This window comes from Anolis carolinensis, chromosome 1 (genome assembly GCF_035594765.1).
Source record: "Anolis carolinensis isolate JA03-04 chromosome 1, rAnoCar3.1.pri, whole genome shotgun sequence".
NCBI classification, from domain to species: Eukaryota; Metazoa; Chordata; class Lepidosauria; order Squamata; family Dactyloidae; genus Anolis; species Anolis carolinensis.
The window spans coordinates 210,964,037-211,090,992 of NC_085841.1; the positions used below are offsets into that span (position 1 = coordinate 210,964,037).

Here is a 126,956-nt window from a genome sequence, read left to right on the forward strand (position 1 = left end):
GCAGTTGCTATTTCTGAGGGGGATAGGTCTGGGTTTGCTGTTAAATCAGGCACGATGTTATCCCGATTTATCTCCCCCCAACCTGATAAAGAGATTTCCCCAGGTTTTCCATGGGAAACCTGTAACACAAGATTAAGCCTCAAGCTTAGCTAATTGTAATTTCTCCTCGGACGCAATTCTTTCTTGCTCTTTCTCACTCTCAGTTCTTTTCATTTCCTTTTCATTCTCAATTCCTTTCATTTCAAGCTGTTCCAATTCCAGAGGGGTTACCTCCTCCTAACTCTCTTCCTGCAATTCGGCTGTATCCAGAGCCAGTCCAAAAATGAGGCGAATTAAGCGGTCGCTTGGGGAGCAAAACATACGGGGGCGCAGTTGAGACTGCTTTTTCTGTTGATTTCTTGTAAAACATGATGTTTTGGTGCTTAATTTGTAAAATCTTAATGTAATTTGATGTTTAATAGGCTTTTCCTTAATCCCTCCTTATTATCCAACATTTTCGCTTATCCAATGCTTTTATTTTTCAGTGATTGGTTTGGGGGGGGGGGGCGCCAAAATTCTGTTCGCCTACACTTGAAAAATACCTAGGGCCGGCTCTGGCTGTATCCCCTAATTCTGCTCCTCCCTCAGCAATGTTCTTTTTTGGCTTTTGGAGGGTACTTATTTGTGAGGTGATTTCTGAGGTAAAAACTAAATAAAAATCGGCTTTTAGGTTACTGGATTCAGATGTTATTCGTATCCCACCGCTGCCTGCCAAAATATAAAGGATGTGGGGTTTTCAAACAATATACAATAGGGAGGATTTTTCAAATTTGCCAGAATTGCTGAGGTTTCTATTTCTGCTGCCACCAAATATGTAGAGGATTCGAACTAGCTACTTCTATTGATTGCTGCTTTATTCCGAAGCCTCTTCTATATCAGGATGTTTGAGAGAGAGAGAGACATGTGACACTTTGCATGAGAAGAAACAAGAAATATTTGTTTATTTGTAGTTTGAATAGTAAATATGCATGATGGTTTCATTAACATTGAACAGTACAGATACTTTAGTGGTTTCATTAAAGTCTTATCATTTTCATGTCAAAGGATGTTCATATAACTTGGTTTCTGTGTACATATGTTCCTTCACCAAGGAAACTGAAACAGGACAATTTACTTTTAAATCCACTTCTCTGAGAATTTAAACAGTATTGCTCTAGGTCCTAGAGCTCACAAATATAGGTCTTAGCCCGTTCTTTGTTAAAGGCTTTTCCCATATTTCCTCAAAGAGGCTTCCTTCTTAAAACACAATGTCCAACTGACTGATCTCCAAAGACCAACTCCTAACTGACTGACTTTCAAAAACCAACTGCCCACTGACTAGATTCCAGGCCCTAACTGCTAACTGAAAAAGAATTCTTGGCTCCAACTGTCACTTTGGCTCTGCCCATCTCCAGTTGGTAAGCAATTTCTCATTTGCATTCAGCCAATCAGATTGCACATATGATAATGGATGCTTGACTGCTCCTCCCCCTTGGCTCTGCTGAGCTGTTGCAAGTAAGGCCTACAAAATGGCAGCACCCTCAGCCCAGCTTATAAAATGGCCGCACACCAGTCCTACGAAGTGGGCCACTTACCAACCTTGTAAGGTAGGCCAAATCTGTGACAAATGTATATATGTTGCTCTGCATTTTGATAAGTAAAGTTCCTGTTATTTACTGTTCATCGGCATGGCATATTTATTCTCTGGCACGAAAGTGTGTGGACTGGTCAAGCGTGAACTACGCATGATTTTCATTTCGTCACAGCATTTGGCCTTATACTTTCTCGTGAAGTGTTAGTGTTCCTGGGACATATTGACAGATTAAAATGTAAAGTGTACAGTGATAGATGTCTTATATCACTATCCAAATTATGCCAAAACTACCTGTTTTTAATTCATTTTCCATCTAATTTGACCCAATGCCAGCAAATGACATTTCAAAAATATTTCAATCAAGCATTTAGAAATCCTGTAGTGTAGACATATAAAGAAAATAGAAATACAAAACTATTAATGTAAACACAGCAAATATAGTGGGCCGTTGGTATCCACTGGGGTTTGGTTCTGGGACTCCCATGGATATCAAAATCCATGGATACTCAAGTTCCATTATATACAATATGGTAAAATTGTGTCCTATATATAAAGTGCCAAAGAACTCTATGTGCCAGAGAGGCTGAAGATAAGTGAAATGGTGGACATATCACAGGGCATGCACAGCAAAATAAAGGTTTGCTATGTGGAGTCTCCTTCCAACCTCCAAATATTTTTGTGTCATGTTTGCTTGAATCCATGGACTAGAACTCATGGATACAGAGGGCTGACTGTATAAGAGTTTTGTGGAAATGATTTAGAGTGTCTCACCTTCTGTTACCTGGGAAATGAAGGAAAATTTCATTAGGGAGCATCATTTATGTTGTGGAACAATGCCCTCATTCACCATAGCCATATCCCTGATCATGGCTATTTTTTATGTTTCATTTTCTACTTACACTCATTTTCTTTTAGAGGCTTCCTTCCTTTCAATGAGGTGTAGCTGAAGTCTCTTGTGGAAGCATCTATCGATTTCTAATTAACGCTTATAAAATCAAGTACAGATTCTGTTGGCAGAGTGACTTTTTTCCTTATGGATAAGAAAGTGAGAACTTCAGTTTAAAAATAAACAGTGTTTCACACAAGTAGGTGTAGCTTGGTAGCCTTTCACTCCACTAATTTTTGTTCACATATAAACAGACCAAGTTTGTGATTGAGGATAAAAAATATGATAAGCTTATTTCCTTATAGCAGCCATGGAATCAGCACATTTTCAACTGACCACCAAGATAATCCTTGACTTATCCAAGGGGCAGGAAAAAAAACTAATGCAGAAGGGAAATCTTTCTTCTTTTTTTACTCTATTTCCCTTTAGACCAACATTCACTCTAACAGGATGAGTTTTCCAGCATTTCAGATTAGACCTATAGCAAGATGGTACCTCTGATTGGAGAATAATTGCATTTTCTCTTCGTTATTTAAAAACTAGTATCTTTAATATCATTTTCCTAGTTATCTAAATCACTTTTCCTAGTTTCAAGTAAAGATCAGAAAATGTACTACTTCACCCTATTCACCCTCCAAATTGCATTCTAGTTTTTCTAGTAACGTGGCCACTGCAGCAACGGTTTTGATTCTTTTATTTTTGATGAACTACCTCATTTGCGGTGGTACCAATTTGTAAAGTTGTTCCAAACCAACACGATGCTTCAGTTCCTGAAAGAAGTCGCTTTACTTCCTTCAATTCACCTGTCCAGCACTTCATTTAACCTACAACACAATTGTGAATATGTTTCACCTGGTTTTCTCTGGTTATTTCTCTTCGGCTTTGCCCTGCTGTTAGCCCAAACCTCAGTTTCACTCTTTACTTAAACAAGTTATAATCAGAGATCTCCTCATCTCTCAGGTCGGCATATATCTCATTTAATTCACCACAAAGCAATGGTCTTAAGTGTGCCACTCTCCTCGCCTCAGGTACCTCCAAGTTCTTTCAAAATGGCGAGAATTGGTTCTATATTATCTCCCTTTTGGTACTTTGGGAACCATTTTGTCCTGTGTGGTAAATTTGGTTGGGATAGAGGGATTGGGTCCCACCAACCTCATCTCAGTTTCTCTCATCCTCATCGCCAACATTTTCTCCTCATGAGCCATTTCTCTGTCTCTCTGCGTTCTTTCTTTCTTTCTTTATTTACAGTATTTATATTCCGCCCTTCTCACCCTGAAGGGGACTCAGGGCGGATTACAATGAACACATACATGGCAAACATTCAATGCCAACAGACAAACAACATACAGTAGAGACAGACACAGAGGCATTTAACATTTTTCCAGCTTCACGATTCTGGCCACAGGGGGAGCTGTTGCTTCACTGTCCACTAGTGGCTGTACTTCCTCATTCCTTTCCTCGTGTTTTGCTGGCAGTTTTATAGTGCTGTAAATTAGTTAAAGTGTACCTAAATTTCCCTACTTGACAGATGCAACTGTCTTTCGGGGCTGCATAGGTCAACAGCAAGCCGGGCTATTTAATGGTCAGGGGCTTAACCCAACCCGGGCTTCGAACTCATGACCTCTCGGTCAGTAGTGATTTATTGCAGCTGGTTACTAGCCAGCTGCGCCACAGCCCGGCTGTTTTACACTTGTCACTGCCCCCCCCCCCCAAAAAAAAACCCTATTGCTGGAGCCAAAACTGGTCCTTGCCATAGATGCCCATCCATTCTATATCTTCCATACATAATCAATGCCACCATCCATTTTACACAGTCTTAGAAACAGATGATTATATGTGGCAGGGACTTCTGTTAATATAAAAAGAAGAACCTTCTTTTTATTGCATTGTTCAGTTTTTACTAATCTGTTATTAATATCAAGCCTTTTAGTTTTTTGATGAATTTCCACAGGTTCACTTGGAAAACAATGTGAAACATTCAGGCTAGGTATTGTGTTTCTCCAGAATATTTTCTTTCCTGCTTTGAGCCAGTCCCGCCGGTTTTTGGAATTTGCTTTGTATCCAGACACGATGTATCTTCACTTTTTTCTTCCTGTTTACTTGCAAACGTCGATCAATTAGATTCTGTACTTCATTCAAGCCAGCTGAGGTGAAAATGTGATGGACTTCATCTGTAATTACAAAATAAAAGCAGAGAGTATACTAATTAAATAAAGTCAGATCTATCTAGAAAGCATAACTCATTGTGTGGTTCCAGAAAACCCATGAAACATTTAGCCATCTATTTTGTCTCCCAAATAATGGATTTGTGTTGTCAGCTTTTCCACAAAACCTTCCAGGGAAGGACAACCAAAATGGACATGGGTTTGGAAACCAAGCGCCATGAGAATAGTTGAAGGAACTGGATAGAGCTGGATAAGAGAAGCCTGAGGGATGATATTATACCTGTCTTCAAATATCTGGAGGGCTCTCATAAGGAAGCATCTCAATTCCAGTGCTCGATTACACTATCAAATCCATAGAGTATAATGTGGATTGGGTGGACATTATCTCTGGCCTTCCAGATGTAGATGGATTGTAACTCCCATCAGGCCTATTCAGCATAGTTAATGATGACAGATGATGGGTGTTGTAGTCCTATAACATCTGGAGGATGGGCCAACTCTAATCTGTCACATAATCTAGAATAACCTTAGGCATGAGAAATAGGATAGCAATTTATTACATTAATAACTAATGCAACCTCTTAAAAGTTCCCAATAGTTCTAAAATTCCATAATGCAAGAAGACTAGATATTCCCATATCTGTCTTTTTAGCAATATGTCCATTTAAATAAGAAAACCACATCTCATCCAGAAAAGGAGAAATTGTCTCTTGCATTTCTGACAGTCTAGTAGCAAAAAGAATCCCCCCAAAGGGGGAAAGTTTTCACAGCTCCACATGAATTGCAATTCAGAACCTCATGCCTAGTAGTGTACAAAATCCATTAGTCATACTGATGAGGAAAGCATTCTTCTAGACACCCAATTCCACCCCCAACCTCTACAGCTTTCAAAGTTAGCATCATATATAGAGGAAACACATTTGAATTTGGTCACATCTCATAATGCAAAAGAAAAGTCTTTTGTGATATTGATTTAAAAGAACAATTGGCCCAATTCAGAGCCGTCCTAAAGCAATAGGCATAGCAGAGGAAGATCTTCCACAGAATCCCAAAGAAATAGATAGTCTGCATGCAAGTCAGACACCTCACCCCTGGCATTCATGTGTCAATCCTCAGGTATGATGGTGGACACAACTATAAGAAACAAAGCATGGAATTCACTTTTTTTGGACTTCATCTCCTAGAATACCTCAGCTAGCATGGTTACTACTGGAACAAATTGGTGCTGAAATACATTGGTGTTGTTGTGTGCGTTCAAATTATTTCTGACTTATGGTTTCTTGCCAGCTTTGTTCAGAGGGGATTTGCCCATGTCTTCCTTTGAGGCTGAGAGCATAACACTTGTCCAAAGTCATGCAGTAGGTCCATGGTTGTGCAGCAATTAGAATTCTGGTTTCCCAGTTTCCTAGTCCAACACTAAAACCACTAGGCCATGCTTATTCTTGATATATATGTATATATCTATCATGGGGTTCTCTCAACATTACTCATACATTACAAGAGGCGTGGGGAATTTGTGGCCCTTCACTACTACTACTACTACTACTACTACTACTACTACTACTACTTCTCCTTCTCCTTATTATTATTATTTGGTTATGTGGAAAACATCCCTGACATGTGGCAGAATGTATTCTATATTTAGATTTATATTAATTGAGGTTTAATGGATTCTGCTAGGGTCAAACAGTTATAGGACAAAGGGGTGTTGAGAACTGAAGCTTGAGAGATGCACACATTGTATAGAATTGTATTTGTGGATATGGTCTCTCTAGGAATCTCTACGCCCTCCAGTACAGCTTTATAGCCAGCTTTCACCTGTCCCCCAGCAGTAGTTGACCATAAAGTCACTTGGAGCTCCTAGATATTCCTAGAAAAGCATTTTCTCAATGTAAAAAAAAGTTTGCATTTTTCATTTTTTTCAGTTTTGCAGAGGTCCTCTGCCTCTAACACTAGGAAATGTGGAGAGCTGACTGTATTTGTAATAAAATACTATAGAAACAACAGATATATTTGTTAACACTGTAATATTTGTCTTAAAATAAGAGAATATATTTTGATTCTTAAAATATCTCAATTTTCTCCTTTGCCTCAGGTGTATGTAACTAAGGCAGGGTTTTCAGGTGGATATGGTGGCACAATAGTAGAAATGTGGCCCACCAATTGGGGAAAGGCCTGTATGTAAAATCCATGCCATTTTGGTGTACTGTAAGAGTGGTCCACCACAAGCACCAATTCTCATGAGTGAAAGCCAGGAAAACTGATGGTGAGCAAAGATAGGAGTTGCTGGGCAGTAACAGAGCAGAGAAATACAGATTGTAGCAGTGGGGTGATGTTTTAATTTTTAATTTTCTCTTGGTTTTTGGACTCAAATTTTGGTTGTTGTGAAGTAGGAAGTTGTTTCTCCCAAACAGTTCACATTTATTCAGGTTAAAGTGATTATGCAAATCGTGATAATGCAAGAAGGCACTAATGGCCAAGAATAAAAACTGTGAGTTCTCTTAGCAACAGATTTATTTTCCGTATATTTTGTTTGCTTGTCTCTTAAAACGATACTTATATCAAGTGTTGTTTTAATAGTACTGCTACTCACCCCTAGTCCTTGAAAACAGGGCACATTACAAGTATACTCCCACTACACATAGAATCGTAGATACATTTCTGTTTTGATGAACACATAAAAAGAACTCTCTACTTGGGAACTTGATTTATGTAAACATCTCTGGACTGCTGGGAAACAAAATGTGACACATCCATACTTCAAAAGTGGATATGAATACTGAACATGAATAAGAGATTGATTGGTATCACAAAATCTGTGTGATACAACTGTTATTATGTGCTGCCAAGTTGTCTCCAGAATCCTGCATCCATATGAAAAGAAGCTTCCATGAAACCTTTTCATTAACAGCTTTGCTAAAGTTTTAATAAGGTTACTTTCTAGGACTCAAATTTCCAGAATCTAGCCAGTATAGTGATGCTGGCAGCATAGCATATTTTGGAAGTCATTGTCAAAAATATCATTTTCCCAAACTCTAGATTTCTATTTTCTGCCCACATATTTCCATGTGTTGTCAAATTGGTACTGATTTATGACAACCAAGGGACATGCCTCCGAGAGATCCTGTTACCAACAGCCCTGCTCAGAATTTGCTCCCAGGATCCATGTTTTCCATCTAGCAAACTCAGGGCCATGGTTTTCTTGGCTGAGTAAATCCACCTGCAATGTGATCTTCCTCTTTTTCAACCACCTTCCACTTTATTAAACATTACTCAGTTTTCCAATGAGTCTTGCTATTTCATTATGTGTTCAATGTATGATAACCTCATTTTAATCACGATGGTAATAAAATGCCACCTTTCCCTGCTCCTAGATCCTTGATTCACAATTGTCGATTTCCTGGTTACTATTTTCCAAGAAGGATTACTTTAGGAGATACAATTGTTAAGATTGTGAGATGTAAACACTAGAGCCCGCCCTAAACTTTAGATTTAGGGTTGTCCTATGTCTGAAACGATTTGAAGGCACACAATAGCAACAATCCTAATTAACTTGACTATCTCATCAGCCAAAAGCAGGTCCACATTTCCCATTGAAATACTGGTAAGTTCACATTGATTAAAATTGTTCCTCATTTTAAATATTATATTGTTTTTTCAATTTTTTTTTGCACTACAAATAAGATATGTGCAGTGGGAGTGTGTGTTTTTTTCAAATTATAATTTGTCCCCCGTCAAACAATCTGAGGGACTGTTGGGGGGTCGGAGCACATCTTTATTTTATAGAAGTTTGGAGACCCCTGTATTAGAGCTTAATTATTACATTCAATTATGTGAGTTTAGTTATTAGATCCAGTCATGAGGGTTTTGATCCAAAGCATGGCAAAATTAACAGCTCCCAGAATCCCACAGCCAGTATAGCCAGTAGAACTGTAACCTGGAAAAATAACATTTCCAAACATCACTTTGGTTTGGCCACGAAGTAGAAACAACTTAGTTTATAGCCAGTATGGTGTAGGTTTTAGTACTGGACTTCAATTATGGCAACCAGGACTCGAATTCCTGTTTGGCCATGGAAACTGTGGGCATGGCACATACTCTCAGCCTCCGACGAGAAAAAGGTGAAGTCCTTGTAAACAAATCTTGTGAAGACAACCCTGTGACAGGTTCCTCTTAAGAATCACAATGTCAGAAATGACTGAATGCACACAACAATAACAACAACAACAACAACAACAACAACGTATGGGCAAAATAAATCTTTTTTCTCACATTAACTTCTAGATCAAAGTTCATGAAGCCACTTTCCTGCTGCAGGCAAACTGACAACATCCTACTGCAGCGCTGACCCCAATACCTTTTGTGAAGAAATAAGCTCTTGTGCCATCACCTCTTACATAGAAATTCTCTGACAGGCAGCATCCTAGAGTGGGAGGAAACAAGAGAAAAGGTGATGTCATTTTCACTAATGAATCACAAGCAAAGAAAGACTATCTCCCTGCACATACCTTTCTTAAAACGAAGCTGAGAAGCATCGTATCTTCCATAGTCCCGAAACAGCATCATCCCACCAGGTTTCAATAATCTAGCCAGCCTGCTTATAATTCTTTGGGTCCTGTGGAAAGAGAACAGTGTCCTATTCATCCTATGAAAAAATACAAAGCAGTAGTTTGCACCTTATTTTTGAATCCCACTGTGGGACTGCAAGTGGTCTGCCTGTAACACAGCGTTTCTCAACCTGGGGGTCGGGAACCCTGGGGGAGGGTCACAAGAGGGGTGTCAGAAGGGGCGCCAAAGACTATCAGAAAACACATATTTCTGATGGTCTTCGGAATCTCTTTGGCAGAGAAGACTGAAGATCTCTATGCTTGACCTCTGAGTTTTTGGAAACATACGGTGAATCCTCCCACCAAAAGCTGTCCTCCTGGTGTGATTGGCCAGCCTCTCAGGGCTGTTCTGAGACTCCAAGGGAATTCTCAGAAACGGGGGGGAGGGGGGGGAGTAGGCGTGCTCAGCGCATGGCAGGGTGGTGCATATACGTGGGCGAGGAAGAGTGTGCAAAGCTGTAGGGAGGCTCACACCAGTGAGTCCCTCCAAGCAGGGGGAAAGTGCCCGCATGACGTGGGACTGAGAGTGACCCAGCAGCATCAAGAGGAGGAGGAGCAGCAGAAGCAGCTTAGGTAATTTGTCACGCTATTTATTAGAAAAGAAGTAAGTCTTTCCTTTTGGTTTTTTATTAATGACCCAAGCAAAAAATGCATAAGGATGTAGGTGAACTACAACTCCCAAAATCGTAGGTCAATCCTCTCCAAATCCCACCAGTATTCGCAGTTGGCCATGCTGTGTCTGGGTCAGCTGAGTGCAGTATTCTTTGAATGTGGGTGAACAACAACTCCCATATGCCAAGGTCAATTCACAATTGGCCACGTTGGGTCTGTATGCCCAGTTTGGTTCAGATCCGTCATCGGTGGGGGCAGAGGAGGTCCAAAAGGGAGGCAAAGTAGGTATCGGTACGCAGGGCAGGTGGACATACATTGTCTTGGGCATGCTTTCATGTCACCTGGAAGGCAGGCCCAGGAGATCGTGCATAGGCATGTAGGGTGGGCAGGCGTACGCTGTCCTGGGCCCGCCTTCCGGGTGACGTGCATGCTCTCACGTCACCTGGAAGGCGGGCCCAGGAAAGCGTATGCCCGCTCGCCCTGCATGCCGACGCACGCTCTCCTGGGCCAGCCTTCCAGGTGATGTGCACACCCTCATGTCGCCCAGAAGGCGGGCCCAGGAGAGCGTGCGTCAGCACGCAGGGCGTACGCTCTCCTGGGTCCGCCTTCCGGGTGGCGTGAGAGCATGCACCGGCACCGTTGATGCCACAGCAGCTGCTGCAGCAGCCGTGGCCACAGCCGCCGCAGCCTCTGGTTTGTGTGTGTGTGTGGGGGGGGGGGGGGGGGGTTGGGCGCCAAAATGGGGGGGGGGTATAATTAGGTTTTTCCATTACAGTGTGTTATTAAAAAGATAACAAATGACTCTTCTAACAACAAGTACTAACTAGTAATGTTAACTCAATGCAATTAGTTAACTCTATGCAATAGATTTTGTAAAAAGTAACAAGGAACAGGTTATTTTAAAAAAGGAACTTTCTAACTGAGCCACAAGAAGGAGAAGGCTGCTTAAAGACACAAGATACTTCACTTCGGCAGAAAAAATGGAATGCAAAGATACAGAATGGGGGACGCCTGGCTCGACAGCAGTATGCGTGAAAAAGACCTTGGAGTCTTCGTGAACAACAAGTTAAACATGAGCCAGCGATGTGATGCGGCTGCTAAGAAAGCCAACAGGATTTTGGCCTGCATCAATAGGAGTATAGTGTCTAGATCCAGGGAAGTCATGCTACCCCTCGATTCTGCCTTGGTCAGACCACACCTGGAATCACACTGTGTCCAATTCTGGGCACTGTAGTTGAAGGGAGATGTTGACAAGCTGGAATGTGTCCAGAGGAGGGCAACTAAAATGATCAAAGGTCTGGAGAACAAGCCCTATGAGGAGCGGCTGAAACTGCTGGGCATGTTTAGCCTGCAAAAGAGAAGGCCGAGAGGAGACATGATAGCCATGTACAAATATGTGAGGGGAAGTCATAGGGAGGAGGGAGCAAGCTTGTTTGCTGCTGCCCTGGAGACTAGGACGCGGAACAATGGCTTCAAACTACAGGAAAGGAGATTCCACCTGAACATCAGGAAGAACTTCCTCACTGTGGGAGCTGTTCAGCAGTGGAACTCTCTGCCCCGGAGTGTGGTGGAGGCTCCTTCTTTGGAGGCTTTTAAGCAGAGGCTGGATGGCCATCTGTCGGGGGTGCTTTGAATGCAATTTCTTGCTTCTTGGCGGGGGGTTGAACTGGATGGCCCATGAGGTCTCTTCCAACTCTACTATTCTATGATTCTATGATTCACACTAAACTGACCTGCTCACATTATGAACAGAAGAGAAGTGGAAGACACTCTTTTAAGGAAGAGAACATAAGACTGTTCATTTTCTCTCACAGTTAGCCACGAAATCTACTCATGACAGAGAGACGGTGTACCGTATTTGCTATGGCCCCTTCCCTTCATGCCATTTCAGCCTTCACTCACCTGTCAGGATGAATAGAAGAGAGGACAAAGACAAGGAGAATGATGTCCAGGCTCTCATCCGGGAAGGGATAGGGGGATCCCTCATCACACAGGTCATGAACAAAGGCAAGACAATGGGAGGAATGAAAGGATGAGTGTGACTGTTATGATTGTCATTGAAAGAACAAAAGAGAGATTTAAATCAGTTAGAATATTTCCTAAAAACAGACATGCTTAAATTAAACCTCACTCCACCCAGTCATTTAATTTTGTAAAATATACTTTTTTCTTATTTTTAATTTTAAAATTATGAACACTACATACAAAGTAAAACATAACCGAGCATTGCAAATCTGGTGTCCTACATTATAATTTCTGAGTTCTAATTATGACAGACCCTCGGCATACACTAGAGTTTTGGGCAAATAATGGTGCGCTACATGGATCAATGCACTGACTATACTAAAGCATCTTACAGAGGGACCTCCATTCTCAGATTAATTTGCAGAGTATCATGTACATTACAGGGGTCAGTTTGCTAATCTGCCACCTGCATCCTGGAGTAATACCCTCCTGAAAGATCTTTACTGCTCCATTCAGTAAATTGTGCAAAATAGTGTTAACCATTACTAGAAAAGAGGCCACATGGTACATAAACATTATGCCTTGAAAAACTCAAGTAAAAGCAACCTTTGGGCCAAGCAGTAGTTAATGACCCAACAAGAGGCCACTCTTGATGACTGGTGCCAAGACTAAGAAGGCATTAACTTCACAGCCAAAAGTCACAATTCTCTGGGCAGAGAGATGCAGAGTAGTAGCTTTGATTCTAAATATGTGCCTGCTTAGGAAGTGTGACTGCATCAATATACTCAATGCACATTACTTGTTTTTTCACTTCACAACCATGATGTAATTGTGAAGTGAAAAAGAGAAAAAGAAATTAATTCTAAACAGCAGTAACCCTGGAACTCTCTCTTGAAGGAGTCTATTTTGCTGAAATCAAGAGTTTTGAGATGTAATCTGTGCTCTAGAATGAATATTACATATGAAATACCTTGATCAGTTCCACTGCTCCTGAGGCAAAATCACAACAATACAAAAAGACTCCAGGAATGTGGCTGGGGAGAAAATGAATTTTAATTTTCCCAACTGATTTTGTCAAGAAACACACTATGTTTTTAAGTATGACCCATTAAGTAAATCAGCTCTTAGAGAAAGTGGGAAAAAGGGGGTAGGGGAGGATGAAAACATGCTGAATGCAGGAGAAGGGCTGAAGTGGGAAATATCCTAGTTTTGGAAATAAAAACATTTTGGCACCTTCTATATTATGTCCGATCTGTCATAGAACTATACCTGCATTGTATTTTTACCATTCCAGAAGGAGTTGTCAATTGTACTTTTCCCTGAATGGTAAACTTCCATTAAGCAGGACACTGGCAGAAGATAATTTTGAATTTTAGTACAATAAAAGGTGGACTCTCAGAGAGCACCACTGCAAATGTTATCATTTTGATTTGTCATTATAATTTTGGTTGGCTTTGGTATGACAATTGCTCCCCTGTCATCTCCAGCCTATAACTACTATAAAGGCAGTTCCACAGTATCTCTTACACTTTTAATATATATATATAAAGGTAAAGGTTTCCCCTGACGTTAAGTCCAATTGTGACCGACTCTGGGGATTGGTGCTCACCTCCATTTCTAAGCTGAAGAGCTGGCGTTGTCCGTAGACACCTCCAAGGTCATGTGGCCGGCATGACTGCATGGAGCGCCGTTACCTTTCTGCCGGAGCGGTACCTATTGATCTACTCACATTGGCATGTGTTCGAACTGCTAGGTTGGCAGAAGCTGGAGCTAACAGCAGCCGCTCACACCGCTTCCGGGGTTTTAATCTGGGACCTTTGGGTCTGAATATATATATAGTTGTATTCATAAGTGCCAAGAATACTACCGTGTTTCCCCGAAAATAAGACAGTGTCTTATATTAAATTTTGCTTCCAAAGATGCTCTAGGTCTTATTTTCAGGGGATGTCTTATTTTTCCATAAAAAAGAATTCACATTTATTGTTGAACAAAAAAAATGAACATTTATTATATACTGTACAGTAGTTGTCATCACAAACCTGCATAACTAGACAAACTGTGAATCCTATCAAGGATTTCTTGTCCATGTACAACACTCTATGGTACGTACATTTACCAATCCTGCATGCTCTGGTGTTCTGTTCGGCGGGCATGCTTCCAAACAAAACCTTTGCTAGGTCTTACTTTCGGGGGAGGCCTTATATTTAGCAATTCAGCAAAACTTCTACTAGGTCTTATTTTCTGGGGATGTCTTATTTTAGGGGAAACAGGGTAGTTGGGCAGAAAGAAAAAAAATACAAAGCAAAGCAAAGCATTTACTCCAATGAAAAATGAGTAATATATATTGAAATGCTTTCCTGTTCACTCAGTTAATTTAATTATTCTGTAACTTGCCTTGAGCCACGAGGAGAGGCGAGTAAGAAATAAAATAATAATTTAAAAAATCAGCAAAACCAAGAAGAATTGTTAATTTGGAGTGAAAATACTTGGAAGTAAACAGAACTACAAAGTGTTCATATGGGTATTGTTTTGTTTATTATAACTTGATCACTTACTGTTGAATGTGTCACTCAGTTCTAGAGAGATAAAAGTCCAGCTTATCTGACTTCCGCTTATCTGACTTCCACTAATTCGACACACCATATTATCCGACACCTGCCTGTCCTGGCTTGCTCACCCACTCACTCACTCACTCACCGGGCTGGGTCCCAGTTCTGCTCTTGCTGCCGGGACCCGGCCTGGTGAGTGGGCCAGCAAGCGAGGAAGGGCAGGTGACAGCCAAGGAGAAGGATAAGGGAGGCCGCCACCGAGAACAAGGGAAGCATGCTCCCTTCTTCGAGCCCTCTGCGGTCACCTTTTCTCCTCCCATCCGTGCCTCTTTCCTGCTCAGGCAGCTCCTTGGGCTGTTGCTGCTGCTGATGACACCGACTCCCATGAGCTCTCCCTCTCTCCGTCTCCTGGCCTGCCTGCGCCATGGGCCATGGTGCCCAGCGAGAACCAGCTGGTCTCGAAAGAGGTGAGCGGGTGGGCCCGAGGCCCAAGGGCACCGGAGGTGAAAGGGACAGGGTCTCGAGGGCCAGGGGCACCTTTGGTCGGGGGGGGGGGGGAAGGAGGAAGGTCTCAGCCAGGCAGGTGGGCTCTTTCCCTCCCTCCCTTGGTTGGGGGCTGCACTGCCTCTGCCGCTTGTCCTCTTCCTCCTCCTCTTCCTCTCCCTCAACAGCCAGCCTGCCGAGTGAGAGGACGAGGAGGAACATCTTCCTCAGCTACAGGGAAAGAGGCTCCTTCTTCGGCCATCCTCCCTATTATCCAACAGTTTCACTTATCCGACATTCTGCCTGCCAGTTTAAGTCGGATAAGCAAGACTCTACTGTACAATGCTGAGTTCATATATAATAATAATAATAATTTTATTCTTATATCCCGCCCCATCTCCCCGGAGGGACTCGGGGTGGCTTACATGGGGCCATGCCCAGACACGACAGCACAAGTCAGATAAAACATTAAACCGAGCAGTAAAACTTCAATATGATTAAAAACAATCATAAAAGTCAATATACACAATAATATTAAAATCCCGATTTGGGTCAAAAGATCCAATATATCACAGTAAATCAGTATGTAGTTTGTTCAATTCTGATTTTGTTTTTATCCTAAGTAATCCCTGCAACCATAGTTTGTTAGCTAGCTATAAATCATAATGAGAAGTCAGTTTGTTGTTAGTTTATGAACTATGCAATTCTGAAAACAATTGTCGTTATGCTTCAGATCAAACTGGAGCCTCCGGTGACACAGCAGGTTAAACCACTGAGCTGCTGAACTTGCTGACCAAAAGGTCAGTGGTTCGAATCCGAGGAGCAGGTGAGTTCCCGCTGTTAGCTCAAGCTTCAGTCAACCTAGTAGTTTGAAAACATGCAAATGTGAGTAGATCAATAGGAACCACTCAGGCGGGAAGGTAGTGCTGCTCCAAGCAGTCATTCCAGCCACATGACCCTGGAGCTGTCTACAGACAATGCCGGCTCTTCGGCTTAGAAATGGAGATGAGCACCAACCCTCAGAGTCTGGACTTAATGTCAGGGGAAACCTTTACCTTTACCTTCAAATCAAACTATGACATTTACCTATTTCCTTAAATGTCCACCCTGAAGCAGAAGTCAATTAAAGGAACAGAAGAAAACAAGACAAATATGATTTGCCTAGTTTTCTGCAGGGGGATTTATGGTTAGATCTACAACCTGTCAACCACAGCTCCCATCATTTTTGGCCATTGATTATGCTGGCTGGGGCAAATCAGAGTGAATGCTGTGGAGATTTAACCCGTAACACTCCTATGTTTGATCAAGAACATGTGACAGACTGCATCCTCGTTAGCAACTGACTTGTTTAGCAAAATTGTGTCTGGTTAATCATTTTTTGTGTGTGTGTCAGGAGCGACTTGAGAAATTGCAAGTGGCTTCTGGTGTGAGAGAACAAGCTGTTTGCAAGGATGCTGTCCAGGGGACACCCAGATGTTTTTACCATCATTGTGGGAGGCTTCTCTCATGTCCCCACATGGAGCTGGAGCTGAGAGAAGGAGCTCATCCACATTCTCCCCGGGTTGGATTTGAACTGGCAACCTTTAGGTCAGCAACCTAAAGGTCATGTCATCAGTTCTTCAAGTCATCACTTCAAGTCATCAGTTCTGACGGCACAAGGGTTTAACCCACTGTGCCACCAGGGGCTCCTGGTTAATCCATAATCACCAACATAAATAAATACAGCTCCTATGGATGAGCCACAGGACTATATGAGTCAATAAAGCTCTTTAGGAGCACACTACTATCACTTACAGGTTGTATGGAAATTGTGTGTCCCTTCGGAGTATAATGCCTCATCAGTCCTAGCCAACATAGCCAATAATGAGGAATTTGGGGAGCTGGAGTCTAAAAACATTGGCATGATTCCCATTCCTCATATAAAGTGAAACTTTCAAGCACAGAAAACAGCAAACCAAACTGTTCCCACATCATTAATTTATCAGATGACTTTTGCTCTGAGCAGGGTAAAACAGCTTACCAAACAGCTTTCAAAATAGGAACAACACTGTTTCCAGCACCACAGCCAACCTGGGAGTTAAAATATAAAGAAAAAAACACTTTTAAATGCCTATTTTTTTCCTCCAGTTATTCTCAAATCTTGGAAGTAGATTAAAGAGGATATTTATAAAATTCTCAAGGGATATTTCTGCAAGCCTTTTCCACCTAACAGCTGTATCTTAGGGGAAAGGACTTCAATCCATCTGACAGTACGCCAAGGTGTTACTTTACCAGGATAAAATATGGCTACACAAAGGCAATAGCTCTAACATTACTGATGCTTCGTTGTTTCCCTCAATGTACTGAGTTGCATATGCATACAAAAATGGCATACAAAAGCCACAACCCACTCTTAGTCGTCACAGAGAATAATTAAGCTATAGCAAACATACATTTTACATGAAGTAAAATTCACTAAAATGTGAATATTTCACTTGGTTCTAAGTTTTTAGTCAGAAGGGAAATACTATTGCGTAAGATATTCAGAAAGGCCTTGGAAAAGATATGAAATATTTAATTTCATTTTTTAAGAAAGAACTTAGTTAAGAAGAGAGTATGTGTTTGTAAATTGTGACATTCAAACTAAAAATTTAGGATTTTAACTACAAATCTGTATGTATCTGTAGCTCAACTCAGGCCCCTTCTACACTGCCATATAATCCAGATTATCAAAGCAGATAATCCACAATATCTGCTTTGAACTGGATTATATGAGTCTACACTGCCATATAATCCTGTTCAAAGCAGATAATCTGGATTTTAGATGGGGCATCACTCTACCATGGAAACCCAAGAATAGAGATCTAAACCCATAATTAATGAACATATGGACAACAAAAGGACTACATGTCGAAAGAAGCCCAAACCACTTTTTCTTGCAGTTCAGCCAATTAGCCATCAGCAAGAAAAACAATGTACAGTAGAATTCCGGTTATTCGACATAAACGGGCGGGCCGAATGTCGAATAACTGGATCTGACGGATAATAGGGAAGCCCTATTATCCAGCAAGCCGGTTGAAGGAAGTGTCCCGTGCACGTTGCTAGGTAGATAGCAAGCTACCTAGCAACGTGCAGGAGCGCTTCTGCTCCGCCTCTTGGAAGGTGCCCGTGCGCGTTGCTAGGTAGATAACAAGCTACCTAACAACGCTCAGGGGTGCTTCCTAAGCCGAGTGCTCACCGCTTCGCCCCTTGGGAAGCGCCCGTGCACGTTGCTAGGTAGCTTGCTATCTACCTAGCAACGCGCACAGGCGCCTCCCAAGGGGCAGAGCAGCGAGCACTCGGCTTAGCGAAGCGCCTGTGTACATTGCTAGGTAGCTTGCTATCTAACTAGCAACGCGCATGGGTGCTTCTCTGCTCTCCGCCCTGCCTCTTGGGATGTGCCTGTGCGCGTTGCTAGGTAGATAGCAAGCTACCTAGCAACGTGCATGAGCACCTCCCAAGGGGCCTGGGACGTTGGATAATACGGAGTGTCGGTTAACCGGAAGTCGGTTAACTGGAACTCTACTGTACCTGATACAGCAGTTTAGACCAGGACTATTGCCATGGGCTGAGAATGAGAATAAAGGCTATAGCCTTCCCTCTTCTCTGTCATTTCAATGATGAAATGGTTGTTTTCCTGACATTAGCAGCATTTCTAACTAAAGAGGAGGAATGGCACAGTTAATTGGATCAGGATTGCTGAATGGGGGCAGGGGAGAAGGAGAAAAAAGGCTTGAATATTCTTGTATCCTTGCAATTTTATATCCTTGATTTCAGCATTTTGAGATCTCAAGGGCAACTCCATGCAGGAATGTGTGCACATGAAAGGAAGAGTGTGCATGCATTGGGCCCCTGACTCAGTAGTCCACAGGGCTCAAAATGCCTCAAAGTACTGTACCTCTAATATTCTGTGAGTAGCATCACTACCAGGGAAGTCTTTTCCAAAGCACTTGCTACTTTGGTGATTGCCGTCAGAGTAGTTGTAGCAAGTACTGAAATTACTTCCTTGCACAGAAGAAGCTTTTACAAGAGAATTATCCTCACAAAGGCGGTTGTCTTCAAGTATGCTGGTCAATGTCAAATGAGAGTTCCTTTCTGCTGTTGAATCCATTTTTGTACCACGGTCACGTTTTCCTTCTGGGAGAATTTCTGGAAATTCCGAGAACAGCCAGTTGCGATCTTTGAAGAAGTTGTTTTTATGAGTCTTGTAAAATTGATTCCAGTATTTACTGGCTTCCCTCTCATATTTGTCTAAATGTAAAACACACACACAAGGACCGCTGAACAAACTGTGAAAAATGGTTAAACGTAAACATTATTAATAGCAAAGATTTAGTGAGTTAGTGAACAGATTAATGCCTGGGCTTTCTTCCACAATGGGGATCTAAGGCAGCTTCCAACACAATTAAAAAAGAACTTGCATTAAAAAAACCCAGAATAAATTACATATATTAAAACACAAATTAAATTGCTCATACAATAGAGATTCAGATTAAGTTAAAACAATTTTTATATTTTCCAATTATACAAAATTAAGAGCCAAATGATTCTTGTAAAGCTGCTAGGGTTCACATGAACAATATGAAAGCATGAAGACAGCCAAGCTGGTTTTTCTATTACCTATCATTAACATGACTTGCACCATAGTATCACAAACAAATTACAACCAGTAGATATGCTATGTTTATTCTACAATTCCCTTATTCAAAGACTCTTACACGGTTCAGCTCTTCAAACATCTTGCTCTCTAGACTTGGCAAATCATGAAAAGTGCACAATTGCTTTACGATTGTCACTTTCATGGTCTTTTCATATCCATATACCTTCATGTTTGGCTTTTCTATTACTTAAAAAAGTAACAGTAGGGATTCCTCACACAGACTATAGACAGAGAAAAGCTCAGAAATGACACTTTTGGATGACAAATCTCCCAAATCCCTAGCCTTCTGACCAGCTGGGAAAATCTATTTATTTTTATTTACTTGCAAATATTTGCATATAGCTAGATTCAAATATTTCAAAGCAGTATATAACAATTAACCTATAAATACATCAATTTGCATACAAGCCAGCTATTATTAGACACATGTTTCTGAAATACAGTAGTCTCACTTATCCAAGCCTTGCTTATCCAAGCTTCTGGATTATCCATGCCATTTTTGTAGTCAATGTCTTCAATATATTGTGATATTTTGGTGCTAAATTCGTAAATACAGTAATTACAACATAACATTACTGCGTATTGAACTACTTCTTCTGTCAAATTTGTTGTATAACATGATGTTTTGCTGCTTAATTTGTAAAATCATAACCTAATTTGATGTTTAATAGGCTTTTCCTTAATCCCTCCTTATTATCCAAGATATTCGCCTATCCAAGCTTCTGCCGGCCCGTTTAGCTTGGATAAGTGAGACACTCTACTGTAAATGCTTTAACTGCTGCAAAATCTAAGAATAGTTGGAGCACGTCGACTTTCAAGGGGAAGCCACAGAAAGAGATTGTCTTCTTGATCAAGGTAATCAAACCAATTCTGGTCTGAATAGTGACTGAAATAGATCTAGACAAACATTATCATCCTGAAGTGTGTGAAGCTGCACTGCCACAAATCTTTCACGGTCATTTCCTCTAAAAAAGTGTGTGTTGCTTCCAATGTATTTTTGGGTGCCGAGTTCAAAAAACACAATTTAATATGCTGTACTATAAACAGTCCTTTCACAAATTAGATATTTTTATCAATTCAGTTGTTGTTCAGTTTTTGATTTACATGGGCATGCGCGACTATAACCTCCCGCTAACCAACCCAAATATGAGACGCATGCTGAGTTGGGATAACAAATGGTCGCAAATTGTTTATTGTTTACAGAAGAAATGCAGGGTTGGCAGCCCTGCATGGGTCCTGGATCCGAGGATTGGGCAACCAGCTGCTGTCTAATGCCTCTTTAACCACTCCAGGGGGTGCTGCTGTTACCAACTGGCACAAAACTGGATTCCAACATAGATGCACCCCTGGAGAACCATCGGACCTTCCCCCTCTCCAATGGGGGGGGATACACAAGCCAGACCCAGGGCCCATGCTGCACGTCACCAAAAGGGGATAGGGGGTGGGAGGCCACACTCCCCCTGACGCCAACCCTGCTCATCTGCCACCAATACAGTAGAGTCTCACTTATCCAAGACTCGCTTATCCAAGGTTCTGGATTATCCAAGGCATTTTTGTAGTCAATGTTATGTACAAGCAGTCCCAAAGTTACAAACATGATAAGTTCTGTAGGATTGTTCTTAAATTGAATTTGTATGTAAGTCAGAACAGGTCAGAACTGGAGCCTCCGGTGGCACAGTGTGTTAAAGCACTGAGCTGCTGAACCTGCAGACCGAAAGGTCCCAGGTTCAAATCCAGGGAGTGGAGTGAGCACCCGCTGTTAGCTATAGCTTCTGCCAACCTAGCAGTTCGAAAACATGCAAATGTGAGTAGATCAATAGGTACCGCTCCGGTGATAAGGTAACAGCGCTCCATGCAGTCATGCCAGCCACATGACCTTGGAGATGTCTACGGACAACACTGGCTCTTCGGCTTAGAAATGGAGATGAGCACCAACCCTCAGAGTCGGACACGACTGGACTTAATGTCAGGGGAAACCTTTACCTTTACCTACCAGAACAGGTTCATTTTTTAAGTGTAGCTCCAGCTGTATATATATATATATATATATATATATATATATATAGAGAGAGAGAGAGAGAGAGAGAGAGAGAGAGAGAGAGAGAGAGCGCTTTGGATCTTATAGGGAAGGGCTAACACCCCTGTGTTGTTTGTTTTGCTATCTCTGCTCCTGTTCAGATTTGACCTCACTTTCTGTCCCTGTGATAACTGGATTTTGAAAAATTTGGCTTGTTGTGGAAACAAGGACTGGTGATAACACTTCAAAGGAACCACTTTTCCCCATGATAATAACTCTTTCAGGAGTGAATTTCCTTTCCTAGGGGTAGATTTCTTTCACTTTCTGTTGCCTCACTCATTTGTAACTATAAGTCATTTGTAAGTTGGACATTTGTAACTCAGAGACTGCCTGCATATACTTGTAAATCAATTTTGATTTGATTGCTGATAAGCCGAGGGTCATTCTGCAAAGAGGGGGAAATCATAAACTATTGTTTTGTAGCTACCTATAAAGAATATAGCCTGATGCCTTATATACTATCATAGGTCCTATGCTAGAACTCCTTTCATTTCTAAGACATTGCAGTGTTTAGTTCAAATATTAAAATACAATAGCAGTATTATGGTTCTGGAATATTCTGCCATGTCCTAGATGTTTATAGCACTACTCTGCACCAAACATAGATGTAACCATTTTAATATGGAAACAGGAGGTATCTGACGTGCAGTTTATCATTTCATATCAATCTACACCAGTGATTCCCAAAGTGGGCGCTACTGCCCCCCGGTGGGTGCTGCAGTGATCCAGGGGGGCGGTGATGGCACCTATTAGGACACGGGACGGGGCCAGGGGAGGGGCGGGGCCTCTTCCCAAGTGCCGGAGACAGGGCTGAGCACCTGAGGTGCCTGTTAGGATACACAGGGGGCAGAGCTAGAGGAGTGGACGTGGCTTCTTCCCAAGAGCCTGAGACAGGGCTGAGAATCTATACCTCTCCTGAGGTGCTTGTTGGGACACAGAGGGCAGAGCTAGGGAAGGGGGAGGGGCCTCCTTCCAAGAGACTGAGACAGAGCTGAGCCTCTATACCTCTCCTGAGAGGCCTTTTAGGACTAAAGGGTGGGGCTAGGGGCGGGGCCTCTTCCCAAGAGCGCAAGACAGGGCTGAGCCTCTGTATACCTCCCTTGAGGCGCTTGTTAGAACACGGGGGCAGGGTATAAAGGTTCAGTCCCATCAGGCACTTGGGAAGAGGCCCTGCCCCCTCCTCTAGCCCTGCCCCCTGTGTCCTGGCAGGCGCTGCAAGACAGGGATAGAAGCTCAGCCCTGCCTCAGAGCTCATAACTCTGCCCATCCCAGTCCTGGCCGCCCATTTGTGGCCCCGCCCACCTCCCCTCCCAGCCCTGCATCTTAAACTAGGCTAGGGGAGAGACTCAGCTCCGCCCTCTTGAGCAGGAGCCACGCCCACCCCTCTAAGTCACGCCCCCCTTTCCAGGGGGCGCTAAGTAATATTTTTTTCTGGAAAGGGGGTGGTAGGCCAAATAAGTTTGGGAACCACTGATCTACACTAATCCCTTGTATGGTATTATGTGTAACATTATGTTTGTTGGGAATACAGACCCAGTTAAGGGTGGTGGGCCCCTTCCAGGCCAGATGATGTCAGAAGGTCTGGCTATCTCCCCTGACATCATTGGGTCTCCTACACCTCAAAGTGTGAACGGAAGGTTATCTAACTGGTCCTTTTGCTGCGGAGCTGGCTCTCTTCCCTCCTCAAATACACCATTAAGGCAAAATAAAGCCAGGAGTACTCGCTGTACACTCCTAGAGTTGGATGAACCCAAAAGTAAATCCAGCTGGTTTTTGAAGTTATGATTGAATGCCCAGGTAACTACACTTTTAAACCACCACCACTTTCTCAGCATGAGTAATAAATGTGGAAAACCCATAGTCCTGTGTTGTTTCCTTTATTATATGAATCTACACTGACTATATAATGCATTTTCAAGCTGCATTACTGCAACATAGATGGGGCCTAAGGAATTTTTGCAGAACACACTAGGGATTTCACTGGATCTAGACTAATCCAGTTGATGGGTGTCCTTTCCCTCGACACAGGTTTTTCCAAAGTCCTCTCTAGAGATGCTTTGGATTGACCATGGGGCCTTCTCCATGTACATCATCAGGCATAGCTGTCGATTTTTTGTTGTCATTCATGGCCGTGTTTCATTTAGGTTACGACTTTGCCAATTCCAATGTTCTCTGAAAGAAGAGAAATCAAAACCGAGTAGCATGTAGAATGGCAACTTTCCTGTAAAATGAAAGGCAATGGCTCCTCCTGGTTAATAAGGAATCAGCTTACCATGTTCATAAAGTGCTTGAATGTCTATCGTTTTCTTCCTTCTCACCCTCCTTTTTTTGTAGCAGGGACCCCCACAATACTGCTTTTTGGCAATATTGCAACATGTCAGGAAACACTGTTTTTTATTTATTGCTTTTTACAATCATTTCCGAGGACCCAAAATAACCTGCTCATTAGTTTCAGCCTGGCTCATTGTTAACAATAAATAGGTCAAAATGTGCTGCCACATGCAGAAAGACGATGAAGCTTTTGGAGGAAACATTATTGGCAATGCTCACCTATTCCCATTTTAAACATGTAGTCATTTGTGGGGAAAAGAATGGCTCTCCAAGTTCAATATATTCAGTAATAAGCATCTGCCTGCACCTAGCTTATTTCATTTCTGGCGAATGCTCACCATGTTTAAATTATTCTTTTGAAATACTAAGAAGAATATCATTTGCAAGTTCTCACTTATTCCTACCTTAGATTTCAAGCAAACGGTTATAAGCAAAATAAACTCTGAATGAATGTGTTAACTTCATTGTGGAGGTGAGAAAAGAATGTGCACATATGAAGATTCTCCAATGAATTAAGGGATCCAGCAAGACCAGCGGCTGTCTTCCTTATCACTGTCAACGCTGATTTGTTGTGTTATATTATTTCATTTAATAATTGGTTATTTTCTTAATTATTTACAGTTTTTGTGAAGTCCTCGTCCTATCCAAATAAAATTTAACTGTAGCAAGCATTAAAACAGTAATTTGCAATGGACACTGCACCACAGGCAAATGAAACCAATAAATTCAATTTACAATCTAAATTTACTATCTAAAGAAATGGGTTATAGGTAACTGTGATAATTATAACCCATTACTTCCAAAATTGGACGGTGAGCTGAATTCAGTATACATTGCTATTGCCTCTCTTGGCAGTAGCAACATAACCAATCTATACACATAATCTATACACACAATAAAAGTGAAAATCTGTATGTGTGTATGTGCCACGGTTGTCCATTTACACGGACAGCCTCCCGCCTCCATAAACAGTTACAACTCCCAGTGCTGAGGAGCTACCAATGGTCCTCCCTCCAAGGAACATTGCAGGTTATAATGGGTGCCATGAACATGTCCAGCAGCCCTGCCAATGTCTTCCACAAACACCATACTGCCCACCAACACTTCACCAAAGACACTTCCCAGTGTTTGTTTCTCTCTCCATTGATGTGGCATTTGCATAACCCCACCAACTGCCTCTCCTTTAACCCTTTCCTATGCTCCCTCTATCCCCCTCCAGAGCCTCTTAGTGGATTGATATTTACTATATTTACTATTAGCTGACCCTGCTAATAGTCTGCTTTTAATTTGTTTTTATTATAAAATGTTTTTAACTTGTTATTTTATTTGACTTTTATGGGAACTGCGATTCCCCTTTTCGGGCACCTGTGCCCATTTTCATATATTCTGGTCATAGACCATAATAAATTGCTGGCTGACTATGGCACAAAGAGCGGAATTGATCAGCAACTGAACAACTAAGCATACTGGAGGGATTTGGGGGACTGACTCAACATGATGGAATTTGTAGTTCACCCTGCATCAAGACACAGTACTGTGACCCCCACTGACAATGGACCTGGACCACATTCGGCACACAGAACCCCCATAACCAATAAAAATACTGGAGGGCTTTGGGGGGAATTGGCCTTCACATTTGGGAGTTATAAAACGTAAAGGTAAAGTTTTCCCCTGACGTTAAGTCCAGTCGTGACCGACTCTGGGGGTTGGTGCTCATCTCCATTTCTAAGCCGAAGAGCCAGCGTTGTCCGTAGACACCTCCAAGGTCATGTGGCCGGCATGACTGCATGGAGCGCCGTTACCTTCCCGCTGGAATGGTACCTATTGATCTACTCACATTTGCATGTTTTCGAACTGCTAGGTTGGCAGGAGCTGGGGCTAACAGCGGGCACTCATTCCGCTCCCGGAAGTTCAGCAGCTCAGTGCTTTAACAAGTTCAGCAGCTCAGCGCTTTAACACACTGTGCCACCAGAGGCCCCCTGGGAGTTATAGGTACTGGGATTTATAGTTCACCTACAATCAAATAGCATTCTGATTCCCATTAACGATGCACCTGACCTAACTTGGCATACAGAACCGCCATGACTAACTGAACCTACTGAAGGGGTTTGGAGGCAACTGACCATTTCTGAGAATTGTAGTTCACCTACATCCGGAGACTCCATGACCACCACCGACAATAGACCGGGACCAAATTTGGCAGACAGAACCCCCAAGACCATCTGAGTCTACAGGATGTAATTGAGGGAGACTAACCCACCATGGTGGGAGCTGTAGTTTACACTGCAGCCAGAGAGCACACTGAACCCCACCCATTATGCATCTAGAGAGCAAACTTGCCCAACATGACAAACTTTAATCATTGATGGAGTTTCAGGGGGTTAACCTGGCATGATGTCATTGATGGTTCCCACAACCTTATGCATTTTGGACCATTAAAAATTGATTTTTTCAAATAACCCGGGCAACGCTGGGTACCCAAGCTAGTTTGAAAAAAAAAATCCAGTTCCACTCATTTTAACATACCAGTAATTACTACTCAAACATTAAACACACAGCAATGTAAATATTATAAAGATAAAGAGTTGATCACACGGAACTCAATAATCCAATTGGTTTTAAACCTTCTGCTCTCCATGCTATTTGCTAATGAAGCAAGCTGATATGCCTAAAATATGCTATGTGAAGTCCTGTTCTATCAAAGTTTATGGATTTTTCACTCCAGCTTTGTCAATTGTGATTGGTAAGCTCGGCGTATTCATTTACATTTCTAAGCTTTTGTACCTATTGTTATTAGGAAAAGGAGAGCATTGCTTAATGTTTTTTAAAATTTCTATTAAAATGATTCTAATGAAAATCTCTAACAATAAAATAATGTTTGTTAGTGACAGCCACAACTGAGCAGGACATCATGCTAGATACCTTAAAATTAGAATAGTTTTACAACTGTCATCCAAGTTTGCGTTTTCAGTTTCAAGGTGAAACTCCAAGAAAGAGTTTATCATTGACAAGGTGGCAGAGTCATATGTTGCCAGAACACAGAAGACATCTCAAAATGTGGCAGAGTATTTCTATTGTCATCCATAGTGCAATGACCAGTTCCAAATAAAATCCCAGGGGCACATCTAAGAAACAAAAAATTAGGACTTGCACAGAACTGTTATGGGATAATGATGCAGGGAGCATTTCGTCCATGCATTGCGCTCGGTCGAAATGCATCTGTACCGGATTGTAAAACGATTTTGCTATGAATTTCTAACCTTCGGGCAACTGGATCCATACGGAAAAGAAAATCACCTGGCAGACCTAGGACTGTTAGAACACTATAAAATGTGGAAGTAGTTAGAGTAGTGGTTCTCAACCTGTGGGTCCCAGTCAGTTTACCAGCTTGTTAGGATTTCTGGAAGTTGAAGGCCAAAACATCTGGGGACCCATAGGTTGAGAATCACTGAGTTAGAGCATCCACTCAGCAATTGCCAAGGCATTCCAGGCATAAGCCTGGCATGGTATTGGGGATATCAAGTTGAAATTTGAGAAGAATTCTGCAGGGCAATTTAAAACTGCGTCCTTACAAAATGAATAGTTCTTAAAAACCCATTAAAAGAAAACAATTTCATGTATTTTTCAGAAACGTATACAATTTTTCCCCCCAATAGCTTTGTTCATTTTTTATACTCTTTCAAATTGTGAGAGATCTTTACGTCTCATCCTGTAGTTTTGCAATGGAGCTCTCTGGAGGAGAATCTTACAAGCCCCTCCCTCAAAGGTAAATCCCAGGATTTCGCAGGATACTGCCATGGCTGTTAAAGTGTAATCTGTTTAAGGGCCTCTTGCCCTTACATGTTCTCAATTACCTAAAGTTATAACTGTTTTCTTGCTCCAACTGACTCCCCAATAATAACAATAATAATTTGCATATCAGTTTGAAACTGCCTGGAGGTATGGATGAAGTTTTTTTTAACTGAATCATTTTAATTTGCAGATTTTTATATCAACCCAAATATTTATTAATCCTAAGGAAAGTTACATCCGCAACAATACCTTGCAAGATCAACTACAAATGAACTACATTTGTATCAACTACAAATGGGGCCGGGCTGTGGCGCAGGCTGTTGAGCAGCTGCAATAAATCACTCTGACCATGAGGTCATGAGTTCAAGGCCAGCCCGTGGCGGGGTGAGCACACGTCAATTAAAAATTAAAAATAGCCCCTGCTCGTTGCTGTCCTAGCAACCCGAAAGATAGTTGCATCTATCAAGTAGGAAATAAGGTACCACTTATAAAAAAAGTGGGGAGGCAAGTTTAACTAATTTACGACCTGGAATGAGGAAGTGCCGTCAGAGTGGATGATGAAGCAGCTGCTCCCCCCTGTGGCCAGAATCGAACATCCCCTCAGGAGAAGGTTAAATTGCCTCTGCGTCTGTCTGTCTCGGTCTCTGTTAGGTGTTTATGGGCATTGAATGTTTGCCCTATGTGTGTATAATGTGATCCGCCCTGAGTCCCCTTCGGGGTGAGAAGGGCGGAATATAAATACTGTAAATAAAATAAATAAATAAATAAATAATACAAATAAAACTTATAGATTAAATTCATATGGCAACAATGTGGAGTCCCCAATTATCCCAGAGGTCAATTTGTATCACAGAGAGATCATGAAAACATGAGGACAGAGCTCAGTGAGATGTTAAAATTGCAAGCCAAGACTAAACAAATGTGCTGTTTGTCACCATTAATGCAAAGTGCAGTAAAAACACAGAGACTGGCATCAAAAATTAATAAGTAAATAGATAAAACGGCTGTATTGTCATAGGCACTTTTCAGAACAAGCTTTACCTTGCAGCTCTGCTGGGATTCTTATGAGTGAGTTCTCTGTGGCCTTTTCCTTGGCTCTTTCTTTTTCTTCCTGTGACCACTGCATGTGGTCCCTTGAAAAAAACAAGGAAAAAAACAATTTGCAGGAGGAGAAATATGCTTTTTTATTTCTAAAAGCTTCCATAGGTTTTTCTATACTTCCCCCCTCCCTTAAGCACACCACATGTAATCAGCGGCATTATAGATTCCATTTTCTGCCTTGGTTTTTAAAATAGGCCTTGATGCACTCTGAAACTCCTGCCATTCTGCTATTCCATTCTTTTGCTTTGTTGTAGCCATTCTGCATTCCAGCAGGCCCTAGGCTGACAGCTCTCAGTAATGTCCCCTTCCTTACAGACCATGGTAGCGCTTGAGCATTTGAATGTCTCTGTGGTGTGTTGTCTTTTTGTTGCTTTCTCTGTGGGGTGTTTCCAGGCATCCCCTCTGCCCATTCTTTAGCTTGTGATGATGGAAAGTGCAAGGCCACTTCCATTTAATACAGTAGTTTGTCTTTTTGAGCACACACACGCAGCAAGCCTGCCAGCCTGTAATCTGCCGGTGCCTTTTGAGTCCTGAATAACAGTGATTCATTATGCTAAAATGGAGGGAGCATTGGCATATTCCATGCCAGCTATCCAACGTGACTGCTGTTTCACCACAGATTTATAACTATTAAAATCTGGCCTCCTGGTGTGCTAAAGCAGTCCGAATAGAAATGTAGAAATGTACTTGATGGGCATATGAATATGATAAAAGAAGGTTGCAGCTAGGGTCCATTTTGTTTTTCAGGTAATACGTCCAATTACTCGCATGTATTAGGGAACCACAAAATGCAACCAAAACAGCATCCAGAAGTAAGCTGCATGGAGCTTTTAATTACACAGCACAACAGATGGATTTGAGTGGGATAAAGAGGTAAATCTCTCTAGTAAAATAATGGCACTCAATTGCCTGCCAGGATGGAGTAGGATTACCGAAGCCAGCACCACACCACAACATTATGCCAAAACAAAGCAGAAAACACTTAGCAATTTTAAGATATTCCTCTAGGTTTCAATTCCATAAATTCACAGAAGCTAGCAATTAACCACGTAGGTCTTAAGCCTGGCCTCAGATGCTAGCAAGGATTCAAGGGTGTATTGGCATACTTCAATATCACTCAAGATTATACTTGCACCCAAATGCAAATATGTTGAAGTGTTATTACCCTTGAACTTTTAATTGTGGCATTCTCTACTTCGGATGGTTCAACCCTTCTTAGGATTGCATCCTCGCCTCAAAATTCAGAAAGGAACCAGACAGGGTTGCCCCTTATCCCCTCTCCTATTTATTTTTTCACTAGAAATTTTACTAAACACAATCAGAAAAGATCCCCAACTAAAAGGCACTAACATTAGGAAATATAACTACAAAATTAGGGCTTTTGCAGATGATTTAATTTGCATAATAGAGGACCCAATAAAAACAATGAAACTATGGTTAACCAAATTTAAAGAATTTGAAGAAATCTCAGGACTAAAAATAAACATGGATAAAACTATGATACTAACCAAAAATATGACGAATTCTAGACAAAAAGAGTTAACAGAAAAAACGGGTATCCAAATCAGGAAAAATATTAAGTATTTAGGTATAAATTTAACGGCTAAAAATTCCCAACTTCTGGAAAACAACTATGACACCAAATGGAAAGAAATAAAAAGAGAACTAGAAAAATGGAAACATCTTAAACTTTCACTATTAAGGAGAATATCAGCAATAAAAATGACCATACTACCAAAAATGATCTTCCTCTTCCAAAATATTCCAATCATAAGAAGTACCCAAAGATTTAAAAACTGGAATAAGGACCTGAGCAAATTTATTTGGATGGGGAAGAAACCCAGAATTAAAAGAACATACTTGACAGATGAGAAAAAAAGAGGGGGATTAGGTTTACCTAATCTACAGCTCTACCATGACGCATGCGGACTAACATGGATTAAAGATTGGGCCACACTCCAGAAAACAAAAATTATAACATTAGAAGGGGCGGATTTAAGATCAGGGTGGCATGCATACCTATGGTATGACAAAAAATTAATAGAAAAAAATTCAGGAATCACTTTATTCGATCCTCGCTAATGAAAATTTGGGATAAATACAAAAGGAGATTTCATTTGAAAACACCATTATGGATCTCACCACTCGAAGCCTGTCAAAGAAAAGAATTAGGAAGAGAAAATTGGCCAAGATATAAAGATATTTTAATCAGGGTGAACAATAACTATCAGGTAAAAGGCCAGGAAGAATTGAATAATCAATTCACAAATATAGGATGGTTCCAATACATCCAGCTAAAAGAATACTATAACAAAGATAAAAAACTAGGATTCGAGGACAAGGAAGGTTATTGGGATATGATCATGAAATCAGAAAGAAAGACGATATCAAAACTTTATAAAAAACTATTAGAATGGGAAACAGAAACTGAACTAATCAAGGAGTGTATGTCAAAATGGGCAAAATTTTTTGGAAAACCAATACAATTAGCAGATTGGGAAAAAAGTTGGAATATAAGGCTCAAATTTACCTATGCTACTGATATGAAAGAAAACTGGGTTAAAATGTTTTATAGATGGTATTGGACACCACAAAAATTTGCAAAATTTAATAAGAAAGCATCAAATAAATGCTGGAAATGTGGAGTAGAAGTGGGGACATTCTTTCATTGTTGGTGGACATGCAAAAAAGTGAAAGCCTACTGGAAAGAGATACATTGGAGAATTCAAAAGATGTTGCAGATTAGAATTGATCTGAATCCAAAATACTTCCTCCTGGGGATGTTAGACATAGATAAAGATAGAAACAAGGAAATCTTATTCAATTACCTAACCACCGCAGCTAGAATGAATTTGGCCAAATCTTGGAAAGACAAGGGGATGCCGGAGATAAAAGGATGGATAAACAAAGTCTGGGAGATTATGAATATGGACAAACTAACATATTTATTACAAAACAATCATGGCAGACCGATGAAACAGACAAACTGGGAAATGGTCAAAAAATATTTGAAGGAAGAAAAATACAGGGTGATTATTTAAAATGCAATATAAGATAAGATCTATAAGATAATGAAATATGTATATTAAAACGAATCCATAAACTAGAGACACTAGAAAGAACTGGTCAAAAAACTATAACATAGTTTGGAATTAAAAAATTCACAAGATACTGTGCTAAGATGGAAGTCAATTTTATTTTAACCTTGGGTTGGTGGTTGGGTTGTCTTTGTGTTTGTTTTGTTTTTGTTCATTGTTACCCTGTTACTATTCCAAATCCCTATTCCTCCCCTCACCGTTATGTTATTATGTGCATTCGGGTTTTACTTTATTGTATGTAGAAAACACTAATAAAAATTATTCAAAAAAAAAAAGGATTGCATCCTCTTGGTTTCCATCGAAGTCCTTCTACCAGATAAAATTCACAACCCATGGCAAGAAATTACCGGATGGACAAATAGCAGAATAAAGTGACAAAGTGATATACAGTGGGCCCTCTATAAGAGATTAGGGGTGCAGAATCCCCACCATAATGGAAAAACTGTGCATTTTAGAAATGCTGTTTTTTAAAACCTGACAGAGAATACTACTCTACCTGATGAATTTCAACGTCAACTACACTCTTTAAGAGTGGTTACAGCCTCAAGGCCTGGATATAGCAAAGTCACTCTTTCAACTTCAGCTTCCAAATTCCCCCATAGCATGACTACTGGCCTTATTGGCCAATAATGCTGGGAACTGCTAATCCAATACATTTAATGTTTACAAACTTTGCACTGAACAAAAGAAAGGCAGAGAAATCTTCTCTATTTTAGGGTCCTTGATCTTTGTGCTAATCCATGGTGTAGCTCTATATACACACCTATCACTAGAATCAAGACAGAATCAATTTATAACAATTCTGATATGTGGGCAAAAGTTGGACTAATACCAGCAATACATTTTGTTATATGTTTTTCTCTTCCTTGAAACGTATTCAATGATTTACTAACATTATGTGTAAGAGTTGAGAAGATCTGTGTCTCACATGAACCTGTTTGAGCTGTAAGATCTGCAGAGGAGGTACTCCTCTTTATCTGGCCGCTTTCAGAGGTAGGGCTGATGGGAACAGAGGAGGAGGTTTCTTCTATGGCTGCTTCCACATATTACAACTCCCTCCCTGGGAAAGTTGAGATGGTTCAGTTTTTGTTTTCCTTTTGGTTACTCTTCCCACAGCAAACATTTGGAAACTGATTTTAACAAATATGACTTTTAAGGTTCTATATGGTTTTCAATCTGTTTTGAAGTGATATTTTTATTATTTACTAGCTTGGTGACCCGGCAGTGCTCGGGTCATTTGAGAAAGGCATTGTTTGCCTGTGTTCCAAGTGTAGTCTAGATCCAATGTCAGCTGGGTTCAGTGGGTGTGGGTGAACTACAACTCCCATATGCAAGTCCCATCGTCCATGGTCCATCTTCCTCCAAACAGTGCCAGGATGTAGGTCATATGGGCTCTATATGCCAAGTTTGGTCTTGATCAGTCATTGGTGGAAGTCGTAGTGATCTTGGGAATGAGTGAAGATACTGAAAGTCCCATAATCCATGGTCCAAACTCTTCCAAACCACACCAGAATGTGTAGTGGGTCATGGGGGCTCTATGTGCCAAGTTTGGTGTTGATCAGACATTGGTGAGAGTCGCAGTGGTCTCAGGAAGTGAGTGAAGATACTGCAAGTCCCATCATCCATGGTCCAAACTCTTCCAAACCACACCAGAATGTAGAGTTGGCATGAGGGCTCTGTGTGTCAAGTTTGGTACTGATTCATCATTGGTGGAAGTCGCAGTTCTCTGAGGAAGTGAGTGAAGGTATTACAAGTTCCATTGTCCATGGTCCATCCTCCTCCAAACTGCACCAGGATGTACAGTGGATAATGGGGGCTCTATGTGCCAAGTTTGGTCTTGATCAATCAGTGATGGGAATCACAGTGGTCTCAGGAAGTGAGTGAAGGCATGGCAAATCCCATTGTCCATGGCTCATCCTCCTCCAAACAACACAGGACCTAAAGCGGGCACATTGCATCTGTGTTTCAAGTTTGGTCCAGTTGTGTCATTCGCGGGGGTCGCAATGGTCTGTGGGAGGCGAATCGGGTGAAGGTACTGCAAATCCCATAATCCTTGCTCCATACTCCCCCAAACTGCTTCAGTGTGAAAAATGTGTAATTTGGGATATGTGCCAAGTTTGGTCCAGTTCTGTCATCCGTGTCATGCAGTGGTCTCAGGAAGTGAGTTTGATCCAGATCTGTCATTGGTGAGGTTCAGAGGGTTCACGGAATACACGTGAACTATAACTCCCAAAGATAAAGGTCAATCACCAATATTCCCAGGTGGCCATGTTGAATTTCTGTGCCAAGTTTGGTCCAGATCTGTCATCACATGGGTTCAGTATTCTCTGAATACGGGTGAACTATTATTCCAGGATGTCAAGGTCAATGACCCCCAAACCCCACCAGTATGCAAATTTGGCCATGTTGAGTCTGTGTGCCAAGTAAGTTCCAGGTCCATCATTGGTGGGGTTCAGAGTGCTCTTAGATTGCAAGTGAACTATACATCCAAGTCTCTACAACTCCTATAAATGACTTCTCCCCAAACCTCCCCAGTATGTTCAGTTGCTGATCAATTCCTCTGTTTACTGTGTGCCATAGAAAAAAGTAGGAAAGGGTTGAGAGAGGGGCAGTGGGTGGGGTCATGCAAATGACGAGAGAAAGGAACACTGGGATGTGCTCGCTGTAACCTGCAATGTCCTGGGAGGGAGTGACTTGGTGGCTCCTCAGCACTGAGAATTATAGCCTATTTATGGAGGCTGGGGGCTGTCTGTGTGAGCAGACTCCTGTGCCACATACACATATATAGATTTTCACTTTTATTATATGTATAGATGTAGATATATATATAGATTAATACTGTTCTAATCTTGATTATGAACTTTTTAACTATATGAATTTTACTCGAGCCCCAGCCTGGGAGAAAGGTAAACGCTTCCCAAAGTACCCAGTTAGTAAGATGTGAAGCATCCCTGAAGAAGTTGTTTTTTGCCTACACAGGTTGAGTATCCACTGACAAATTAATGGAGAACATGTGGTTGGTTCCCTGTCTGTTGCCTTTCCTCTGGTAGGTAAAGATCTTTTTATTTAAGTAAGTCTTTGGTGCTTACCATTATGACGCAAATTGGTAGTTTGACTGTTGAATTGTACTTTTAAGTTGGAAACCATTTGACGACTAACAACGCCAATAAAATGTATTTTATGTGCTTTTTAAATTGAATTGTCTGTTTAATTACTTTTTAACTATTGTTAATAAGATTTTGGCTGGATTTAGATTTATTTTTTTTTGCAAGCTGCCTAGATGACATTAATTGGGTTAGCTAGATGTTTTGCATGTTTTTTTTAACTATGATATTGGGAGTGAAATATTTCATTGAGATCATCAAATTTTATCTTTATAGTACATTAACTGTGTCACCTTCACAAGCAATGAAGACCAACTTTATGGAGGCTATAGATATAAATACAGTAGAGTCTCACTTATCCAACACTCGCTTATCCAACGTTCTGGATTATCCAACACATTTTTGTAGTCAATGTTTTCAATACATCGTGATATTGTGGTGCTAGATTCATAAATAGATTCATACTATACTAATATTATAATACATTGTATATACATGTAATATTAATAATAATATTATGATGTAATACAATGTAATAATAATTATAATTGACTATTATAATTGTATATTTATATTACATGCAATATTACTAATAATATTGCGATATAGTTGTATAATATAATATATTGTATGTATATATACTTGTAAACCGCCCTGAGTCCCCTTCGGGGTGAGAAGGGCGGTATATAAATGTCGCAAATAAATAAATAAATAAATAAATAAATACATTAATTACAACATAACATTACTGAGTATTGAACTACTTTTTCTGTCAAATTTGTTGTATAACATGATGTTTTGGTGCTTAATTTGTAAAATCATAACCTAATTTGATGTTTAATAGGCTTTTCCTTAATCTCTCCTTATTATCCAACATATTCGCTTATCCAACGTTCCGCCGGCCCGTTTACGTTGGATAAGTGAGACTCTACTGTATACCCAAAAAAGAATGGCTTTGTATCTGTGGAAGTCAAGTAGTTGAGAACACCATACATTATGTGCCATATTATAAACTGTAAGAAAATCCATGAGAAAAATACTTAATATGCTATTCAAAACCTGTAGCTTATTTAATGGATAGGGAAAATTTGTATAAACTTGCTGGGCAGTTCAGTTAAGTTGGTTCTAGTTAATGCAATGGTTCTCAACCTGTGGGTCCCCAGGTGTTTTGGCCTACAACTCCCAGAAATCCCAGCCAGTTTACAGCTGTTAGGATTCCTGGGAGTTGAAGACCAAAACATCTGGGGACCCACAGGTTAATGAATCTAGTTTTGGAGTGAAAGCAGTCTTACTCAGACTTGCTTCTGTGAATAATGTAGATTAAATGTTTTTATAAGTGTGGATTCAGTAACTATATTTGTACGCACTATTTTAGTATACCATATTTTTGTTTTAAATACTGTGTTTTACACATTAGAATATTGCATTTTAACATTCCTTGTAAGAATTCTTAAACTTTGTGATTTTCCCTTTCATTGTAGCCATTCTTACATAATTTTCTTTTGGCTATAGCCTGTATTCAGTTGCTTAACTATGAAGCTTCATTAAAGCACTCTTACAGTAGAGTCTCACTTATCCAACACTCACTTATCCAACATCCTGGATTATGCAACACATTTTTGTCGTCAATGTTTTCAATACATCGTGATATTTTGGTGCTAAATTCGTAAATACAGTAATTACTACATAGCATTACTGTGTATTGAACTACTTTTTCTGTCAAATTTGTTGTATAACATGATGTTTTGGTGCTTAATTTGTAAAATCATAACCTAATTTGATGTTTAATAGGCTTTTCCTTAATCCCTCTTTATTATCCAACATATTCGTTTATCCAACGTTCTGCCGGCCCGTTTATGGTGGATAAGTGAGACTCTACTGTATCTACATTAACCCCCAGAGTCGGTCACGACTGGACTTAACGTCAGGGGAAACCTTTACCTTTACCTATCTACATTAATAGTGAAATAGATTATGCTCTAGTAAACATCTTACCACATGTTATGATCAAAAACTTTGTCTGGATCCAACAAAATCCGTGACCCAAGGGGAGCCGTTGGCCGTCCCTTACTTTGGAACCTCTTGGGTAAAATGCTATTCCTCAGATATGGAAGAGAAAACCTTTCAATGAACTGCATTTCAACAAAGACACCTGCAAAGAAAATGAAACAAAAGGCAAGATTTTAACATACTTCGTTATTTAATATACCAGAGGGGTAGCTATGTTAGCCTGTGGTAGCAAAACACCTTATATAAACGGATTTATATAAACTCAAGTGGTAAGATGCCTGACTAGAAAGAAGCATAATGTATGTTACAAAGTGTTTGCTGGAGACAAAGAGACTTTGACATACATGTTACATTCAGATCTATTTGGATTGCTTCAGCTGCTAATGAAAGATGGGGAAATAGTAGTGTGTTTCGAAAATAGGAATTCAGACCCTCCCCCAAAAAATGTACCCAGATCTCTTGATCTGTGCATAAACAATCTATATATATAAAAGAGTTATGAAATCCTGGTGACCAACAAAACAGCAAAACTAAACACCCCACAATCTAGAAAATTGACAGCACAACCCCTCATCCATGCCTCTAGGTTCATACAACAAAAAGAAAAGAAAAATAAAGTCCTAATTAGAAGTAGAGGAATAATTGTTTTTATCCAATTGCTGCCAGTTAGAAGGCTAAGCTCCGCCCACTTGGTCTCCTAGCAACCCACACAGCCCAGGAGACAGGCAGAGTTAGGCCTCACTTAGGCCTCTTCCACACTGCCTATAAAATACAGATTATCTGATTTTAACTGGATTATATGGCAGTGTAGACTCAAGACCCTTCCACACAGCTATATAACCCATTTATAATGGACAATGTCAGGGGAAAACTTTTATCCTTTACCTTAACTACCACCAATTCATCAATACTTTATTTCCCATACCACCATACTTTGCCACAGCAACGTGTGGCAGGGCACAGCTAGTAATATCTAAATGCTCTTTTCTAATACACTCTTGCAATGAGACAGATTCCTTGATATTAATTAGCCTACAAATGAAGAGCCTAAGTTACAAACATCTGACTTACAAATGACTCATAGTTAAGAATGGGGGTGAGACAACAGGAAATGAGAGAAATCTGCCCCTTGGAAAGGAATTCACTCCTGAAAGAGTTATCATGGGGAAAGGGAGCCTCCACTGAAGCTTTCTCCCCAATCTAGGTTCCACAGCAAGCCAATTCTTTCAAAATCTAGTGATCTCAGGAACAGAAAGTGAGGTGAAATTTTCTGAACAGGGACACAGACAGGAAAACACCACTAGGATGTTAACACTTCTCTATGCTATCCCCTGGTGGTGGCGAAGTGTGTTAAAGCGCTGAGCTGCTGAACTTGCAGACCGAAAGGTCCCAGGTTCAAATCCCGGGAGCAGAATGAGCGCCCGCTGTTAGCCCCAGCTCCTGCCAACCTAGCAGTTCGAAAACATGCCAATGTGAGTAGATCAATAGGTACCGCTCCGGCAGAAAGGTAACGGCGCTCCATGCAGTCATGCCGGCCACATGACCTTGGAGGTGTCTACGGACAACGCTGGCTCTTTGGCTTAGAAATGGAGATGAGCACCAACCCCCAGAGTCAGTCACAACTGGACTTAACGTCAGGGGAAAACCTTTACCTTACCTATGCTATCCAAAGCTAATATATATTGTACTAGCTGTGCCCAGCTATGCGTTGCTGTGGCGAAGTATGGTGGTATGGGAAATAAAGTATTGGAATTGGTGGTAGTTAAAGTAAAGGGTAAAGGTTTTACCTTACATTAAGTCCATTATAAATGGGTTATATAGCTGTGTGGAAGGGCCTTGAGTCTACACTGCCATATAATCCAGTTAAAATCAGATAATCTGTATCTTATAGGCAGTGTGGAAGAGGCCTAAGTGAGGCCTAACTCTGCCTATCCCCTGGGCTGAGTGGGTTGCTAGGAGACCACGTGGGCGGAGCTTAGCCTTCTAACTGGTAGCAATTGGATAAAAACAATTATTCCTCTCCCTCTAATTAGGACTTTATTTTTCTTTTCTTTTTGTTGTATGAACATAGAGGCATGGATGAGGGGTTGTGCTGCCAAGTTTAGTGTTTCTGGGATGTGTAGTTTTGTTGTTTTGTCCTAGGCCAAAATTTCATTACCCTTTTATATATATAGATATGTTTGGCTGAGGTTACACTTTAAAAAAGAACCTGTTCTGACTTACATACTAATCCAGCTTAAGAACAAACCTTCAGAACCTATCTTGTCAGTGGCAAGTGGGGTTTATATATCTGTGGAATGTCCAGGGTGGGAGAAAGAACTCTTGTCTGCTCGAGGCAACTGTTAATGTTGCAATTAGCCAGCTTGATTAGCATTGAAAAGCCTTGCAGCTTCGAGGCCTGGCTGCTTCCTGCCTGTGAGAATCAATGTGATTAATTGCAACTTTCATCCCTACTTGCCTCCAAGCAGACAAGAGTTCTTTCTCCCATCCAGGACCTTCCACAGATATACCGTATAAACCCCACTTGTCTAGTTTCCAACAAATCTCACAACCTCTGAAGATGCCTGCCATAGGTGTAGGCGAAACGTCAGGCGAGAATGCTTCTGGAACATGGCCATACAGCCCGGAAAAATCACAGCAACCCAACAATCTTGATTTAGAGGAGGGGTGGAACCATACCTTTAAAACGCTGCTTGTCATGAAAGTTTTTTCCGGGTTCTCTCATTCAACTTCTCCATCCAAATCCAGCTACTTTTATTATGTTTAGCGTTTTAAAATAAACACGATTAGATCGCCTGTTGTGAGCACAGAAACATTCCAATGCAATTACGGTTATATCCTTAAAACTCTCCGCGACCCACAAGAGAAAGAACCATGAGGTTCCCGAAAACACACAGGAGGAGGGGCGGGCAGGGCGGTGCATTCTGGGAGTTGTAGTTTTGTCGTTAGTTTACTCCTTCTTAAAAACGCGTGGCTTAAACTACCATTCCCAGTCTGCTTTGCGAAGCGACACCGGAAGGACGCAGGAGTGGGCGGGAGACTTCTTTCGTAACCATCTCTTTAGCTATGGTTGTTCTGAGGTCTTTCTGAGAGTGTGGTACAATATATGTATGGGAGGGGAGGTAATATAAGTCGTCTCAAAAGGAATCTTCTCAGAGGAGGATTTGAACTTTGACTTTCTGACTTTTGGTAAGATGACTGATTGGGTTGCTGTGAGTTTTCTGGACCGTATGACCATGTTCTAGAAGCATTCTCTCCTGACGTTTGGCTCACATCTATAGTAGGCATCCTCAGAGGTTGCGAGTTCTGTTGGGAACTAGGCAATTGGGTTTTTTTTATATATCTGTGGAATGTCCAGGGTGGGAGAAAGAACACTTGTCTACCTGAGGCAAATGTGAATGTTGTAAATTGGCCACCTTGATTAGAATGGAATGGCCTTGCAGCTTCAAAGTCTGGCTGCTTCCTGCCTGGGGGAATCCTTTGTTGGGAGGTGTTTGTTTGTTTCTTGTCTATAATTCCTCTGTTGTTGTTTTTTTTTAGTGTTGCTCTTTATTTACTGTCCTGATTTTAGAAATGACTGGTTGCTTTCACACATTAAAACTCCTTAACTATCCATTTTGTGGAAATGGATTTTGTAGCACCTCTGGGACTGGCTGAGAAGTAGTAGTTGGTAGCATAAACTCTCATCAGGGCGCACGATCATCAAGTTTGCAGATGACACCAAACTGGGAGGGATAGCTAACACTCCAGAAGACAGGAGCAGAATTCAAAACGATCTTGACAGACTAGAGAGATGGGCCGAAACTAACAAAATGAAGTTCAACAGGGACAAATGCAAGATACTTCACTTCGGCAGAAAAAATGGAATGCAAAGATACAGAACGGGGGATGCCTGGCTCGACAGCCATACATGTGAAAAAGATCTTGGAGTCCTTGTGGACAACAAGTTAAACATGAGCCAACAATGTGATGCGGCAGCGAAAAAAGCCAACGGGATTCTGGCCAGCATCAATAGGGGTATAACATCTAGATCCAGGGAAGTCATGCTCCCCCTCTATTCTGCCCTGGTCAGACCACACCTGGAATACTGCGTCCAATTCTGGGCAGCACAGTTGAAGGGAGATGTTGAGAAGCTGGAAAGCGTCCAGAGGAGGGCAACTAAAATGATCAAGGGTCTGGAGAACAAACCCTATGAGGAGCGGCTTAAAGAGCTGGGTATGTTTAGCCTGCAGAAGAGAAGGCTGAGAGGAGACATGATAGCCATATACAAATATGTGAGGGGAAGTCATAGGGAGGAGGGAGCAAGCTTATTTTCTGCTGCCCTGGAGACTAGGACGTGGAACAATGGCTTCAAACTACAGGAAAGGAGATTCCACCTGAACATCAGGAAGAACTTCCTCACTGTGAGGGCTGTTTGACAGTGGAACTTTCTGCCCCGGACTGTGGTGGAGGCTCCTTCTTTGGAAGCTTTTAAGCAGAGGCTGGATGGCCATCTGTCGGGGGTGCTTTGAATGAGATTTTCCTGCTTCTTGCAGGGGGTTGGACTGGATGGCCCGTGTGGTCTCTTCCAACTCTACGATTCTATGATCTGCAATGTATAATTAATTCAGTGTAATGCCGTTTTAACTGCCATGGCTCAGGCCCCTTCCACACAGCTGAATAAAATCCCACACTTTCTGCTTTGAACTGGAATATATGTCAGTGTGGACTCAGATAACCCAGTTCTAAGCAGATATTGTGGGATTATCTGCCTTGATATTATGGGTTATATAGCTGTGTGGAAGGGCCCTCAATGCTATGGAATCCTGGGATTTGTGGAATCACCAGCATCCTTTGGCAGAGAAGGATAAAGACCTTGTAAAACTACAACTTCCATGATTCTATAGGCATGAACTATCGCAATTAAAGTGGTTTCAAACTGCATTAATTCTACACTGTAGATGCACCCTTAAAACTCAGAGGAGCACAGTGACTCTCAGAAAATATTTTACTTGCATATATAGATAGAGATAGGTTATTTAATGCTTTTTTTGTGTCAGGAGCAACTGGAGTTGCTTCTGGAGTAAGAGAATTGGCCGTCTGCAAGGACGTTGCCCAGGGGATGCCCGGATGTTTTGATGTTTTACCATCCTTGTGGGAGGCTTCTCTCATGTCCCCGCATGGAGCTGGAGCTGAAAGAGGGAGCTCATCCGCGCTCTCCCCCGGGTGGGATTCGAACCTGGCAGCCTTCAGGTCAGCAATCCAACCTTCAAGTCATGAGGCTTTTATCCCCTAGGCCACCAGAGGCTCCTATTTAATACTTAGACCATAGGTATTTTACATATAGAGACAGACAAATAAATACATAAAAACCAGATTATAAATACTATACAAGATACACCATTAAAATACTATATAAATACTATATTAAGCCTCCCTTTAGGGAGATGGGGTGGGATATAAATAAAATTATTATTAAATCATTAGAATAATTAACATTTTACATAAACCGATGGCAAAATGCACCCATACTGTATGAATTGGTACTTCCATAGGTAAAAACCAAGTAGAATTCAGTATTATTAAAATTTAAACAGGAAACTCTTTGGATAGAAACAGCCACACCATGATTTGGTAACAGCATTACCAAAAGTGTCATATATTTGCATATATATAGTTTGCGTCTGAATAACCAGACCACTGTGTAGCCGATACCCAAGTAATAGAAAGCAGGATTGCTAGAGCTTGTAGACCCTGCTGAGCAAACCCGAATCTTTGTTAAATGAATATACATAGTACTGTAGAAGCCTAATTTTTCTGTAAACAGACTTTTAAGCTGATACTGATCATGCATGCTTTCATCCGTTTAGCCACTTTCTGAATACGCTGTGATCCAAGTCAATGTTTCGCCGAAATGGATCCTGATTCCTCTGCCTCGGCTGCTGGGACAAGGCTCCACTCCTCTGATGCATTTAGGATCCACAGTATTTGCTTCCTACTAATGAGAAGAACACAGGGATTTTACACCAAAGATGCTGGCTTTGTTTATAGGAAAAACATGGGGATCCTGAGGAAGCTCATATGCCAGGTAACAGCTGATGTTGTCTCCCATTACTATGCCACACAATACAGGGCATTACATCTGGAAGGCAGGTAGCATTCCGGATATTTTATATGTTTATGGCTTTGTTAGCTTGAGTCAAAACAGTGTTGAAGGATGTTAGGATGTTAGGAGTTGCATGTCTGGAGAGCTGTATTTTTCCTTCCATGGCATTACAGATCCCTTGAACTTTTCTGCAAAGAAATTTTAAATCCTCATTTTGTAGTCTTCTGCAATTCCTACACAAATATATTTCCCATGAAGTGAATGCATAACACTGGCCTGAACACATTTTGGTACCTCAAATGCTGGCCCTGTTTCTTGATTTATTTGACCTGCTGGTTCCAAAAAAATGGCACTGGTTTCCCCCTATCGGCTCTAGTTTTTGAAGCATGCCAATAGCCAGTGGCCATCTGCTTGCACATTAAAAAGCATGATAAACCTATCTAAGAAACTAGAGCTGATGCTGTTTATCCAAAGCCATTTTCTGAATCCCCTACTTGGAAATCCAAAACATGAAACTTTTGGCCGTCACTCAGCCACTTCCACCTTCAAGTTGGAGCCCCCAGATGGCGTAGTGGACTAAGTGACTTGAAGGTTGGGTGGCTGACCTGAAAGCTGCCAGGTTCGAATCCCACCTGGGGAGAGTGTGGATGAGCTCCCTCTATCAGCTCCAGCTCCATGCGGGGACATGAGAGGAGCCTCCCACAAGGATGGTAAAAACATCAAAACATCCGGGCGTCCCCTGGGCAACGTCCTTGCAGACGGCCAATTCTCTCACTCCAGAAGCAACACCGGTTGCTCCTGACACGAAAAAAAAACAAACCTTCAAGTTGGCGGCTGTGGCACTCCTTCTCAGATCCTCAGTCTCTTTCCAGGCTCTGTCCCATTATGAGGACAAAAAGTGTATTATATGGTCAGTGTAAACTTGTATTTAACTGCATTATATGAGTCTTGCATTGAACTGCATTATGTGAGTTTACCCTAACCGTAATAGTAATATTTTTCCTATTTTCGCCTTTCAAATTCTGACCCCATCTGCACTTGCAGTGTGGAAATAAGAAAACACATGATAATATTCTAGAGTGGGCGGGCAATAGGAATGGAATTTGAAAGGAAGAAAGTACAGCATGGAGAAAACAATGAGGACACAAGTATCCTGAATAAGACAAGAGGTGAAGACGGATGAAAAGACAGAGGTGAAGAGGAATGAAGATGGATATGACGGATTAGGAAAGAGATGTGGAATGAGAAATAAGAACAGAAAAGTGGGGAGGGAACAGAGGAGCAAGGAGGTGAGAGCATACCACAGCTTCCACCTCCACAGGAAGTAGGACTGCTAGAACACCAGAGTTGGAAGCTGGAGTATATGTAAATCTGTTGGAAGTCCTCATCTCCCCACTTACCGTGCAGCAGCCACTGTGATCTACAGGGGCCTATTTCATTGCAGTTTATGCAGAATATAGTCTATCAAAGACACAGTAGCTTTACACAGATGAAAGAGGAAATGTAAATTTACTCTTATTCAGCAGAGTCAAAAACATAAAATTGTGGCATTGTATTAAAAATAAATCCTACAAGGTAACAAACTTATATGGTCCTTGATGCATCACAAAACACAGAGCATGACTTTTCCAACTCCCAAAGGAGAGAGCCAGTGTTTATCCTAAAACACACCCAGTTATACTTTACCAGGTGTAGACCAAACTTACTGACCTTAATTAGCATTTGCATATAATGATCACCAGCATGAGTTTTTTCCTTAACACATATATTTACTTCAACCTTGGTGTTGATGCTTGCAAAAACTCACCCCCTTCTCAGTATACTTTAAAATATGTCCCTTTCACTTTATAAGCAGCTGGCTGGTGGCCCCAGATTTCTCAAGCAAATGACCTCTGATGCAAGGGAGAATTGTGAGAATTACCCTGTTTCTGCCTATCTGGCCAGAAATTGCTCACAGGAAGATGGGTTAGGAACACCAGCAAGCAGCTGCCCAACTGACAGAGGAACAAATCTTCTTGATTGCAATGGCTGCTTCACAGTAAGTGGGGATTGGGAGCATTGGGGTGTATTTACCTCATAGCATAGAGTTATGCAATTTGCACATAAATAAGTCCTCAACAAGATCCTGACCACAGTTACTCAATATTTCGGTTCTGTCATGAGTCACCATCGGTGCAATCCTATGTGTGTTACAGAGAAACAAGCCTCACTTTATTCAGGGGCATTTACTGCAAGGTAAACGCAGCACGTACATTGGAACTATGCAGAGAAGATTGACAAGGACACTGTGTGACAGTGCTGTGCAAATTCATGAAATGATCCACTTTTTTTTGAATTTTAAATTATGTTTTAAATATAGTTTTCAATGCTTTATGTTTTAATTTTATTTTTTCCATTTGATTTTACTATTGCTGCCCTATTTGATTTCCATTTCTGGGCAGAAATTTTGTGTATAAATGTAACAAAATAAGAAAGTGCACACAGAATTGCATCCTGTGTTTTGTGTGATCTGTGGAATTTTATTCCCAAAGGAACAAGCCTACTAGTCAGTTATTCTCCTGGGAAAGGAAACAAGCTGTATTGAGATAATTTGATTTTACTTTAACTGTTTTTTGTTTGTGTTTAATTGTTCCAATATAGTTTAATTATGTTTTAATGTAAGGTAAAAAAAATATGTTTTAATTATATTGTAATCGTTTTAATTTATAAGCTGCCTGGAGTCCCAATCTTGGGGAAAAAACAGGATATAAATAAGGTTAATGATAATGGATTGATAATAAAATAATGAACTTCCAAAATGTATGACAGATGGAGGTTGAGAACCATGGATTCATGATTGTTTGGTTAGACTTTCTATTGAAAGACATGCTGTTATTCATAATCTGCAATGCAAAATATAGACAACAATCCCTTCGATACAAATACTTTAAAAAAATGAATTCAGTATGCAAAACAGTTTTTTCACACTGATATCCTACTTTTGTGTAGAAGAATAAAATAATAAAAATAAATGATCCTGTATTTCTAGGAACTTTTAGTATTGTGACGAAGATATCTTTTACCTTTTCAATAAAATAATACATATGATTAACGCTTATGAACATTTTCAATTTCTAATCCATAGGATTTTCTTTGTCACTGTGATTTATTTCAGGAAAGTACAACATTCAGGAATGTTTGGACTAAGCATTCAACATCTCCAATAACTTATCAGAGTGGAAAGATCTATTTGGAAAATTATCGCTACTGTCTGAGCAGGTAGCTATAAAAACATAAATCTCTATCTGAAATGCACTTTTCTTCCAAAATTTGCAAAAACCTAAGTAATATTGCCAGGAAAGTTATCCCACACAAAGGTGGGTAAATGTAAAGGTTTCCCCTGACATTAGGTTTATTCATGTCCGACTCTGGGGGTTGGTGCTCCTCTCCATTTCTTAAGCCAAAGAGCCGGCGTTGTCCGTAGACACCTCCTAGGTCATGTGGCCAGCATGACTTCATTACCTCTGGAGAGGTACCTATTGATCTACTCACATTTGCATGTTTTCAAATTGCTAGGTTGGCAGAAGCTGGGCCTAACTGCAGTAGTTCAACCCGCCTCCCGGATTCAAACCAACAACCTTTCAGTCAGCAAGTTCAGCAGCTCAGTGGTTTAATCCGCTGCGCCACCAGGGGGCCTATCCCACACAGAAATCTTTATAAAATGCAGGGCTATAAAGTATTAACAAGAGCCAGTGTGGCGCAGTGGTTTGAACATTATGCTATAATAATAATAATAAAAACAATAATAATAATAATAATAATAATAATAATAATAATAATAATAATAATAATAAACTTTATTTATACCCCGCCACCATCTCCCCAATGGGGACTCGGGGTGGCTTACATGGGGCCATACCCAGAACAATACAACATCATAGAATATAAATAGAACAACAAATCATAACACATTAAACAATACAATAAAATATAATATACACTACATTAAGCAAAATCAAAAGAACAATAAAACCAAGGGCGGGCCACATGAACACTAGGTTAAAAACTCGGGGTGTGAAAGGGAATAGGAATAAACCACAGAAAACAGGGTCATAAAGTAGGGTCATAACTCTGAGGATTATGTTTCAGTTCCTCACTCAACCATGGAAACCCAGCAGGTAATTTTGGGCAGATGTTCTGGATTACAACTACAGTAGAGTCTCACTTATCCAACATAAATGGGCCGGATAAGTGAAAATGTTGGATAATAAGGAGGGATTAAGGAAAAGCCTATTAAACATCAAATTATGTTATGATTATACAAATAAGCACCAGAACATCATGCTTTTCAACAAATTGATAGAAAAAGCAGTTCAGTATGTAATAATTACTGTATTTATGAATTTAGCACCAAAATTTCGCAATTTATTGAAAAATTGACTACAAAAACATTGACTACTAAAAGGCAAACTGCCTTGGATAATACAGAACCTTGGATAAGCGGAGCTTGGATAAGCGAGACTCTACTGTATTATCAGCCCCAGCCATAAAAGGCCTTGAAGGTTGGAATAGTTGGGCAAACCCCCTGGAAACATCTGGTTAGTGGCCACAATGTACATGGGCCTCTTTGGAAAAGGGAAAAGGGACAGTTACTCCTTTGCTAGAAGGAGATATGATAAAGAAAAGATAAGTGAAAGGTCCCTCTGTTCTGAATAAGGATAAACGACAATGCCACTAAAGCTGGGAGAAAGACTTGAAAGCCTCTACATAAAATTGGGGAATGATTGTTAATAATAGTGCATAATATGTGCATATTTCTTTTGAATAATGGAAAGTAAAACACTTAATTTCTCCTTTTTTCTCCCTCTACCTGTCAGCATTACACCAGAGCCAAGGATAATTTATCAAATGCCAGCATGCCCCAAATCAGAAAAAATAGAGGATGTTTTATTATTGGAATGCCCAGTGGTAAGATTCTTTTTTTTTAAACAAAACAATTTTGCTTAGCAGAACATGTGTCAGACTCCCTTGTGTCCTTTTCATTGTATTTCCCCCCTCCACCTTTTAATTAGAGGCCCAACAAATGCACTTGTCTCTGAGGAGCAACTTTTGGGACTGAAATAAGCAGTACTGTATATTTTATGGATTGCTCTGTTATTTACATATTTATAAGAATCTCTTGGTAACCTGGATCAAATACACTATACATGGAAGAAAATCCATCACTAGGTGACCTTCCTTTCAAGATAATGGAGGCTGAATATATATATATGAAATATCTCAAAGAAAGGTAGTTGATGGCTTGGAAAGCAAAATCAGATACATGCTCTGTAAATTTAAAAAATGAAACTGTTAAAACTGTTTCTGGCACAAGATATTGTGCCGTCGGCCCTCTGTATCCACGGATTCTGGATCCAGGCATTTAAACATCCATGACTTCAAAATATTCCAAAAATAAAATTCCAAAACAGCAAATCATGGTTTTGCCATTTTATATGAGGGACACCATTTTGCTGTTTTTTGATTTTTATTAATTAATTAATTTTTATTTAGATACATTAACAATTTTCAAAACAATTAACATTTTACAAACACATAACCCTGCCACCGAGGCCTGAACAAGTATCATTTCCTTTACCATAAGATTTATAAGTCATCCATTAAACAAATGTCATATCTAAAATTCCTGACCAACAAGGTATTGTTTTCCTTTTTCACTTTCTAGAACATATTTATTAAAAACTGACCAGTATAAATCAAAATCAGATCTATTAGTTTCTCCCCTGAACACCCTCATTTCCATTGATAATTTATCATTTAAGGCTACATTCTATACCTCCCCATACCATGCTTCCAGTGTGATATTGGTTACTATCTTCCAATTCCTTGCAATTATACGTCTCGCCACTGTGAGTAAAATAATCACCAATTCTTTCTTTTCCATTTCTAAATTCAACTCTGTGGCGTCCATTAATAATGCTAACCTAGCATCCGGAGTGATGTTTAATCCTATAATGTTACTGATTTCTATAAATATGTTGTTCCAAAAACTTCAACTGGGGACATTCCCACTATAAATGAAAATATGCATGCCACGTCTCCAACAGAGATTACTTTGTTTCCTCTCTATCTGGTGTAGTTTAACTGGTGTGGTATACCATCTCCTTATGACTTTGTATACATTTTCTTTTAATCTTATTGACAGATTCTTAACCACTCTCTACTTGAGAACTCTTTTCCAATCGAGATCTGTCAGAGGCCCTAGGTCTCCTTCCCAGAACTTTTCTAACAGCTTCAGCCCAATTTCTTCCCCTATTAATCCATTGTATATTTTCCCAGTTAATCCTTCCCCTGATATTTCTTGCTTTTTAAGTTTACTTAGCCATTCTTCATATTTATTCCTCTCTCTACATCTGGGATTTTTACCTAACCAATCCTTGGTTTCCAATTATTGCCTCTCAAACCAATTCAGGACACCTTGTTGTTCTAACTTGTTAAACTTGCCCCTCGAATTTTGTATCCATTCTTTCCAAAAAAGAGCAGTTTCCACCTCCACTAATTTTTTATTCTTAAGTTTAATTCCCAGGTCTTCCGGGGAATTTTCCAGTAAGACTATTGGGGCTAAGGGAGAAACTTCTGGAAATATCTTGTTTTTTTAACTTAGCCCATGTCTCCATAACATCTTTAGCCAGGTTGTTTCTACATCCCTTAATTACTTTGCCAGTTATCGACATGAAAAACATTTCCCCATAATCTCTTTGCCAACATTTTCCTTCCAATTCCTGCCAGATTAATTTAGGTTCCAAGAGCAGGTTAAACACTCCCTTTAATATATGTGTCTCATAATAGGTTTTTAGTTCTGGTATTCCTAATCCCCCTAATTTCTTTGGAATGTACCATAAACCTCTTGGTAGCCTAGATCTTCTAGTTCCATTACAAAATTCATTAACTAATTTCTCCCATTTTTAAAGATCAACCTCTGGTAATTTAATAGGTAACATATTACAAAGGAAGTTAAATTTATATAATATTTTCATTTTTAAAATGGTGATTCTGCCGAACCTTGAGAGATTATTTTTTTTATATTCCAGTAGTCATTCTTGGATTTCCCTAAATAATCAAAATTTATTTTTTTAACTCTGAATAATTAATAGGTATTGTAACTCCGAAGTACTTAATTTTGCTTCTAATTTTAACCCTAAATTGATCCATTATTTTCTCTTTGTTCTTTCCCTCCAGGTTTATTGTCATTACCTCTGTTTTCTTCCAATTAATTATTAGACCTGTTATTTTTCCAAACTGTTTTAAATGTAGAGTTATCGGATGTAGTGCTCTATCTGGATTCCTGACTGTCAAAAACATATCATCTACAAATAAGCTAATTTTGATTTTGTTGCCCACTTCCATTCCCTGTATCTCCTTATCTTTCCTGATCGCAGAGGCTAGTAGTTCCATAACTAAAATAAATAGTACAGGAGAAAGAGGACAACCCTGCCTTACTCCTTGTTTAATACTAAAAGATTCAGTACCCAAATCATTAATTATGACTTTAGCCCTGTTTTCTGAATATATTTGTTCTATTACTCATATATGTTGGAAACCCTATCCAAAACCATATTTTTTAATCAGAGATTTCAACACTGTCCAACCCACTGTATCAAAGGCTTTATATATATCCAATGCAATAATGCCTACCTGAGCTTTCTCGTTTTTGGCACTCTCTATAATATTTATCACTCTACGGACCAAGTCAGGTATTTGTCTTCCCCTAACAAACCCACATTGGTCCAGGTTAATATAATCCTCAACAAAAAATTAATCTATTTGTCAAAATTGCCATGAAAATTTTTGCGTTTTAGTTAATTAGAGAAATAAAGCGATAAGAGTCTAATATTAATTTATCCTTTCCAGGTTTAGGTATCAATATTATCCTGGTATGTTTCCATGAATTTGGTATGGGTTTCCCCCTCAATATTTTGGTGAACAACCTCTGAAATTTGGGTACTAGAAATTCTATATAAATTTTATAAATTTCAGCTGGAATACTGTCTTCGCCTGGCAACTTACTCTTCCTTAATTTGTTTATCGTGTCCTTAATTTCTCTTGTGTTATAGGTTTCTCCATTTCCTTACTGTGTGTCTCAATTTCTTGCCTACATTTTGTTCCAGATATTTCTCCAGCTCGGCTATATCCACTTGTTTGCTTCTATACAGGGGACACCATTTTGCAATGTCATTGTATATAATGGGACTTGAATGTGCTTGGAACCAAACCCTAATGAATACTAAGGGCTCACTGTAGTAACAGGATGGCTAGAGTATGGCAGAGTGGGATTGTATCTCTGTATACTGTGTGTACAAGGATAGGAACCCTGAGGCCTTCCAGATGTTTTGGACTACTACCCTCAGAGTTCCTTGGCCTGATAGGAATTTGAAGGCTAATTTATTGAATAGAGCACTTAGAAGGATTCCTGTCAGTGAGAACCAAGCTTTTTACTGTTTGATGTATAGGTGCAAGCTATCAACATGGTCTGAAGCTGAGATGTTTTAGGCCAGACTAGAGCTCATTCACACTTAAAGTGCTATGATTCAGTTTCAGTTACCACAGCAATATTCTAGGGAATCCTGGGACTAGTAGGTTAGGAAGGAGTATTTAGAGTCCCATCCAGGGAGTTCTAGTGCCTCACCAAATAGCAAATCCCAGAAACTGTGACAGTCATAGTGGAATTATAGCACTCTAATTGTGTAATGTGAAAGAGCCCTGCTCTTAGGTTAAATAAACATGTGAGATTGGTGAGCTAGCTATTTCTTTTCTGTTGGTCCTTCCATCATTTATTGAATCCAGAGCAAAGTGTGTAGACTCGCCATACATGTCAATATGCTGTGGTGGGGGGTGGGGGGTGGGTGGGAATCAGTATTGTGAAATATTTTATGTAATTAAATCCTTTCAATGCAGGGTGAAGTACTGCCCAATCCATCAGACTACAAACCTTCGTTGGCAGTTTTGACAGCTCATAACTGGCTTTTACGTCTCTCTGCAACTACAGGAGAAATACTTGAAAAAGTTTATCTTGCAGCCCACTGCAAATTCAGGTAATAAAGGTAGGCTTTCTAGAGCACTTGACTAGCAAATTACTTCTTTTGGCTGAAATCCTGAATCCATTTACTGGAGCAGCTGGTGGTTAACAATTTCCTTTCAGATGTTGCTGAAATGCAAACCAAACTCCACCCCCCTGTTTTCTTTAGCTTTGGCTATATTGGAGAGGGCCGCTGGGAACTGAAGTTCAAAACATGGACCACATAATTCCTACTTCTTTACTCAGAGAGACTTGCATACAACCTATTTTATATATGTCTTCAGTTTAGAGTACATTGAATTGCAAGTACTTCCCATGAGAGTATTTAGCACTGGCCTGATTGTGAAAGGCCTCTCAGATTGTGAAAGGCCACTGCTTGGTCATAGAAAATTCAGAGAATCAACAAGAGTTGATAGCTACTTTAATCCAAAAGAAATGGTCCTGGGTGGCCTTAATCATATCCTTTCTTGGTCAAAGAACTCTTATGCATCTCTAGCACTTCCCATCTTACAAATAGGCTTTGCTTTGTACGAAATATTCCACTCTCTTTTCTCCTGTCTCAACCACCAAATCCCATCAGCTGTATCCATCTTAGCTAGTGGTAAGGAGTTGTGTAGAACATCTGGAATGTCAAAGGTTCTTTATGCTTGGCATTTGAAAGAGATATTCATAGTAGGCTGGTCAGTCTTTGGTGGATTTGACACATTAGCCAGCACTCCAGATGCAAGGTACCTTTATTTATATGGTTCAATTCGCATGTCTATGAGGGATATGTTTCTGAACTTACAGTGGAAACAGGAACCCATGGATAATAGAGAGAGAACCCTATTGAAATGAATGACTTCCTCAAGAAGTTAATATAGAATGTCACTGGAGGACCTAGAAAATTCCCTAGGAGGCATTCTTTCTAGGAAGTTGCTATATCCCCCAAGTTAATTCTGTGATAACTTGCTGAAGAAGCAGATCACAAAATCTCCCGGAGAACCTAGAAAATTCTTAGAGTGGACACATTTCATTGGATGTAGGTAGCTGAAATTGTGGATACTGGTTCAATGAGTATGAAGTTTTTTAAAATATAGAACTTTAAAAAAATATGGCGTTTAGTCTTTCCTGAAATATATTGTATGGTCAATTTACTCTTTACTCTCAATAGATACCTGAGCTGGGACACCCCACAAGATGTCATGGTTGTTAAGTCAATTCAGCAGAAGCATCCAGGGGCTGCAAGGCAGGTATGTTGTCTTGAAAGGAAAAGATTCAAAGAAAAAAACTTAGTGAATCAGATTAAAGGCCTGTCTAGACCAGTGTTCTAATAGAGCCAACTTGTTACAGGTTTCTGTATGGAAAGGTTGTTAAATGATCAGGAGCATGTCAACATCCAATATCCTGTTAGTGATATGTGCGAGCACAAGTCTATCTTATGCCCGTCTTTTTCCTCTTTTTGCTATTCTTCAAACAACGATTCCATGGTTGGTAGAGAGCATGAGGAATCAGAGAATCACATTGCGATGCCCCATAGTCAGATGTAGAGCAGTGACATGACCTGCAGAGACCTCAGTAGAAAAAGAGGAAAGATATTATTGCTCTGTGTCTACATAGGAGGAAAGGCAGCTGCTTTTCTATTTCCCCTCACCTCGCAAATCACAAAATAGCGTGTCACGGTGGGAGACTCTTGAAAGATGACCTATATTAAAGTTCCATCCTTAGACCTTTTACAGTATGCTAGGTGATGCAGGATCTCTGCCTATGTATGCAAAACAGTGTATATGCATGTGTGTAAATATGCATGAATTTATTTATTTATTTAATTTATTTCTCACCTTTTTCCATGGCTCGAGATGGGATACAGTATAGATTAAAATACAATATATAACTAAAATACATAGAACTACTTAAACACTTAAATGAAAAACACACACTCACATAGACATCAAACTAAAACACAAACCCTTAGACATCAAAATTATCCATATCTGTAAAAGTATTTATTTAAAATTCATTGTTTAAAATCAACTGGGTATACCTACTGGAAGACATAGATCTTTAATTCTTTCTAAAATTCAGACAGAATATCTTACTGTGGGTCATTCCACAGTCTAGGAGTATCCTGTGTGTCTTAGGACAAGAAAGAAGATAATTCATATTTGTGTATTTCTTTGTCGTGCCGCACAAACTCATATATAATTATTTATAGTATGCTTCTACCTAGGCAGGTGTCCAGCAGTCTGTGCTTTTTGTTCTTGCTGTCTTCAGAGTTCTGCCACTTTCGTTTATTGGAATGCTAGAACTGGACAAAAAAGTAAGTTTCCTTGCTCAGTGATTATCTCTTGCCTTGTAGTACCAGAATATGGATCAGAATACATCAATACAATTATTCTTTCTTCTTGTAACCCATTAGAAAGCTCAATAGCCTTTTCTCCTGGTTATGTCACATTTGTTCAAAGAAAAGCCAAGATCTGATATTTCGTTATACTTTTACCCATTTGTCATACGCTATAGACACTACTCAAAAAAATTAATAAATGCATTCTTTGCACATGAAGAACAACACTGTGACCCCATCCAAGCACCAGTCACTTTCTATTGCCATGTTAGGAAAAGTAGGCAAGATCTGGAATGAAAATATGGCACTAGGTGAGAGGCTTAATTCTTCCCCATGTTGCCATTTTTTCAGATGAATATAATTCCCTGTCCCTCAAGTTGCTGTTTGGTATAGAAAATGTATGTATCTCCTATGTGGAGATTTTAGCAAGTGCAAGAGACTTCTACTAATCTCTATGCTTATGAAATGTTTTCTCTTTTTTTAAACCAGTTCTTTGGGAACAGCATGACAGATGCTTCGATGTCGGACAGCATGTTGATTGTGACTCACAGTACGGGTCTTGTCAGACTCTATAGCTTTCAAACTATCTCTGAGCAGGTAAGGAAATAGTCTTACTTAGCAGTAGTGATACAGCAACATGTGGCATACTAAGGCAGCACAATTGACAGTATTTGGACAGACGGCAAGGAGGAGTCAACAGAGGAATGGGAGAGATGATTGTGAGAAAGGATAGATATGAATTAATATAACCAGCAGCTCTACCTGTGTCTGATATGTATTTGGTTTCTGAGCCATATATAAAGTAAAACAACAGAAGCATGTAGGAGGAAAGAAAATATTTTAGTGGGGTATTTGTTGTTTGTGTGACTGCGTGCGCTATCTGTAGACTTATGGTGGCTATGAATTTCATAGGGTTTTTTTGCGTAGAGCAGAGGCATATCTTGCTGTTTGTAGAAAAGTTATTCTGCCACTGGAAGTTTAGGACAACTGGCAGAATATAGTCTTTTTTACTGCTTTGGCCAATTGAACTGGGAGAGCAATCATTTCCATCCTTTGCTGCAAACATTCTGTGCTTTCCAAAATTGACTAAAGAGGGTTTAGGTATTTCCCTGGAACGGAATTTGGATAGACAGGAAAATAAAGGAAGGAGAAGGTCTTGCTGGCTTCTGCCTATGTACTATTACCTAAAACCATCATACATTTTGCCCCCTAGTTCACCTATGTTATTATTATCTGTATTAATATGAAAACATGATTTATTAAATAGAGAATGCCACCCTCTGTCTCATGAGGGATCGGTGCAGCCCCCATTTTCCAATAGTTGCCCATCCCAGTGCAAACTAGTGCAGTATGGCTCAACCTAGTAGCCTCTAGATGGTCATTGACTGCTAGTTGATGATCTTGAGAGTTGTAGTCCAACATGTCTAGAAAGTGCCAGGCTTGAGGAGACTTGTACAGAATAATCTTGTCCAGAATCTTGTCCAGTAGCCTTCAAATAGAAATCTTCTCTGGATTTTAGATCACTTTTCTCAGGCAACGCTTTTTGCGAAGTGAACAATATGAGAGAAAAGGCTTTTCATCAGCATAACTCTTTTGGATTCAAGCCTAGTGCATTAATAAAGGCTTGAATTACAGTGGACTTCAAATAAAGGCTTGAATTACAATGGGCCTACCCTTTGCAGAAAGATTTGGTTCTGTGAAAAAATGGGAACAGCAAGAACCAAAATATTATTAAATTACAGTGACATGAATGCACATGTTTAGGGCATCTATGTTCACACCACTGTGTTCACACCCATTTACTAATATAGGGCATGATGTTCCCACTCGCCGGAAATCCAGTACATATATATTTTTTTTTAATTATTATGCACTACAAAGTAAGAAGCGGAGGCGATGGTAATAATAATTACAATAATGAATAATAACAGGCATAAACACATTTGCCCAGGAGTAAGTTGCTCTCATGTATCACTTAGTTCACAATGGGTTAAACCCTTGTGAACTGCTAACCTTTTCCCATCAGAACTTAATATATGTTGCAAATAATTAATCAGATTTGTGTTGTTTTTAGTTCATGCTGCAACGAGTGGACTTGGGACAGGAATACAACTGGAATGGCAAAATTGGGATTGTGGGAAAATACCCTTTTGGTATTCCATATAACATTAAAATAACAGGTATTTATGAAGATTAATAGTTGTATCAATGCAGTGAAATAAAAAATGCTAGTTCTCTCAGTAACACTGATTTTATAATATGTGTTCTTTCCTAATCATTCTGCTCTGTTTTGTTTTGTTTAAAATATGTATTCCATAAGTCTTTTCATGTAATCACAATATTGCTTCTATTTATATATATCTACCCATGAGTAAGCCTCGTTCAGTTTGATGGGTTCTATTTCGTATTAAGTTAGTAAAGGATTTCAGCACACACACACATACGCATACAGTAGAATCTCACTTATCCAACATAAACGGGCCGGCAGAACGTTGGATAAGCGAATATGTTGGATAATAAGGAGGGATTAAGGAAAAGCCTATTACACATCAAATTAGGTTATGATTTTACAAATTAAGCACCAAAACATCATGTTATACAACAAATTTGACAGAAAAAGTAGTTCAATACGCAGTAATGCTATGTTATAATTACTGTATTTACGAATTTAGCACCAAAATATCATGATATTTGAAAACATTGACTATAAAAATGTGTTGGATAATCCAGAACGTTGGATAAGCGAATGTTGGATAAGTGAGACTCTACTGTATATATATATATTTGAGACTGCTATCCCGTCCCATATGTATGTCTTTTGTCAAGGGGTACAGCATTAAAAATCACCCAATAAAATGTCAATTTAAAATCACACTGTATATAAAACATGCACTGTTGGTGAGAGTACTAATGTTGACCAAATAAATCCTGGTCAAACGACACTTAGGCAAATAATCTGGGGATAGAATTGTTCCATAGTTAGTCTTAAAGAAGGCGAGTCTGGGAAAGATTTATACAGGAATTTAAATGACGGGACCACATGATTCTTATCCATCCTAAGGCTGCCTGGCTAATATTTAGGTCATTATCTGATTTTCATTTTGTTTTATATTCCCATTAAAAATAATGCCAGTTTTGGCAGCTAATAAACATAAACTAATAAAAAATATTGTGAATATATGACCAAGATATGTCTACAATGTAAAAAGCCCACTTGGTAATGTCTTGGTAGCGTGAAGATTGTGGCAATGTCCATTTGTCAGATCCAGAACAATGAGGGCCCAAATAGCAAATGGCATCTTTAGACAAAGACAGTTTGTCTATTACACTTTGTGAGCCATAAATTGGGACAACAGATCAAAGATTCCAGGAACCTAATTTAGTAGAGAGCCTTTTTACAATGTTAACTATTAACCATTTTAATCTGTTGTCTTACTGAAACATGAGCAAATCTACTGTAAATCACCTAGTGACTTTGCAGTAAATGTGCCCCATATCTTCCGTTTGCACATCTTTATCTGTGCACATCTGTAGACAAGCTGTTTTTGAAGAAAGGTGACTACTCTTCTATAATGGTCACCGAATACCCCCTAATACATTTTGGAGTGGGGGCTGTCCCTTCATGTTTGCCTGATAGAAGCAATTTTGTTAGTGGGGTGCCCACGTTTGATCCTGACTACAGTCAACCTTCTAAAATTTGCTGGGATTAGGGGCACATGAAAAACCATTAGAAAAATAGCTATTTTTAACCCGAGAAATCTAGGTTGTCTATCACAGCTGGAAGCTGATCACAAAATGGCATTGGGGCCTTAGAGTAACAGTAGGCAGATTTTGGCCCTCCAGGTGTTTTGGACGTGAACTGACATAATTCCTAACAGCCGGTAAACTGGCTGGGATTTCTGGGAGTTGAAGTCCAAAACACCTGGAGAACTGATGTTTGCCTATGCCCTCCTTACAGAGTCCTAAAGACATGTTCTGTTGAGAAATCTCTAGGTCCTCCACTATAAATGGAGGTAGCTGATCATAGCATTACACTGGAGGATCTAGAGATTCCTAGAGAGAACATTTTGAATCAAATCCTTTAATGTGGAGGGTTGACTATACAGACTCTAAGCACTCTGTGTGTGCTCAGTCTTTTAAGGTTTTACCCAGAAACATATGGAATGATAAAGCTGGTCCTCTCAGTAGGATTCTTAACATCCCATGCTATCCACAGGTGCTCCTGACCTGCTTTTTGAGGTGTCTTCCCTGGAGAGCACATTTCAGATTGGAGGATTCCCCTGGCATTACATCATCACTCCTAACAAGAAAAGTCAAAAAGGAATCTTCCATGTTTGTTCTCTGAAAGACCACACTTTGGTAATAGTTTCACAGGATTTTACACACCTGCCTTATGAAAGACAGGAGAATCAAAACTGGTTTTCCACATGTGTTTCCCTGATTATCCATTTCCTCAGATAGTTGGTATAGATGACTTTTAGTATTAAATTCCCCTGTCTCTATGTGTGTAAAACAAAGCCCTAAACAGTGTCCAGATTGCATTCTAATAATGGCAGACTTGGGTATGAGATGGATAATCTATTAAGAGGGCAAAATATCTGTTCCCATGCTCACATATGGAAGCTTTGCCATTGGAAGGATAAATGTTTTATGGCAGTATATTTAGAATTAATGTTGTATGTCCTCAATTCATTTCTGATTTATGATGCCTCTGTCACAGAATAGAGCAACGTTCCTTGCTAACATTTGTTCAGACTGGGTTTGCCATTGCCTTCTTTAGCAGAGAAATTCTGACTTCCCCAAGGTCACCCAGTGGGTTTCAGTGGCCGAATGAGAATTTGAATTCTACGGAGTTGTAATCCAGCACTCAAACCAGTACAAGCAGTCCCAGAGTTATAAAAATTTGACTTACAAACTACTCATAGTTAAGAAGAGAGGTGAGACAACAGGAAGTTAGAGAAATCTACCTCTCGGAAGGGGAAGTCACTCCTGAAAGAGTTATTAGGTTTCTCAACTAAAGCTTTATCATCAACCTTGGTTTCCACAACAAGTCACCATTTTCTAAATCCAATGATAGCATGGATGGAAAGTGAGGTGAAATCTTTTGAACAGGGACACAGACTGCAAAACAAACACCACAAGGATGTTAACCCTTCTCTATGCTATCCAAAACTAATAAACAGGGTGTCCATAAAGCCTCTTTACCATTTAAATGGTAAAGAGACCAAATGGTAAAGAGACTTTATGGACACCCTGTGTGTGTGTGTGTGTGTGTGTGTGTGTATATATATATATATATATATATATAATTTATGTGTGTGTGTGTGTGTAGCTGGAGTTACACTTAAAAATGTACCTGTTTCTGTCAAGAGTCAGACGCCAATTAGCGAACAAAAATAGAGTTTATTCAGCAGATAAGCCAAAAAGTAATGTTAACACAGAAAAAAACTTGAAACACTTCACTATCATTGCTTCAAGAGCAGTTCAAACAAAATATAATTCAGCAACACAAGCAGGTAAAAACAAAGCTAAACAAACTTAGTGCAAACTGCACTTTCTGAGTCCAAGCCCTGCCAGCCGGCTCTGTAGTTTTCAAAGGAACAGTTCCCAAAAGAAAACACCAAATTGGTCAGGAAACAAACAAACAAACTAAGAATGCAGTAGACTGCTTCCACAATGTGGATAAAGCCGAAGGCTCCAAAAGGATGGTGAAAAGACGTCGTCCGGGATTCCAAGGTCAGGTCAGGAGATAACAGCGGTGTCCAAAGAGCAAGCCAGGAGTCAAAAGCCGATAGTAGTCATCAATCACAGGGCGAAGGCAGTAGCAAGGTCAAATTCCGATCCAAGGTCTGAAGAGGGTGCAGTCATCCAAAACAGGTCCACAATAAGACACAGCGAGAGCCAAGCTAGGTGATAACAGCAGATTCAAATCATAGTCCAAGTCCAGTCTTCATGGAAACACAGAGATCCCAATGGCGCCTCAGCAACACCTTGCCACATGCAAAGTGCAGTGGCCAAACATTCCCATTTTATTCCCCTTCCTCCTGGGTGACCAAACACTCACACCCAAACACCAGGTGTCCCAAATCTACTCAGAGTCTGAGCTCCACACAGCTAGAGCTCGTGGATCTGGAGTACCTAGCAATTCGTCGGAGTCCCAATCATCCTGCCCACACTTAGCCCCATGAACACTTAAAGAACCATCCTCCCTTCTCCAAGCATCCCAATTGGGATCAGCTCCTGCAGAAACCCCAGGTTCAGAAGTATCCATAGACCCCAAATCCCCAGACATCTCCAGTGGCTGTGCCCATTCAGTGCCCGCTTCCCCAGCCACCACCTGTTCCTCAGCATCCATTTCCCCATCTGAATCTTCCTCAGAAGATCCCCCATATAGCTCTCTAAGTCGCTTCCTGCGCAACTCCTCCAGTGAACCCTCATCACGAGGGTTTTTTCTTCCTCTTCGAATTCCATCCCCATCAACCATAATCCCCGAAGGCGCAGTCACAACAGTTTCGATTTACAAACAAATTCAGCTTAAGAACAAACCTACAGACCCTTCTTGTTTGTAACATGGGGATTTCCTGTACTCCACTCTCTCATTTAGGGTATTAATAATATTTTTCATTATAATGAGAGCATTCTTTTTTATTTTTTTTTATTAATGAAAAACACTAACTGATTTATCATTTCATTGAAATGCTATAACAAAGAATGCCATATCTGATGTTTCTCATAATTACATTTCTCAGATGTTACTTCTTAACATTCATCTTAATTTTAAAACATTTATTTCTACTTTCCCTGAGAAGTGCAGAAATATGTATGCTATGGGGAAAAAAAGTCACACCAAATAATCCCAAAGCATTCTTCATCATGTTCTTATTCAAGAGGATATTAAACAATATGTTGGAAATATAAATTTTATAATAGTCAAACTTTCCATTTTAAACATGAAATCCCCATACTGAAATTGTGTTTCCTTCTAGAAACTTTTTAAAGGGTTCCCAGTCCTTCGCAAACTCCGAAGCGTCTTTTGACTGAAGGTATCCTGTCAGAATGTCAATCTCAACCACCTCTGCCACTTTCACAATTCCTCCACATCTGGTGTTTCCTCCAATTTCCAAGCCCACACATAAACGATTCTCACATATGTTGTCATCAGAGTGAGGAATTTGTCATGTGTCTTCTAAAGTGATCTGTCTGTTATTCTTAGTAGGAATGCCTCTGGGTTCATAAGTATTTTAAGATTTAGTACTTTTTCAATAGTTTTATGGCTCTCAATCCAAAAGTTTGTTTGCCTTTTTGCAGGACCACCACATATGGAAAAACGATCCTGTTGCTTGTTTGCATTTCCAACAAGTATTTTTCAATTGTGGCTGTATTTTGGCTATTTTGATAGGTGTCATATAGGATTGATAAAACATTATGTAGTAAATTTCCAGAAGTGAATAGTTTCTGAATATTTTAATTTTTCCTCTCCAGAGGTGTTCCCATTCATCTAAGCTGATCGAACGGCCAATATTTTTGGCCCATTTTATCATCCATTCCTTGACATATTTGTCTTCTGTGTGTAATTTTAGCAGGAGATTGTAGAGCTTAAATACTTGTTTATTTCTTAATTGCAGTATCTTGTCAAGAACAGTTTTTTCTTCTTCAAATCCTATCAGTGCATCCTTTTGGTATTGATGAAGTATTTGTGCATAATCAAACAAATTCTGTACTTGTTTTCAGTTGGAGGTTGCCTCATATTTTCTTGAGTATATGTTAGCCATCTTTTGCTACCCTTAGAACATGTCCTTTGCTTGAAGGTTTTCTGAATTGAAGTCCATTGTGGTATCTTTGTATGAAATTTTCTTTTATGCATGTTCCAAGTTTTCATCAGGATTTTCCTAATTGGGTGTTTGTTAAAGTGTGAATCTTCTGCCACTTTTCCATAAATTAAGTATGCATGTAAGCCAAATGTTAAACCTTCTCCTTCAAGAGGTATGAGGCTTTGATTGTCAAGATGGATTCATTCTTTTAGCCAGTTCAATATAGCTGCTTCTCTATATAATTTTAGGTTTAAGAGGGCCAGTCCTCTTCTTTGATAGCATCTTGAAGATTTTTCATCTTTATTCTAGGTCTCTTCTCTCTCCAAATAAATCTTATAAATTCAGTAAATTATTTTCCCTTGATATCAATTGGTATATTCTGGAACAAGAAGAATAGTCTGGGTAGAATGTTCATTTTTATTGCAGCTATCCATCCTTGGAGAGAGATCTCCAAATCCATCAATTTTTTCAAGTATTTTTTTAAAAATCAGATTTTTTCCTAGTTATTTTTATAAAGATCCTTGTTATTCATTGTTATGTTTATTCCTAAATATTTTGCTTGGAAAGTTGTTTTGATTTCTATTTCTTGTCTTAGTTCTTCTTTTCCAATTATGCTGTATCAAAAAGTGTTACATGCCTTTTAGCTCCAAACGTTTCTTTTCCACTTCTAGCTCATCCTTTTTGTTGTTACAAACAATCCAAATTACATTTCTCACTAGGTGAGAAATAGCATCTTTGCGTTCTAAATCACACTATGCCCTAGAAGTAGGAAATATAGATTAAAATGGAAAAAATACATTGTTAAGGTTATCATGGAATTGTGTTTCAGAAGACTATTGGATGTCACTTCTGTTTCTTTCTGGTTTAGGCCCTGGGCAAAAAAGCTTTCCGGTGCTTCAGACTGGCCCAGAGGAACCAGAATAGCATGACATGTTTTACTGGTGATTATTGGCCAATTTATACTGATCAATAAAAATGGGCATGAGGGACAGCCCTGGAGGTTGTCCATGGGGAGGGTTTGAGAAGGAGTCCTCAAACTTTTTAAGTGGAGGGCCGGTTCACAGTCCCTCAGACTGTGGGGGGCCAGATTATGATGAAATGGATGTTGTTGTGTGCCTTCAAGTCGTTTTAGACTTAGGTCAATCCTAAGTCTAAAGTTTAGGACAGGGGCCAGGTAAATAAACTTGGAGGGCTGCATCTGGCCCATGGGAATTCGTTTGGGGACCCCTGGCTTTGAGTGTAACCTCCACAACAGACTAGATATCTGAATAACAGCTTAACTATGGAGACAGTCCTCACTGAACTTATCACCACTGGGAGATAAATTGGCCACAACAACAATGATCATAATGGTTTGTGTAATGCTTATGATCTACATCAGTAGGGGATTTATCTGCCCAAATTAAATCACATATCTTCAAGTAACCAAGATAGTTCCTTGTATAAGATAATGAATAATACTGTGATTTATCTATGTCCCACCTTTCCATCATAAAAGGGACTGAAAGCACAATTTTAAACATACCAATATTTAATACAGCACCACAAAGAGCCCTTTTCAGTGCAACCAAGGTCAGTTGCTAAAGACCCACTTGAATCACATGGTAATTTCCTGCCACAAGATATACTGGATTTAGCCCATTTGTAGTGAATGAATGATCAGATCTCCTAGGTGAACAATCAGGATACAAACATCATGTCAGAATTTTGTATTGCTAACATGTTATGTGTTCTGTTCAGTGTTTGTTCCAGATATCCCGAACCTTCTGTTCCATTATTTCAGGCAAAGAATGGTGTACAGGAAATGAAATGTTGCTCATTGGAACCTGACTGGATAACTTTCCACCCAGACAGTTCTGGAAGGATACTACACGTGGGACCAAATTTGATTAAGTAGGTGTTTGCTAAAAAATTGCCAGTGCTAAGCTGTGACAAAACAATCATCCAGCCCTTACCAAGAAATTACTAAGAAATTATGTTTTTGAACAAGATTCCCCTTTTCTTTCTTTCTTTCTTTCTTTCTTTCTTTCTTTCTTTCTTTCTTTCTTTCTTTCTTTCTTTTTTTTTGTTTTTGCTGATGCCTTTCAAAAAGGGTCAATAGATAAATCCATGGCAGATAGCTCTATAACAATGGTATTCAACCTGTGGGTTCCCAGATATTTGGGACTTCAGCTCCCAGAAATCCTGACAGCTGGTAAACTGGCTGGGATTTCTGGGAGTTGTAGGCCTGGGGACCCACAGGTTGAGAACCACTGCCCTATAGCCTCAGTAGCTAAATGGAACCTCAGTTTACAAAAGCAATGTCCTTGTGACCACCAGATACTGAGGGCATACACAAGAAGGGGAGCTTCTGCTTTCACACTATTTTTTGATAGAGAATGCTAGATGGATTTGTAAAACCAATCTATTAGGGTTTTCTTTGATTCTGCAAGACATGAGAATAACAATCTTCTAATTTTCTATAAAATGGTAACTTTGATTTCCTAATTGTGTTGAGAGGGGAGAGTTGCACCTTGTTTCAAAAGAAAATTGTTGCTCAACAAGGAACAGCAATTTGCCTTTTTCTGCTGTGTGGATCTGGAAAGGACACTGAACCCATACAAATGACTTTGTAAGTTGCATAGATTCCTATCCTTGTTATAGACCATAACTGAAAAGAAGATTGGAAGCATCCTTATGCCAGGTCAGACTACTTATTGCTTGGTATTATCTTGTTGCCTGATAGCAAATCTCCAGGATCTTAAGCAGAATCATCTTTTGCAAAATTTGCTACCTAATCATTCCAGCAAAACTTGTCCTGTATGCAACAGACTGAAGCCCATCACCCCTTCCTTACATCTAAAAATATTGTCAACTATCCAAATCATTTGGGAGAAGAGGTAAAATTTTGCAGTCAACCAAGTCAAATCTAGCTGGAAATGGACAAAGCATATGATAGAGTCTTGGGTCCAGTGCTCATTTGAAAGGATGCTTAAAATTTACTTATTTGCAGCATTGTGTCATCTGGCTGGCTTTGTAATTCAGTTGTTCCTTCAAGCAATTTAAATCTACATTTCTCACAATGACTGCATAACTTACGTCTGGGTGAAAATGTGTTTCTATATTGTAACTTCTTTGGAATGAAATTCTCCTTAGTTTTCTTTTTTCCCAACAGAGTTTTGAAGCTGAAAGAAGTGGAAGGGAATACAGAACTGCAGAAAGTTACAGAAGATTTCATCATACAAGCCAGCAGGGAAAATAATGTGAGTCTATAACAAGAAAAATGTATCAAAATTCTACCTTTTTATTTTTGTGTGTTCTGTATGTTATAGAAGAACTAACCCAGAACTGAACTGAGAGGAAATTGTCTGAGATACATTATTGTCAGTGAACAGGTGCCTCTTCATAATTTGTAGACTTACATAAATTAGTTCTCTGTTATAGGTTAATTGTTGTAGAGTGAACTTTACAACAGGTCAGTGTGTGTTCTTTTCAGGGTAGCTGGTACTCAACATTCATCTGAGAGTTAGAAGATGGTAAAGAAACTTGTCTAAATCAACCTTGTTTGTCATAGCATTGTTCTTTCAAGCCACTTGTGTGGAAGCAAACTTCACAAATATAGTGCTAAAAAGATCTAGAAGTGGAATGAGGAACCTTTGTTAGCACATGTGGACAACAAGTTATTATTCTTGGAAGGAAAAACCAATCAGAGTCTTGACCAGTCACAGCGGAGGTGCCCATATTAGGATGGCATGTCTGAACAAGCTAAATTGCAGGTAGAAAAGTTTTTTAAAAAGCGAAAGATTTATATGATCTGAAAAGAAACCAGAGTATATTATTTATAGGTATTATTTCCAGCAGAAAAGTAAGTTTAAAATCCACAGCAGGAGGATCGTTCTTGAATAGCAAGAGATCCTTTCTAAACTACATACGGTAATTGAAAAGATAAAAATAGGCAGGGGATACATTGCAGCATGTCCTCTCTTCAAAGAGCAGGCTCAGTTTGTGCCAGTTTCTTTTCTTTTACAACAGTGGGAAGTCTTTTCCTGAACTCTGACTGACCCACACAGTGTGATTTGCCTATAATGTTATTGAGATGGATGGCTCCCAAAGGAAGGAAAAACAAGAAAGGAATACAACAGTATCCTCTCCCTCCCAGTCTTTATTGGGCAAGAATACAGCAAGCAAAAGTGCTGAACCTACTGTTTCTTTCATCACCTTTGGTTTTGGACTGCCACTCTTATCATCCTACCTTTGGTCTTGGGGGATGGGGCTAAAAGAAGTTGTAGGCCAAAACATCAGATGTTCCTTATTCCTGATCAAGACTATGACCACTGGGAATTACATTTGAAGACTGAATGTCTGCATTGCAACTTAAATGTAGGTCTACAAATCATGGTTTTCAGATACTGGTTAGGCAGTTTTCAAAAGTTAGCAGTACCAAATAAAAAAAAATCCTCCATGACAGTCTTTGATTTGATCAAGAATAAATTGCTTACATCAGAAAGAAATCAACTAAGGCATGAGTTACTACATTTTATAGTGTTTTTCAATTTTTTATTTATGCCAAGGAGAACTAAAACTGGAGCCTGGAAAGGGGTGAATTCATAAGAATTTGTTAGGTCTTTTTACCATAGCGTGTAGTCCTTGTACAAATTTCTTACTAAATCTATGCAGTTTGCTTGATCTGAACAGCAGACACGCAGGCAGCAGAAGTATCTTTCTTAAAACAGAAAGCTTTATCTTTCTTGTAGTGTAGCAGTACAAAAACAGTCTGTACAATGACAAGATCTCTCATTCTATTCACAACAAATTTTTGACGTAGCTCCAAAGTTGTACCACCGGGGAAAATGTTACATTTGCTGCTCCATTTTATAGAATCATACATTGCTTCATCCCTGCTTGCTAAAGCCCCTTCTGCACTGCCATCTAATCTAGATTATCTAATCAGATAATCCACATTATCTGCTTTGAACTGGATTATATGAATCTAAACTGCCAGATAATCCAGTTTAAAGCAGATAATTTGGATTTTATATGTAGAAGGGGCCTGAGATTACTACATGATTGCGTCAGAATCTGGATAGTTACACCAATCACTGAGATTTGTCTAGTCATCCTGACTTCATGATTAATCATGAATATACTTATACACAAATCTGAACAGAATTACAGTAGGGTTTTTTTTAGGACGAAGTCCCCATACTGAGGATTGTATTTTGAAAATATGTGGGTTAAAACATACTTTTTTTAAAAGAAGGAACAGCTCTGTCAATGCTGAAGACCATAGCTTTGTAGTCAAAAACTGATATGCTTGGTTTGTTTTCCTCTCATTTTGCCCTTGGATATGTCCTGTCCATTTATAAATTGAATTAAGGTAGAGAGGAAACCTGAATCTTGAAGGCAACATTATTCAACCACAATTTCAAATAATGAGACATGTTGATTGGATCTTACACTGAGTACTCTGTAACGTTATATTTAATTGTGTTATCACTCTGAATGGTTTTGTTTTAATGGACTAGTACATATTTATGAGAAAAATATATAGCTGATAAAAGAGAACATGAGAATCAAGGTAACAGTTGATTTAACTTTTTGTAGATTATTTGCAGATTTGATTAAGGTTTTCTTTCTAGGAACCTCTAGATCTTCAGGGAAGCTGCTTTCTCTGACTCTCTAGGTCTTCCATGGTCAATCTGGAGGATGCAGAGATTCCTAAAGAGCTGTTCTCTCTGGTTAAAAAAGGTTTTTATTTGCAGTTTCCTCACACTTAGTCCCTGCAGAAGTGGAGAGCCTATTGTTACACTGCTTCTAAGATAATTTTGAATAGCCGCAAAACATTGAATAATTGAAGCGCTCAAAGGGGCTTCTTGAGCTATAACAGAACAAGCTAAAACATTACATTTCTAGACAGAGTGGCTTTTGGTCTATATTGTTGTTATAGCAGTTCAGTTTGTATCAGCGGCTTCATTCTCCTCTAAAATACTTTCTAATTAAACACCATCCGAAGTTTTCAGGTGCTCATATATCTGTAGCAATGGTACTGTCAGAAACCTATGTACTATATTTAGCTAAATGCAAAATTAGCAGAGTTATTTATTTACCCACACCTTTTTCTATATTGTGAATCTTGAAGATTGAGAACTCCATAACTGTTACATCTTCTGGCCGAATAGTGAAGAATCGTTTTAACTCACTGGATGATGACCCTGAGAAAGAGGTAACGTAAATTGTGGAGAAATCATCAAAAATTATCTTGAATAAGGCAACAGTAAATAAGCCATGTTGATAAAATGTCTTTGTTTCCTTGCTGACTGGTGATTAGCAAGGACACTCCTTTAAAAAAAAACATTTTATTTGAAAGATGCAGCTGCCATATATATAGAAAAAATGGTTTAAGGGATGCTAAGCTTGTGAAGTTTAAGTACCTGAGGCAGCTGACACTGCTGTAGGGATTTCGAAGGAAGATGGAATCAAATTGGCTGATGGAAATTTGGGGCAATCAATGTTATTACCTGCTACATTGCCTTCAACTAATTTTAGGCTATTTGAGAGAATGCAGTTCATGACAACACAGGGGGGTAAGTAGAGATCTGAGCAATGTGCTACTTGAATCATTAGCAACTATTTTTGGAAACAGTTTTTCACCCTCCATCAGGAACTGTGGCTGAGATGACACAACCACAAGAATTCTAATTCCTCAGCTTCTGGAAACCATTTCCGGCCTTGTTTCCATGGAAATGCATATCATGTGGGTGAAAACATGGCAAGGGTTCACAGCCTTTAAAATCTGTCATTCATTTACATTTGATTTACCAAATTTAAACAAAGGGTGAAAACATACCAACAATCAGAATGTCATTCATAGTAGATCTTTTTAATTTTATGACCTAAATGACATTTCACAGTGAGAGCTGTTGACTTAAAATGTTTGCTAGTAGTTAGTGGAGGAATGAATTTCAGTATTTGTCCAACATTCATTTTCACAGTGACTTGGATATATAAAGAATTGAAGATCCTACTGTCTTTGCTGCAATTTCCCCTGTATGCAGTTCCTTAGCTTTCTCCTTTCATTCCATTATGTCATATTTAGGTTGGTTACATGAAAAAAGTACAGGAATCCTGTACCTTTATTATTTGTGGGAAGAAGGAATTTCAGTAGGTGTAGCCTGTAGTATAAGGTATATATTATGTATTTGCTTGTGTGTGTGTATATGTTTTATAGTGTATATAAAAATAAAATAGTAAAAAACAGAAAAGAAAAAAATATGACAGAATAAGCACGTTTACAAAATGGTATACAGTCAACACTCCTTAAACATGTGAAAAATCAAATTTGGCTGTACAGTTATTATACCTTAACATTTCTTATCCCTCTAACCCCACACCCATGAACCCAACCCCATGACCCCCGACACCCCTCAGTATGGATCACATAACTAAGCCACAACTACCTATATGTCTTCTTTCACTAAATCCCTTTTATGGCAATCTTCAAATCTATCTTTGTCTTCTTTTCCAGATACCCAAGTGCCAGCCCCCATTTGTTTACTAATTCTTCATTATTTCCTCCTCTGCTGTTATTTGTCAGTTTGGCCATTTGGATATAACCTATTAATTTAGCTCTCCAATCTTTAATAGTTAACTCTTTCCCCCCTTCCGTGTTTTAGCTATTATTAGTCTCACATCAACAAAGCAATATTGACATGTTTCTTCATCTTCTAAATAGCTAATACATCTTCTAAATAGTCCCAATAGGCACATTTCTGGGTTTTTCTTAACCTTTTTGTTGATCATATTACAGTAGAGTCTCGCTTATCCAACCTTCACTTATCCAATGTTCTGTATTATCCAATGCAGTTTTTCTTTTAGTAGTCAATGTTTTTGTAGTCAATGTTTTCAATACATTGCGATGTTTTGGTGCTAAATTCATAAATACAGTAATTACTACATAACATTACTGAATATTGAACTGCTTTTTCTGCCAATCTGTTATAAAACATGATGTTTTGGTGCTTGATTTCTAAAATAATAACGTAATTTGGTGTTTAATAGGCTTTTCCTTAATCCCTCATTATTATCTAACATTTTCGCTTATCCAATGTTCTGCTGGCCCGTTTATGTTGCATAAGTGAGAATCTACTGTATTTGTTTCTTTCACCACGTTTTTCCAGAATTTTTGAACTATATTACAGGTCTACCATACGTGGAAAAAGATCCCTTCACCTTCTTACATCTCCAGCAAGTCCCTTATCCTGTTTTCTCTATTTTGGCCAATAACTCTGGAGTTATGTAAGATCTAGAAAACATTTTAAACATATTTTCTCTAATTGAGCCAGCCACTGAAAATTTAAACCCCTTTTTCCAAAGATGTTCCCAATCTTCCAGATCAATATTTCTACCTAAATCTTTGGCCCACATAATCATAGCAGTTTTTATCTGATTGTCTACTAAGCTGTATTCTAAAAATAAACTTATAGAGCCTTTATTATGTGTCCATTAAATTATTTATTCACCCTGTCTTTTTCATCCCAAAGATAAGCATGCCACCCGTATCTTAAATTATGGTCCTCTAACTTAAGCAACTCCATATTGTCCAGTTTAATCCAATCTGTTAACCAACTAAAATTTGCAACTTCATAGTAATATCTGAGATCTAGCAATGCCAGGCTGTCTTGCCCATCGAAAAGGTTCCTGTAGGCAATTCTTGCTTTTTTGCCTTTCAGTTTTTCAAACACCATTACTCCCTTAATAATTGGTAAATTTTAAAACAGGAACAGCATTTCAGTTAATACCATCATTTTTATTACTGCTATTCTCTCTAACCAAGTAAGTTCCTTTGCCAATTTTCAAGATCTCCTTTGATCTCCTTCCATGTTTTGTAATAATTATTTTGGTAAAGTTTACTATTTTTGTCAGCCATAGTCCAAGATATTTTACTTTTGGCACTACCTTACAGTTAGTTAATTTCTCCAATTTAACAATACTGCTTTTAGATAAGTGCTTAGTTAGAAATACTGATTTCTCCTTATTAATTTTAAAGCCTGACACAATGCTAAATTTGTTGATAATCTCCAATAAAGTATGTGTGCTTATTAAAAGGTCCCTTAAGAAACAGACCAAATCATCTGAATACACCTTCCCTTTAAATTCATACCCTTTAACTTGAACTCCTTTAATCTCACTAGCTTCTCTAATTCTGCTGTTCAAAATTTCTAATATCCAGATAAACAGTAGAGGCGAAGGAGGTCTTGTCTTGTCCCTTTTTGAATTTCTGTAGAATTTGACATTTGGTCATTTATTTTTAATTTGTCCCTTTGTCTTGAATACATTGTTCCTATGGCCTTTATAAAATGTTGACTCAGTCCAAAATGGGCCAGTACTTTAATTATATAGTCCCACCCCACCTTATCAAATACTTTCTCCATGTCTAAGAACAATAATGCGATCTCTCTGCTTGGGTCTTGTTCAGCATGCTCTATTGTATCTATCATTGTTCTCACATTTTGTCTCAGATGTCTACCTAGGAGGAATCCTGCTAGATCCCCATGTATTATTTTGGCTAAAATTTGTTTCAGCCTGTTTGCCAAAATTTCCGCAAAGAACTTTTTAAGCGTTATTGACCAATGAAATTGGTCTATAGTTCTTCACTTGGTCCATGTCTCTGTCCTGTTTGGGTAAAAGAACTATTGTAGCTTCCTCCCAGGACTCTGGCATCTCTCCTTTTTGGAGCACTTGGTTCATCGTAGAAAACAATGATGGGCCCAATTCTTCTTTATACACCTTATAAAACAAAGCAGGGAATCCATCTGAACCTGGGGCTTTATTTAATTTGGCTTTACCTATTGCTGTTTTCAGTTCTTCTCATGTAATTTGTCTGTCCAGGTCTGCTTTCATACCTTCTGAAAGCTTGGTGATCTGCATATCAGCTAGATATTTGTCTTATTTTTAAATATCTATTAGTGTGTTTTTGTAGAGGTTTCTATAGTAGTCTTCAAAATCATTTTGAATTCTTCTTAAATTTGTAATTCTCTCTCATTTGTACCTTATCTTGGCTATTAATGGCCTCTTCCTATGATCTTTCACTTGCCACGCCAAGAACCTTCCAGGCTTATTCATGTTTTCAAAGAAATTATGCCATAAATTTCCTTTCTGATTCATTTGATAAGAATAATTCATATTGCTGCTGCACTTCAGCTAACTCTTGTTGTGCTTTTTTCCTATCAACCTTAGGCTTCTCTAATTCCTTTTCTTTCTATCTGATTTTGGTATGCATCTCTAATTGCATATGGTTTCTTCTTTTATACCAAATAGCATATTGTTGAATTAGTAAATAAGAATTCAACAACATATTTTAGTTATTTGTTAAAGTATTTCTTTCTCACCCTACACCCAAAAACGTGCTGAAATCTCATCTTCCACACAACTCATAAAGGTACCAGAACTCTCTCCACCTCTTCATACCTAGCCACAATCTAGCATACCTATATGATTACATCCTAATGTTATTTCTCTTCCTTTAATTGGCACTTTTTTCACTTCTGTTTCAACATAGGTTAAGAGCAATCATCTATGTTTTAAAATGTCAGTGTAGGATCTTTCCTAATGTGGTTTGGCTACTCTGTTGATCTAAGTAGAGAGACACAATTCACACACTCAACTTTTTTTGTTAGGGTGGCCCCACACAAAGAAAAGGCTTCCATGTATTGGTCCAGTAATTGTGCAGAAAAAGGAATTCCAACTGGGATAGCTTTTATCACAAGCAACACCTGTTGTAACTCTTCCTTCAGCACAACAATCTATGCTGCTTTTTTCCATATGGCCAACCTATAAACTGTACACCACCTAAACCTTGAATTATCACCAACCTGTAGCACCCAGAGTAAAATACATTGAGAAGATGGAAACCAAACAAAGAGGAACTAATAGACACACAGCTTATAAAGCAGGACAGCTGCTCTTCTTTTATTGTTGGTTTATTTTTCTGCATTGTAACTCAGAAACATCATTTTAGGCATCCAAAAATGTGAACTGCCCACTAAGCTGGATTTCTTTTTCCTCTATAAGACTTTCCAAATAGTGGATTATGAAGATGAGCTGAATTTACTGTCCATTGCAGCAGTTACTCAGATAGGATCTGATGGAAGTGCTCGCCTTGACCTTCGATGTAATGAGCGCGGAACTCGACTTAAGAGCATTCCTTTTGTGGAATCTTGGGATGTAGTAAGTATATCAAAGGCTAATGAAAGCTATAATCAATATCTCTACTTGGTGTCATTTATCCATTTATACATGCCTTACATATATAACATATATATAACCAATGCAATCTGGTATGGTTTATTCATTTGCATATGCAATGAAGATGGTGAATGTAGAGGTCATATACCAGGGTGAGGAAGTGGGATGGAAAGATATATAAAGATATGGCTTTAAAAAAGTGACCACTATTCTCTGGAGTCACATATACCATGTAGTTGCCAGCTATATTTGTTTTCTCTCTATATCTGGGCTCTCTGGGTTGAATAATAAGCTGACTGAGATTGTTTTTGTTGTTTATTCGTTCAATCGCTTCTGACTCTTCATGACCTCATGGACCAGCCCCTTCAAGGTCAAGCCAGTCACTTCAAGGATACCATCCATCCATCTTGCCCTTCGTTGGCCCCTCTTCCTTTTTCCTTCCATTTTCCCCAGCATCAATCTTGTCTCCAAGCTTTCCTGTCTTTTCATTATGTAGTCAAAGTACTTCATCTTTGCCTCTAATATCCTTCCCTCCAGTGAGCAGCCGGGCATTATTTCCTGAAGTATGGACTGGTTGGATTTTCTTGCGGTCCAAGGCACTCTCAGAATTTTCCTCCTTTGCTCAACCTTCCTTATGGTCCTTCTCTCACATTCCCTATAGGGAATACCATTGCTTTAACTATGCGGACCTTCGTTGCCAGTGTGGTGTCTCTACTCTTCACTATTTTATCGAGGTTGGTCATTGCTCTCCTCCCAAGAAGTTAACATCTTCTAATTTTCTGGCTGCAGTCTCCGTCTGCAGCAATCTTCGCGCCTAGAAATACAAAGTCTGTCACTGCCTCCACCGTTTCTCCCTCTGTTTGCCTGTCATCAATCAGTCTGGTTGCCAAAATCTTGGTTTTCTTGATGTTTAACTGCAACCCAGCTTTTTGCACTTTCTTCTTTCACCTTGGTTATAAGGCTCCTCAGCTCCTCCTCGTTTTCATCCATCGAAGTGGTATCATCTGCATATCTAAGGTTGTTGATGTTTCTTCCAGCAATTTTAACTCCAGCCTTGGATTCATCAAGCCCCACACGTCGCATGATGTGTTCTGCATACAAGTTGAATAGGGAGGGTGAGAGTATACTGCCCTGCCGTACTCCTTTCCCAATCTTAAACCAGTCTGTTGTTCTGTGGTTTGTTCTTACTGTTGCTACTTGGTTGTTATACAGATTTCTCAGGAGACAGACAAGGTGACTTGGTATCCCCATACCATCAAGAACTTGCAACAATTTATTATGATCCACACAGTCAAAGGCTCTAGAATAGTCAATAAAACAGAAATAGATGTTTTTTTGAAACTGCCTACCTTCCTCCATTATCCAGCGGATATTGGTAATTTGGTCTCTCATTCCTCTGCCTTTCCTAAGCCCAGCTTGTACATCTGGCAATTCTCGCTCCATGTATTGCTGGAGTCTACCTTGCAGGATCTTGAGCATTAACTTAATGGCATGTGAAATAAGTACCACTGTACGAAAGTTTGAGCATTCTTTAGTGTTTCCCTTTTTTGGTATGGGGATATAAATTGTTTTTTTCCAATCTGATGGCCATTCTTGTGTTTTCCATATTTGCTCGCATATGGCATGCATCACCTTGACAGCATCCTCTTTCAAATTTTTAAACAATTCAGCTGGGATATCGTCATCTCCTGCTGCCTTGTTGTTAGCAATGCTTCTTAAGGCCCATTCAACCTCACTCCTCAGGATGTCTGGTTCTAATTCACTCACCACACCGTCAAAGCTATCCTCAATGTTACCTTTCCTGTACAGATCTTCTGCATAGTCTCGCCAACTTCTCTTGATCTCTTCAGCTTTCATTAGGTCCTTGTCATCTTTGTTTTTGATCATGCCCATTTTTGCCTGAAATTTATCTCCCATGTTTCTAATTTTCTGGAAGAGGTCTCTTGTCCTTCCTATTCTATTGTCTTCTTCCACTTCCATGCATTGCTTGTTTAAAAATAGTTGCTCATCCCTTCTGGCTAACCTCTGGAATTGTGCATTTAATTGGGCTTATCTCTCCCTACCACTGTTTCCTTTTGCTTTCCTTCTTTCTTGGGCTACTTCCAGTGTCTCAGCAGGCAACCATCTTGCCTTCTTGGTTTTCTTTTTCTTTGGGATGTACTTTGTTGCCGCCTCCTGAACAATGTTGCAAACTTCTGTCCATAGTTCTTCTGGGACTCTCTTAAATCTAGTCCCTGAAATCTATTCTTCACCTCCACTGCATTTTCACTAGGAATATTTGTGAGATCATATCTAATTGGTCTGTGCATTTTCTCTTTAGTCTGATTCAAAATTGTGCAATAAGAAGTTCGTGATCTGAACTGTAGTCAATTTCAGGTGTTTTCACCAACTGGGTGGATGTCTGCCACCTTTTGCTGCAAAAGATGTAGTCAATCTGATTTCGATGTTGACCATCTGGTGAAGTCTATGTATAAAGCCATCTTTTAGGTTTATAGATTTGCCATATAGTTACCATCTTAATCTCATTGCTTGGACTTAACTTCTTTCTTTTTCCCCACACTTTTATTATTCCTTTAAAGGGTTCCTTAAATTCTGTTTCCTCTCTCTTATTCCAGTCCCTAAATATTGTTTATTTTCCTTTAATATTATTATCTTTTCCACATTTATCCATATTTTTGTATACTGTATTTCCAACAATCTTTGTATTTGAAGCACATCATGATAAACTTCTAAAATTGGAATTCCCCAGCCTCCCTCTTCTTCTTGTCTCTTGTTGTTTGTCTTGAGTATTTATCTACACAACATAATTAATACACATTTGACATTCTACTTACATACTCCTTTGGAGAAACTCTTTTTCAAGAAAGCAGTAGCCACAATGGCATGACAGCAACCAAAATACTTACTTTGAAATACTACAGTGTTCCCAGTGCACGAAGCAAACCAAGGAAACCGACTTCAGTCTTGGCAGTTGTCAGCTTTAGAGGCCTGCAGTCACATTGGACTATTTCCCCCAATCAGCAGTTTTTGCTCAGCTCTATGCCATCCAATGTGGATATCTGAGGAAATCCCATATGTCAGCCAGGATTCTGAGGATGATGGGAGTTGTAGTCCATCACATAAAGTAGAAAAAGACTGGAGCAATAGTAGTCCTCACGATAGGTATTTATTTATTACCCATTTTTCTCCAAAGATCAAATAGAGCAATGTTCAATAATTAAGCTCTGAAGCAAGTATGTCATGACCCACAAAGTGAGGTCTTGTCTGCTTATCACTACAAAGGATCTCTGTATTGTGTGAGTGCATTCCCCACCTTACCTAATAGACCTGAAAATTACTGTTTAACTTTCAGACATACAGCCATGAAGTTTACTTTGACAGAAATGTTGTGCTGCATATTGAACAAAAGCCCAACAGGACCTTCAGTTGCTATGTTTATCACATGATCTGCAGCCGTTCAAATGAAGATGAAAACATAAAGAAGGGAAAAGGAAAGCGTCAGTTTTGTGAAAAACTCGGAAGAACTTTTAAATACTTATAGGATTTTCTTCATTTTCTGTGGACAATATCCAAAGACTTGCGAAACTCTTTGTGGTAATTACAAACTATTATTAAACTTTGTGTTGGTAAAGGAAGTCTCTCTCAAATTAAGAATGCACTATAATATTTGTTTTTAGAAATCTTACATATAACACAGTTGAGATTTGGATTTTGTTTTGAGAAAAAGAGGGGGTATCCATTTGACTCAAGTAATGATACCTTTACTTGGTTCTGTTTCCGTTGTTTTGAAGAGTACACAGGAGTACACATCCTGATCAATTACTGTGATATCATAAGCCTTATTTATGGCATTGTATTTGTTCCATTTCTCCTATAAAGGCAGCTGCAGAGACCCTTAAGAGGTCCTTCCACAACTGTTTGTCTCATTGTGCTTCCCAATGGATGAGAGCTGAAACTCATTGCCCCCTTCCAGCATCACAGAAATGGGTATATTGTGGGGTGGGTTATGAGACATCCAAGGTAAGATTTTGGATCATTGCATTGGAAGAATTTGCAGCTACATTTCCATAGTTATGTCTTCTAATGCAGAATCTTGGCTGATATTTATCTGTGTGTGTGTACACACACACACGCACACACACACATATAATCTCTCTTCTTCAAGAAAGAAATAAGAAAATGTAAACCACTTTCAAATGACATAAGAGAACATTCTCTATAGTTTAATAATATCAATCACATTTAAAGTGATTACACACTCCATTAATTCTACAGTATAGATGCACCCTAAGAGATGCATTAGCCTACACCTACTCACCTACAAGATCTTTTCTGCAAAAAAAAAAAAAATCAATTTGTTCCCCCCACCCCCAAATATGTTGTGTTTTCCTAGTTTATTTTAAACCTAGGAAAAGTCTTTCTTAACATGAGGAAGTGATGTTCCTGTTTCAAAAATGAAAGCAACCCACCTCATAATCCATACTCCATCAAAACAGGCACAACACTACCATGCATCCCAGTCCACCAACTCCAGTGATCTTTGTACTGTTAATCCCCAGGCATTCATAAAGGCAGGGATTCAAAAAATGAAACTTCCATGTATTCTCTGTTGACAGTCTGTATGTTAACTTTTTGTTACCGAGGCGGTGCATAATGTGTTTGTGAGTACATAAAGATTTTACTGGAATGGTGATTTCTTGCCTTATAGCTGCTCTTTCAAAAGTGTAGAAAGTCTTGAGAACTGTATTTTTAAAATTATTTTTAAATAAAGGTGCTCGTTTTTTAAAAAATCTTAAAATGGCTATTGTACCTGGTTGTGCTGATTGGGTGTGCTTTATCTGTCATATTTGCATTTTAAATATGACATTCTGTTTGGTGTGTTTGTCGCAATAGATGAAATTCAACTAGAAATCACTTTGCAGAAGTCATCTTTTTAGATCGATGGCATTTCGAGGTTTATAATCATATGCTTGAAAGAGAACATTTTGTTTCAATGCAAGTGCTCTTTAGGGTTAGAAAAGAACAATCCAAATATTCTGAAGCCAAATAAAGAGACCATGTGTTATGCAGAGTAATGGTGAGAAATGGAACATGCAATGTCTATCCAAACTTCACTTTGATTTAGACCTCACTGATGACATTGAAGTCATGCAGATAAAAATGTGAAAAACTTGTATTCTTGAGACAGATGTCTGGATAAGATGTTGGGTACCAGGAATTACTTTTTTTTCAAATGGGCCAAGGACCACCACCATATTTGTGCCCAGTGGGAGCAATTCTTTCTTTCCTTGAAATGTACCAGGGCTGAAGGACAGCAACCACCACAAGGTCCAGGGACCAGTATTTTGAGTAGCACAGACCTGAAAGAATTCCACACTTTGTTATAGCTTTGAACAGATTGCTCATATAATGTTTGGGTTAACCTAATTTATATGTTGTACCCTTTTCACATTACTTTTGTGCTTTGCTTATGTTTATCCAAAATGGGACCCAATAGAAGTGGTGGAAAGAAAAAGAATTTAAGATGGCTGAGAGTCTGTCAAAAGGCTCCTGAGATATTCTGGAACTATCTTATTGAAGAGGGAATTAAATAACTGAAAAGCACACTAACAATATTCCATCCAGCCTGGTTGGTGTGCTTTCATTTTTTGTTTGACTGTTGTTTTGGAATCATGAGCTGTGGAATTTTATTGCTATAGAAAAAAGCCACATGTTGCCTCTGAGCTATGGATATTGCAGCATGAACAGATTTACTTTCCTATCTGTCCCAGCCAATGCAAATGAGATATAACTTGTAAATAATGCTATGAACTATTCCATATGCTCACTAGAAGGTTATTGGAGCATATAGAAATATTCCTGAAAGCTTCCATATGGTCCCTTTGTAAAGGAAGAGCATTTTCAACAACAAAACAAAGAAGGATGAAGATAATTATGCCCCAAAATAAATCATTCCAACATGTGTAGTAAACAGCCAGAAAAAGGGGAGGTTTGTCTTCCCTGTTGAGTCTCCAACATGGAGCAAGAGGATAGTGAGGAGGATTCCTACCTTAGGATTTGGAGAGAGTAAATATTTAACGATGCCAGACTCAGGTTAGCAAAGGCCTAAAAGTTAACAAATAGAAGTTTAATCCAGACCAAACAAAATTGAAACCCTCTTGTCTGAAAGGCAGTTTAAGAAATAGCTATTTAACCTGTGCTGGATGGGATGACACTGAAAACCCAGGTTCAGAGTTTGGGTTTACCTCTTGAGTCAGCCTTCAACTTAGAGGTTGGGCTTCTGCCATTGCAAGGAGTGCATCTGCATAATGAAAAGTTAGGGCACCAACTGCCCCCTTTCCTGGAAATGTCTGATTTGTGATACATAGTACAGTTACATCACAGTTGGGACTACAGTCACACATTCTACATGGCTGCCTTTGAAAAATACTCAACAACTCCACTTGCTCCAAAGACATGCATCCAGATTTTAACTGGAATTGAATACAGGGAACATACAACTCCTTTGTTGCAACTGACTACTGGTATTTTTCTGGTCACAATTCGAAATGCTGGTTATCTATACTGTATAAATAAAAATGTAATGTCTGTTTGTGAGGGGCCTCATATCTCCCAAACTACTTCACCAAATACTTCGAAATTTGGACACAATGTAGCATTGAAACTGGCAAGTATTTTAGGGTATTCACATACCTACTATTACACACCTGTCACATCTGAGACAGGTAAAACCATGCTTAGGTTTACAAACAGCACCATCTGCTGGACAAATAAGCAAGCATATCTTTTGTCTATTGTTGTGTTTTATATTGCTATTGTTTTTATTCGGGCTTGGCCCCATGTAAGCCGCCCTGAGTCCCCTTTGGGGAGATAGAAGCGGGGTATAAAAATAAAATTATTATTATTATTATTATTATTATTATTATTATTATTAACAGCCACTGTACTGCAAACAACTGTTAAAGGGAGGAGGAGAAAGGCACATGGGGATGGCAAGAGCTGAGACAAAACTGGAAGCAACAGGGGAAAGGGAAGGGAGGAATGTGGTGGAGGGAAAGAAGAAAATAGAAAGACTTTGAGGCTTTACTGCTATTCCACCTGGCCAACAAAGGATTCCCATACGCCACAGCAACATGGGGCCAGGCACAGCAAGTATATTTTTTAAAAAATAAATGAAAGATTTTCATGACATATGTTGTGTCTCTATTTCATTATTACAATTTATGTAAAAGAAGGTATAGGGCAGTGATGGGCAACCTTTGGTGCTTGGTGTGTCAAAATTTGCCAAAAAAATGAGCATAACTCGGGTGGTGTGTCATTTCGCTATTTCTAATGGTGGGAAACAATACCCATAGCACAGGCCCTCGCCTCTCCCAGCCTCCCTCTCATTTATTTCAGTAATGATGGTCAATTAGAAATCCACGACACCCCAGAACAGTAGATTGGATGATGGTTGTGGTTATGTGGTTGCTGGTAATGGCAATCACAGGGCCCCTAGAATGCGTCCACCGTGCCATTCCACTGCTCCCTGCTCCACTGGCTGGAAGTGAGGTCAAAGATCCCCTAAAGGCCTAAATGGAAGTCCCAGAACTAGACGCTCTGTGCCGGAGTTCTGTTGTTTTGGCCTACAGACCTCCAGCACAGAGTGTCTACACTACACTACAGCAAATGTTTTGTCCTCTGCTACTACACTTGGCCGTGCAGGAGGCGAAGATGAAATGTCCTTCTCGGTACCCTGTTTCCCCGAAAATAAGACAGTGTCTTATATTAATTTTTTGCTCCCAAAGACGTGCTTGGTCTTATTTTCAGGGGATGTCTTTTTTTCATGAAGAATAATTCACATTTATTGATGAACAAAAATGAACATTTATTATATACTGTAAAGAGTTGTCATCACAAACCAGCATAACCAATCCAAACAGTCTAAACACTACTAGAGAAAATGTGACGTTTGTGTCCCAAACATTGCACTGGGTCTCAGAATTTCTCTGTGAGCATCTGCACGTCCACTACAGATCTTTATGTCACTGAGTTTGGCAGTAGTTGTGTTCAAATCAATGATAGGTAAAGGTTCCTTCCCAAGCTAGTATATATATATATACCCTGTTTCCCCTAAAATAAGACATCCCCAGAAAATAAGACCTAGTAAAGGTTTTGCTGAATTGCTAAATATAAGGCCTCCCCCGAAAGTAAGACCTAACAAAGTTTTTGTTTGGAAGCATGCCCACCAAACAGAACAGCATGCAGGATCAGTAAATGTACATACCATAGAGTGTTGTACATGGAAATAATGGTAGGAACAAGAAATTCTTGATAGGATTCAGTTTGTCTGGTTATGCTGGTTTGTGATGACAACTACTGTACAGTATATAATAAATGTTCATTTTTTTGTTCAACAATAAATGTGAATTCTTTATGGAAAAATAAGACATCCCCTGAAAATAAGACCTAGAGCATCTTTGGGAGCAAAAATTAATATAAGACACTGTCTTATTTTTGGGGAAACACGGTATATATATAAAAGGTAAAGGTTTTCCCCTGACATTAAGTCCAGTCGTGACTGACTCTGGGGGTTGGTGCGCATCTCCATTTCTAAGCCGAAGAGCTGGCATTGTCCGTAGACACCTCCAAGGTCATGTGGCCGGCATGACTGCATGGAGCGCCGTTACCTTCCCGCCGGAGCGGTACCTATTGATCTACTCACATTGGCATGTTTTCGAACTGCTAGGTTGGCAGGAGCTGGGGCTAACAGCGGGCACTCATTCCGCTCCCGGGATTTGAACCTGCAACCTTTTTGGTCTGCAAGTTCAGCAGCTTAGCGCTTTAACACACTGCGCTGCCACCAGGGGCCCTTACATATATATATAGTCGTGGATACAGGATGTTGTACTTGCACACATTTTTAAAAAACTGCTGTGAGTGTTGTAGATGAAGGGAGAGATAACGCAAAGAGAGATCCTTCTGAGAGGCCAAAAAGTCCGGTTTATTATTTCAGCTGGGTCCCTGGAAGTGGAATCTTTTCCAAAAAGCTTTCCAGAGAGACGAGATCAAGGTGTTGATTTGCCTTTTATACATTTTCAGACAAAGAACATGCTTCTATATACATCTTGTCATTAGTACGTCACTTCACATGCTTACATACATGGACATAAATATGCACAATCAGCATTTTCCTATTTAAGCACTCTAAAAACGTGTAGTAAGTCACAGACACCACGGCTCAGCTTTTGTAGATTAATCATGGCCCCTTGTCAAAAGGGAGGGGGAGAGGTCAGCTCTCCTTCCATTAAGCTGTGCTAGGAACCAATTCACACTGGAATGTATAGATAACTGCCCCCCCTTCTCCCCACTGTCCTGTCAGCTTGTGCATCCCTAAAATCTAACACAGAGAGAGTCTGATTTTTCTACATTTCACTGCTTCTAGTGTGCATACAATATATGTCTAAAAATCCATATTTTTCAGTCCTCATCATGAGGTAGAAGAGTTGGCTGTGTCTCCTAATCCCTATTACTGTACTCATTTTCAAAAACCAAACTTTAAAATAAAGAGGGTGAAAAGAGAGACGAGGTGGTGATGGAGAGGCTGTGATAGAAGAGAGTTGCTCCCAAAGCAACAGAACTTTCTAGCGTGGGAGAGCATATCAAATCAAACTTTGGGAGGTGGGTTTTTCCCCCATCATCCCCACAAGGGAGCTTTATCTTTCACTCTCCTTCCCTCAGAGGCGCCCTCCTTCTGCCTCTGCTTGGTACCCAAAAGTTTGGTGAAGAGACTCTGTGAAGGGAGAAAGCGCTCCTTCTCCTGCCTTGTCTTCCTTCCTCCCTGCCTTCCCTTTACCTGCAGCTCAAGGGCACCCTCAGGGCTTAGACCAGGAGCAGGACCACGATGAGCCACAGGCCCACGGGGTGGGCCACAAGCAGGCGACGGAGGCCTTGAGCTGCTCAAGAGAGGGAGAGGGAGGAGGAGGAAGCCGGGGTGATTCATGGCTCCTGAAGGAATGCGCCCCCGCCCCCTTCTCCCCCTCTGTGAAAGCATTGGCTTTGGCCTCCTCAGCAAACACACACCACAGGCAGAGGAGGCGCCGAAGGGAAAAGGACTCCCGTCTGGCTATTTCTCCTGCGCATGTGCCCCAGAGCAGAAGCATCTCTTTCAACTGAAGGATGAGGGCAGGGCCCAGAGTCTCAGCTGGGCTGCAGGGTGGTCGCCTTTGCCAAAAGGAGGCAAGTGCTCCTGCGGCGGCAAAGGCAGGGCAGCCCACGCCACCCAGACTTCCCCTGCAGATACCTGTTCATCAAGCAGCCACTTTCCACATTTCCAGGGCATGGAGCTTGCTTCTCAAACGTGGCCAGTGAATATGACTGCTGCAAACCGCACAGAGACTTTAGCACTACTATCTCAACACTCCCCTCCTCCCTCCAATGAGAGCCCTCTTTACAGCGACTATCAACCGCCTGTCTTTGACCTTCTTCCTATACCCAAGGCTGTGCTTTACATGCTCATGGCTGCTGCTGTGGTGGCGAGTGTGGCCTATGCCATTGAGGCCTAGAGGAGATACCACAGACAACCTAAGGACTGGAAAAATAAGAAATAGCCTTGCAGAAAATGAAGGGGCAGGCCCAAGTTCTTGGCTTCCTGAGCTGAGTGGGAAGGAACAAGTACAACAGCCAAGAAGAAGGAGCTAGCCAAGCATATCAAGGAGTAAGTGTTCCAATGTGCCTTCCCAGATTAATAGGAAATCTCCAATACCAAGTCCCATAAGCACTTTATTAGAATTAAGATCACATATTGCACTCTGCACTTGCCCTATAAGCCTTATAAACCTGTCACATCAGCACTTTTAATCTTGTACCCATTACTCTGGCCCGGCCCAGTTCTATTGTGTTTTAGCGTATTGTTATTGCTTGTTGTTTATACTGTTTTAATTGTTTTTAATTTGCTTTTTGTTTTGTATTGTTATATTGTGTGTTGTAAGCCGCATCGAGTCCTTCGGGAGATGCTAGCGGGGTACAAATAAAGTTTAATAATAATAATAATAATAATAATAATAATAATAATAAGCAACTGTTCTGCAGCAGCTGCCCCATATACTCCTACCAATGACTGCTAGTTGTTGCCGTCCTGGAAGTGCTTCCTGTGTGGTGTTAATTCAACTTCCAGCAGCCTTTGCTTTAGGCCATGGCCAGACTTAAGGATGCAGCCATCCTTGTAGCCCCATATGTCTCTGTGTGCAGTCACATGCAGCCGTGTGTCATTGAAAATGGCTACTGACACGCATGTCATAGGTTCGCCATCACTGGTATAGGGGTTGGCTCAACCTGATTTCCTGTACAACTGAAATATTGTGTCATAAAATGATGCATTTCTGAAAAGTTTGTCTCCAACATGAAGTGTTTTGATAGCTCTACCATAAGTTCTCCTTTTTCCTAAGAGCACAACTCAACAAACAAAAAAAATCAGTGTCTTGGTTTTAGGCAATTATTTTTGGGGTTATTTGGGGTACTGATTCAGAAAAATGCATAGGATAGACTGCATCACCTCTCATTACTTAGATATGGATATCATGGTTTTCTCTTGGTCCATTTCTCCCTTAAGCCCTCCATTCGTGCCTCTTCAAATTCCACCGCACTGCTGGTCACAGCTGACTTCCAGTTAGAGCGCTCAAGGGTCAGGGCTTCCCAGTTCTCAGTGACTATGCCACAGTTAGCTTTAAGTCCATCTTTAAATCTCTTTCTGTCCAACATTTCATTTTCAATTCTTGAGAGTATAGTAACTGCTTCAGGAGACTATGATGGGGCATTCGGACAATGTGGCCAGTCCAGCAGAGTCATATTGGAGTTCTATAACAGATATTCTGATCTTGATTTTAGCTTTCCTTCTGCTGAGGTTAGATAGCTTGCCTGCCATCTGTCAGACAGATGATTTCCACTCTGGTGGGAAGCTGGTGGGAAACTTTATCAACAAGATGAAATATTATAGCTATGAATATAGAAAATAATGGGGAAATAACACATCTCTGTTTGACACCTGATTCCACCTTAAATGGGTCACTTTGGGAGCCATTGCTGTCCAAGACTGTTGCCAACATGTCATCGTGGAGGAGCTGCAGGATGTTCACAAATTTGTCAGGGCACCCGATTTTTTGGAGGATGGTCCAAAGAGCACTGAGATTCACTGTGTTGAATGCTTTTGCAAAGTCAATGAATGCCATGTACAGAGGTTGATTTTGTTCCCTGCATTTTTCTTGGAGCTGTCGTGCAGTGAAGGTCATGTCCACTGTTCCTTTGGAAGGGCGGAAGCCATTCTGGGATTCTGGGAAGGTGTCTTCTGAGACAGGAAGAAGGCGGTTTGCAAGGATTCTTGCAAGGATTTTCCCAGAGGACATTAGAAGGAAGTCTGTTCTATCCCATTTTTTGAAAAGGGTGTTGAAGTCTGCTGGTATTTTCTGTCACCCACACCTTTTTAATGAGCTGGTGGAGATGCTGTGTCAGCTCAGGTCCACCCTCTTTAAAGATTTCAGCAGGGATCCCATCAGGTCCACTGGCTTTTTTTTTTTTTTTTTTGGCTGATGGTATTGCTGACTTCCTCCAGACTGGGCAGTGCTGCAAGCTTGTCCCTGGTTTGTTGTTGTGGGATTTGCAAGAGAGTGTTTGAAAACCGGGACATCCATAGGGATACCAAGGTGCTTGTTTATAAAGCGAATGTCCTCCCAACCCTGCTAATACGCCTGCGAAACACGGACTGTCTACAAACGTCACACTCAACTCCTGGAAAGAGTCTATTAGCATTGCTTCTGAAAAATCCTGCAAATCTCTTGGGAAAAAAGGAGAACAAATGTCAGCATGTTGGGAGAAGCAAAGACCACCAGCATTGAGGCAATGCTCCTATGCCATCGACTCCGCTGAACTGGCCATGTTGTCCAAATGCCTGATCACTGTCTCCCAAAGCAGTTACTCTACTCCCAGCTCAAGAATGGGAAACATAATGTTGGTGAAAAGGAAAAAAAAAATTAAAGATGGGTTTAAAACCAACAGTAAAAACAGTAAAAACTGTGGCATAGACACCAAAAACTGGGAAGCCCTGGCCCTTGAGTGCTCCAACTGGAGGTCAGCTGTGACCAGCAGTGTTGTAGAATTCGAAGAGGCACGAATGGAGGGCTTAAGGGAGAAACATGCCAAGAGGAAGGCACATCAAGCTAACCCTGACCAGCCTTCCATCTGTAAATCAATGTCTTCACTGAGGAAGAACATGCGGGTCAAGAATAGGTCTCCACAGCCACCTAAGCATCCACTGCCAAGACACTACACTTGGAGGGCCATCATCCTCGAGTCATGAGGGATCGCCTAAGTAAGTAAGTAAAGTAAGTAACTTACAGAGTGTACCTTGTAGTCGTGGGTCCTCAAATGTGCTGACTTTCAACTTCCAGAAATCCTAACGGCTGGTAAACTGGCTGGGATTTCTGGGAATTGTAGGTCAAAACACCTGGGGACCCACAGGTTGAGAACCACTGGATTAGATGAACCAGTGAGAGACACCTCAGTTTCCACCTGTAAAGGAGTTTCAGAAAAACATCTACTTCTGCTTTATTGACTATTCTAAAGCCTTCGATTGTGTGGATCATAATAAATTGTGGCAAGTTCTTGATGGAATGGGGATACCATGTCACCTTGTCTGTCTCCTGAGAAATCTGTATAAAGACCAAGTAGCCACATTAAGAACAGATCACGGAACAACAGACTGGTTCAAGATTGGGAAAGGAGTGCGGCAGAGCTGCATACTTTCACCCTCCCTATTCAACTTGTACGCAGAACACATCATGCGACGAGGAATCCAAGGCCAGAGTTAAAATTGTTGGAAGAAACATTAACAACCTTAGGTATGCAGATGATACCACTCTGATGGCCGAAAGTGAGGAAGAGCTGAGGAGCCTTATCATCAAGGTGAAAGAAGAAAGTGCAAAAGCTGGGTTGAAGTTAAACGTCAAGAAAACCAAGATCATGGCAACTACACCTATTGATAACTGGCAAATAGAGGGAGAAAACGTGGAGGCAGTGACGGACTTTATATTTCTAGGTGCGAAGATCACTGCAGATGCAGACTGCAGCCAGGAAATCAGAAGATGCTTACTTCTTGGGAGGAGAGCAATGGCCAACCTTGACAAAATAGTGAAGAGCAGAGACATCACACTGGCAACAAAGGTCCGCATAGTGAAAGCAATGGTATTCCCCATAGTAACCTATGGATGCGAGAGCTGGGCCATAAGGAAGGCTGAGCGAAGGAAGATAGACGCTTTTGAACTCTGGTGCTGGAGGAAAATCCTGAGAGTGCCTTGGACCGCAAGAAGAACCAACCAGTCCATCCTCCAGGAAATAATGCCCGGCTGCTCACTGGAGGGAAGGATATTAGAGGCAAAGCTGAAGTATTTTGGCCACATCATGAGGAGACAGGAAAGCTTGGAAAAGATCACGATGCTGGGGAAAATGGAAGGAAAAAGGAAGAGAGGCCAACCAAGGGCAAGATGGATGGATGGGATCCTTGAAGTGACTGGAAGGAACTTGAAGGAACTGGGGGCCACGACGGCCGACAGGGAGTTCTGGCATGGACTGGTCCATGAGGTCACGAAGAGTCAGAAATGACTGAATGAATAAAGAAGCAGAAGAAGCTGGCAGGACTGATGACTTGAAGGTTGGGTTGCTGACCTGAAGATTGCCAGTTCGAATCCAACCCGGGGAGAGCGCGAATGCACTCCCTCTGTCAGCTCCAGCTCCATGCGGGGACATTAGAGAAGTCTCCCACAAGGATGGTAGAAGCATCAAAACGTGACGGCCGACAGGGAGCTCTGGCGTGGACTGGTCCATGAGGTCACGAAGAGTCGGAGACAACTAAACGACTGAGGTAAAGGTTTCCCCTGACATTAAGTCCAGTCATGTCTGACTCTGGGGGTTGGTTCTCATATCCATTTCTAGGCCGAAGAGCTGGCGTTGTCCGTAGACACCTCCAAAGTCATGTGGCCGGCATGACTGCATGAAGCGCCGTTACCTTCCCGCCGGAGCGGTACCTATTGATCTACTCACATTGGCATGTTTTCGGACTGCTAGGTTGGCAGAAGCTGGAGTTAACAGCGGGTACTCACTCCGCTCCCGGGATTTGAAGCTGGGACCTTTCGGTCTGCAAGTTCAGCAGCTCAGTGCTTTAACACACTTCGCCACCGGAGCTCGTCCACCTGTAATCTAGGTTATATCCCCCCACCACCACCACCACCTCCTGCCTTAGGCGTTGCCTGCCAGCTGAGGGAGACCAGCCTGGTTGCTTCCACTATGTCAGCTGTTGCTGCTATCTATATATATAAAATGACAAAGTTGTTTGCGCAGTGACTATAACAACAAAACTAAACATCCCAGAAATACGAAATTTGGCAACACAATGCAAAAGGCTTGCCTCCAGGTTACAACAACACAACCACACCACAAAACCACAATCCAGACCCACAAAACTCACAACAACGCATCATGCGATAACTACACAACTAAACGCCCCAGAAATACAAAACTTGGCAACACAATGCAAAAGCCTTGCCTCCCAGTTGTAACAACACAACCACACCACAAAACCACACAGGACCCACAAAACTCACAACAACGCATCGTGACTATGACAACACAACTAAACGCCCTGTAAATACAAAACTTGGCAATACAACGCAAAAGCCTTGCCTCCTGGTTGTAACAACACAACCACACCACAAAACTACAATCCGGATCCACAAAACTCACAACAATGCATCGTGACTATAACAACACAACTAAACGTCCCAGAAATACGAAACTTGGCACACAACTAAACGCCCCAGAAATATAAAACTTGACAACACAACGCAAAAACCTTGCCTCCCGGTTGTAACAACACAACCACACCACAAAACCACAATCCGGACCCACAAAACTCACAACAATGCATTGTGACTATAACAACACAACTAAACGCCCCAGAAATACGAAACTTGGCACACAACTAAATGCCCCAGAAATACAAAACTTGACAACACAACACAAAAGCCTTTTCTCCCGATTGTAACAACACAACTACACCACAAAACCACAATCCGGACCCACAAAACTCACAACAACGCATCGTGACTATAACACAACAAAACGCTCCAGAAATACAAAATTTGACAACACAACGCAAAAGCCTTGCCTCCCAGTTGTAAGAACACAACCACAACACAAAACCACAATCTGGACCCACAAAACTCACAACAACGCATCATGACTATAACAACACAACTAAACGCCCCAGAAATACAAAACTTGGCAAAACAATGCAAAAGCCTTGCCTCCCGGTTGTAACAACACAACCACACCACAAAACCACACCGGACCCACAAAACTCACAACAACGCATCATGACTATAACAACACAACTAAACGCCCCAGAAATATGAAACTGGGCAACACAACACAAAAGCATTCCCTCCTGATTGTAACAACACAACCACACCACAAAACCACAATCCGGACCCACAAAACTCACAACAATGCATCGTGACTATAACAACACAACTAAACGCCCCAGAAATACAAAACTTGGCAAAACAATGCAAAAGCCTTGCCTCCCGGTTGTAACAACACAACCACACCACAAAACCACACCGGACCCACAAAACTCACAACAACGCATCATGACTATAACAACACAACTAAACGCCCCAGAAATACGAAACTGGGCAACACAACACAAAAGCATTCCCTCCCGATTGTAACAACACAACCACACCACAAAACCACAATCCGGACCCACAAAACTCACAACAATGCATCGTGACTATGACAACACAACTAAACGCCCCAGAAATACAAAACTTGGCACACAACTAAACGACCCAGAAATAAAAAACTTCGCAACACAACACAAAAGCCTTGCCTCTCAGTTATAACAACACAACCACACCACAAAACCACAATCCAGACCCACAAAACTCACAACAACGCATTGTGACTATAACAAATACAACATTTGACAACACAACTCATCCACCTCCCCAATCCCTACATTCACACTTGGCCTCCAAAAAAACAATTACAATAATAACAATGACAACAACAACAACAATAAGAATCAACACCATCACAGGCAAGAAAGAGCCAGGCACTGAGGCTGAGAGGCCAGTCAGTGCTACACTGGGCCTCCAAAAAACAATACAGTAGCATCTAACTTATCCAACCTTCATAATCACTACAACAACAATAATAATAAACACCTACACAGGCAAAACAAAAAAAGACTATTGTACCACAATAAAAATATAAACCGCACTCAGCAGAATCAGACATTACAATTAACAACAAACCAAAGACAACAGGGATCTCAAGCAATTATCAATCAACACAAAAATTGAAGAAGGTAACAGACTTCAAATACTACTACTAATGTGAGTATAAAGAAGGGTGGAGGTCACAGCATCAATACAACATAATGTAGACTGACCAACACCACCAGACTAAGCCACAGCAACGCGTGGCCGGGCACAGCTAGTTGCAATATAAATTGGTAGAAAGGAAGGTAATGGAATGCTTGCCCTATATATGGAATGCTTGCCATATATATGTTGTACTCTGCCCAGAGTCCCCTTCGGGGGTGCGAAGGGCTGAATATAAATGTTTTGAATATTTATTTTTTTCGTGTCAGGAGCAACTTGAGTCGCTTCTAGAGTGAGAGAATTGGCCATCTGCAAGGACGTTATCCAGGGGACGCCGGGATGTTTTGATGTTTTACCATCCTTGTGGGAGGCTTCTCTCATGTCCCCGCATGGAGCTGGAGCTGATAGAGGGAGCTCATCTGTGCTCTCCCCGGGTGGGATTCGAACCTGGCAGCTGAATAAATAAAACAATTAAGTACAGTAGAGTCTCACTAATCCAAGCCTCGCTTATCCAAGCCTCTAGATAATCCAAGCCATTTTTGTAGTCAATGTTTCCAATATATCGTGATATTTTGGTGCTAAATTCGTAAATACAGTAATTACAACATAACATTACTGCGTATTGAACTACTTTTTCTGTCAAATTTGTTGTATAACATGAAGTTTTGGTGCTTAATTTGCAAAATCATAACCTAATTTGATGTTTAATAGGCTTTTCCTTGATCAGTCCTTATAACCCAAGATATTCGATTATCCAAGCTTCTGCCGGCCCGTTTAGCTTGGATTAGTGAGACTCTACTGTAATGATAGTGTGAATAATCCAAATTTGGTCGAGATTGTGCTTGCAGTTCTTGAGGGACTCCAATTTTTGCTTCTCATAGACTTGGCATGGGGATTTGGTAAACCAGTTAAAATTCATGAATAAACCAGTAATTTTTTTTACCTGAAAAATGGGGGAGGGGGGATGAACCCCTAAACCGCCCCCTAGGCTACAGGATTAGGTGGGGTAGTAGTGCCTTGTAAGAGTCCAATGTTTATGATTTCACAGCATTCACCAGAGCCGGCTGGCGGCTGCATCCATTCTGAGGAGGCGGCGGGGCTTCTCCCTGCCTCCAATGAGAGGGAGGTCCTGGCCCCGCCTCGTTTCGGCGTGTGCCTGTCTTTCCTCGGCGGGTCCTGGCAGCGGCAGAACAAGCGGGCAGGCGAGGATGGAGGGCTTGTTGTTGTTCCTGGCGCTGCTGGGCTCGGCGCTGCTCCTGGGCCTGGCGGCGGTGAGCTTCTCCCTGGTGTGGACATGCTACTACCGCGAGGGTTTGGGCTGGGACGGCGGCGCGCCCGAGTTCAACTGGCACCCCGTCCTCATGGTCACGGGCTTCATCTTCGTCCAGGGCCTCGGTGCGTAAGAAGGCGGCAACAACAACAAGCAAGCAAAGGGGAGCGGGGAGGTTTTGAGAAAGAAGGGAGGCAAAGTTATTGCGTTGTTATTATCGGTTAGAGTGGCGGGAAGAGAACGAAACTATCTTCCCAAACCCTTGGCGAAGTCGCGCTCTCTGGTACACAACGCAGCTGGATGGAAAACAACAGTCCCATGGGACTCCGCACACTGCGGCAGGAATGCAGTTTGACGCCGCTTGAACTGCCCTGCCTCAGTGTTATGAGATCCTGAGGTTTGCAGTTTGGTAAAGCGCCAAAGGCGGCGAGAGACCTTGCAAATACCTCAACTCGATTGGCATTTCTTGTCATGCTGCGTCGTCTGTCTCTTTTTCATGTAAGAAGCTGGTGCCCCTAAAAGACTGCGCCAGTGGTGACTCTTCCATTGCAAAAGATTTGGGGTGAATTAAAGAAGTGCTACGCGTCGATACTGTCATATCATGCAGATTACTGCCATATAGTCCAGTTCTAATTTGCATACTAAAAAGGCATTATAAGGCAGGGTAGGTGGGGGTCTCTTGCCTGCTCTGTTTTGCTTGGCTTTTTCGTTGATATCTGCAGAGGGAGAATGCAGAATCAAGGCACCACTCGGAGACCCTGGAAAACAACCAAATTGCGCAGTGTCTTTCTCGGCGAAAAGGTGCAGCAGATGTTTATGTCAAAAACGGGAGTGAAAAGGAACAGTGGGCCCTTGGTATCTGACTCAGGCCTTCCAGGTGTTTTGGACTTCAGCTCCCCCAATTCTGTTAGGAATTGTGAGAGTTGAAGTCCAAAACACCTAATGGGCCGAAGTTTGCCCATGCCTGATTGTCTGCTGGAGTTTAGTTCCAGACCCCGCCCTGGCCCTGTAGATACTGATACACCCAGGTTTCCTTATATACAATGACGAAGCGAAATAGTATCTCTTATGTAAAAAAAAGTACAATGCGATTTTTAAACTGGATAATGTAATCTGTGGAGGTACAATCTATGTATATTGGGGGTGGGGGCTGACTGTAACACTATGTAACAAAATGTGGAAAAAAATCCTGTTCCTGGTTTGAAAGTGTTATTTCCTGTTTCATTGTGCAGTCCTTACTTTGAAAATAGTTGCTCCACTCCAGAAACTTTGTTTGTGGCCGCTACAAACTATGTTGGTTGAGACTCTGTGAGATAGTCATTGTAAAACTAGTGCAAAATGTGCTGCAGGATGTCCTACCAAAACAAAGTTTTTGCAGTTTAATAAACATTTCCCATGTTTTTATGATAAAACCAGTTAGGAGATGACTAACTGGGCAGTGGCGCAGGCTGGAAAGCAAGCCAGCTGCAACAAATCAACAAATCACTCTGACCAAGAGGTTATGAGTTCGAGGCCTGCGTCTTGTCTCTGTCTCTGTTCTGTGTCATGGCATTGAATGTTTGCCTTTATGTGTGCAATGTGATCCGCCCTGAGTGCCCTTCGGGGTGAGAAGGGCGGAATATAAATGCTGTAAATAAAATAAATGCTGTAAATTTATAACCCAGGAACAACTGGAGCCCCGGTGGCGAAATGCGTTAAAGCACTGAGCTGGAGACCAAAAGGTCCCAGGTTCAAACTCTGGGAGTGGCGTGAGCGGCCACTGTTAGCTCCAGCTCCTGCCAACCTAGCAGTTCGAAAACATGCCAATGTGAGTAGATCAATAGGTACCACTCCAGCGGAAAGGTAACGGCGCTCCATGCAGTCATGCCAGCCACATGACCTTGGAGGTGTCTACTGACTTAGAAATGGAGATGAGCAACAACCCCCAAAGTCAGACATGACTGGACTTAACCCTGCCAGCCACATGACCTTGGAGGTGTCTACGGACAATGCCGGCTCTTCAGCTTAGAAATGGAGATGAGCACCAACCCCAGAGTCAGACATGACTGGACTTAACGTCAGGGGAAACCTTTACCTTAATCAGTTTAAATTAGCAGTTTCTCTGTCCTTGGCTTGTTTTCTCAACCTAATTATAATCAATGTAAGTAGCTTCTTATAGCAGAGGTGATAATATGTGGTTCTCCATATGTCTCAACGCTGCTGCATCCACCAGATGTATTGCACAAGATGTCGAGTGTCCATTTTTCTGGTTACATAATTAATTTTGGACCTACCGGTAGAAGCAAAATTCACGTCTTGTAACAGTGACTTTGCAGTTTTCATGGCGGCATCAGCACATCTGGAGTCAGACTCTCTCTTGTGCAACAAAGCCTTTGTGATCATTTTCTGTGCTTCCTGTTTGTATTAATGTTGGGCTTTTGGAATAGTTTGAATATTTAGAGCTTTTGAGTCCATTGTTCCTTTGCACTTGGGGATTGATTTGATTAGATTAAATTGCTGTCTCATGTTATAAGCAGTGAGGAGAGGAGAGGTTCCTTAATCTTTACAAGAATGGCTGGTAAGAAAGACAACACCATACATTTTTATCATGTTTAAGCATAGAAAAGGATTTACTAGGATCGGCCAAGAATCCCTAGATTGGTGTCTTGTTTATTCAGTGTTGCCTAAGCACTTGCAGGAAATGATTTGTAAGACTTTGTGACAAAAGTCTCTTTGTTGAATGTGTTGTCGAAGGTTTTCATGGCTCCAGAATAACTGGGTTGCTGTGAGTTTTCCGGGCTGTATGGCCATGTTTTTGTTGAGTTTGTTCTGCCAGTATGGAGCTGCATTTTTCAATCCTATTCAAATTAAGAGTAGCCCATAGGATGCACCCTCAAGTCAGTGTGTATAGGATTAGAACTTGAAATCATTTTCCATCTCAGTGGATGTTTAGCCCACTCCACAATAAATGTACTCATCACATGGCACTTGATGCTTACTTCAGCAAAGTAGCATTATTTACCCCTCTGGAATATTTCTTAACCTTTTATTAATGATCACAAATAATTGGGAAAACTGTCTAGGATTTAGGTGGATTTTGTATGATTGTATTTCAAAGTGTATTTCAAAGTGGAGAATCTCCACACAGCCATGAAGCCCACCATTGGCAACTCTTAACTTAAAAAAACTACCATGGCAAACTTCCCTGAACAAATATTGACAGGAAAACCCTGTGATGGTTTTGGAAATGATTTGAAAGCACACCACAGTATCTAATAACACTTTTAAGTGGTTTTAAAACTTGTATGTGTAAAGTAAAACTAGATGTTGTTGACAGCAATTCCCAACAGCCTAGTCATCATTAGATCATTGCAAGAAATGCTGTGGGGTTGAGTTCAAGAACATCAGGATGATTACACAGTGTAACAAGATTTTTGTTTCTGGGTTATAAATATTTCCTAATTGGTTCTATCATAAAAACATGGAAAGATGATAAACTTGCAGGACATCCTGCAGCACATTTTGCTATAGCTTCAATGACTATCTCATAGAGTCTCAACCAATTCAACATACAGTAGAGTCTTACTTATCAAATGTTTTGTTTTATCCAACAGAGTCCACCTCCTGCCCAGATCCACAGCTGTCTCTAGGCAGCAATGCGCAGTGGGCCAACATGTCCAACAACACCACAAATATGGCCACGCTCCCAAACAAGTGACAGACTTGTTGTAAAACAATGTTTTGGTGCTTAATTTGTAAAATCATAATGTAATTTGACATTTATTAGGCGTTTCCTTAATCCCTCCTTATTATCCAACGTATTCGCTTATCCAACGTTCTGCCGGCCTGTTTATGTTGGATAAGTGAAACTTTACTGTAGTGTGTGGCAGCCAAAAAAAAGGTTTCTGGAGTATAATGACTCCTTTCAAAGTACGTACCACACAATTATATAGGAAATAACACTTTCAAACCAAGAACAGAAAATGTTTCACATTTTGTGACATAGTGTTATGTGATTCCTTTCAAAAGCAGGCTAGAACCTTTATATTCAGACAGGCTTTCAAGGCAAAGAGTTTTTAAGAATGGGCCAGAGGCTGCTGTATAGTATTAAGAATGTTTTTTTAACAGTTCTTTATTTGTTTTAGTCAATTACGCCATCTTAATATTTATATTTTGTAGTTTTAAACTGTATTGCTTTTATGCTGGCGAGCTGCTTTGAGTCCTAGTCTTGGAAGAAGAGCAGGGTACTACTACTGCTACTGCTACTACTAATAATAATAATATTGTAGAAGACTGTGCTGTAAAACTAGGCACTTGTACATGTTTGCTAAGGAGTATATCCCACTGGATCTTAACCAAAAGAATTTATTGGAACATAAACATAGCATAGACTTCATGAAGGTGTTACGTAGTTTAGCTTCTCTTATTCTAATATGATTAAAAAATTCCTGGCAACCTGTTGCAATACTGAAAAGAAGGCAACCATATTTTTGGATTGAATGTGGAAGATTCAATCCAACGTGGCAGAGCAGGAGAGGGGGCATGCGAAACTATGAAAATAAGTATTATGTAAATATGTTAACTTGAAAAGAAGCTTTAATAATGTCAATATTGTGCTTCCTGTAGCACGAAGAAATATATATTGCTTCATGATCCAGGACATTCCATTTGAAAACAGTTTTCTTTTTGACTTACTAGCTTAGGGGACCTGGCGGTGCCCAGGTTATTAGAAGAAGGCATTGTTTGTTTTGGGATGTTTGGTAATATCCATTTGGTAATGTATAACACTATTTATTAGAAAAAAGCCAGTCTTTGCTTTTGTTTTGTATGAATGCTCCCATTAGAAATTGCATAAGGATGTAGGTGAACTACAATTCCCAGATTCCTTGGACAATCACCCCCAAACCCTGCCAATCTTACCAGTTGGCCATGTTGGGTCTGTGTGCCAAGTTTGGCCCAGATACGTCGTTGGCTGGGTTCAGTGCTCTCTGGATAAGAGTGAACTACAACTCCCAGAATTAAAGGACAATCACCCACAGAACCTCACCTGTATTCACATGTTGGATGTATGTGCCAAGTGTGGTCCAGGTCCGTCGTTTGCTGGGTTCAGTGCTCTCTGGATGCAGGTGAACTACAACTCCCAAAATCAAGGTCTATTACCACAAACTCCTGCAGTATTTTCAGTTGAGCATGAGGCTTCTCTGTGCCAATTTTGCTCCAGATCCATCGTTAACAGTTCTCTCTGGATGTAGGTGAACTACAACTCCTGTAAATCATGGTGAATATTTCTCTGTTAGCTGTGCCATAGGAAAGGGCAGGAAAGGGTTAAGGGAGAGGCAGTGGGCGGGGTCATGCAAATTAAGGAACCCTGGGATGTCCATTCTGGAGAAAAAAAACCTGAACATCCAGGAGGAAATTGTCCCCTCAGGAAAGCCTTCCCTTGGGTGGGGGACAGAATGGTGTTTGTGGAGGACTGGCAGAGTTTGGGCTGCATTTTCATGGTTCTCACTATAACTTGCAAGTCAATGGAGAGAGGCCATGGGTGTCTTCTGCTCAGTGGGAACTATAGCTGTTTGTGGAGGCGGGAGGCTGTCTGTGTAAGTGGACACCTCCTCCACATACACACATATACATTTTTATTATGTGTACAGATAGATATAGAAATGTAGATATAGACTAGCTTGGGTACCTGGCGATGCCCGGATTATTGGGTCAGCCCTCCCAAAACTCCCCCAGTATGCACAGTTAGCCATCTTGGGTCTGTCCAGATCTGTTACTTCCTGGGTTCAGTGTTCTCTGAATCTGGGTGAGTTATAACTCTCTAATGACAAGGTCAATCACCCCAAGTTGGCAGCATTGCCAGAGTATCTCCTTTAAACTGGATTATATGAGTCTACATTGCCATGTAATCCAATTCAAAGCAGATAATCTGGATTTTATATATGGCAGTGTAGAAGGGGTCAGAATCTTCATAACATTGCCAGCTACAAGCCCTAATTCGTCCCGGCTCATCTCATATCTCATTGCTAAAACGCAGCCGTGTGCTTTTCATTTTAAGAACAGACAAGCATCTCGAGCTCTGAGGTTCACCTGAGGATCACCTCACAAGCATTGCAGCACACCAAAAGACTTGGTAGTCACTTTGAACCCTGCTCTGACTTATAAGAAGTACTGAATATCAAGCAAAAAGTGGGTTCTAGAAATAACATTATATGAAAGCTGACTGGCACAACCTGGGAATCACAAACAGATACAATGAAGAGATCTTCCCTTGTGTTTTACTACTCTGCTGCGAATACGCATGCCCACTGTGGAATACATCTTACCAGGTTAAAACAGTGGATGAGACATGCCACATTATTACAGGATGCCATATTATTACAGGATGTCTACGCCCCACACCACTGGAGAAATTATACTTAGCCGGAATTACACCACCTAACATCTGTTAGGAAGTAGCAACCAGAAATGAAAGGACCAAGGCATTGAGATCTCCGGCCCATCCTCTGGATATCAGCCAGCATGCCAATGCCTTAAATCAAGAAACAGCTTCCTAAGATTGGCAGAGATACTTGCAGGAACACCTCAGCACGTGAGAGTCCAAAAGTGGCAGGCTAAACTCCGGAACATCAATCCATGGCTGATATCAGATGAGGAACACAGAAGGCTGGGCAACTTGGAAGGCGCTGAAAAATATTCTGGGAGATGTCCAAAAAGTAATTTATCTAATCTCTAGGCATAGTTAGTAAAAGAAAGCAATGTCTTTCCTTGAAAATATTCTGAAAGAGAATTTTCAAAAGAAAAGAGAAATCATAGAGAAGATGAACCACAGGAAACAAAAAATGTTTGGCAGCATGTTTCATTATTTCATAATACCTCCTTTAATAAGAGGCATCAGAGAGAAATGTCATACTGTGGAAATCTGATGCCCTTTCTTCAGTAGGATTGGGTTCCTTTTTTAAAGTAATTCTTTTATTTAAGAAAAAGGCTAAATAAAACAAGCAATGTTTTAGATATATAAAGCAACCAGAACTGCACGACTATTTACTGTCTACTGCTACTAAACTACAATTAACCAAAGAGACAAAGAACTAAACCCTATTCTATCTGATTGTTATTATCCCTTGTTAGTTTATGCCCTTAAACAATAATGTAACCACACTTCTGTATTAGGCAACATTGCTATTTCACAAATCCCATCATTGATGAATGCCCTGTCGGTGTTGTGGAAAGGTAATGAAAAGGTCCCAATCTTTCTTTGAGCTGGGCTGTTGATTTCCATAGGATTACTTCATCTAACTCAGTTCTCAAAAGCTGATACATATAATTTGATTAATAGAAAAACATTTTAATATCATGGGAAAGTGGATTCTTTCTGAATTTACAGATTCTTCTTTTCTTTTCCCATTTCTAGCAATTATTGTGTACAGGTTACCATGGACCTGGAAATGCAACAAACTCCTGATGAAATTGATCCATGCTGGGTTAAATTCTATTGCTTTCACTCTGGCAGTTATTTCTTTGGTGGCTGTTTTTGATTTCCATAATGCTAAGAAGATTCCTAACATGTACAGCCTGCACAGCTGGATTGGATTGACTGCTGTCATTCTTTACGGTCTGCAGGTGAGGAACCATTAGTAAACAGTACTTAAGAGGTGGAATGGGGTGTCTTGTTTTATCTTTGTTGACAATATGTTTTCATAGCTGAATGATCTCTATGCGGATTGCTTTAATTGCAGATCTTGTATTCTCTATTGCGCAAACAGAAAATGTTGTACCAAATACTGTATCCTTCATAAACAATAAATTACAGTAGAGTCTCACTTATCCAACATAAACGGGCCGGCAGAACATTGGATAAGCGAAAATATTGGATAATGAGGGATTAAGGAAAAGCCTATTAAACATCAAATTATGTTATGATTTTACAAATTAAGTACCAAAACATCATGCTTTACAACAAATTGATAGAAAAAGCAGTTCAGTACATGATAATGTTATGTAATAATTACTGTATTTATGAATTTAGCACTAAAATTTCGCAATTTATTGAAAAATTGACTACAAAAACATTGACTACTAAAAGGCAAACTGCCTTGGATAATACAGAACCTTGGATAAGTGGAAGACTCTACTGTATGTAAATATGGAAGTTATCTTTAGACAGATTGGCTTTCTATTATACAAAACCACCCATTTCAAGAACCTGAAAAAACAAACGTATGCTACCTTTTCCTGATAATTGGGCAACATTTGGTCAGGGAAGATAGTTTGCCAACATCTTGAAGATAGCACCAAAGGATCCCCAAAGTTTGGACAATATGAACAAAATTTGAAACTACATTGTGACTAGTCTTAAAGAAGCATGACTAGGATGTAGCTCATGAGAAGAAATAATAATGAGACCTTTTTTTGCCCCTAAACAGCTACCTGCAAAAACTTCAAAGCTGACTTTTTTGCCAACATTTAAGCAGAATCCTGACCTTTTTAGTACAGTCAGTGCAGGAAGAAAGTCCTGCAGTGGCTAATGGAATGAGTTCATTCCAATCTCTTGATGTACAAAAACAATAAACACATCATTCTACTAAAAGGGAGCTGCCTTATAACCCCGTGAAGTAGGTTAGTTTCAGAAGCTACAGTTGGGTCAAAATGTTATGTCACAGGAAAACTAGTACATTGTGATCCGCCCTGAGTCCCCTTCGGGGTGAGAAGGGCAGAATATAAATACAGTAGAGTCTCACTTATCCAACATAAACGGGCCGGCAAAATGTTGGATAAGCGAATATGTTAGATAATAAGGAGGGATTAAGGAAAAGCCTATTAAACATCAAATTAGGTTATGATTTTACAAATTAAGCACCAAAATATCATGCTATAAAACAAATTTGACAGAAAAAGTAGTTCAATACGCAGTAATGTTACGTAGTACTTACTGTATTTACGAATTTAGCACCAAAATATCACAATGTATTGAAAACATTGACTACAAAAATGCGTTGATAATCCAGAACGTTGGATAAGTGAGACTCTACTGTACTGTAAATAAATAAAATAAATAAATCCCCTGTCAATAAGCAGGAAAATTGCATTCAAATTACCCCTGACAGATGGCCATCCAGCCTCTGCTTAAAAGCCTCCAAAGAAGGAGCCTCCACCACAGTCCAGGGGAGAGAGTTCCACTGCCGAACAGCCCTCACAGTGAGGAAGTTCTTCCTGATGTTCAGGTGGAATCTCCTTTCCTGTAGTTTGAAGCCATTATTCCGCATCCTAGTCTCCAGGGCAGCAGAAAACAAACTTGCTCCCTTCTCCCTATGACTTCCCCTCACATATTTATACATGGCCCTCAACATGTCCCTTCTCAGCCTTAGGCAGTTCCACATTTATTTACGAGTGGATTCTGCATTGTAAACAAAAGCAAAGTTCAGTGAGAAGGTGAAGGAAAATATAGAACACTTTTATTTGGTATTCGCTTTTCTTTGGCCACTTCCTAATCGATGATCTTGCACTGTGCCGCACACAGTATGTCATGGATCTTGACAGTCTGTTATTGTTGTTTTGAAAACCTGACAATCCTAGTGTTATGTAATATTATACAAATTGTATTTTTGTATGTTTTTCCTCATTTTGTCAACTTGTAGTTTGGCCATCCCTTTTGAGCACAGTCTGATGATACTGCTTGACCACATGTATCCTGGTTTTCAGCTGTGAAATATTAGAGAATTTGCACAAGCCCTGGTCAGCAGGACTACTGGTCAGAAATTACTTTACTTACTTGAGTATAATCCACCATTGAATGTAATGTGTACCTCAATTTTGAAGGTACATATTGCAAAAAATGGACTTGCCCTTAAATGTCATTTACCCAATGTTGCAGACATAGCATGTCAGGAAAGTACGTAAAATGAATGAGGCTATTTGAGAAGCCACACCACTTAGGCCAAGACTAGGGAACTTGCCAAATTGCTGTATATTGCTAAAATTCCCAACTGGCCTCATTCATGAGGCCTTAAAACCATTGAATGACGAATTGAGAATCTCTCAAGGCTAGCAAGCCTTGGCCTGATGGAAAGGCATGGCTTCCCCTCCATCAAGCTGAGGCTCACCACCAGCCTTATGCAGTTCTAAGAGAACTACTGTTCTAGTTATTTACTCACCCAGTGGATACCGCACAGGTTGTAGCACCATTAATCCCATCCCACCCCCATTTTTGTGTGCCAGAGTGTGTGTGATGAAACACACCAAGGGAGATGAGCATTTCCTCTTCATTCCCATTCAGAGCAGGTCAGTTGATCTGTGGAAGAGTGCCCAGTTCTCTAGTGTTTGCAGCTGGCTCTTTGATTTAAAGATAGACACAAGGAATGCATCAGCTTGGATTTTAGCTGATGGAGGCTTTATTTATTTGAGCTTGGATGCCATTTTAAAATGACTGAGCTGAGCCATGGATTCTTGTGACAACAGTACATTCACCATCCTTCATTTCACACCAGTTTTTTAAAAATTGTGTCAGAAGCGACTTGAGAGTTAAAGAGCATGTTGTGATAGTAATAGAAGAAGCTGTGTGTTATTTGAGCTAGGTACCCCTTGCCTTGCTCTTTCACATTTCTTTGGGTGTTTTTTTTAAAAGATCTTGGAAGCAAAGCCACAGGCGATTAGCATTTCTGTGGCTGCTGCTTTCGGTTTTTAAAGTGAAAATTAAATATTTTCGTAATGTTTGTGGACAATGCTGCTGTCTCATAAACACAGTTTAATACTGTTTAAATCTTTTAAAATGTACATACAGTAGAGTCTCACTTATCCAACACTCGCCTATCCAATGTTCTGGATTTTTGTAGTCAGTGTTTTCAATACATCATGATATTTTGGTGCTAAATTCATAAATACAGTAATTACTACATAGCATTACTACGTATTGAACTACTTTTTCTATCTAATTCGTTGTATAACATGATGTTTTGGTGCTTAATTTGTAAAATCATAACCTAATTGGATGTTTAATAGGCTTTTCCTTAATCTCTCCTTATTATCCAAGATATTCGCTTATCCAACGTTCTGCCGGCCCGTTTACATTGAATAAGCGAGACTACTGTATATGATTTTGTATTAAGAAATCTGATTTGAGCATTTCAAAGTTTTAATCATTGTAATAATTATTTGTGACTATTTTGTCAAAAATCACTTTTTAAGAGGTTTTCAGCATCTTTTATGAAAATTATGCTAAGAAATGCTGTTATTGCCTTTGTATTAATGCAAATAATAAGAATGTGGTTTTATTTATGAAGCTAGACAGAAGCAAACATACATTCTCTGTTCAACTATTTGTTTTTTGGAGAGATTATTTTGTTTTTGTACAGTTTAATAGCAGCCTTCCTTTATCCTGGGGCCATTCACACTACAGAATTAATTACAGTAGAGTCTCACTTATCCAACACTCACTTATCCAACGTTCTGGATTATCCAACGCATTTTTGTAGTCAATATTTTCAATACATCATGATATTTTGGTGCTAAATTTGTAAATACAGTAATTACTACATAGCATTACTGCGTATTGAACTACTTTTTCTGTTAAATTTGTTGTAAAACATGATGTTTTGGTGCTTAATTTGTAAAATCATAACCTAATTTAATGTTTAATAGGCTTTTCCTTTATCCCTCCTTATTATCCAATATATTCGCTTATCCAACGTTCTGCCGGCCAGTTTATGTTGGATAAGTGAGACTCTACTGTACTATTATTCCACTTAGATTGCAGTGGCTCTGTCCATGGAATTCTGTGATTGGCAGTTCTCAGTCAGTGAACTCCCAAGTACCTCACCAGACTACCAGTCCCAGAATTTCATAGGATATTGCCATGGCAACTAAAATGGAACAATAATGCTACAATTCTGTAATGTGAATGAGCCCTTTCATAGTAACACCATCTTGTCCCCATCTATATTTTGTTTCACTGTCAATTTAGGATTATAGTTTATGCATCTGACTGGGTGGACTTGGACCCACTAAATTTTATTCCAAGTATTACTCTTTAAGACACAAATGTGAAATGCAAGACCTGTGGGCTGAATCCAGCCTGCCATGTCATTTTGTGTGCCCTTCCAGATACTGGATTACAACTCCTGTGTTCCTTATCATTAGACATCATAACTACAACTGATAGAAGTTGTAATACAGTAACATCTGGAAGGCTGCAGTTTTTTGTGTTTACTCAGGATAGTGGGGTTTCAATTCAGATACAAGGCTTGTGGATATAATATCTGATATTAAAATGTCCTATAACCTTTCCCCAACCTCAGGGCCACAAGTGCTGTTGGGTTGCAATTCCCATTATCCCCAGTCTGCATGGCAGATAATCAAAAGGAGAGTTGTCATTAAGTAACATCGGGAGACCCAAATTGGATAAAAACTAAAGAGCACCAACCACTATATAAATATAAGGTAAAACTAAAGGTTTCCCCTGACGTTAAGTCCAGTCGTGTCCGACTCTGGGGGTTGGTGCTCATCTCAATTTCTAAGCTGAAGAGCCGGCGTTATCCAGAGACACCTCCAAGGTCATGTGGCCAGCATGACTGCATGGAGCGCCGTTACCTTCCCGCCGGAGCGGTACCTATTGATCTACTCACATTGGCATGTTTTCAAACTGCTAGGTTGGCAGGAACTGGGGCTAACAGCGGGTGCTCATTCCGCTCCCAGGATTTGAACCTGGGACCTTTTGGTCTGCAAGTTCAGCAGCTCAGCGCTTTAGCACACCGTGCCACTAGGGGCCCCCTATATAAATATATGCATATACATATATATAGTTGGCCCTCTGTATCAATGGATTCAATGACCCTTTGAAGGCAACCATAAGGCTGATGTGGCCTTCAATGAAAATTTAGTTTGACACCCTGCTTAAGGATTCTTTGTGTTTAAATAAAATTTGAAAACAAAATAAAATAATATTATCTGTGTTTAGATTTTTGTAGGCATTGCAGTCTTCCTGTTTCCTTTTGCTCCTGCTTCTCTTCGGGCAGCCATTATGCCAATACATGTTTATTCAGGCCTTTTCCTCTTTGGAACAGTGATTGCCACAGCGCTCATGGGAATTACAGAAAAGCTTATTTTTTCTTTGTAAGTATTTTTAGCATTAATTATCCCATGTGCATGTTTCAAATGACCTTGCTCATTCTGATTTTATGGTCATTCTCTTTCCCACCAGGAGAATACCTGAGCCTCGGTACAGCGATTTTCCAGATGAAGCTCTTGTTGTCAACACCCTTGGGGTTATCCTTGTGGTCTTTGGTGTGCTTGTGCTGTGGGTGGTAACAAGGGCACACTGGAAGCGCCCGGCAGAAAACACCTCTAAATTACAGCAAAATGTGGGGAGATTGGATTATAATGAAGAGGGATTGGTTATGGCTGATGAATCTGCTGTAGAGGCCAACGGTGAGGCCGTAGCTAGAAAACGAAATCCCATACTCGATGAAGCTGGGCAGAGGTCAACCATGTGAAGATGATGGTGGCTGTCAGAGAAGGACATCTTTCAGTACAGAAAGGACTATCTTTTGTTCACCCTCAGACATTCAGCGTGCTATATATTGCTTTCTTAATGCTGTTTGGAATTTCCAAATTGATTATACTTGGTTCAGTTTTTTCAATCCAGAAGAATCCATGCTTATTGTTTGCGTGTTCTTATTATATCCTTGGATGAAAAGAAACAAAATTGAAGTGCGACATGTTAATTTGACAGGGAGTTGTGTTTGCCTCTGACAAAACTTCACCCTGGTGGTTTTTGCCAGTGAAATTTTAAAGCGCCTTGTGACTCCCTAAAATATTTCTAGAAAGAACATACTAAATGATCAGTAATGAGAAATTTCAGATACTGGAAGAAAGGAAAGCTAATTTGAGGCATAGAAGGAGAACAGGGAAATTTTTGCATAAATTTCTCCAAAACCATTTGTGTAGCAGTGTCGGTACTGCTGACATCTCTTCATATAGTCTTGGTTTATATGGGGTTTTAGCCACATGTTGCTTGGAGCCTCCCCAAGGCTCGCTCATCTCCTTGCCCTCAAAACATGAGGGGTCAAAATATTGTATTGAAAAATGACCATCAGCATTTCCCCCTCTCAGCTTCTGTGTATTTTGCTACATCTTGAGGCCTTTTTATACCCTCTCACTTTCCAAAAGGTTCAAAAGTAGTTGTCCACCTCTGGGGTTCAGAAGATGCCATTAGCCATTTTTTGTCATCCAAAAATTTAACAAATACTTTCCATTGTGGAGACATGAGTGTGTTGTGTTTCTGCCAACATTTTAATTTCCTAAACAATTTCATAAAATTGTTATTGTAACTTCTAACTCTAAACATACTGTACATACAGATGCCTATTTTCTCTTAGGTGTCGACATTTTTTTAAATTTTGCAGATCAGTTTCATATAATTCTGTGCACTGGTACTAAGCTTTCAATACTGCACTATATGTTCGCTAGCACTGATGGCCAGTGCTGTTTTTGCGCAAACTGCAATATAGCTTTTGAGACTAAATGTTCCCTCTGTTTCTGGGACTTCACTGGGGACAAAGCCGTGTTCTCCAGTAACTGCACTCTTAAACTATTTTTTCAGGAATGGTGTCACATAGAAATATTATGGATGCATGTTAAGGTATTACACATTCTCGTCTACAATAGGAAAATGTAAAGCGTAAGTAAAGTATGACCATCAGTGTCTATCAAAGAATGAAGCACTTGATGCAATCACATTTCATATGTAGTTTGACTAGTAATATCCCATTGCATCAAATTCTGGTTCTTCCCAATGAATTGGAATTATCATACATTTCAGTGAGTCACTTTTTTTCAGTATCTTAAAATTAATAGTTCTCCCTCTTCTCAAATTCCTTCCCTTATCAAACAATATGAACCTAACTTCTTTTTTAATTGATTAGGAAAGAAGACTGTCCAGTTACTTGGTTTGTTTTTAGGCAGTTACCAATGCTTTGTGAATAAAAGGCATTTTATGTGTGAGTGTAAGCATCTTGTATGTAACCAGGGTGGTTCAGTGTTATCACTAGAGCCTAGGAAACTTACTTTGGGAACGACAGTTATCGGAATCTCCCAGCCAAGCCTGACATGGGTGGGAGATTCTGATAATTTTTAACGTTTCCAACTTGCCTATTATGTTGATCCTACGTGTATGTACTTTCTTCTTCAGGCGGCATTCTGGTTGCATTTCTCTCCAGCAGTGCCAAATTTAACAGATTGAAAAATAAGATATACAGTGCAACTCCTTTTTTCATTGATTTGATAGCCGCAGTTTCACATATCCACACTCCAAAAAATACCTCCCAAAGTGTTTTGAGGCCTGTCTAAATCCTCCAGTGTGATTCTGTTATGATGTCAGCCTAACTATAATCAAAATGTATAGTTCTCTATTATCTACAGATTCAGGTATCTGTAGAGTGTATGTGTTTGTGGGTTGGATTGTATCCCCAGTGGGTTCAGGGGTTGTAATGTACAGTATTTTGAGTACATCAACAGATATGAATTCGCCTTCTATAGTTTTAACGGTACTAGAATAAATGTTTAGGAGCCCCCAGTGGCGCAGTGGGTTAAACCGCTGTGCTGCTGAACTTGCTGAATGAAAGGTTGGCAGTTTGAATCTGGGAAGCAAAGTGAGCTCCCGCTGTTAGCCTCAGCTTCTCATCAGTTTGAAAACATGCAAATGTGAGTAGATCAATAGGTACCACTATGGCTGGAAGGTAATGGCGCTCCATGCAGTCATGCCGGCCACATGACCTTGGAGGTGTCTATGGACAACGCTGGCTCTTTGACTTAGAAATGGAGATGAGCTCCAACCCCCAGACACTACTAGACAATGTCAGTGGAAAACCTTTACCTTTACCTTAGAATAAATACAGAAGAATAGCCACTTCTGGTTATCTTGGGCTTGGTGATCTTGGATATTCTCCTATGCTTTGTTTAGGAATTCTCAACACTAGAACAACAGCCTTTATTGATCTGGCTGTATAGTTAAGTTGGAAAGTTGTTAGTTAGAGGAGTTATTTATTGTCACAAGAGCAACTTAACAGACCTGGCCCTCTATAGAAAACACCTTCAAAACAAATGGGAGGGAATTCTTTTTATTCCTAAATGAAATGTTACCAAATCTAAAAATTTAGAGGACATTATGTAGTTTTGTAAAATAAGGGAAAACTAGTCCGAAGTGACACTGAATCATTGTGGTTTTGATAAATCTGGAGTTTCAAAATAGCTTCAGTTTTAACAGCATCATGTAAACTGCAAAAGTTACAATTTTCAGGAAAGACTGGCTGTTCTTAGTTCTGTGTGTAATTTGGCACGAGGCATAGAAGAGAAATGTAGGGAGGAATGTCAAATGTTGTAAGTGTAATCGCCAGGGTCTACTGCTACACACAGGCAAATGTGATTTGTAAAAAAAAAAAAAAGTAACTGCAAATTGGGGGCCAAACCTGCCATTCATGTGTCTTTTCCACTATTTCACCTACTTTGTCTATTTCAAAATGGTTTGAACCTGTTCTTTAAAAAAACTTTTATATCCGTTTCAAAACACTTCTATTCTCGTGAATGCCAATGGAAATCAGCACTTAGTTCCTGAATGGATTTAGATGATCAAACATTAAATTGGATGCATTAATGTCATTATCCTGTGGGAAGCCCCACTGTGCTAGAAGTCTCGTTTCCAAGTCTGCTTAATTTGTGGGCAGAAACAAAACTTCCCTCAATGAGAGGAAAATGTGATAGGTAGAATTATGACCTGTTTCTCCAAATGGTGATATTGTGAGACAATCTTGGTTTAAACACCATTGCTCTGTCCTACAAAATTGCAAACGCCATAGAGACTTCTAGCATAAATTTCTAAGAATTTCACCAAACTTCAAATCCCAGGATTTCATAGAAAAGAAGGTTCTCTACAGCACTTTGATGCCACCTTCTGTCCTATGAAATCCCAGGATTTGCAGTTTGGTGAATTCTTGGAAATTTCTGCTAGCAAACCTCCAGCCAGCAAAAGAACTGGCAGAGTGTACATTTTGTGAACCAAAGTTCCTTATCCTTCTGGCATATTCTTCATTGTCAGTTTACATGATGCCAAGTTGTATTAGATCGTGATGCATGTTAAAGAAGTTGCAAAATATGCTGGCATTTTTTGACATGTGTAAGAGTGCTGAAAATGCTCTGTTATGATTTTTTTAATGCCAATGTCATATTATTATATGATTATACCAGAGCAGCATACAGGCTTCTCATTAAAGTTGAAGCATATTGTATTGTAAATAAGAACAAACAAACTATGTATGACTCTATTATACGCTGACTCTTTATAATGGGAAACTTATCAGAAACTATCAGATATTTTATTTACCAAACGTTCTTTGTATTTTAAATCTGAATATTTTAATATTTGCCATTTGTAGTGCTTATTTTGCAGACCAAAGAAATTTCACTACTGTTTTTATAATGCAATAAAGGTTATTGAAGCATACACTGCTATATAGAATTCTGCTATTGACACTGTATACAAAGTCGTGCCAATTGACATAACAAACAAGTCACATTTTAACGCTTACAGGATAGCTTACTATAGAGACTCAGTGTCTATATTGTAGGATTAATGCAATTTAACACCACTTTCCTACCATGGCTCAATGTGATGGAATTGCAGGAGTTATAATATTTAGCCACCTGTGCCAAAGAGTGCAGGTGTCTCAAACTACAGATTCCATAGCATTGAGCCATGTCAGCTAAAATGGTATGAAGCTGCACTAACTCTATAACTAGAGTTGTTATTGTTTTATAAATGTTTATGTATTTTGCTGTGCCTTGTGTATTCTGCAGCACTATTATGTGCTTTTGTAAGCAGCTCTGAGTCCCCTTTGGGAGATGGTGGCGGCGGGATATAAATAAAGTGGTTGCCGTTGTTGTTGTTGTTGTTGTTACAGTGTAAATGCAGCCTCTGTTTCTTGGGACATTTCTTGAAGACCTTTTGTGACATACCAGTTGTACGTGGAAATAATGGCAGTAAGAAGAAATTCTTGATATTCTCAGTTTCTGTTATGCTGGTTTCAGTGGTTGGCAACTATTTTCATTTATTTTGAATCAACAATACATGTGAATTCTTTTTCATTGAAGAATTCTTCATACATCACCTTAAAAAAAGACCTAGCACATCCTTGGGAGCCTCTTAACATTCCCCACCCACCCCCTTTCAGCTCTCAGCCCCAAAAAACCCCATGTAACAACAGGAAATAACACTTTCAAACCAGAAACAGATTTCCTTATTCTGAGGCCGGGGGGCATCTGTCAGGAGTGGTTTGATGGTGTGCTATGATTTCTGTTCCTGGTTGATAACTGTCACTTCCTAATTGGTTCTTTCACAACAACATGGCAAAACATCATTACACTGCCAGAACTTTGTCTTTGCGCAAGGGACGTCATGCTATGATTGCACATTATGGTTTACTGGATGTCCACCGCCCACCGATTTAACAGAGTTTCAGCCACAAAAACAAAGTTTCTGAAGCAGAACAATGACTTTCAAAGTAAAGACAACCCAGTGAAACGGGAAATAAGACTTTCAAACCAGGAACAGATTTCTGCAATTATTTTTTTAAAAATTGTATAAACTATGAAAATTCACCAAAAATCAGAGGATAAGGGAAACTTTGAAATTTGGTGAGCTAGGAGTTGTAAATGTGTTCTACCACTGTAGCAAGTTTTATCATGTTAGCTGAAAATTTAGGGTCGGAGGGTCCCCTAAAGTTCCTCCCTTTAGTGCTGTTTTTCGCTATTGCGCATGGGCGTCCGCCATTAACGAATTAATTATAAATATTCCGAAGTTTTGGAAAGTTTCAAATATTTTGCTTCAAAATTTGGAAATGACTTTAGAAATGAAGCGCCAGCGCCCCCTATTTTCAGACAGAGTTTAGAACCATTTTTTTCTTGGATTGCACATGCCTAATCTATATTTCACTACTTGCTGCTTGGAAATATTTTTTTAAATTCCCAAAAGCAAATCTTGACTTACCCATTTTATATAACGAGCAGCTGCTGTTCCATTATCCAGGCGGAGGCCACAAAAGAGAACTAGAGAGAGAGAAAGATAGTCTATTTTTATGGGGGGGGGGGGTAACATCTATGGCAGGCATCCTCAGAGGTTGTGAGGTATATTGGAAAACTAAGCAAAAGAGTTTTATATATCTGTGGAAGGTCCGGGGTGGGAGAAAGAAGGCTTGTTTGTTGGAGGCCAGTGTGAATGTTGTAATTAATCATCTTGATTAGCATTAATGGCCTTGCCAGCTTCATTCCTGCCTGGGGGAATCCTTTGTTTGGAGGTGTTAGCTGCCCCTGATTGATTCATGTCTGGAATTCCTCTATTTTCAGAGTGGTGTTCTTTATTTACTGTTCTGATTTTAGAGGGTTTTTTTAATACTGGTAGTCAGATTTTGTTTATTTTCATGGTTTCCTCCTTTTTGTTGCAATTGTCCACATGTTTGTGGATATCAATGGCTTCTCTATGTAGTCTGACATGATAGTTGTTAGAATGGTCCAGCATTTCTGTGTACGCAAATAATATACCGTGTCCATGTTGGTTCATCAAGTGCTCTGCTATGGCTGGCTTCTCTGGTTGAGTTAGTTCTTGATTCGTGTTTGGGCACTGCATTTAGTGGTCCCTATGTAGAATTCTCCACAGCTGCATGCTATATGGTAGACTCCTGCAGAAGTGAGAGGATCCATTTTGTCCTTCGCTGAATGTAGCATTTGTTGGATTTTCTTAGTGGGTCTGTAGATAGTTTGTAGGTTGTTTCTTCATCAGCTTTTCTATGCAGTCAGTTGTTCCCTTGATGTATGGTAAGAACACTTTTCCTCTGTGGATCTTTGTCTTTACTCTCATGGCTTGTTCTTGGCCTTGCAACTCTTCTGATGTCTGTGATGGAGTATCCATTGGCCTGTAGAGCCTGGTTTAGGTGGTTTAGTTCACCTTGGATGAGGTGGGATTCGTAGATTCTTTTTGCATGGTCTGTCAGGGCTTTGATTATGCTTTTTTTATTTAGATGATGGTTGGAGTTTTTATGAAGGTATCTCTCTGTGTGTGTAAGTTTTCTGTAAACTGAAAAATGTTTTCCCCTAAAATAAAACAGAGGAAAACTGCCATTTTTAGATGTTCGAGAGACGGAGAGAGGGAGTGAGAGTGAGTGGGTGAGCAGGTAGACTTTCAGAGGCTGGGGTGGAGGAGGACGACGACGAGGAGTGTGGTGTGGTGTTGCTTCTGCTGCTGCCCTCCCTGCCAGAGCCTCCCAGCTTGCTCTCCCCACTGAGTCCGGGCTGAAAGCAGTCAGAGCATGGGGAAATGAGGGCCCCCGCAGACGGGGGAGGAGGCGGGGCCATGCTGTATAGGAGGTTATATTTTATCCAGTAGAAGGTTATATTCTATCTCTGGAATTAAAAAACACACTTTAATGTTCTACCCAAATGCTTGACAAACTTCCCCTGATCTTACCATCTACAAGGGAAACTTTAGCACATTAAGGTTTGGCAAGGTTAGAAATTAGCTCTTTATCGTTTACAATATGCTGAGAGCACCCAGAGTCAATATAAAAAATATCCTTATCCTCTGAGCTTCCTTGCGACTGCACCATCTTCGCATGCCATGAATCCCTCCTCTGGTGCACCTTCTTTCCTTGCTGCTTAGGACAGTTTCTCTTGAGATGTTTAGGAGATCCACAGTTGAAGCACCTCTTGACCACGCAGACACTCTGCATGTCTTCCTTGGTCATTGCTACAGCTGCTCCTGTTGACCGCCTCCCCTGGGAATCCAGGCCACGATCTTTTTTCCTCTCCCAGTCGGCTGTCCGTCTTGCACAGATATACTGCAGATTCAGCTGGGTTTGTGGAAGTGATTCAAGCGAATTTGTGGTGTCATCGAAAGAATAATCCATTGAGGACAGAAAAATAAAACATTTGAATTCAATTAAACAATTCTCACCATCATATTCCTAAATTTATGCTTGTAAGAGTGTAGCCTTATCCTATAACCAACTACCTGGAAGTAATACAATACAGTGGCATTTGCTTTTGTATAAACAGAAAAATTGCATTCTTTGTTTCCTGCTGAAATTCTGTTAGTTTTCATATTTGTTTTAGCACATAATATTTGCTGTGCCTTATTCTTATGAGAAAACATGAGTCATGTTTGGTAAAGTGGGAGGAAGTAGGAAAAGAGGAAAATGTAACAGATGAATCAACATGGTGAAAGAAGCCACCGTTTCAAGTCTGCTGGACACAAGCAGGGCTGTTGATAACAAGGTGTCTTGGAGGTCTCTCATTCATAGAGTCATCATAAGTCAAAGCCACCTTGATGGCAATTAACAACAAAATTATTTTATACTCTGAAAGCTTTTGCTGAAGAATAGATAATAAAGACTGTAAAAAGTAAATTCGCCCCAATGGTGTAAGGAAGTGGCAGGTTTAGAGTGAGTGAAATATGATGACTGCTACTGTGTTCCCCAGGAAACTATAATATGCTCACCAAACCCTTTACACCAATGCATTTAGAAAAAATATTTTAAATGTTATTCTTAAATGTCATTAAAAACAGCTAGGAAAGGTTGTCTTTGGCATATCGCTCCATGCTCTGATTCACAAAATCCAACATTTGAAACCTTCAAAATTGACCACATGAATAGTGACGTCTTTGCTTTATAACAGTGCTATGTTAGATTCCACAATTTTTTAAAAAAACAAAAAACTAAAACAGTTCTGGTCCTAACTGTGGCGCAGGCTGGAAAGCAAACCAGCTGCAATGAATCACTCTGACCAGTAGGTCATGAGTTCGAGGCCCACTCAGAGCCTGTGTTTGTCTTGTCTTTGTTCTATGTTAAAAGGCATTGAATGTTTGCCTGTATGTGTAATGTGATCCGCCCTGAGTCCCCTTCGGGGTGAAAAGGGCGGAATATAAATGCTGTAAATAAATAAATAAATAACATTGTGCATAAGGGTTACTCAGCCTGTAGCACCAACTAGTAAACAAAACCAGAATATGACTTTCATAGGCCGGAGAGCCTTCATGACAGACCCCTTGGGTTAAATGTCCTGCTGCTTAATGCCAGATCAGTGAATGGTAAAACAGTTGCCATCCAGGACTTGATCCTGGATGAACATGCAGATCTGGCCTGCATTACCTAGACTTGGCTGGACGAGTTGGGAGGGGTCAGCCTCGCCCAGCTTTGTCTGCCTGATTTCAGGGTGTGCCAGCAGGCCATACTCAGGGGACGGGGGGATCGGTGGTCTGCCGTGATTTCATCTCACTAATCAGATGACCCGTCCTGCAGTCATCTGGATTTCAATATGTCCATTTGAAAGTGGGTAACCAGGAGAGATTGGGGATTTTGCTTCACAACAGATTCCCTACCTCAGCTAGTGGGGATGGTGTTAGGGATTCCTCTTCTTCAGAAGAGGAAGGGGAGTAGGAAAATGTTCATGAATCTGAGGGTGAGTTGGAATCTGAGGAGGAGATTTTGCAAGTACCCACATTTCAGGAGAGGCGAAAGGAAACAGAGCAGAGACGTCGTTCAGCTAGATTAGCTGCCAGAAATGCAGCTGAGTAATTAGGAACTGCCCTAGCAGCTGAAAGGGGACTCAGGGCTATAAAGCAGAAGCAGGTGTAGCAAGCTCTTGCTGGTAACAAACTGACTCTAATGCCTTCGCTCCCCTTGTGCCTGCTTGGAGTCTGCATCTGGATTTATTGCTGTTTCTTTGTCTGAAGTAAGACTACTATTTGATTTGGGAATTTATCAGAGACTAAGAACTATGTTTGCCCTAAGACTTTCTTGCTCCCTTTTGTATTATTCCACTGAGCGTGCTGTACTTTATGTTTTGCTGAAGTAAAGCAGTGTTCGTTTACTTACCACAGTGTTTTAAGGCTGTTCTTGAAAGACAAAACATGACAGGTGGTCTCAAGCCTGGAGTTGGAGTCCCAGCGGTTAATTGTGCTGGGAGACTTCAATGTCCATGCCAAGGCCACCCTCTCGGGCGTGGCTCGGGACTTCATGGGACAGCCCCATGACAACCATGACAATCTGGGATCAAATTGTGGGATATAAGGCAATGTAGATCCTGCCCAAGAGTTACGGTTTTAAAAATCAAGTGTGATCTCCTAGACAAGACAAATTGTAGAGCAGCCTTCCTGAATCCTGGTAACTGACCAGATCATATGCTAAAAATCTACCACCACCACCAACACCCCCCGCCCCCCGCAATTTTATTGGGAAGAGCATATGGAAAGTATTATAAATCTGCTTAGCAAATGTGTAATACATTTGACCTGCAAAGAAAAACATTTATTTCCTAATGCTTTGTGAATTATTGATGCAGGGCAATAGGAATAAAGATGGAAGCAGCAAACAAGTAATGTGCAGCCAAAAAGGAAACTCTCCTGAAATACTGTGTGCAAAATAACCTCTTTGACCCAGAAAATTCAGGAATGCTGCCTTAAGTGCAATATTGACATTCACATAGCTTCGAAAAGTGACTTTTTAGTGACCAGGATCCTCTACAGACAGAGGCAGACTTTTCTCAGGGACAGAGGACATGGAGTAGCTCACCGATTTCTCAGGGAGAAATCGACAAAATCCATGCTGGTGTGGTCCTCAAACTTTGGTCCTCCAGGTGTTTTGGACTCAGAGTCTTAGAAGTCAGGCATTCTGGGAGCTGTGGTCCAAACCTCCTGGAGCATTTTGGGGACCACAAGCCTTCTTCCTCAGAGCAGCTTTTTCCTTTGGCGTTCAGGATGAGTATCCTACCCACAAATCACCACGTGGGGTCAGTGTGGAACTGCATGTGTCTTTGTGCTAGAAGGGAATGTGAATGCCATTATTTGTCTTCTTTTTACCCTTGATATTAGTACGCTTGTGCATTTTACTCTTGCAACTTTGCGAGATGATAGTGATGACATCTGTTCACCATGAGCCTGAAAGGCCTGGGTTCAAACCTCTTGTTAGAGCTGAAAACAGAAAGCCAAATTGTTGTGTGTGACTCTTAAATGGGACTGTCATGGTTTTATTGTTCTTCATAACCACTGTCTTGGGACAGTGACGAAGTATATTCTCATTATATCTTTTAAACCATCTGCTTGGTATTGTACAACCATGTATCTTAATGTACTGATAGCAGCATAGCTGATTCTCCTATTTATATGATAATAATACAAATCTGTCCAGCTTGTAGTATTTGGATGTGTTATGAATCAAAGCTCTTCTGCAGCTCAGCATGTAAAATGAAATGAAATATGTTTTCTGTGTTCAGCAGATCAAGTGCCCAATTTCCATTTGTTTTGGAGGCACCTATGGATTTTGTTTCATGCTTAGCCACTTAAACCAGAGCTTTCCAAGTATTTCAGATTGTGTTGTCAAAGGCTTTCATGGCCGGGATCACAGGGTTGTTGTATGTCTTTTGGGCTGTGTGACCATGTTCCAGAAGTGTTCTCTCCTGACGTTTCGCCCACATCTACGGCAGGCATCCTCAGAGGTTGTGAGGTATGGATAAACTAAGTAAGGAAAGGAAAGATATATATCTGTGTAGAGTCCAGGGTGTGGCAAGAGTCCTTTGTCACTGGGAAGCCACAGACTGGTGACACACTTTTGAGACATACATCATTTTACGTATATATATACCCCGGTGGCGAAGTGTGTTAAAGCACTGAGCTGCTGAACTTGCAGACCGAAAGGTCGCAGGTTCAAATCCCGGGAGCGGAGTGAGCGCCCGCTGTTAGCTCCAGCTTCTGCCAACCTAGCAGTTTGAAAACATGCAAATGTGAGTAGATCAATAGGTACCACTCCGGCGGGAAGGTAACGGCGCTCCATGTAGTCATGCTGGCCACATGACCTTGGAGGTGTCTACGGACAACGCCGGCTCTTCGGCTTAGAAATGGAGATGAGCACCAACCCCCACAGTCGGACATGACTGGACTTAACGTCAGGGGAAACCTTTACCTTTACCTTTATACCTCACAACTTCTGAGGATGGCTGCCATTGATGTGGGCGAAACATCAGGAGAGAATACTTCTGGAACATGGCCATACAGCCCGAAAAACACACAACAACCTTTGAAGAGAAGGGTTTAGACACCAAGGAAAACAGGCAGATAGCAGCAGAATGACAAAATACAAACCAAACACCAGACAACAGCCAATACAAACATTTACAAATAATTTCTTATTTACAAAGATTAGTATCACAGTTCAGTAGAAGTCTGGAAAAAAAATTAAAGTCATAACAAGAAAAAAAATGAGAAAGTGTAGGCCTATTGAGGAAAGTATACAAATGAGACCTTGTGGCTGAAATAGTACACTACCTATTAGTGTAGTGATTTTACAAAGGTAATGTATGCAAAGTACATCCCATGCTTGAAAGCACTCTACACATGCTAAGCATTATGAAGTTGTTGTGATGCTGCCTTACCCTTATTCCAGGAACCAATTTTTCACTGCAGTAAACCACAGAGCTTGATAATCTGTCATTAAAGGCAATTATTGACATTATGCTCATGACATTGCCTCGGACTTCGGGGGGATGGCAAATTGCTACAATTACTTGTCTATTGATTCATCCTGCACAGTAGATGATATTCAGATGAGGGTAATTTGGTGGAGAATTTGGCTTTCAATGCCATGCAGCTGGGTCACCAGAGATAAATCCCCAGGAAAAAGTCTGAAATAAGCACAACCCCCTTTGTCATGGGAGAGCAGTCGTGTGGAGGATGAAGCCAGTGCTGTGCAGGGGTTTGGATGTTGAGAGACCAGCTTGAATTCCTGCTTGGACATAGAAAGCCACTAGGGCTGGATTTACACTGCCCTACATCCCAGGATCCGATCCCAAATCACCTGCTTCTCTCAGATTATCTGGCAGTGTAGGCTCATACAATCCATTTCAAAGCAGATAATCTGACGTTGGGCCCCTGGTAGTGGTGCAGTGTGTTAAAGCGCTGAGCTGCTGAACTTGCAGACCGAAAGGTCCCAGGTTCAAATCCCGGGAGCGGAATGAGTGCCCGCTGTTAGCCCCAACTCCTGCCAACCTAGCAGTTTGAAAACATGGAAATGTGAGTAGATCAATAGGTACCGCTCCAGCGGGAAGGTAACGGCACTCCATGCAGTCATGCTGGCCACATGACCTTGGAGGTGTCTGCGGACAATGCCAGCTCTCCGGCTTGGAAATGGAGATGAGCACCAACCCCCAGAGTCGGTCACGACTGGACTTAACGTCAGGGGAAAACCTTTACCTTTACCTAACCTGATATCAGATCCTGGGATATAGGGCAGTGTACATCCAGCCTAGGTGACTGTGGCAGGGCTATAGCCCGGGGGGGGGGGGGGGGAGGGGGGAGGTAGGGGTTCACCCCTCCCCCATTTTTCTGGTTAAAAATATGATTTACTCATGAATTTTAACTAGTTAACCAAATATCCAGGACAAGTCAATGAGAAGCAAAAATTAAACAAGTTCCTTCCGATCTGCAAGCACTATCTCAAGCAAATTTTTACAATGTATTCACACTGTCATTACTTGCAGCAATAGCTGATATAGTGGAAGGCAACTGGCGCACCCATAACTGGCAGGCAAAGCCTAAGGCAGGGGTCCCCAAACTTTTTAAACAGGGGGCCAGTTCACGATCCTTCGGACCATTGGAGGGCCGGACTATAGTTGGCCACCGAGCAATAAATAACAACAACAACAACAACAACAATAATAAATAAGATGGTTGGAAGAGACCCTTTGGGCCATTGAGTCCAATCCCCCTTTGCCTTTGTGCGCCGAAAGCACAAGCAAAAGCACCCCTGACAGATGGCCACCCAGAATCAATGTTAATAATAATAATAATAATAATAATAATAATAATAATAATAATAATAAAGAGGGTTGGAAGAGACCTCTTGGGCCATTGAGTCCAACCCCCTTCTACCTCTGTGCACCATAAGCACAAGCAAAGCATCCCTGACAGATGGCCACCCAGCCTCAATGTTAAATAATAATAATAATAATAATAATAATAATAATAATAATAATAATAATAATAATAATGGTTGTAAGAGAAGAAGAGACCCCTTGGGTCATTTAGCCCAACCCCCTTCTGCCCTTGTGCCGTGGGGGCCGGATAAATGGCTTCGATGGGCCGCATCCGCCCCCCGGGCCTTAGTTTGGGGACCCCTGGCCTAAGGCATTGGGGGGGGGGATTTGAAGGCCCTTGTAACAAAGTGTGAATTTTTTAGTTTACAGATGTCATGTTTAATTGCGTTTTAAAAGGGTCAATATTTCAGTTACTCTGCACTCATGAGTTGGTTGCCATGGAGAAGTGGGCGGAGCCAACTGCCGTTTCGGTGGAGAAGTGCAGGTTTGAAAAAGAAGCAGTTAGTCTGTGCCCTGATGAGGTACAGTGAAGACTGACCCTCAGCTGAAGGGATTAGGGAGACTTAAATGCTTATTTTTGAGTCAATTTAAAATAAGTTTAGTGACTTATTTTAAGGTAGTCTGTCTCCTGATGAGGAACAGATAATCTGTGATTGTAATTCATAGGGTGACTGCAGTTTAGAGCAGTAAAGAAAGAAGTGACATTTTAAGAAGTTTGAAACATCTCATTCTAGCATTGCAACTGTTAACCAAAGTGCCTCTAAAGAGAAAATTACTGTAACCATTAAGCTTTGTGCCAGAATAAACGTGTTATTGTTCTTTTAAACATCTCAGCTTCTGTCATATATATATTACCATCAAAACAAACAAGAAGAAAGAAGAAAAACAAAAATTAAAAGATCTCCTCTCTAAGTAGCTAGTGGCTATATCTTCACATAGTGGTGGCAAGCATGGATAATCCCCTTTACATCTGGTGGCCGCATTATAAACATCTTTATAATTGGTGGCAGTGGTTATAATATAATAATATAAATTAAATAAACATTCCGACGTCTCTTCTCCACAGCCCTCATGAAGGAGACCACACTTGGTGGGGGCAGTTGACAGGGGCGGTGCTGCTGGCTATTTGAGGCTGTGCTCTTGGCCTCTGAGCAAGGTACGGAGACACGATTGAAAGTATAAATCTTCACAATGAAGTCGAAGGTGAACCCCCCCCCCCAAATAAAAGATAGTAACTTATAGTTTTGCTAAGTACAAGGACATCAAGCTGGATAATAAGGGTTAAGTCTTGGTCAATTTGCAAAGGCACTAACAACAACAAGGACCCTTCCCATCTTAGATAGTGTGTACATTTAATCAAGGCTTTATATCCTATATTTTATATATATTTATAGCAGAAGGTAACAAATTTATTACTGGAAACCATGTCACAAAAGTTTGACTTTTTCCATCTGAGCCACATCTGCGCTAAAGAATGAACAACTCTTGTAATTGTTTCCCATCTCAGTCAATGACTCACAAACAAAAGAGACACCCCCCTTTTTTAAAATGATTTTTATTGAAGTTTTAAAAGTATTTATAGCAAAAGTGAAGAAAACCATTTAGGCTGATAGAAGACAAAGAAAAGAAAGGCTGCAAGAGAGAGAAAAAAACCAAAAAAAAAGGAAAAAAATAAAAAGAAATACAGTAGAGTCTCACTTATCCAACCTAAATGGGCTGGTAGAAGCTTGGATAAGCGAATATCTTGGATAATAAGGAGGGATTAACGAAAAGCCTATTAAACATTAAATTAGGTTATGATTTTACAAATTAAGCACCAAAACATCATGTTATACAACAAATTTGACAGAAAAAGTAGTTCAATACGCAGGAATGTTATGTTGTAATTACTGTATTTACGAATTTAGCACCAAAATATCACAATATATTGAAAATTACAAAAATGGCTTAGATAATCCAGAACCTTGGATAAGCGAGGCTTGGATAAGTGAGACTCTACTGTAAAAAGAAATTTTGTTTTGACTTCCCATCCACCACTCCAAGAGTTTTTTTTTCATTGTATTTATTTTCAGCTTTCCTGCTCTGACTTAATCTTTCATATACAAGACAGATCTATTGTAAAAGGCATTCCATTGTTTTGAATAAAGTCTTTGAAGTTTGAGTTGTCTATTTTCTTTTTTCCATCTCTTAATTTTTGTGTCAGGCTGTCCATTTGTATTAGGTCCATCATTTTTAAAATCCAATCATCTATGGTTGGTATTTTCTTTTCTTTCCAGACTCTATCTAGCACTAATCTTGCTGCCATACTAATATGGAAAAATATTTTATCTTGGTTTTCATTCAACTTAGCGTTTGTTAGGCCTAATACAGTGTTCCCTAACTTATCGCAGGGGTTAGGTTCCAGGACCACCCGCAATAAGTGAAAATTCGTGAAGTAGGGACGCTATATATGTATACATTCTTTTAGTAGTTATACACTATTTTAAGTCTTTATCACCCAATTGTGTGTTGATAAATCGCCTCCCATTGCCACTTAGGCTCCTTTTCTCGCCCTTTGGCTTCTCCTTCCTTCCTTCCTTAGGCTGTAAATTGTAATTTTTTATGATTTATAATATTCTTTTAGAGTTTATTGAAAAAACCGCAAAACAGCAAATCTTCGAAAAGTGAACCGTGAAGTAGTGAGGGAACACTGTATATATCTGTTCTTATTTTAATATTATATATGAACAAAATATAGAGCAAAACCCACACAAAACCCCCAGGCAAGAGACAAAACCTTTCCAATGCTAATTAGGGTGATTAACTGAAACATTAATGCTGGCTTCCCAGTGACAAAGGACTCTTGCCACACCCTGGACTCTCCACAGATATATATTCTTTCCTTTCCTTACTTAGTTTTTCCATACCTCACAACCTCTGAGGATGCCTGCCATAGATGTGGGCAAAACATCAGGAGAGAATACTTCTGGAACATGGCCACACAGCTCGAAAGACATACAACAACCCTGTGATCCCGGCCATGAAAGCCTTCGACAACACACCACACATATTTGTTTGTTGTGCAAACTTTATAATTTTGAAGAATGCTGATACTGAGCATTGTATATTGTCAGAGTTTTATATTACAGTAGAGTCTCACTTATCCAAGCTAAACGGGCCAACAGAAGCTTGGATAAGCGAATATCTTGGATAATAAGGAAGGATTAAGGAAAAGCCTATTAAACATCAAATTAGGTTATGATTTTACAAATTAAGCACCAAAACATCATGTTATACAACAAATTTGACAGAAAACGTAGTTCAATACACAGTAATGTTATGTTGTAATTACTGTATTTACGAATTTAGCACCAAAATATCACGATATATTGAAAACATTGACTACAAAAATGGCTTGGATTATCCAGAGGCTTGGATAAGCGAGGCTTGGATTAGTGAGACTCTACTGTATTTAGGTCATTTCTTATGTGAAAATGGATAAGTGTTTGTAAGAATCATGTCCTATCCATGTAGCAATCAAGACACCTGCTAAGGACTGAGTGCTATTAATAGAGACTGAGTAAATCTTGTGTTAGTGAATGTGAATGTTATTGTGAAGGTGATGGTGACGATGATGGTGTTGCTGTTGGAAAGCTGTTGGAGTGGAGCTGAAGAAAGCTTGAAGATAACATTTTGTTTCGCCAGTTGAAAGCTGCTGATAAAAGCAGCGTTTGTATATATTTTCATATAAATCTATCTTTACTAAAAGACAGTTTGTTTTGGGGTTTTCTCCTTGGACGAAGGGTGCAACTTCCGCAGAAGGGGTTGAATGTTTGGAACCCCAGTTTGATAGCTGCGACATATATTACATAACTGTATGCATATTTAGTTACGTAGCAGAGGTGCTAACAATCCTCTTTACTGAATTGAGAAGATGAGTAATGGGATACCAACGAGCGCATCAGGACCAAGGGGAACTGGTGTGTGATTGACATCAATGGAGCACCAATGCTTATATGTACATTGAACAAATTTTCTCATTAAAGTTGGACTCCTTCCTTATTTTCCTTTAGAAAAGATGAATGCATAAATAAGATTATTTGGTAGAGCTGCTTCAACTCTTTTCCTTTGTCAAATGTTTCCTGAAGCTGTTCATAACCACAGCAAGCTTGTTATAATTTTTTTTAAATGAATAGTCATTTAAATTTCCCCCCATAACTTCTTGTTATTTTGCAACATTTGGCCACTCTGGGACTGCTAACACTCCAGAAGACAGGAGCAGAATTCAAAACGATCTTGACAGATTAGAGAGATGGGCCGAAACTAACAAAATGAAGTTCAACAGGGACAAATGCAAGATACTTCACTTCGGCAGAAAAAATGGAATGCAAAGATACAGAATGGGGGACGACTGGCTAGACAGCAGTACATGTGAAAAAGATCTTGGAGTCCTTGTGGACAACAAGTTAAACATGAGCCAACAATGTGATGCGGCAGCTAAAAAAACCAACGGGATTCTGGCCTGCATCAATAGGGGTATAGCATCTAGATCCACGGAAGTCCTGCTCCCCCTCTATTCTGCCTTGGCCAGACCACACCTGGAATACTGTGTCCAATTTTGGGCACCGCAGTTGAAGGGAAATGTTGACAAGCTGGAAAGCATCCAGAGGAGGGCGACTAAAATGATTAGGGGTCTGAAGAACAAGCCTGATGAGGAGCGGCTTAAAGAGCTGGGCATGTTTAGCCTGCAGAGGAGAAGGCTGAGAGGAGACATGATAGCCATGTACAAATATGTGAGGGGAAGTCATAGGGATGAGGGAGCAAGCTTGTTTTCTGCTGCCCTGCAGACTAGGACACGGAACAATGGCTTCAAACTACAGGGAAGGAGATTCCACCTGAACATCAGGAAGAACTTCTTCACTGTGAGGGCTGTTCGACAGTGGAACTCTCTCCCCGGGGCCATGGTGGAGGCTCCTTCTTTGGAGGCTTTTAAGCAGAGGCTGGATGGCCATCTGTCGGGGGTGCTTTGAATGCAATTTCCTGCTTCTTAGCGGGGGGTTGGACTAGATGGCCCATGAGGTCTCTTCCAACTCTACTATTCTATGATTCTATGACTGCAGACCTTATCACAAAGAGAAATACCCATTTCTGGTACTCTTTGCATATAAGTCCCTATGGGTATAATCACATGACGCACTACCCGTTTCATCTGCAACTTGTCGGGACTTGTGTGCATGCATACAGCGAGTAACATTTGAAAGACAAATTCCATATTGTCTTCACCCATAGCTTTTTTTTTTCAGTCTGCGTCAGAGATGTGGCTTTCCAGATGTGATTATACTCCTGTATGCATCTCGTCAGCTGTGCCAGTGATGTGTCTCTCAAGGTGTGCTTTGGGGCTCGTGTTTTCCTATTCATTGATTCTCCTTTGTTGAATTAGCAGGCAGTACACTTCCGCTAGAAGTTGGAGACAGACTTTCCCTTTGTGATAACATCAGGGTAAATCCATTCAGAGCTTTGGCGACTGCAAGATGTAACATGTTGCCATCAGCTGTTTTGGATGGGAGATACAAAATAGTGGAATGTCCCAAAAGGATATGTTCTTGTAATTTGGTCTGTGTTGAAACACTTCACCATTCTTTGTTTGTTTGCCCCAAATATGATAATACAGTAGAGTCTCACTTATCCAACATTCGCTTATCCAACGTGTTGGATAAGAATTATCCAGAATGTTGGATAAGTGAATATGTTGGATAATAAGGAGGCATTAAGGAAAAGCCTATTAAACATCAAATTAGGTTATGAATTTACAAATTAAGCACCAAAACATCATGTTATATTTGACAGAAAATGTAGTTCAATATGCAGTAATGCTATGTAGTAATTACTGTATTTACGAATTTAGCACCAAAATATCATGATGTATTAAAAACATTGACTACAAAAATGTGTTGGATAATCCAGAACATTGGATAAGCGAGACTCTACTGTAGTTTGGAAGGGTAAACACTGAGCAAGGAATCAGTTGGTTGTGAGAGGCCAGATGACAGAGAAATTGTGATTTGCCCGGGGCGGTTTTAGGCCAAACTTGGTTCTTCACATAAATAGTATAGTTGGCGAGAAACGAAAATGCTGTTGCCCATCCACATGTGCATTTTGACTTTTGCAGGTTTGATTATTCACGGATTTGATTAAAATCTTTTCTCTAGGAATCTCTAGGTCCTTCAATGCAATACTATGTCAGCTTCCAGCAGAAGTCATCCATGGTCATGCTGGAGGATCTAGAAATCCCTAGATAGGTGTAGGAATATCAATGTCAATGTTTCCCAAATGTCAATGAATCTGAAGAACTGGAGCCTCCGATGGCCTAGGGGATAAAAGCCTCGTGACTTGAAGGTTGGGTTGCTGACCTGAAAGCTGCCAGGTTAGAATGCCACCTGGGGAGAGTGCGGATGAGCTCCCTCTTTCAGCTCCAGCTCCATGTGGGGACATGAGAGAAGCCTCCCACAAGGATGGTAAAAACATCAAAACATCCGGGCGTCCTCTGGGCAACGTCCTTGCAGACGGCCAATTCTCTCACTCCAGAAGCAACTCCGGTTGCTCCTGACACGGAAAAAAAAATCTGAAGAACTGACTATAACTTTCTGAGCTTACACAATTTTGAGAAAGTGCAGCCACTTGTACAATTATTTTTACAAGAAGATTCTGGTCTATATTTCTGTTGCTGAAGATCAGGCATAAGAAATTAATGAACAATTTATTGAATCAAATGAAAATAAAGTGTGATGTAAGAGTTGTACCGCTAGTGCAAGATGTCGTACGAGCTCCAGGCAATAATCCCTCCTTAGGAAAACTATGGCTCCCTGATATCATGTTGCCTTTGTTGGCATAAAAACTGCTGTTGCACATTGTCCTTTCAAGCCAGAAAGGGAATAATTCAAAAAACCTGGAACCGCAATGTAACAGAAGTCTATGCCATAGTACTGTTGCCCATTTCTAGGGTGAACCAGTGTCTCGATTTCTCCCACCTGGTTTGAAGCATCATCAGGGTAGACTGTATTTTCAAGAGAACTGTTGAAAAGTTATGGCTGAGTAAAGGTAACACAATTATTATTAAACAGTGACATTAACTTTTAAAAATGTATTTATTTTTTATTTTATTACATTTTTATTCCACCCGTTCCCTAAGGAGCTCAGGGTAGCATACATAGTCCCCTCCTTCATTTTTGCCTCACAACAACCCTGTGAGGTAGGTTAGGCTGAGAATGTGTGACTGATCCAAATCACCCAATGAGCTTCAGAGCAAAGTGAACTGGGGTCTCCAAGTATTTAATCCAACTCCCTACCCTCTAGGTAGTGGCCTTTGCCATGAATGGTTCCTCATGTTCCTGTCTGGAAGTCCCTGTAGACAGATACAGCAGGTAATGGCAGAACGTTTGCTTTGCTGTCAGGCTTGCAGAACTTGGGAGCAAGCAGTCTTTGCTAAAACAAATGTTTAAAATGATCCAATACTGAAATTAGAGATTGCCACTAAGATCAATTTTTGGAATATTTAATATTTGATCCATTGGCAATATTTACCAGTCAGTTGATTGGTATGCAAGTGTTTATTTAGAAGCTTGGAAAAATGAAGCATCACATTCTGATTCTCTCATATTTCTGTAAGGATGCCATGGAAGAAAAACCAATAGCACCAATACTGTGGTTATTGGAAACACTGAAAAGTCCTGAATGTCAAATAAGGCCAGTAATACTAACCAAAAAAAAGCTTATTAATGTTTGAAATATGTTTGGCCCACTAGTAGCAAAAAAACCCACAAGAACTCTTTACGCAACCAACAAA

General features: G+C 40.2%; 3 protein-coding genes across 8 annotated transcripts; 2 read left to right on the plus strand and 1 right to left on the minus strand.

The window, feature by feature from the left end:
* Positions 1 to 955: 955 nt before the first annotated feature.
* Positions 956 to 39,966, minus strand: mettl8 (methyltransferase 8, tRNA N3-cytidine). 3 transcript variants are annotated; one of them, XM_008118873.3, is made up of 11 exons: positions 39,750 to 39,966; positions 37,056 to 37,212; positions 28,799 to 28,890; positions 18,796 to 19,148; positions 16,900 to 16,949; positions 12,818 to 12,881; positions 11,785 to 11,924; positions 9,172 to 9,278; positions 9,021 to 9,086; positions 5,753 to 5,797; positions 4,592 to 4,669 (listed from the first exon to the last, which is right to left on the minus strand). In XM_008118873.3, exons 1-10 carry the CDS (start codon positions 39,793 to 39,795, stop codon positions 5,769 to 5,771), a joined length of 1,104 nt encoding a protein of 367 aa, XP_008117080.2. In that variant the 5' UTR covers positions 39,796 to 39,966; the 3' UTR covers positions 4,592 to 4,669; positions 5,753 to 5,768. The 3 variants fall into 3 exon arrangements, with proteins under 3 accessions (XP_003226206.2, XP_008117080.2, XP_008117079.2); XM_003226158.4 differs by lacking the exon at positions 5,753 to 5,797 and having other exon boundaries at positions 956 to 4,669; XM_008118872.2 differs by lacking the exon at positions 5,753 to 5,797 and having other exon boundaries at positions 8,936 to 9,086.
* A 33-nt stretch (positions 39,967 to 39,999) lies between these two features.
* dcaf17 (DDB1 and CUL4 associated factor 17) lies at positions 40,000 to 78,369 on the plus strand. Of its 4 annotated transcripts, none has more exons than XM_062964545.1 (16): positions 40,000 to 40,259; positions 42,920 to 43,137; positions 45,008 to 45,193; positions 46,310 to 46,413; positions 48,012 to 48,102; positions 52,090 to 52,226; positions 53,364 to 53,442; positions 54,420 to 54,509; positions 55,023 to 55,130; positions 56,608 to 56,713; positions 58,750 to 58,892; positions 64,128 to 64,237; positions 65,499 to 65,586; positions 68,463 to 68,546; positions 73,394 to 73,549; positions 76,920 to 78,369. In XM_062964545.1, exons 2-16 carry the CDS (start codon positions 42,964 to 42,966, stop codon positions 77,106 to 77,108), a joined length of 1,845 nt encoding a protein of 614 aa, XP_062820615.1. In that variant the 5' UTR covers positions 40,000 to 40,259; positions 42,920 to 42,963; the 3' UTR covers positions 77,109 to 78,369. The 4 variants fall into 4 exon arrangements, with proteins under 4 accessions (XP_062820615.1, XP_008117077.2, XP_008117078.2 ...); XM_008118870.3 differs by having other exon boundaries at positions 45,011 to 45,193; XM_008118871.3 differs by lacking the exon at positions 45,008 to 45,193.
* Positions 78,370 to 92,116: 13,747 nt separating this feature from the next.
* On the plus strand, positions 92,117 to 110,159 carry LOC100557049 (plasma membrane ascorbate-dependent reductase CYBRD1). Its single transcript, XM_003226167.4, has 4 exons — positions 92,117 to 92,376; positions 99,645 to 99,853; positions 105,183 to 105,337; positions 105,426 to 110,159. Exons 1-4 carry the CDS (start codon positions 92,190 to 92,192, stop codon positions 105,715 to 105,717), a joined length of 843 nt encoding a protein of 280 aa, XP_003226215.2. The 5' UTR covers positions 92,117 to 92,189; the 3' UTR covers positions 105,718 to 110,159.
* The last annotated feature ends 16,797 nt before the right edge of the window (positions 110,160 to 126,956 follow it).

Coding starts and splice junctions, on each gene's coding strand:
- mettl8 (XM_003226158.4), bottom strand. CDS start 39,795: ATGAGAGAACCCGGAAAAAACTTTCATGACAAGCAGCGTTTTAAAG. Junction 19,149..28,798: donor AATCCCAGCAGAGCTGCAAG/GTAAAGCTTGTT, acceptor TTTTACATTTAG/ACAAATATGAGAGGGAAGCC. Junction 11,925..12,817: donor GAGCAGTGGAACTGATCAAG/GTATTTCATATG, acceptor CAATCATAACAG/TCACACTCATCCTTTCATTC.
- dcaf17 (XM_062964545.1), top strand. CDS start 42,964: ATGGATCCTGATTCCTCTGCCTCGGCTGCTGGGACAAGGCTCCACTCC. Junction 52,227..53,363: donor GCAGCCCACTGCAAATTCAG/GTAATAAAGGTA, acceptor TACTCTCAATAG/ATACCTGAGCTGGGACACCC. Junction 58,893..64,127: donor CTCTGAAAGACCACACTTTG/GTAATAGTTTCA, acceptor CCATTATTTCAG/GCAAAGAATGGTGTACAGGA.
- LOC100557049 (XM_003226167.4), top strand. CDS start 92,190: ATGGAGGGCTTGTTGTTGTTCCTGGCGCTGCTGGGCTCGGCGCTGCTC. Junction 92,377..99,644: donor CATCTTCGTCCAGGGCCTCG/GTGCGTAAGAAG, acceptor TCCCATTTCTAG/CAATTATTGTGTACAGGTTA. Junction 105,338..105,425: donor GAAAAGCTTATTTTTTCTTT/GTAAGTATTTTT, acceptor CTTTCCCACCAG/GAGAATACCTGAGCCTCGGT.